Source organism: Hemitrygon akajei, chromosome 15, assembly GCF_048418815.1.
Source record: "Hemitrygon akajei chromosome 15, sHemAka1.3, whole genome shotgun sequence".
Classification (NCBI taxonomy): Eukaryota; Metazoa; Chordata; class Chondrichthyes; order Myliobatiformes; family Dasyatidae; genus Hemitrygon; species Hemitrygon akajei.
Window position 1 is genome coordinate 67,385,897 of NC_133138.1, and position 140,114 is coordinate 67,526,010.

The 140,114-nt window shown below is 45.1% G+C and overlaps 1 protein-coding gene across 5 annotated transcripts; it reads left to right on the forward strand.

Moving 5' to 3' along the window:
• Positions 1-4,274: 4,274 nt before the first annotated feature.
• Positions 4,275-81,705, forward strand: LOC140739427 (complement C1q tumor necrosis factor-related protein 7-like). 5 transcript variants are annotated; one of them, XR_012101631.1, is made up of 4 exons: positions 37,380-37,633; positions 76,059-76,307; positions 78,926-80,057; positions 81,491-81,705. XR_012101631.1 is itself a non-coding variant. In XM_073067720.1 (3 exons), exons 2-3 carry the CDS (start codon positions 76,064-76,066, stop codon positions 79,555-79,557), a joined length of 876 nt encoding a protein of 291 aa, XP_072923821.1. In that variant the 5' UTR covers positions 4,275-4,321; positions 76,059-76,063; the 3' UTR covers positions 79,558-81,182. The 5 variants fall into 5 exon arrangements, 3 of the variants coding, with proteins under 3 accessions (XP_072923821.1, XP_072923818.1, XP_072923820.1); XR_012101632.1 differs by lacking the exon at positions 81,491-81,705 and having other exon boundaries at positions 78,926-79,742; positions 79,842-81,182; XM_073067720.1 differs by lacking the exons at positions 37,380-37,633; positions 81,491-81,705 and adding an exon at positions 4,275-4,321 and having other exon boundaries at positions 78,926-81,182.
• The last annotated feature ends 58,409 nt before the right edge of the window (positions 81,706-140,114 follow it).

Consider the following 140,114-nt stretch of genomic DNA (forward strand, 5'->3'; position numbering starts at 1 on the left):
TTTGGCTGTATTCACGTACGGTTGAATGACAATTGAACTTGGATTGGAATTGAATTGATATGGCCCAAATGTGGAAAAACAGGATTGGAGTAGATGAACAAAAAGTTACCATGAGGATAAGGGGCCAAAAGGCCTTTTCTGTGCTGCAAACACAAGGAAATCTGAAGCTGCTGGAAATTCAAGCAACACACACAAAATGCTGGTGGAACACAGCAGGCCGGGCAGCATCTATAGGGAGAAGCACTGATGACGTTTCGGGCCGAGACCCTTCGTCAGGACTAACTGAAAGAAAAGGTAGTAAGAGATTTCAAAGTAGGAGAGGTAGGGGAAATCCGAAATGAGAGGAGAAGACAGGAGGGGGGTGGGGTGAAGCCAAGAGCTGGAAATGTGATTGGCAAAAGGGATACACAGCTGGAGAAGGGAAAGGATCATGGGACTGGAGGCCTAGGGAGAAAGAAAGGGGGAGGGGAGCACCAGAAGGAGATGGAGAACAGGCAAGGAGTGATGAGCAGAGAAAGAAAAAAAAGGAGGGGAGGAAAAATAAATAAATCAGGGATGGGGTAAGATATCTGTTATTTCATCCTCTGTCAGATCCATGCGTGCAATCGCCATTTCTTTGATTTTGTCACTTCCTGCAAGGATCGCAAGATCTTCCATCTGCAGACCCCAGAGCCTGCTGGCTCCGACGCTAGCAGGCATGAACTTCGGATCGCTGCACCAGCCGTCGATCTCGGCTGCCCCAACAACCCAGGGCATATTCAAAACCCAGACTCCAGCACCATCAATGTGGCTTCCAGCGACCATGGACACCTTCAAAGCGATTGCGCAGCCTCCAACTGCGACTCCAGCCTTGAACTCTAGGCCAAGTCTTCACGTGCTGCTATTGTGACTCCCGCCTCCCCTTCCCCCACCACCACTCTGCAATCCCCTCTCCCTCAGATCCCATCGTCAACTCCTGGGCCCTCAGAGGCTCCATCTTCCTCTCTCCCCAACCCTCCCCTCTCCACCGACACCTCCAGCCTCCCCCCCCCCCCCCTCTGATCCCATCTCTCATCCGTGCCGGGTCTTTACCATTCCCTCCGACCTTCAACTCTCTGAGGCAGAGCGCTCTGTCCTCAGTAAGGGCCTCAACTTTGTCCCCCTTCGCCCACACCTCAGCGAGTTCCGCGTACGGCATGACACTGAACTCTTCTTCCGCCGGCTCTGTCTTCGATCCTAGTTCTTTGGCAAGGACTCTCCCACCCCCACCAATGACCCTTTCTCCCGTCTTCAACCCTCCTCCTCTTCATGGATACCCCGCTCTGGTCTTCTGTCTGCTCTGGATCTCTTTATTGCTAATTGCCGACGGGACATCAACCGTCTCGACTTCACCGCACCCTGTTCCAATTCCAACCTCACTCCTTCCAAACGCTCTGCTCTCCACTCCCTCTGCACTAATCCCAACCTCACTATAAAATCCGCTGATAAGTGGGGAGCTGTTGTTGACTGGTGTACTGACCTCTACCTTGCCGAGGCACAGCGACAACTCTCAGATACCTCCTCATTTACCCCTCGATCATGACCCCATTAAGGAACACCAGACCACTGTCTCCTATACCATCACCAACCTTATCAGCTCTGGGGATCTCCCATCCACTGCCACCGACCTCATAGTTCCCACACCCCGCACTTCCCGTTTCTACCTCCTACCCAAGATCCACAAACCTGCCTGTCCAGGTAGACCCATTGTCTCAGCTTGCTCCTGCCCCACTGAACTCATTTCTGCATACCTTGACACTGTTTTATCCCCCCTTGTTCAATCCCTTCCCATCTATGTTCGTGACACTTCTCACGGTTTGAATTTTTTCAATGATTTTAAGTTCCCTGGCCCCCACCGTCTTATTTTCACCATGGACGTCCAGTCCCTATATACCTCCATCCCCCACCAGGAAGGACTCAAAGCTCTCCGCTTCTTTTTGGATTCCAGACCTAACCAATTTCCCTCTACCACCACACTCCTCTGTCTAGTGGAATTAGTCCTTACTCTCAATAATTTCTCCTTTGGCTCCTCCCACTTCCTCCAAACCAAGGGTGTAGCCATGGGCACCTGTATGGGTCACAGTTATGCCTGCCTTTTTGTTGGCTTTGTGGAACAGTCCATGTTCCAAGTCTATATGGGTATCTGCCCCCCACTTTTCCTTCACTACATTGACGACTGCATTGACGCTGTCTCCTGCATGCATGCTGAGCTTGTTGACTTCATTAACTTTACCTCCAACTTTCACCCTGCCCTCAAATTTACCTGGTCCATTTCCGACACCTCCCTCCCCTTTCTTGATCTTTGTGTCTCCATCTCTGGAGACGACTTATCTACTGATATCTACTATAAGCCTACAGACTCTCACAGTTAACTGGACTATTCCTCTTCCCACCCTGTCTCTTGCAAAAATCCCATCCCCTTCTCGCAATTCCTCCGTCTCCGCCGCATCTGCTCTCAGGATGAGGTTTTTCATTCCAGAAGGAAGGAGATGTCTTCCTTTTTTAAACAAAGGGGCTTCCCTTCTTCCATCATCAACTCTGCTCTCAAACGCATCTCTCCCATTTCCCGCACATCTGCCCTCACCCCATCCGCCCAACACCCCCCTCGGGACAGGGTTCCCCTTGTCCTTACCTACCACCCCACCAGACTCCGGGTCCAATGTATAATTCTCCATAACTTCCGCCACCTCCAACGGAATTCCACTACCAAGCACATCTTTCCCTCCCCCCTCTTTCTGCTTTCCACAGGGATCGCTCCCTACACGACTCCCTTGTCCACTCGTCCCCCCCATCCCTTCCCACCAATCTCCCTCCTGGCACTTATCCTTGCAAGTGGAACAAGTGCTACACCTGCCCTTACACTTCCTCCCTCACCACCATTCAGGGCCCCAGACAGTCCTTCCAGGTGAGGTGACACTTCACCTGTGAGTCGGCTGGTGTGGTATACTGTGTCCAGTGTTCCCGGTGTGGCCTTTTATATATTGGTGAGACCCGACGCAGACTGGGAGACCGTTTCGCTGAACACCTACGCTCGGTCCGCCAGAGAAAGCAGGATCTCCCAGTGGCCACACATTTTAATTCCACGTCCCATTCCCATTCCGATATGTCTATCCATGGCCTCCCCAACTGTCAAGATGAAGCCACACTCAGGTTGGAGAAACAACACCTTATATTCCATCTGAATAGCCTCCAACCTGATGGCATGAACATTGATTTCTCTAACTTCTGTTAATGCCCTCCTCCCCTTCTTACCCCATCCCTTATTTATTTATTCATTTATTTATTTATTTATTTATCCCTTTCCCCCCCCCCTTTTTTCTCTCTCTCTGTTCTACTCACAATCACACTCTGCCTCTTCTCCATCTCCCTCTGGTGCTCCCCTCCCCCTTTCTTTCTCCCGAGGCCTCCCATCCCATGATCCTTTTCCTTCTCCAGCTCTGTGTCACTTTTGCCAATCACCTTTCCAGCTCTTAGATTCACCCCACCCCTCCTGTCTTCTCCTATCATTTCAGATTTCCCCTCCCCCCCCCTCCTACTTTCAAATCTCTTACTACCTTTTCTTTCAGTTAGTCCTGAGGAAGGGTCTCGGCCTGAAACGTCGACCGTGCTTCTCCCTATAGATGCCGGCTGGCCTGCTGTGTTCCACCAGCATTTTGTGTGTTTTCTGTGCTGTAAAGCTTTATATGAGCATCATTGGCAATCCTGATGTTCATCACCAAATGCCCTTAAATCTAAATGGAACATTTTGAGGGCATTTAGAATTCTGGTGAAACATGTAGGTTACATTGGACAACAACGTTTGGATTGATTCTCTAAACTGGATGTTTTATTCAGGAAAATCTATTAATAATACTACGGTATTAATTCCCAACATTAACTGGGTGGGTGGAGAGGGTATCAAAGCCTAGAGTAGGATCCGGTACATGGCAGACTCGTGATCTCCCTCTGTCCTCGATGAGCTAATTTCTCCGTAGGATACTTCTTCCCACTTCCATTGCTGTCTTGATGAAAGGTCTTGGCCCGAAATGCTGACTGTTTATTCCTCTCCATCGATGCTGCCTGAACTGCTGAATTCCTTCAGCGTTTTGTGCGTGTTTAAACATAAGCTGCTTTGCTGAATAAACACTAAAGATCATCACTACAGTAAAACACCACTAATCTGACATCACGAGACCTTGGCGCCAGACCAGCGGGTATTCTGGGATTTTGATATTTTTCTACTAATACTCCAGCACATTTTAAATTGTTTTTGATGTTACACAGTAAGCAGTAAGTCTCGAGGGAGAGTGGAAAACAGAACCAGGTGAGTTTAAAGAGAACATGGGAGCCGGGGCCCGAGGTGAGTGAAAGGGAACGTGGAATGAGGTCCCCGTGGAATACCAGGAAGAGTGGGAAATGGGATCTCAGCAAATGGAATGGAGTGCAGGAATCTGGGAACGGGTGAGTGAAAGGGACACAGAAACTGGAGACTTGGTGTGTGGAAGCACTGTTGAAATCAGCACATGGTATTCCAGATGCCAATTTTTTGGGATTTCCAAATTGTTGAATAATGATTATCAGAATCTTTGGCACCTCATTCCATTGTGAAAATAATAAAATTTACTGGAATTGGAATCAAATGGAAGCTGATGTAGAGTTTGCCACCCTGTGAACAGGGAACCGCTTCAGGCATGTTTACAAATGGAAAATTCTACAGTGCATTTATATTCCAAAACTATGAGCATAAATGTGGATCACTTTCAATAATTTTTTTTTACAGAAACATGAAATTGACAAATAGGTTCTTTAAAATCAATTGTAATCTTAAGGAAATTTGTTTTAAAACGTGGTGCAGAGATTCTCCATCTGTAACAAATCAGAATAAATTCCATTTAAGGAGACCACGCTGTGCATTGTTTAGCAGAGGAAAGCAGCAGGAGCTTTGAATGCATAATTAAATCCTACATTGTGAAGCAAGAGCAAATTAACTTGTGTCCTTTCCTTAATCAGTAAAGCCGGATATTTCTAAGTGCGACCATCGAAGCTGTTTGGACTGACTGTGTGCTCACCACCCAGTTATGGCAGCCCAGACAGAGTGGCCTCGTTAGAACCATTTCCCTAGTCTTTCTCACAGCTCTGAAAACCATTCTCTCCAAGATGCATATCCCAAATGACTTTTGAAGGCATCGCTTCCGTCATGCTTAGAGGCAGTGAATTCTGGATCAGATTCGGCACATTGTGGACTGCCAGGCGTGATCCTTTTCCTGTACTTTTGTCTGGATCCTAACCACTCCTGTAGTCCGACCGCACCGGAACAGGCACACTGTGCCTTTGCTGATGTTTAAACATCCAGCTAGAGTATAAAATTGGTTTACTCCCCGTAAATGTGTAGGTTTCCTCCAGGTGCTCCGGTTTCCTCCCACAGTCCAAAGATGTACCGGTTGCTAGGCTAATCAGTTGTTGTAAATTGTCCTGTGATTAAGCTAGGGTTAAATCTGGGGGTGCTGGGCGGTGTGGCTCCAAGGCCCAGAAGGGCCTGCCCTATCCCAATTACGAGGGGTGATTGATATGTTCGTGGCCTAAGGTAGAAGGAATCAATTTTAGAAAACCTAGCACATTTATTTTTCAACATATGCAGCAATACATAGAGGAACCAACTAGAGAAGGGGCAGTGTTGGATCTTCTGTCAGGGAATGAGATAGGTCAGGTGACGGAGGTATGTGTTGGGGAGCTCTTCGGGTCCAGTGATCACAATGCCATTAGTTTCAATATAATTATGGAGAAGGATAGGACTGGACCCAGGGTTGAGATTTTTGATTGGAGAAAGGCTAACTTTGAGGAGATGCGAAAGGATTTGGAAGGAGTGGATTGGGACAATTTGTTTTATGGGAAGGATGTAATAGAGAAATGGCGGTCATTTAAAGGTGAAATTTTGAGGGTACAGAATCTTTATGTTCCTGTTAGGTTGAAAGGAAAGGTTAAAAGTTTGAGAGAGCCATGGTTTTCAAGGGATATTGGAAACTTGGTTAGGAAAAAGAGAGATATCTATAATAAATACAGGCAGCATGGAGTAAATGAGGTGCTCGAGGAATATAAAGAATGTAAGAAGAATCTTAAGGAAGAAATTAGAAAAGCTAAAATAAGATACGAAGTTGCTTTAGCAAGTAAGGTGAAAATAAATCCAAAGGGTTTCTACAGTTATATTAAGAGCAAAAGGATAGTGAGGGATAAAATTGGTCCCTTAGAGAATCAGAGTGGACAACAATGTGTGGAGCCAAAAGAGATGGGGGAGATTTTGAACAATTTCTTTTCTTCGGTATTCGCTAAGGAGAAGGATATTGAATTATGTAAGATAGGGGAAACGAGTAGGGAAGTTATGGAAACTATGACGATTAAAGAGGAGGAAGTACTGGCGCTTTTAAGGAATATAAAAGTGGATAAATCTCTGGATCCTGACAGGATATTCCCCAGGACCTTGAGGGAAGTTAGTGTAGAAATAGCAGGGGCTCTGACAAAAATATTTCAAATGTCATTAGAAATGGGGATGGTGCCGGCGTATTGGCGTATTGCTCATGTGGTTCCATTGTTTAAAAAGGGTTCTAAGAGTAAATCTAGCAATTATAGGCCTGTCAGTTTGACATCAGTGGTGGGTAAATTAATGGAAAGTATTCTTAGAGATGGTCTCTAATTATCTGGATAGACAGTGTCTGATTAGGAACAGTCAACATGGATTTGTGCATGGAAGGTCATGTTTGACAAATCTTATTGAATTTTTTGAAGAGGTTACGAGGAAAGTTGACGAGGGTAAAGCAGTGGATGTTGTCTATATGGACTTCAGTAAGGCCTTTGACAAAGTTCCGCATGGAAGGTTAGTTAGGAAGGTTCAATCGTTAGGTATTAATACTGAAGTAGTAAAATGGATTCAACAGTGGCTGGATGGGAGATGCCAAAGAGTAGTGGTGGATAACTGTTTGTCAGGTTGGAGGCCGGTGACTAGTGGTGTGCCTCAGGGATCTGTACTGGGTCCAATGTTGTTTGTCATATACATTAATGATCTGGATGATGGGGTGGTAAATTGGATTAGTAAGTATGCAGATGATGCTAAGGTAGGTGGCGTTGTGGATAATGAAGTAGGTTTTCAAAGTTTGCAGAGAGATTTAGGCCAGTTATAAGAGTGGGCTGAACAATAGCAGATGGAGTTTAATGCTGATAAGTGTGAGGTGCTACATTTTGGTAGGAATAATCCAAATAGGACAGACATGGTAAATGGTAGGGCATTGAGGAATGCAGTAGAACAGAGTGATCTAGGAATAATGGTGCATAGTTCCCTGAAGGTGGAATCTCATGTGGATAGGGTGGTGAAGAAAGCTTTTGGTATTCTGGCCTTTATAAATCAGAGCATTGAGTATAGGAGTTTGGATGTAATGTTAAAATTGTACAAGGCATTGGTAAGGCCAAATTTGGAGTATTGTGCACAGTTCTGGTCACCGAATTATAGGAAAGATGTCAACAAAATAGAGAGAGTACAGAGAAGATTTGGTAGAATGTTACCTGGGTTTCAGCACCTATGTTACAGGGAAGGATTGAAAGTTAGGTCTTTATTCTTTGGAGCATAGAAGGTTGAGGGGGGACTTGATAGAGGTATTTAAAATTATGAGGGGGATAGATAGAGTTGACGTGGATAGGCTTTTTCCATTGCGAGTAGGGGAGATTCCAACAACAGGACATGAGTTGACAGTTAGGGGGCAAAAGTTTAAGGGTAGCACGAGGGGGAATTTCTTTACTCAGAGATTGGTAGCTGTGTGGAACAAGCTTCCAGTAGAAGTGGTAGAGACACGTTCGGTATTGTCATTTAAAGTAAAATTGGATAGGTATATGGACAGGAAAGGAATGGAGGGTTATGGGCTGTGTGCGGGTCAGTGGGACTAGGTGAGAGTAAGCGTTCAGCACGGACTAGAAGGGCCGAGATGGCCTGTTTCCGTGCTGTAATTGTTATATGGTTAACACAGTCCCCTCCTACATTTACACACTTAGTCCAGCGGTCGAGGAGCATACGCATCTTGGACCTTCAGGAAGTGTCCACAGCAGGGGTGATTGATAAGTTTGTGGCCTAAGGTAGAAGGAGATGAGTTATACAGCTCTCGTTACATGCACATGCAGTTCAACTCTTTTAGTGATTATGCAGAAAGTTTGAAGTTAATAACTCTTCGGGGTAATTGATAAGTTTGTGGCCTAAAGTAGAAGGAGATAAGGAAGGAGAGGAGTACCATTTTGCCTCTAACATAAATGCAGGCCCCTGATTTTTAAACTGTGGCCTCCATTTCAAGATTCTCCCTCAAAAGGAAACATGCTCTTCATGTTCATCCTGTCAAAGCCTTTCAGGGTCAAGTATAAATTCCAGTTTATACTTAACTCCAGCAAATGCAAGTCTAGCTTGTCCACTCTTTGGTTGTAAGATAATTTGCCCTTTGCAGCTATTGGCTTAGTAAACCTTCTCTGAACTGCTTTAAATGCATTAAATTCACCCAGCGGTAAACAATAGCATTCTGCTAGATTTCCTAATTAGTCGATGGCTCTAATTCCTTGCTGTGGCTGCATTCCAGTCTGTTGCAAGTCATGCACAGAGCAACCCATTCTGTTGCATCCCACAGCTTAACAATCTTCTGCCATTTAGCTAATATAACTCTGCATCATTGAATCTGCCTGCAACACCCGAACTGTTTGTGTGGAGATTTGTCTTACGATCTGCATGTTTATGCACCCATCCCCATATCAAGACTTAGTCAGCCACAATAAAGATAGACAATCAAGTTAAGACTATATCGGCAATTTAGAGAAGTGACACAAAAACATCTGACTAGTTTTTGAAGTTTCCACTAGTTGCCACCTATGAAAACAATTTGCTTGGTAAACTTCAGTGTGCTGGTTGCAGCTGACACAAGACCAGCCATTTTTATAGTCTCAGTAAGAAGGAGAGGTAAGAGTAGGCCATTCCTGCTCTGCCCATGGCGGTCTTTACCTTACAGTCACATTCCTACACTATCCACCCCTCCTTCGATTCTCCATTTGGTTGAAATTCTAAGGAATTTACTCAGTGACTAAACCCTCCGGAAAAATTACTTGCAAAGATTCCATCCCCATCCACTGAGTGAAGAACTACCACCTTTACCCTGAATGGTTAATTCTTTAATGTAAGACTGTGATCCCTGTTTCAAACACCACAGTCCACGCCTATATCTAGCCCGTCATAAGTTTTGTCTTTTTTAATTACGTGACTTCTAATTCTTCTAGGCTTGTAACTATAAACTCAGAGTGCCTCATCCTTTCTCATACAATAAGCACACAATTTCAAGGTTCAATGTGGTAAACATTCCTTCCGTTGCAAGCATATCTTTCCATAGATAGAGAGATCAGACGTACAGACTAAATCTCAGCTGGAAGTCTGAGTGGGACTCAGTCATTGGAGCAGACTATCTCTCTTCACACAACAGATTCAGCTCCTGTGCCAACATGCTGCACAAATTATCTCAAGCAGCTAACCAGAATGAGTTGCTTTAAATGTGATCTGTAAAACTTTAATCAATGAATTATGACACTTATAATAGAAGTCACTGGTTATTGGAAAGTTAGGAACTAGGCCTCATGCAATGATCAGCTTATCTGCCTAATATTATATGGCACCCAAACTGCCTTGGATTGTCTATTAAATCATTTAATGCAAGACGTAGTGTTTTGAATGAATTCTTGAGCCTAAGTGGGTTCCTCTGGGTCACAATGGAAAACATCTCCCAAGCGATCCAGTCTGCTGTGGACAATGGGACTCCACTTGTCCATCCTAATAATGCAACAGAACCAGGTACTGTCTTGTGGGGAAAGTGGAGATGCTTTCGTATTAAGGAAATGTACTGCTACAATTTTGAAGTTTTCGCAATGGAATCCTTGTTGATTGTTTTATAGGCTATCATTAATTCCAATCTGTTTTGCTGCAGACTTTGAGAAGTGCTTGAATAGGTTGTGAAGCTGCCCTGCAAAGTCCCTCGAAGTCGCCAGAACATCCCACTAAATAATGAGAAAAGTAAAATTAAAAAGTAGCACATGATAGTCGAAGAACATCACTGACTTTTATGACTTAATGCACTACACTCAGCCCATTCATTCGCCTGCGCTACAGTTTTCTGAAAGGTAAGTTATTTGGATTCTCTGCTAATTTTGGCAAAGTCTAGAAGTGGAAGCATGCCTTTCAAAAAGAAATACCTTGAAATTATTCTGGTTCCGTAGAATCCAAGCTTCACAACACATGCGGTGATTCTATATCACTCAGCCATTTCCTCGTAATAGTTCTGTATATAAGGATATCAGTACTTTCAATGGTGATTACGGTAATTACAGGCAAGCCAAGCATGGTACCAATTTCAAATTCCAGCCAAAATGAGATACTAACATATTCTGAAAATGACACTTAAACTAGATCGTTTTGTTACTTATGCTGTTCATAACAACTTCATTCAGTTGGAGGGGAAGTGATAATGATGGTCCCATTGTTTTTTATCCATATGGGACGATTGGTCTCAGACCACCTTTAAACCAACTGTGCACTGTTATCGTTTTGTTCCATGGCTTGTCCAGGCTGCAGCTTTAATCTTCCATATTACCAGTAGAACTCAAGCAACGCTGTGTAGCAGTAAAATTGCTTTCACTGGGGTGATATCTACAGTCACAGTAGCAATACATCATGCACTTCCGATGAGTCTGCCCAGTGTCAATTAGTAACAAAAATATTAATTAAGGAACTGTGTGTAATGAGCCTGGTTATTTCCTTGCATAAAAGGGGGTGATAAGCACAGCACTGTCTGGCGCTGCCTGCCTGTTGTCAAGTTGAAATAAACTGAAAGATAGGGAAATCTCACAAGACCAGTTTTGAAAATTGACCAGATGCCTGTGACTTGAATCCAAGAACAGAACAAGCCATCGTCTTAAACTGGAGTTGAACCTGGTGAGATGTGCACCTGGATATCTTACCAACACATACCTACCAAGTCATGAAAGCATTTCTTGAAACAGAGTGGATATTAAAGCCAAAAAGACAAATCATATCATCTATTTTTAATTCAATGCTGTCTTTATATTTTGTCAGTTAGTTGTGTTCCCAGACTGTCATTGGGAAAAGCCTTTGAATTACCGTATACAGGTTAAAATACAAACACAAAGAGAGACAGCTTGTTTTCACAATGGAAAGAGATGCCAAAGATTCTGCTTTGCAAAAGAGGAACCAGGAAGACATGTTGTCCTAAACAGGAGTTTGATACCCAGTCAAAGTGGCTTTCTACTATTAATCTGGTAAAATTATTAGTAAATATAACAAGTCTGAACTCCAAAGAAACAGATTAAAAACAAAACAAGCTGGGACTGGCCATCTGACATTTTTGGCATTGCCCGGGGGAAGTACACTGAAGGTGTAATGGGTTCATTTAGGTGAGAAGATCAAATGAAGCAGCAAATGTCATCGGTATCAAAATGACAAACACTATCCATTCCTTGTCCTTATTCGCTCTGTTTTGTATGCGGAATTTATGACATTACTGTGTTCCTAGCCTTGTCATTCAACAAGACTTCATCAGAGATTCCCATCAAAAAGCCCGATTAACTGGAGACACGGGAGACTGCAGATGCTGTAATTTGGAGAAACAAGAAGATGCTGAAGGAATTCAGCGGGTTAGGCTGATGAAGGGTCTAAACTCGAAAAATCAGCTGTCTATTCCCCTCCACTGATGGAGCCTAACGTGCTGAGTTCCTCCCGCATTACCCTTGTTGCTACAGCATGATTGATAAAAGGGAAATGACAATGATTAACCCTGAATCCTTTACCATGTATGTTGACAATAGCCTGTCCAGAAAATGAAAAGGGCAAGGCAGAAAATCAGAAAAGAGCACAAAACTCAGGAGACCTATGAACCAAAGTACGTGAAAATAACTTTTTTTATTGCACCTGTCTGGTAAAAGTAAGCTTATGCCTGGGTACATCTCACATCAATGAGAGCACGGCCATTGAGTACGTCTACATGAAATGCTGTTGTAGGAAAGCAGCACCCATCGTCAGAGATCCTCACCACCCAAGCTATGTCCTCTTCTCACTGCTGCCATCAGACAAAATGCACAGGAGCTTCAGGACTCGTACCACCAGTTTCGAGAACAGTAACTACCCCTCAATCATCAGGCTCTTGAACAAAAGGGGAGGAATGCACTCACTTGCCCCATCTTTGAGATGTTTCCTATAACCAATGATCTCACTTTGAGGACTCGTGATCTCCTGCTCTCGTTACTTATTTCTATTTGTTTATATTTGTATTTGTACAGCTCATTATCTTCTGCATTCTGGTTGATCTTTCATTGATCCTGTTATAGTCACCATTTTATAAATTTGCTGAGTACACCCACAGGAAAATGAATCTCGGTGTTGTGTGTGGTGACAAGTATGCACTTTGATAATAAAACTTACTTAGAACTTTGAGCTTGAACATTTACTTAATATATTCCTGGGTTCAAAGAGAGCATGTGTACTGAAGAAGAGGACTCCACAGTACAAACTGATCAGCAAGAGGGGAGTGTTGTAGGGAGAAAAACAGGCCTGAACGTGAGGAAAGGAATCTGAGGGAAGAATGAACCTAACATGTACAAGTTGAGCCCTGTTCAAGTACTTCAATTGTTCTCATTTTCTTTTAGAGAATCATAAAATGATTAATGAAAATTTATTGTTACAAATAGGTCCACATGCCAGAAGATCGTGAAAATAGGTGAATAAAAAACAAATTTACGCTCTTTATTTATTAAACATATAACAGCTTAAAATATACAAAGGAAGCATGGAAAAGTAATTTGGCAGAACATAGGACCTGTGTGCTTCGAACTGCAGAAACAATCAGTGTAGGAATAGTGTGAGCGGGTCATTGATCAAGATGGACTCCATGAGCCATCAGGTCTGTTCCTGTGCTGTGTTTCTCTACGGTGTTTAGCCCCATTCTGTCACTGGAGATCTTCTCCTGGTGTATGGACTGGATGGACCATCAGATGGTTTGTGAACTGGTGCACTCCCTCTGAACCTCCCTGTGACTCTGAGGTTCTCAGTGCCCTTCCACTGATTTGAGTGAACACGGACTCCAGCATTGAAGTTGATGCTGGCGAAAACCATTGCACGTTGGTTCTCTGGCACATTGAGCCTACGGCACATACTTCTGCAGAGAGTGACGGTAAGCCGCTAAGGCGAGTGACTCTTGATGACGATTCTATCTTCACGAAGGCGCCGTTCTCTTCTGGTTTGCCCCTCCTCCAGAAAATATACCCGGATCCTTGCTTCTTAAGCCGCACGTTCCTGTCGAGCAGCAACGTCGATCTCAAAGCAACTAATCTCCCGGGCTGTGAGGGAGGAGCACCATTCAGGTCTGCTGCCGCCCCGTTGTGCAGTGGAAGCTGCCTGGGTATTGTTGCTTTTGGGGGAAGGTGTTGCACTGGAGCTCCCACAGGCTCTCGATCCGGTGGCAAAGGGGGCCAACGCATCTGGAGGCCAGGTTCCACCACTTGGATATTTATTTTTATTGGGTGATGCTCGGGCAGGATACTAAAACCAGAGAACAGGGGTTTTCAAAGTACAGTCAAAGGAACACCACCTCAAAGTGAAAGAAGTTAACAAGAAACAAAATGTGCGCATCATAAAATGAGGAACCAGAGCAAATAATTTGTCGTGAGAATCCACTGAGATAACTGAAATATACCAACGTAAGGAACAGGACTTACCATTGAATATTGCATGTTTATTTCACACAAAACATACTAATGATACTACGTTAGAGCTGGACCATTCAGATTACCAGTCTTTTCCTGTTCGTGGTTCAACTAGTCTCGTCCCATGTAATGTCAACCACCCCTAGCAACGTCCTACAGTCCAGGTAGGTTAATTAGTCATTGTAAGTTGTCCCGTGGTTAGGTCTGGGTTAATCGGGGTTGTGAGGTTGCCGGGGCACCATGGTTCAAAGGGCCTGAAGCGTCGTCTCTGCGCTGTGTCGCTAAATAAATAAATTTCCTGGGGTGCTGAGAGTATGCAGTTTAACAGTAACACACGACAATATGCATAGTGCCTGCTGTGCAAATTTCTACATGTGCTAATATGATGATGATGGCTGATTCTTCGCTTGCGAGTCCTTTCCTCCCCTCTGCTCTGTGTAGGTTTATAGTGACGACCGGTGTGCCTGGACCGGTTCCGCTCTTTAGGCCGGGGGTACGTTCCACAATGGCACAGCGAGTTGCGATGACTACAGCAACCACAAGGCTGTAGGTTGAGTTTCAGGTTTTCCTTCTCCTAGACAGACTGCCTGACAAGGCCAACAAGTCCATCTACCTGGGTTTGGAATCAGAGTTGTCCTGATCCTAGGCTGGCTGCGTACGAAGGCTGATGAGTCCAGCCTGTCTGCCCAGTTATATCGCTGGACACTCGTTCACACCATGACATAGCAAACTCAGTAAGAACAGGGGCACCACGTGAAGGCACAATAGTGTGAGGGAAGCCATATGCGAGGAAACTTCTACATGGCAAGCAATGATCACTACACCCGGAAAGGAGAGGCTGTGAGAGATGCTTCTCCTTCCCTGAACGAGCAGGACGTGCAGCCCATGACTCACTCGTCCCCCTTGTACTAATTTACAATATTGTTGTATCACCTTTAGTTATTGCATTTAAGACAAGTACAAAACCTTATAAAGGCAAACAAGTTGTAATAACATCATCGGTGAGTTGTATCACAAGAGTAAAAAGTAGATATTCTGTAACTTTGTGAGATTACTATCAAACACAATACTATTGAATAATTATACTGCAGGCAAATACCATCGGTGATTGATGTGCATTTAATATTTCAATAATATTAAAGTAATTTTGTAAATGTATTGTTGATTAAGTATTCCTGTTCAGTTAAAATAATTCATCATGGGTTATGTATAAATACGTGAATTGTAAACATCATCACGCTATCACATGATACACGCATGCTTTGCTTAAAGTAAACACCAAGTTAGACACACATTTCCACTCCCATGTCTTCCTTTGAATTAGTTTATTGTTTTGAAGTTTCAAAACTTAACAATTATGTTCGTGGTAGACTTTTCAAGGTAATAATAGAAGTTCACTGCCACAATAAAACATGAAACAAGATCACGTTTTCCACCCATTGCATTGCCTGAATTAATGGGCTCTTTTCAATGTCCTTTCCATGGAATGTGTGGGTTTCCTCTGGGTGCTCCGGCTTCCTCTCACAGTCCAAAGACGTTCCGAATCGGTCACTGTAAATTGTCCCAAGATTAGTCTCAGTTAAATCCAGGGTTGCTGGTGGCACAGCTCAAAGAGCTGGATAGGCCTATTCCATGCTGCATCTCTAAATAAAATTTTAAAATGAAATAAATAAATAACTGCTATGTTACCATGACACCCATGTTTTACTGCTTATAAAAGGCCAGGGTGCATTTAATTAACTTAAATAAGTCTGTCACATTCTAATGCTTCCAAACTATCATCTATAAGCACACTGAACTATAGTTTGGCCAGGAATTGCTCAAGTCAACATACCTAAAGTGATGAATTCTACATTTTTTTGTATTACTACCTTCTGGTAAAATGTTTTGAATTCTTATTAGAATTTGCCTCATAGTCAGGCTACTGCTAATACTTATCCTCACACCAGCAGTGCTGGATGTCCGTCACTCTGATGTACACTACTTTTAAACATCTCCAACTTTTAAAGCACCTTCTGATGGAAATTGTTTGTATATTTCTACTGGGAAAAGCCACAATGTGTTCTATACCAATAAAATCAGATTCCAGGGGATTGAGAAGAGTATAGGGATTTCCATTCTATGGAAGAAGGGAGGAATATCAATTTGTTGCCGAGAGCAGAATCATTTTATATATAAATACTCTATATACTGTATAGTGTGTTGATCCATAGTTTTATAGCAAAGAAATATGACATTCAGACTATTGAATCCATGCTGAATTCGCTCCCCCTCGGGAAGATATATTGCAGCTTTATAAAACTCTAGTTTGACCACATCAGGAGCATTGCATTCAGTTCTGGTCATCCCCTTATGGATAGGATGTCAAGTCTTTGGAGAGGATGCAGAAGTTTACCAGGAACGTGTCCGGATTAGGGGGCATGATCTATAAGGTGAGGATGGACAAACTTGGGTTACTTTCTCTGAAGTGGTGAAGGCTGGGGAGAGATTTGATAGATACTTATGATATTCATAGAGTAGCAGCTAGCATCTTTTGCTCAGGGTTGAACTGTCTAATGCATTTAAGGTGAGAGGAGGTCAGTTGAAAGGAGGTGGATAGGGCAAGATCCTTTATACAGTAAACCTTTATAGTATTGATTTTGATATTCCTACCACAGCAAAAGGATTTTATTTGCCCTACCAACTTCTGTTATGATTTTATATACTTCTATGGGGTTTTCTTTCAGTTTTACATAAAACAAGCCCAGCCTATGGAATCTCTCCCAATAACTAAAGTCCTCTGATCCAGGTAATATTCTGGTGAATCTCCTCTGGACTTTCTCCAGGGCTTGCAGTGTGACAACCACAAATATGCACAATGCTCCTAGTGTGGTCTAACCAGTGGTTTATAAAGTTGCAAGATAACATCCCAACTCTTACGTTTTGTGCTTCAACCAGTGAAAATATATGCCTTCTTCACCTGTGTTGCACTTCCAGAGAATTATGAACGAGCCTCAAGTCCCCCATTGATCAAAAGTTCCTTGGAGCCCTATGATTTACTGTGTGTATGCTACCTCTATGCATCCGTTTGCATTTGTCAGGCTTAAGTTCAATATTTCAACACTGCCCAACTTTCCATTAATTCTACATCCTGCTGTATACTTAGACAAACTTCCTCACCATCCACAAACTTACTAATCATACTTTCTACCATTGATATCCAAATCATTAATATACATCACAAACAACAAGATTCTCAAAAACCAATTGCTACAGTATTTCCAATCAGAAAATCATCCCTCCACCACAACCACCTTCTGAATCAGGTTCGTGGGTGAGACAGAAAGCACTGACTGCAAGTATATTAATCATTTATTTACAAACAGTAAAAATCTGACCAAACATTCATGTTCCCCAGGTTACAGAAACTACAAAGAATATTCAACAAACATACTTAGCTAAAAGTGCGCGCAAGCATACCTTCCCAATGGTCATGTGCACTGCTTGCCTTAAACAAAGGAAGAGAGAGCAAGCCTCTCCCGTGTGCTATTTTATACCTGGGATATTTGAAACTGGACACTAGGAGGCTAAGCAATGGGAAAAGCAGCTGCAGTTTCCAAACTGCATGACAAAGCGACTTTTGAAATCAGAAAAAGTCACGCCCCCAGAGGACATTCCTTCCCTCGAAAGTTGTGATTGTGATGATCCAGTCCTCAGGTGTATGATTCTTGTGAACTCCATACTAAGTTACGTATAAAACACAAGGGTACAATACCTAGTTGTAACCTCCCAGTATGCTACAGTAGGTCACCAGCCTCCCTGCGCCGTAAAAGGCCACTGGCCCCACCCCAGGGAGTGATAGCTGATGAGTTGGTCCTCCCCACTTAACCTGATACACTGACTCTGAGATGTGATCAGCCCGGTACCGGAGTGACGTTCCCCAGCCCATCAGGAGTGCAGGTGCCTTATTCTTCACCAGTAACAGTACAAGTGCCACCTTCCTTTGTGCGCGGGTAATCTAAGGCCGTCGAAATCAGTTCCCGCGGCAGCCCGGCCACACCGTGCTGAGAAAGGCTGTCATTCAAAACCTTCCTTCCTTTGTAGTAAGGGAACAGCTTGGGCGAGGTGCTCATCCAGAGCTGGGATGGGATACACACACCACTTATCAGCTGCACCGTCCCGTGGAAACCGCAGAAAGGCTTAGGAACCGCGTATCCAGTAAGTGCCATTCAGCGTCCAACAAGTGCCCGTTTGGCATGGACAGAGCCAACCTAGGATACTGTTCCTGCTCACACTTACCAGCCACCTTGCACCTTGCACCTGTACTCGACATACCACCTACACCAACACTCCGCCAGGTGGGGAAATCACCTTAAGAGTCAGGACAAACGGTGCATAGGGAAATATCAGCCTTTAAAGCACTCACTCCACCAGGGCCATTAAGGTTCAAGTCCCTTAAGACTGTTACCATACTCTGGGTTGAGGTTGGCTGGAATAGACGACCCCTTCCCAGCACACAAAATAGAATGCCAAAGCCTAAGAGGCCAGAATTTCCCCCAACAGTCTTTCCTTGTCGTCAAAGGGATTGATATCAGTGGCATCCCTTCTGTGATGCAGTACGGAGTATTCATAGAAATTCAGCAGTCAGATTCGTTAGTTCAGTGTGCAAATACAGACGACGTCCCCAGGAATGTACGACAGGGTCTCCCACCACAACCAGCAACCACCACTTGGCCATTCTAAACGCAGGGGGATACAAATGCACTTGATCCTGATTTGTCACTGGGTACTTAGAAAGCACATAACAGAACCACTGGAAGTGTTCCCCAGATGATTATGTCCCTCTGAAATATGGGCATCTCATATCCGGAATAAAGTTGCCCAAATTTCTACCCCACCAACTCTAATTTCACATGGCCTGTATGAAATGTGGGTCATCCCTATAACCAATTGCACGGGGAAGCGTAACAAAGCACAAAGTAACAGGTTAACACACAATAAGTATGCAACAGATTTCTTTATAAAAGGGAAACAAAGTAAAAGACTACTGTAAAACACACACACACACACGCACACGCACACGCACACGCACACGCACACGCACACACTCACACTCACGCACGCGCACGCGCACGCGCACGCGCACACGCACACGCACACGCACACGCACACGCACATGCACACGCTCACGCACACGCACACGCACACGCACACGCACACACTCACACTCACACACACACACACACACACACACACACACACACACACACACATACACACACACACACACACACACACACTCTCACACACACACACAAAACTAACGGATGCAGCCACACCTCACGTATTTCTCCACATTCAGGTCATTGACACTCTGTTTACAGGGAAGAGCGATGCAGATCAAATGACCCCCTCCCCGTGAGGATGAGATGTGAAGGCACTAGCCATACCCCGATTCCCACAGCAGCCAAACATTAGCCATGGCCCTTTGTAGGGAATCCCGAATGGAATGCGAGGAACCTGGGTGAGAAAAAGAAAGGGTCCTTATCAAGAGAGGACTTGAAGAATGACCTCTCCCCTCAGTAGTCTCTTTTTAATGTTTGTCCTGACACTACTTCCTCCACATTGCATCGAGGGTGGGAGGGGGACCCCTGTTTACCTGCTCCTCTGGATCCCAGCTTTCAGCAATGCCAACAACATTTCTTTACGGGATCCCTCACTCCCTGCCTGATTATCTAGCTTTCGTACTTGGCTGTGGGCATCCTCTTGTACATACTCCAAACCCTGTAATAATTGAATCACTGTACTTACAGGATGACCAACAGCTGGAGCTATTAAAGAGAGTGCTATTCCTTTTATTTGAGAAGCTGCCAAAACCACATGTTCTATCATTCCAGAAGCTAATTCAATATCTTCTGGTGCATTACCACTATCGCGGTATAATTCTGTGGTAAGAGCCCACTGGCATAGAACTTTAATACCCTTCTCTACTGTGCTCCATTCCACTTGGAGTTTTTAATTCCAATTTAAATTAATTGCCAAAATTTAACCGCTGCTATTACTCGATTCTATAGTGATGTATTATGCTCAGGGGAAGCAAACAGTGTTCTTAGAGCATTATTGATCACACGTTGGGACGATAGGGTCCCTAAAGCACTCATCTCTCTGTTAGATAAGTGTAGTGAACTACATATACCTGTCTGGACACGCCCCCTGCTGACTGCTCCTGTGGCCCCTCCCACAGACCCCTGTATAAAGGTGATGGAGGTCTGAGCCTGGCCTCTCAGTCTCCAGGATGTAGTATGGTGGTCACTCACTGCTTGTTCCTTCTTCCAGTCAATAAAAGCCGATACCTCGTTTTTACATCTCAGAGTGAGTTATTGATGGTGCATCAATAAGTCACTCCAGTACCCCCCTCATGCCATATTCTCAACAGCCATGTGGCCAAGGACTCTCCAGGCTTTTGTCTGTACCAAATTCCTTAGTGGAAAACTCCCTGCCCGCTGTTGCCTCAAAGAGGTCCAGTACACCAATCCCACGCACGTTCCCGATTCTGCTCCCCCTCCCCCCTGCTGGGAGGAAGAAGCTGCGGGCAGCTGACCCCACGGCGGGTGTGGGAACGCGTGATCACTGGCCTGGCCCGTACTGTTTCAGATAGGCATCGGAGAGAGTGATCTTCCTGAGGATTAAACCGAGATGTCCACACTACCCTCGCTTCCTCATTTTCGCTCTCCAGCCAGAGATCCCCGTCTCCCAGCCTGACAGTAGGATCATGGCGCCACCTCACCATGGCTCGAACCTTAACAGGTCAAGCTGCCAACCAGCTTGGCATGCAGTGTCTAATTGCTGTGCCTTCAGCAGCTAACGAGCTATCTCTATGTCCTTATCCTCTAACCTTGTTGCCCTATCTGAGCCATCAACAGTGATTCTCTCAGAATACACAGCGCTGACTGAGATTTTCCCAATTCATTCTTAAGATTTACTAGCGTTTTATACAGATGTCTTACAATCACTGCAAACAGCTAGAAAGCATCCTGTTGACTATCCTTTCTCCTGGGAAAACCCAGTGATTTAAGTATACAAACAATGTGGGTGTCCCATTTCAACCCCTGCGAAATCGAACTGGTCTGACCAATTTTCCGGTATCCCATTACCCATCGGTAGGTTAGCGAGACTTCCAAAGCCTGCGCTATTATTTGTTCACCCTGGGACTCTGTATCTCTCAAGCGGAGGGTCCTCTCTTTTCAACCAAACCTTCCTATTCAGATTACAGAAACTACAAAGCTGAATATTCAATAAACATACTTAGTTTAAAGCACACTCAGAGCATACCTAACCAATGGTCATGTGCACTGCTTGCCTTAGACAAAGGAAGAGAGAGCAAGCCTCTCCCATGTGCTAATTTATACCGGGGATATTTGAAGCTGGACACGGGCAGCTAACCAGTGGGAAAAGCAGCTGCAATTTCGAGACTGACCGATCACAACGGAAGTGACTGTCGAAATCAGAAAAAGCCATACCCTCACAGGGCAGCATCTATCACCAACTGTCTTGAAGAAGGGTCTCAGCCTGAAACGTCAACTATTTATTCCTCTCCGTAGATGCTGCCTGACCTGCTGAGTTCCTCCAGCATTGTTGCGTCCTATCACCAAGCCAGTTTTGGATCCAATTAGCCAGCTCACCTTTGATCCCATGTGCCTTAACCTTTTGAACCAACCTGCCAAGGAGGATCTTGTCGAATGCCTTCCTAAAGTTAATATAGATGTCTTCCACCTTGCCTCCATCAATTGTCTTCGATGCCCATCCATATTTTCCAAATTGTTTAGAAATACCTTCATTACAAAAAATAATCAGATTAAAGACTGGCGTGAAAAAAATCTGCCCTCTCTTTCCCAGTCTGAAAGTGCCACCTCACAGCAGTGGAACTCACAGCATCACCAACTCCACACCACTTCTTACTAATGACCATTCTAGTGTGAGGTTGAGGTGTGTTAACGTGAGAGACCATATAATCATTCACTCAGTCCTGCTATCACTTGGCACCTGAATCTATGCACTATTTAGCAGAATTCATGTGTTGGTGTTCTGGAATTGAATCTCTGGGTGTTCTTCCCTTGTGGATGTGCAGGGTCCACACATCACATTGGGGAAAGCTGTCCACCTCCCCCAAACCACCGCACCTTCAACAGGGCTGGTTTAACTGAGCCATGCCAACAATGCATTCCTCAAAAGAAGCATTCGAGAAATTGGTTAGTAATTGGTAACTATTACACTGGACCACAAATATTTTGCTGCATGAATACTTTTTGGTGTATTATATGGATTTTGGGCTGCTGATCGTGAAAATTGCCATGAAATTTCCCTATCACGCACCATTTTTTTGAAATCGCCAAGTCAGAATAACTGATGGCAACATTAAGGAAGGCATTTTTGTTGGTCCACAAATCAAACAGTTCATCAATAACAGGCAGTTTGAAGAACTCCTAGTGGAACCGAAAAAACTGCGTGGAAGGCATTCAAGGATGTTGCTGGAAATTTTCTTGGCAACTGCGGAGCACCAAAGCACATGCAGCTGGTTGACAATGTGCTTCAAGCATACCAAACCAGCAACTGCAACACGTCACTGAAGATTCAGTTTTTGTGTTCCTATTTAGACTTCTTCACTGCAAATCCTGGCACTGTCTGTGACAAGAACGGTGAAAGGTTTCACCAGGACATTGCGGTCATGGAGAAATGGTATCAGGGCAACTGGAATCCATCAATGCTGGCTGATTATTGTTGAACCCTTAAGCGAGAAGCCTCCGACACTGAGTACAAATGAAAACCATCAACAGAACACTTTTTAGCTCAGTTAATCTATTGCAAAGCATCAGCACCGTCATGCAATTAAACTAGTTACATTCAATAAAAGTTAATTTCATGTTTCTCTAAATTCCTACATGATACAAGTTGTCTGAAATTAGATTTGTGTTCAAGTGGTCTATCATAAACACCTTCAAAAAGTTTTGCTGTCCAGTGTAATTGCCACATGTACTGAGATGTATTGAAAAGCTTTTGATCCAGACAAATCATTCTAGACATAAGCAATCAAGGCAGCATTTTTGAGGCATCGCTCCTTGAAGATATCCTGGATACTAGGGGGACTAGTGCCCATGATGAAGCTGACTGAGGTTACAACTTTTCGATCCTGTTCAGTAGCACCACCCCCCCCCCACCCCCATACAACAGCGAGGCAGCCAGTTAGAATTCTCTTCATGGTGCATCAGCAGAAAGTTAAATTTGTAAACTTTGGTGCATCACAAAGGGTCTAACTTTCAGTCTGACAACGACACTCATTGAAAATTTGCTCACCAAAATCAAATTTGACATGAATGTTTAGCAAGTGTTAAATGTGTAGGTGGAAGATGACTTTCACTGGAGTTTAGTTTGGATGACTCAGGTTAACCTTCCGTTTCCATTTCTGAGCTGAGTGAGCTAGTTCAATAATGAATGTCCCACTAGAGTTGCCAAAGAATTCATTAGCCAAATGTGCATTAAAGAGGAGCATTTCCCTTTAGGACTAATTGGAGCATCTTTGCAATTGCTGCTTTTTAAACAGAGGCATGGCTAACAGTAAAAATGTATGGTATAGAACACAGTAAACTAACAGCAAGGATGGTGTACAATGACGTATCAAAACTAAAGATACACCAATACAGAGACACCCCAACATTAACAATGGTTATATAACTATAAGCATTGGAGTGCCTGTCTTTTTGAGCTAGGCCTGCCAAGCGAATTTTAATGCAATGTATTTCCGCCCACATTTCATCAGAGAAGTCTGCTAATCTTGTTTAAAGCTGCAATTAAGAATTCCTGAAGCTGAATATTTGACCACACGTGCATTATCAGTAAAGGAGAGAGACCAGGTCGAAAGGGGAATATGAAAGCATAACCCTGAGCATAGCTGCCTTACAATACAGAAATATTGATCGTTTCCTGATCAGTCAGGGCATCAAAGGATATGGCGAGAAGGCAGGTGTACGGAGTTGAGTGGGATCTGGGATCAGCCATGATGGAATGGCGGAGCAGACTCGATGGGCTGAGTGGCCTAATTCTGCTCCTATGTCTTATGGTTTTATGATCTAATATGCAAAGCAGGAGGTAACTAAAGCGATCTAAATCACAGAGGAATTTAGAAGAAGCACCAGGAAGCAGAATCATCTTTTAATTTGAGCTCTTGAATGATGATTATTACAAAAACCCATTTGAGGTGCTTTTTGTAGGTGTCACTGGAAGGTTGAGCTAGACGTGTCAAGTGAATAATCTACATTTATTATTTGGAGGACTGGTGAAATCCACGTTGAATTTATGTTGCTTCTCGTGCAGTTTTCTTCTTCTCTGACAAGGGTATGTCCATTCTTCTCAGCATTGCTGTCAACTGTGTTGTGCTGACTAACGTCCCCACGTGGCAACGGCGGTGGTGCAGCCTGAGTCATCACAAATTGTGTCCTACCTGTCCTGAGGTCCACCTCACCTCTGAGCCTGGTGACTCCCAGGAAGGCTGAGGTCTTCCACTAATTCCAGTTGATTTGCATTTATACCTGAGGTTGATTGAAGGTTCAGAAAAAAGACCATTCAACAAACACAGCACTGACCATCATTCTGGTCGTAATCCCAGTACCCAGTGGACATTGATCTTTATTTGTAATTCACTACCCATCAGAATAGAAGCTCTCTTTGTGAATAAAGGCTCTTTTTTTTACGCAGAGAGTGGTGAGTGCGTGGAATGGGCTGCCGGCGACAGTGGTGGGGGCGGATACGATAGGGACTTTTAAGAGACTCCTGGACAGGTACATGGAACTCAGAAAAATAGAGGGCTATGGGTAACCCTAGATAATTTCTCGGGTAAGGACATGTTTGGCACAGCTTTGTGGGCCAAAGGGCCTGTATTGTGCTGTTGGTTTTCTATGTTTCTAAATTCAAGAGAATTTGATAGAGTTTTGAATATTAAGAATGAAGGGAAACGAGCAGTGCAGAAAATATCACTGAAGAAAAAAAGTCAAATGGAATGGTGCTGCAGATGCAAGGAGCTAAATATCTAACTCTCGTGGTCATGTTCTTCTGTTCAATTTTGTTCACTCAAGTGTGTTGCTGGTTAATATTTCTAATGCTGGGTATGTAACTGTTTTGGAACTGAATCAGAGCAGATTAGGAGACAATTTTATGGAGCATGTGTATCACACCGCCTCCTGTATGCTCTATCTTCCCGAGGGCAACTGCTTTGTATCTATTTTTCCCTCTTGTTCAGTTGTTCCGTTTAGTGGAGTGGAATCTGAACAAGCTGCTTTAACAAGCAGGGAAGCCATTTGTCAAAACCTGTCACAGAATACCAGAGGAATTTCAGCTGTTCTCTTTGTCTTATTAATTTATTCTTTTCATATAACACAGAAGGGGGCCACTTGGTCCATCGAGTCCTTGCTACCTGTGGAGGAGTCCGAGGACAGACAGGCTGGCATTGGGAAGGGGAAGGGAAGTTGAAATGGCTTGCAACTGGGAGCTCGGGATGGAGGCTGTGGAGAGAGGATAGGTGTCCTGCTGCCGGTCACCCAGTCTCTCTGATGTAGAGCAGGCCACATTGGGAGCACCGAATGCAGTAGAAAGCTGAGCTGGTGAAATGCATTTGCCCCGCCTAGACAGGGCGGCTTGGTTTGCTAAGACCCTTCAACAGGACACGAGTGCCGGATGCAGCACGGTAGTGTAGTGGTTAGCACATCACTTCACAGAACCTGTGGCCCAGGTTCAATTCCCGCCACTGCCTGTGGGGAGTTTGTACGTTCTTCCCGTGACTGTGTGGGTTTCCTCCGGGTGCTCCGGTTTCCTCCCACAGTCCAAAGACGTACCGGTTGGTAGGTTAATTGGTCATTGTAAATTGTCCTGTGATTAGGCTGAGGTTAAATTGGGGGTTGCTGGGCAACAAAACTCCAAGGGCCAGAAAGGCCTATTCCACGCTGTAGCTCAATAAATAAATAAATAACTGTGCTGAATGATACATGCTGCCTTTCTGAGGCACTGCCTTGTGAAGATACCATCAATGGTAGAAAGGCTTGTAGATGGGATACAGCCGGTTATGTCTACACCTCTCCCGAAGCCGCTTACAATCCTGTACACTAGCGCCTTCATACTAGGTGGTGGTGCAGTCAGTCAGAATGCTCTCCATGGTATCTACCAGTCTCTGGTGACAAGCCGAATCTTCTCAAACTCCTAATGAAGAAGAGCCACTGGCATGCCTTCATCATGATCACGTCAACATGGTGGGCCCAGGACAGGTCCGCTGAGATGTGAACATGCAGGAACTTGAAACTGCTTAACCTTTCCACTCCCGAGCCCTCAGTGAAGATTGTGGCGTGCTCTTCTGACGTCCTCTTTCTCGTTCCATGTAGAGATCATAGAGAGAGTGATTCCTGAGGAAAGCAGAAAGTGGAGGAGAAGTGAAGAGTGGTTGGTGACGGGAAGCCATTGAAACCAGGAGAAATGATGAACAATGATATGGAGGCTAGTCAGTTGAAAGGTGAGAACCATGGAAACTCTATTGCCATTTGGTTTCGAGGGACAGGGCGTGACAGCTGAATTCCAGGAAGCAGAGAAGATGCAAACAAGGGCTTCATTACCACAGAGAGAGAGAGAGAGAGGAAAGCCATATTTTCTGAGAAAGGAGGACATTCCAGATATCTTGAATGGAAGGCTTCATCTTGACAGTAGATGTAGTGACGACAAAGAAACTGAGATAAAGGGGTGGATTCATACAATAGACAGGTCGGGAGAAGGGATGCTTGAAGTAGCTGTGGGAGTTTCTACAGTTATAGTAAATGTCAGGAAATAGTCTGTCTCCTAAGATGGAAAAGGAATGGAAGTGTCAGAAAATGGTCCAAGTGAATTTGAGGGCAGGGTGGAAGTTAGTAATGAAAGCAATCAAATTGGCAAAGATACACGCAAGTGGAGGAAGCAGCGCAAATGAAGTTTTCAATGAGGCAGAGGAAGAGGCAGAGGAAGAGGAAGAGGAAGAGTTGGGACTGGTACCAGAGAATGTATGGAACAAGAGCTGTTTATATAGCCAATGAAAAGATAGGGGTATCTGGGGCCATCTGAGTGCCTGTAGCTCCACCTTTGATTTGAGGGAAGCGAGAGAAATCAAACGAAAAGTTGTTGAGGGTGAGAACAATTCTTCAAGGTTGATGAGAGTGTAGGTGGAGCTGTAAGAAGTGGAAGCTGTAGGGCATCTCTGATGGGGATTGGAGGTGCATGAAGACTAGACCTCCATGAGGCTGTGGGGCCGCGGTGCTGGCAATAGTCAAAATGGCTGAGGTGTCTTGGCTGTAGTCGGGAAGGCACTGGGTAAGGGGAGATGGGATAGAGTCAAAATTGTTTTGGAATTGATTTTGATTTATCTTTCCCTTTTGCATTAACAGCAGTGTTCTCAAGATCCTGATAGCTTGGGAAGTGCAGGCAAGTGCGTAGGTAAAGAGACTGAAGCAGTGAGGCTTATTTTTGTTTCAGACTGTTCAAAACCTGAAGAGGCTCATGGTCATATTATTTTAAAAAAAGCAAGTTCATGGGGGTATGATATTGTTAGACTATGAAGTGTTGGATAAAATTAAACTAAGTGTTATAAGCTTAGAAAACAGGTGTACGAGGGGGAAAGGGATGAATTGGAAAGGTGGAAATGACTTTGGCCTCAACCACTGTTGGAATAAAACTCATATTAGACCCAGAACTTCCAGATTCACATCATATTTCTCCAAAGCATCCTTCCACTTGTTCCTCTGTAGGGAGGCTTCAATTTTAACCTGAAACACTAACCTGCTTCTGCTTTACACCTGGCCATCAGGTTTTTAACAAAGCAGTGGTCGTTTCCCTAATTGATCCCCAGAAGCCATTGTGCACAAAGAATAGAGATTCAAATTCCTCGGTCAGGCAGCTGCCCTTCACCGTGACACCCTGATGTGACTGTTCATCTGGGCCACATAGAGCTCCTCAAATGACCCAGAATGTGTTGTGCTCAAAAAACTGAGTAAGATGTAGCTCGAAAAAGAGTTGGTTTACAATTGATGACAGATCCTCAGAATAGCATTCATTTTTCCTTCTGCAAAATAATTCTGAACTACCTGCAGGTAAAGGTTCCCCATCGAATGACAGCTTTAGTTTATTATTATAAATCGATCCAACCCTGCAGATTGTGCACCTTGGAAGTGTTGCTTTAACGATCTGACATATATTTGGATCGCAAACCTTCTGTTTGAATTGTAGTTTATTAGAAGGCAAAATATTTCACAAATGCCTTGTGCAGTATGCCTTGTATTATAAAAAGAATGTTAAACATGTGGTTTATGATTTTTAATTTTACCAAAGGGAAAAATGGTTGGAGTCACAAGGGTGTTTATTAGGTGTGTCAAAAATCAAACTTACAAACTTACAAAAATTAGTGAAAATAGTGCAAGAATGTCTGTACTTATAAAAATAATTATACAAAAAAACACAATAATAGCTCTATACTTGTTCTTGTGAACTCTTGGCAGCCCCCATCTCTCTCTCAGACTGAGGGCAATAAACTCCTTTTATAGGCACTAGGACATACCATCTTGTCATTCTGCTGTCTTTGAGGTGAGACTATGCACTTCAAAGTCTTCCCTGGTATGTTCTCATATTAACCTACCGTTTTCCCTTCCGCATTCAGAGTCAGACACCACAGTTTAGTTTAATTTCGTTCTTTATTTGTATGTATCTATCTCCTTTACCATAGCATTGGAGAAGGATAGAAACAGACAAGTTAGGAAAGCGTTTAATTGGAGTAAGGGAAAATATGACGCTATCAGGCAGGAACTTGGAAGCATAAATTAGGAACAGATGTTCTCAGGGAAATATTCAGAAGAAATGTAGCGAATGTTCAGGGGATATTTGCGTCGAGTTCTGCATAGGTACGTTCCAATGAGACAGGGAAAGGATGGTAGGGTACAGGAACCATGGTGTACAAAGGCTATTGTAAATCTAGTCAAGAAGAAAAGAAGAGCTTACAAAAGGTCCAAAAAGCTTGGTAATGATAGAGACCTAGAAGATTATAAGGCTAGCAGGAAGGAGCTTAAGAAAGAAATTAGGAGAGCCGGAAGGGACCATGAGAAGGCCTTGGTGGACAGGATTGAGGAAAACTCCAAGGCATTCTACAAGTACATGAACAGCAAGAGGATAAGATGTTAGAGAATAGGACCAATCAAGTGTGACAGTGGAAATGTATGTATGTAACCGGAGGAGATGGCAGAGCTACTTAATGAGTACTTTGCTTCAGTGTTCACTACGGAAAAGGATCTTGACGATTGTAGGGATGACTTACAGCGGACTGACAAGCTTGAGCAGGTAGATATTAATAAAGAGGATATGCTGGAGATTTTGGAAAGCGTCAAGTTGGATGAGTCACCAGGACCAGATGAGCTATACCCTAGGCTACTGTGGGAGGTGAGGGAGGAGATTGCTGAGCCTCTAGCAATGATATTTGCATCATCAGTGGGGACGGGAGAGGTTCCGGAGGATTGGAGGGTTGTGAATATTTTTCCTTTATCCAAGAAAGGGAGTAGAGATAGCCCAGGAAATTATAGACCAGTGAGTCTTACTTCAGTGGTTGGTAAGTTGATGGAGAAGATCCTGAGAGGCAGGATTTATGAACATTTGGAGAGGCATAATATGATTAGTAATAGTCAGCATGGCTTTGTGAAAGGCAGGTCATGCCTTATGAGCCTGATTGAAATTTCTGAGGATGTGACTAAACACATTCATGATGGCAGAGCAGTAGATGTAGTGTATATGGATTTTAGCAAGGGATTTGACAAAATACCCCATGCAAGGTTTATTGAGAAAATAAGGAGGCATGGGATCCAAGGGGACATTGCTTTGTGGATCCAGAACTGGCTTGCCTACAGAAAGCAAAGAGTGGTTGTAGACGGGTCCTATTCTGCATGGAGGTCATTGACCAGTGGTGTGCCTCAGGGATCTGTTCTGGAAGGTAATGTTACAGCTATATGCTGAAGGTTTTCTATGTTTCTAATGTTCTAGTTTATATTTTTACTGTTATGCTGTATGTATTTCATTTTGGCAGTTCCGTGAGAGCAGTCTGTTCTTTTTTTTGTGCTTGTTTGGGTTACTGTTGAAGATAAGAGATGAGGAGAAATGTGTGCCATCCAATTAGGACTGTCAAATTAAGGGAAGGTTTCTCTGGTGAGGGACACTAAGGTTGGGCTTGGGGTTTTTGTTCAAGAGGATATGAAGAGAGAAGACGCTGGGGAGAACCAGTCATAGGATACGACCAGGTGGGAGACACGTTTGTTCGAGATGGATTGCGAGCGACGTTCGGAAGGTGGTGTGGGTGTTCACGCTGACCGAGGGCCCAGCACGTGAGAGATAGAGTTCAAGATGAGCTCCAACTTGTGTACATTTGACTGTTTAATTAGAATGGGCCCTTTTCTTTCTGTTATTCTTTACTAACCCTTCAGTTAAGATACATAAATATAATTTCTTTAATCGTATGCAGAATATTGTCTTGTTATTTCATGGCATTAATTTGTAACAGGGTAGCGAATGACACAGCACCCACACAAACCAGGGTTTGGGGTGGGATCGAGCAGGCCTCAATCTCACGAAATTGGTGGGGCCGGAGGTTGTCTTCCCTAGACGTATGCAGCTGAGGAAACCGGGGTGTTTCATGTGCTTAACCGTAAGAGTGCAGTTGTGTTGAGCATTCTGCTGTTTTGTGCTGTTGTCTCCCGGCAGTTCCGTGGCGTCTGCTGGGTCCTAAACTGAGCTGATGCTTTCAGGTTGATTTCAGGGTGTCTTTCCCAACGTACATGGTGAAATATTCCATTTCTTAAATAATGGGGATGTGTAAATGTGTATATGTTGTTTGCATTTTGTATTTAGTGCTTCACAAGATATAGGAGAAGAATTAGGCCATTTGGCCCATTGAGTTTGCTCCGCCATTTCATCATGGCTGATCCAATTTTCCTCTCTTTAATGTAGATACTTCTGTTTATTTTGTAATATGATTGTAATTATATTGTGGGGTGCTTCATATTCTAACTCATGTGCAGCCTTGTTAACTTTCTTGGTAATTAAAGATGGCATGTCCCAGTGTCTATAAAAGGAGTTTATCACCCTCAGTGTGAGGGACAAATCAGGAAGGGGTTGCCACAAGTTCACACTGGACATGAATAAGTACAGAGCTATTATTGTGTTTCTTGTAGATAATGTTTTGTAAAAATGGGCATTTTTTCACTATTTTCACCGATTTTCATGATTTTTCAAAGTTTGATTGCCACACCTAATGAACATTCTTGCACTAAAGTGCTAAGCGACTCCAGCCATTTTCTCTTTGGTAAAATTAAAGGTCATGACCCACATTTGTAACATATTATGACGAGCATTCGGTCCCTGTTGATAGACAAGAAAAGATCATTTAACACAATCGTCGTTTTTATTGTGATGAACACAAAGACAGAACAGACCTTAAGACCCAGGGAGAGAACATACTCGATCACTACAGATGGGGGAGGTGATTATTACACACGCTGGTTACAGTCAGGGTGGCCCACAATCACACAAGCGAACAACTGTGTAACACAAGCTAAAATGTAACAATAAATGAATTGAGCATACCACCATAGTCTGGCCACTAGGAATGCTGGGCCGGGCTGTCGACCGTGCCCATTCCTCAACCCCCCAGGAGTGTCACACTGCCCCTACCCGAGGGGTCAGCCATCTCTGGCAACTCCAGAGTCCATAAAAACGTCCAAAAATCCCGCTGGTGGTTGATGCCGCAGCCTGGGGTGCTGCGGAGGGTCAGTAGCCTCCCCCCAATAGGAGGTACGGTTTTAGCTGAAGCAGGAGGCAGGACAGCTGGAGTGTCACTGCCTTTCTTCATCCTTACCGGGTCGGTGGTGGCCGAGGGTCGATACGGCATCAGCCCATCTGCCTTCCGCCGCTCGGGCAACCGCACCTGGAATACCTCATCGGAGATGGGGTCGAGCACCTCTCCTGGCTCCTTCCAGTGGCTTTCAAACTCGGGGGATAGTCCCTTTCTCCTGGTGGGCAGTAGATTCGTACTCGGGACCCCCACGGGATAATGCTGCACTGGGACACTAGACTGGCAGCCCAGCACCTTCTGGGACACATAAGCGTCGCAGGAGTGCATGATCAGCTCCACGTCCTGCCTGTACCCAGGCCGATAGAAGCTTCTGTGCAGCCTGCCCAACGTCTTTGTGGCCCCAAAATGGCCGCCCTCCCCAGCAGCTCGTGTACCGACCGCAGCACCCGTGGTGCGGACCACCCCGGGGGACTGCCGGCTGCTGGAGATGCCTGTCAGTTGGAGAACTGCCACTACCGGAACAGCAACCCATCTGCAGCGTGCCCCACCGACAGGACAGTGCTTTGGCCCCTGAACCCAGAATGGAGACCTCTGCCCACTCCAGTCGCCATCCCATGCTCGGACCCCCCGCCTGCTCGCTGGGCAGCTGCTGGTCAGTGGTGGGGAGGTCTACCCCACCACTTCCACTCTCCCTGAGTTCCGTAGCGTTGCGTCGGGCGACCGTGGGCCGCTCTGAGAAAGGTGGTGGCTGTTGCTGCCCCTGCCGGGTTTGCTTTCCGGAGCTGCCCTGCCCCAGGGCCGCTGAGGTAGAGCGTTGCCCCCGGCACATCCACACGGGCCCCCCAGTGTGGCAGGTCCAGGCCAATGATGCAGGAGTCCCGATATCACCCAGCCACACCTCGTGCTCCATGGCGTTTCTCTACACAGCCACCTCTTCCCTCGCAACGCCGCACAGCCACCGGTGACCATAGCCGGCTGGACCGTCGTCATTGTCCAGCCAGGCGGGGATGGCTGGTCCGTGTTGGGGAGAACACCGGGATGGATGATGGTGATGGTTGACCCCGAGTTCACCCACACACGGCATCTGATGCCCTCCACCACCCAGTCCACCTATGAGCCTTGCTCTTCACCCAAACGGCCCACCTGGAGGGGCGACAATGGAGGGGTTCTCTGTTGGCACCACCCTCCCTGCATTGCCCAATGGCTGCGCTGGGCACGGCATGGCGCTGGTGCAAGGCAGTCCGGGCCACGTGGCCTTCCCTGCCACGCCGGTGGCAGAGATCGCTCCATGGCCCTTGGCGGGGCCAGTGTGGCCCTGGTCGGACCTGTCTCGCGGGCTCCTCTTCGTCAATTTCCTCCTCAGCCTCGGCGACACAAGCCCGGGCTCACTGCGTGCGGGGTGATGCTGAAACGCCTTGGGGGTGGGCTAAAATTACTTCTGCCCAGTGCCTCGCCCAGCGGTGACGGTGATGTCCGCTGAATGCGCTGTTGAAGGCACTCCAGCATCAGCGCCGTTACAAAGCCGAGGGGGACAAGCCCTTCCGGGGCCGCGGGAGGGAACTGCGGGGGGTAGTGATGCTGAGCTGAGTTCACAGAGTTACTGCAAACACCCCCAGGCTTTCTCCCACACTGCCGTCTGCTGCCTCGTTCTTCCTCCAACGGCCCCTGCCCAAAACGCTGCTCCAGCGGCACTACAAGGGCCCGGTAGTCATGTTGCGGGGCATCTCCCTCCAGAGCAAGGTGCACCGGTGTCTCGATGGGGCTCCACCCCCTGTGCCATGCAGCAAATTTGACTTGCCCCAGCCAAGGCTCCAGGCGGCTGGTACCATCGCATCTGGAGAGCTTCAGGGTAGACCTTGTGGTGTTAACGGCTGAGGCCCCCTGGCCCTCCTCGTGCTGCAGCGGCGGTGGTGGGGCCTGCTATGTTGCCCATACTCCCATGGCTGCAGCACCTGTCGACCAGCCCCCCTCAGAGCTCCACAGTATCCTCCATAACACCACCAATATAGCGCAGGCTCTGTCTGCTGGGAAATGTGTACGTTTAGACGTATCTGATCCCCATTGCTGGAGATTGCATGGCATGTACAAGTGGAGTTTGGCATATCATCACGGCCCAGTACAAAAACGATATCAAACGGCCAGCTGTGACTTGTCCAATAGATCAAGTGTTGGTTGAAGAGTTGCTCAGGGTTTGTCACCAGCTGCTCAACGACATGGTAGAAACTATCTTCTGGTGAGCTGCACAAACCGGTTACACTGTCAGGGTTACTATTTAGACAGAGCTGGATCTTCAGACGGGGCCTCTCCACAGAGTGAATGATCCATTTTCCCATCCACGTGGGCACTAGGGCCATTAAACTGGAAAAAGAAATTCTGTTCTCACCACACTTGAGCTCATCAGCGTGAAACTGGCATCTCTACAGTGACTGCCTCACCCTCAGTCAGTGCCAGTAGCCACCAGTGCCTCAGCCAAGAGGAGAGAATGGAGCAACTCCCATTGCGATAGTCAGCAAGTGAATCGAGTGCCCAGAAACAGTGAAAATGGCCAAAGCCACACCCTGTCTTCCACCTCTGGAGTGAAAACATGCACACCTGCTTCCACTAGCAAAACCGTCCACAGTTTACCATCTCATTCAGTTTCAGCTACGGGTACAGGCATTGAACGACGTCGTGATTCCATACATCGGACAGAATGGGCGCAAGCTGTCTGCCAGAGAAGACCCTAGGAATTCAAAATTCAAAGTGAATTTATTATTTTCAAATTATGTACAGTAATTGTTACCGTATAAGGCAGCACTGTCCAGACCACCACCGTCTAGAGGGACGAGAACAGCAGATCCCTGGGAACACCACCACTTGGCAAACCCCCTCCAATTCACTCACCATCCTGACTTGGAAACACATCGCTGTTCCTTCATTGTCGCTGGGTCAGGATGATGGAATTCCCTCCCTAAGAGCACTCTGGGTGTGCCTACACCTCAGGGACTGCAGCGGTTCAAGAGGACAGCTTATCACAGGCAACTAGAGACGGGCAACAAATGCTGGCTTCGCTGGTGACACCCACATCTCATACGCGAGTAAATTTTTAAAATACTACCGTGAGATTTGTTTCCTTGCAGGTACTTACGGGAGAAAGGAAATAGAATAGAATTTTATGGAAAAGCTATAGCTAAGCATCGAAAGGCTGACAGACAAGCTAAGTGCATAGGAAGACAAGATAGATAGATAGATAGATACTTTATTCATCCCCATGGGGAAATTCAACTTTTTTTCCAATGTCCCATACACTTGTTGTAGCAAAACTAATTACATACAATACTTAACTCAGTAAAGAATATGATATGCATCGAAATCACTATCTCAAAAAGCATTAATAATAGCTTTTAAAAAGTTCTTAAGTCCTGGCGGTAGAATATAAAATGTAACATATTTATAAAAAAATATAAAATGGCTATGAATATAAAATAATGCTGTAAGCAGGATTTTCAAAGAATCCTTGAAAGTGAGTCTGTAGGTTGTAGTGGTGACTGAAGTTATCCACACTGGTTCGAAAGCCTGATGTTTGGGTATAGATGTTCCTTAACCTGCTGTTGTGGGACTGATGCACCATCAATAACTCTCGGAGACGTGAGGCGAGATATAGGCTTTTATTGGCTGGAAGAAAGAACAAGCAGCAATTGACCACCACACTACATCCTGGAGACTGAGGCCGGGGCTGTGTCTCCCATCGCCTTTATCCAGGGGTCTGTGGGAGGAGCCACAGGAGCAGTCAGCGGGGGAAGCGTGTCCAGACAGGTATATGTAGTTCACCACAGGGACCTAAGGGTTTTGTACATCGTGCCTGATGGTTGTAGTGAGAAGAGATCATGCTGTGGATGGTGGGGCTTACAAAATAAGTACAATCCGTGTTTGATCCTTAAGTCTTCATAATTGCAATATGAATTTGGGAGATTCCAGCACAGCAGCGAATTTGGAATAAAGTCATTTTTATAGCATTTTGCACTTCCGTCATCACCTTTCCATCCATAGCCTTTTCAAAGATTCAAAGATCAAAAGTGCATTTATTATCAAAATACGTACGCCTGGGAACACCCCCTCTTGGAACTCCCCATCCAAGTCACTCACCATCCACGGAAAGGCGATGACAAAATGCAAAATGCAGCCCTGAGGTTCATCTTCGCACAGACAGCCACGAAACAAAGGAAACCCTGAAACCCATTCGACGAGAAGCATCAACCCCTCCCCCCATGTGCGCAAAAAAAACAAATCGCGCCAACAGCAATAAAGTGACGAAAATGAGCATTAAATACAGAATATAAAACACAAAATCAAAAGAATCTAGGCATATTCAGTTCAGTTCAATCTTAGCTCTGCGCTGTTTGTTATCTATGGGCTACCCCGATCAAAATCACCCAAAATAGGAACAAAATGGGAGCAACCAAAAACTAGAAACAGATCATAACATGAACTGGAGTCCAACACACAATATCGATTGAACCTTGCCCAAGACCCGGGACTCCAGCACGGTCCTCCAGCAGCATATCTATTGTACGTATCTGTTGTAACTGTTATCTAGTGGGTTTAGGTGGATTTTACCTTGGGAAAGATACTTCCCTGGCAGATTGTTCAAACCACCTTCAGGAGCAGTGAGAAGCCACAGCTAGTGCTACAGCTGACTGAAAGATTAAGTCAGCCAATGCTTTAACATGCAAGTCTCGTTTAGTCACGAAGCAGTTTGAAACTATTTCAACACGTATATCATTTAGGATTTAGACGTTTAGGAAAATTTCAACATTAATCACTGATGGAATGACTTAGTGGTTTTAAAATGATTTCAGGTAATTTATGCTGAATCCCCACTGTGGGATTTCCACCATTTGAAGTTCTGTGGTGCAGTGACAGATTGCAAAAACACATGCACAGAAATATTTAAAACTTGCAAACTTCATAACTAAAACATAGCCAAAATTTATTTTAGGATTTTAATCTCGGAAAAATTAAATAAATGTAGAAGAGCTGTAGGCCCAATCGCAATTGCAATAATATTCATACAATTGCAGTTCTCATCTGGTCAAATAAAAATGATACAAAGAATTAACAATGTGCCTGGTATAAACGATTGATATTTAGAGATTAACTTTCCCTGAGTGGCTGTGTTTCTTGGCAAAAAGATCGTTTCTGAGAGCATCAAACTCCATATGGATAGTGTATGCTGCCAATTTATTTTTCCACTAACTGTACTTCATTTCAGTCCCTGTTCAAAACTATCCGCGCCATGCGCAAAGATGAACTCAATTGAATTAAACCATTGTTATTTCCATGTTTGCCACTAAATGGATCTATTTCTGAAAAAAAAGTTAACTTGCTGATTTCTGCTGAAAAGGCTAACAAAGTGCTTGTGTTTTATTAACCTTTTTTTCCCCCCCATAATTGGTTTAACTGTAGGAGTTAACTGAAGGACTTAGTAGAAGTGGAGTTAGTTCACGTTTAATTCTTTCCATTTCAGTATTGTTGATCAAATCTAAAGAGAAAAAAATATCAAAGCAAATCCAGAAATAAAATCTACAAGCTGGTTTGGAGACAGCTGCCGAAGCAGCTTGGGGTAGCAGATGCAAACCGACTCTCTCTGACCAGCACTAACATGTGCAGTCGTATTCTGAACGCAGTCAACATTTCCAGCTACATGTGACATAAGTGGGAGGTTTTCCAACTCATTACATAGTGGAAGAAGAATGTACTGGAAAGAGGAAGAGAGAAGGGGATAGACCAAAAAAGCTGTTTTGAGTTGGAAAGGGGTTTAGGAAGAAGGATGAGTCTGCACTGTGCTGTTTTTGAGGCATTAACTTAAGAAGAAAATATTGTTTGGAAACAATGACCATATGACAACAGGAAAGAACAAATTGCTTTCCTGACCAAATGTCTGAAGCAGCTTATGGTACATCCTAGTTGAAAATTACTATTTTTAAACATCGCTACAACTACAGCACCTATAATCTGGTAAGCTTGTTTACATGTTTTTATCTTAACCTTTTACTTCTTCTCAGCATATCAGTATCAGACATTTAGAAAAGGCTAACTGAAGGAAGTTTAATTTCCTCAGTTGGCAACAGCGAAAGGATAGGCTACCCATGTAAACTGCTGAGAGGAACAACGGGTACATTAGGTGATAGGTGGTTATTTCTTCTCTCTTTAAACGTTATTTTTAAGGGTTGCATAAAGTGTTTAAGTTACCAAGCAAGCAATGCTACACCTTACTAATTTAGCCTCCAGTCTCGCTTGAATTGAAGTTAACAGAGAAGATTGCTGCAACATCAAGCACGCTTCCATTGGTTTTCTGGCACAGTGTCAGGTCTGATAAACTATCAGAAGCTGAGATTAAAATCTGAAAAACCAACATCACCTTACAACACATTATCCTTGACTTGTCATTTCTGTTACAGATTTATGTACTATTTCTGTAAAATAATTCTGTCAGCACAGACACCCTTGTGCATTTTTCACTGTGGTTTGGCATAAACGTGTATTTTAAAATACAATTTGCAGAGAAAAAGTGTCTGACAATTACAAAGCATACTGAACAACCCTTTATTATCCTTAACGAACAGAATCCCTCTAATGGAGGATGGGATTTGGCAGATAATTGAACCTACATCCAAATTGTGATAGCATTCTCTGATACTGTGTAATGTCAGGGCAGGGAGAAGCAGTATATAATATTGTTTTATCAAAACAAAAGCATAGTGATTCAGTTACTGAATCAACTGCGAAAATTCTGCACCACTAGTCTGAAACATGAGTTCAAATCCCGACATTGCAGCAGGGGACATTCAAGTAATTAAAAATGTGAGGATTTAATGAAAAATAGTCTCTGTAAAAGTGACCATGAAACTTTCAGATTGTTTTAAGTAGAAACATCTGGTTCAGTAATGTCCTTAAGGAAAGGAAATCTGCCTTTCTTACCTGATCTGGCCCGTACGCGACTCCGGACCCATCAATGTAGTTAACTCTTGACTGCCTTCGCAGTTCATGGATCATTAGAGATCGACAATAAATACAACTATTGCCAGTGATGTCCACAAAAACTAATGGAGACATGAATGGAAATAACAAACTTGTGCTTTCCAATTTAATCTGCGATTTTATTTTGTGACATTTTTGTTGGATAATTGCAACGCAAATGAGAGGACACATAAAATATATAAAATATTCTGCTTTAAGAATCTTGCCTATTTTATTTCAGTCATAAGCAATAGTTATTATATTATAAAATTAATGTACCAAGCAATATTTCCTGAACTCTGAGGCCGTCTCTTACTAATTTTGGGTATAGCATGAGGGGGATGAAGTAGCAAAATATGATGTAAAGTATTTATTTTACTCTTATTTTGGGTAGATGCCACCTTACAGAAAATGTAGCGCTCAGTTAGAGAAAGATTAACGATTAGCTTTATTTGTTACGTGTACTCCAGTGAAATGCATTGCCTGCGTCAATGACCAACACAGTCTGAGGAAGTCTCGGCCGCAGCCTGCTCCCGGCATCAACATAGCACTGCCCACAACTCACTAAACCAAACCCATATGTCTTTGGAATGTGGGAGGTAACCAGAGCACCCGGAGGGAACCCAAATGGTCACAGGGAAAATGTATAAACTCCTCACACACAGCAGCGGGAACTGAACAATGATCGCTGGCACTGTTAAGTACTGTCACTGTAATGAATTATGCTGTTATGCTACTATGCAACAGTATTACATTTAACACTGGCTCAAAATAATAGTATTCTAGGATGTTGCTTGGCTGGGTGCAAGTTGTTGCTGAGCGATGTGGTTGGATGCTTGAATTTGCCTGCACCGGAGTACTTGATTAATGTAATGCATTCTCGGTGTATTGTGGGCACAATGCCAAAGAACAAATTGGTGAGAAAGATAAAACCACAAATATTTATTGCAAAATAAGTAAACTTTATTTTTGCACTGAGTTCAATGACAATAATGTGAATTGGATAAGTTGAAGTCATACTGTAACACACTCATGGTCTTTATTTAACAATCCTATGTTAGCTTGCATTAAATTCACCTCCTTAGCTTGGACTATATTAACATGGTCTCCAAGATGTTGGCCTAAGCAGGGGAATTAACACCCAACACAACTTTTGAAACTGAGCATCAAAGTATGAGGCACCCTTGAAATCCACAATTAATTGTCAATAATTCAGTGTAAAACATTCGAAAATAGTGATTGGGATTTAACATTGGATTCAGTCATTTGGTAATGAGGAATGCAAGAAAAATGCTGAACACACAGCAGGAACTAATCGTGAAATACAGAAAATATTTGACTAATATAAGGGAGCAAATCTCGTGTTATTACTGTACGTTTAGAACATAGAACAGTACAGCACAGGACCCAAACACTAGTCACTCCTACCTACATCACGTCCATATCCCTCCATCTTCCTTACATCCATGTGCCTATCCAAACGTCTCTTAAAAGCCTCTAATGCATTTACCTCTACCACCATACCAGGCAGCACATTCCAGGCATCCACCACTCTCTGAGTGAAAAATTTACCTTTTACATCCCCATTAAACCTCACCCCTCTCAGCCTCTGCCACTCCAGAGAAAACAACCCAAGTTTATCCAGGCTCTCATGCCCTCAAATCCAGGCAGCATCCTAGTAATCCTCTTCTGCATCCTCTCCAAAGCCTCAACATCCTTCCTAATGTGGGGTGACCAGAACTGTACGCAATACTCCAGATGTGGCCTAACCAGACTTTTATAAAATTGCAACATAACCTCTTGACTTTTGAATTCAATTTTTTGACTAATAAATTCAAACATTCCATAAGCCTTCTTAATCACCTTATTGACCTGTGTAGCCACTTTCAAGGAGCTGTGAACTTGGATCCCAAATCTCTCTGCTCAGCAACACTGTTAAGGATTTTGCCTTTAACTTGTTATCTTGGTTAAACTCCATCAACCATTTCCCAGCCCATATCTGCAACTGATCTATATTGTGCTGTGTTTTTTGCCAGTCTTCTACACAATCCTCAACTCCACCAATCTTGGAATCATCTGCAAATTTATTAACCCACCCACCTACACTTTCTCCCAGACCATTTATATATTTCATAAACATCAGAGGTCTCAGCACAGATCCCTGCAGGACACCACTAATTAGAGACCTCCAGTTCAACAAGTCCCTTCAACCAGTGTCGTCTGTCTTCCAGTCACAAGCCAGTTCTGAATCCAAACAGCCAATTCATCACGGATCCCATGCATCTTAATCTTCTGGATTAGCCTCCTATGAGGGACCTTGTCAAATGCCTTACTAAAATCTTTGTAGACGAGATCCAGTGCCCTACCCTCATCAGTCACTGTAGTCACCTTGTCAAAGAACTCATTTGAGTTGGTAAGACATGACCTGCCCCACATAAAGCCAAGCTGGTACTCCCAGTTATGCCCTGGCAAAATGCTCATATATTCTCTCCGACAATTTTCACCAGCAATTTCCCTACAACTGATGTGAGACTCACCAGTTTATGGTTCCCAGGATTTTCCATTGTTCCCTTCGTAAATAGAAGTACATTAGGCACTCACCAGTCCTCCAGGACTTGTCCTGTGCTAGAGACGACACGAAGATACTGGTCAAGACTCCAGCAATCTTGTCTCAATAACCCAGGGTAAATCCCATCAGGCCCTGGGGACTTATCCACCTTAATACTCATTAGGAGGCCTAACACTTCCTCCTCCTTGACCTCTAAATGCCCTAATATATTTATACATTCACCACTGATCTCCTGGACCTCCAGATCATTTTCCTTGATAAATGCTGAAGCAAAGTACTCATTAGGCACCTCATTCACATCCTCCACATCGAAGCAAATTGTTCCCCCTTTATCCTTGAATGGTCCTACCCTCTCCCCAGATATCCTCTTGCTCTTGATGTATGTACAGAATGCCTTGTGATTCACCTTAATCCTACTTGCCAAGGGCTTTTCATGGACCCTGCTGTCTTTCCTAATTCCCTTCTTTAGTTCTTTTCTAGCTTCTGTATACTCCTCCTGTGCTTCATTTGATCCTAACTTAGAAGTTTTACATACTTTTCTTTTTTCTTCTTGACTAAATTCATCATCTCTCTGGACATCCAAAGTTCTCTTATCTTTCCATCCCCATCCTTTCTTCTATCAGGAATATATCTTTCCTATACTCTGTGCAATTGATTTTTAAACACCCTCCACGTGTCTGATGTGGACTTGCCAGAGAAAAGGTGTTCCCAATTAATGCCTTTTAGTTCCTGCATTCTATACACACATCAAGAGCAAGAGGATAACTGGAGAGAGGGTGGGACCACTTGAGGATAAATGGGGGGGGGGGGGAAGAACATTTGCTTGGATGCAGAGAATGTGAGTAAATTTGCACTGCTCCTATTTAAAACTTTCCCACATGGACCATCCTTATTCTTATCTATAGCTATCCTGAAAGTTAAAGGAATTGTGGTTATTGTTCCCTAACTGTTCACCCACTAAATGATCAGTCATGTGGTATTTCAACTCATTTCCCAACACCAGGTCTTGTACAGTCCCTCCTCTCATTGGACTGATTTAAGAAACTTTCCTGGATGCATTTAACGAATTCTGCCCTACCTAATCACCCTGCACTAAGAAGGTCCCAGTTTATATTAGGTAAGCTGAAATCCCCCAGATCAACACTATTATTTCTACACATTTCCATAATCTGATTACATAGCGGTTCCTCGATGTCCCGGTGGCTATTGGGGATCTGTAGTACAATCCGTCAGTGTGATTGCACCCTTTCTATTCCTGAGTTCCACCCAAATGGACTCAGTGTCTGACCCCTCCATTCTGGCTCCCCTGAACACTGCTGTGATGCTGTCCCTGATTAGTATCAGAATCAGAATCAGGCTTATTATCACCGGCATGTGTCGTGAAATTTGTTAACTTAGCAGCAGCAGTTCAATGCGATACCTAATATGGAAGAGGAAGAAAAAAATAAATAAGTAAATCAATTACAGTATACGTATATTGAATAGAATAAAAACCATGCAAAAAACAGAAATAATATTAATTAAAAAGTGAGGTAAATGGACATGGGTTCAATGTCCATTTAGGAATCGGATGGCAGAGGGGAAGAAGCTGTTCCTGAGTCGCTGAGTGTGTGCCTTCAGGCTTCTGTACCTCCTACCTGATGGTAACAGTGAGAAAAGGGCATGCCCTGGGTGCTGGGGGTCCTTAATAATGGATGCTGCCTTTCTGAGACACCGCTCCTTGAAGATGTCCTGGGAACTTTGTAGGCTAATACCCAAGATGGAGCTGATTAAATTTACAACCCTCTGCAGCTTCTTTCAGTCCTGTGCAGTAGCCCCCCCTCCCCCCCATACCAGACAGTGATGCAGACTGTCAGAATGCTCTCTGGGGTACATCTGTAGAAATTTTTGAGTGTATTTGTTGACATACCAAATCTCTTCAAGCTCCTAATGAAGTATAGTCACTGTCTTATTTTCTTTACAACTGCATCAATATGTTGGGACCAGGTTAGGTCCTCATAGATCTTGACACCCAGGAACTTGAAACGGCTCACTCTCAACTTCAATAAAAAATAAATTACAAAAAAAAAGCAATTGCTCACTCTCTTCACTTCTGATCCCTCTATGAGGATTGGTTCATGTTCCTTCATCTTAACCTTCCTGAAGTCCACAATCAGCTCCTTCATTTTGCTGACGTTGAGTGCCAGATTGTTGCTGCAGTTGTCAAATCTCACTCCTGTACTCCCTCTTGTCTCCATCTGAGATTCTACCAACAATGGTTGTATCATCAGCAAATTTATAGATCGTATTTGAGCTATGCCTAGCCATACAGTCATGTGTATATAGAGAGTAGAGCAGTGGGCTAAGCACACACCCCTGAGGTGTGCCAGTGTTGATCGTCAGCGAGGAGGATATGTGATGCACCATCAATAACTCACTCTGAGAAGTAAAAAGCGAGATATCGGCTTTTATTGACTGGAAGAATGAACAACACTACATCCTGGAGAATGAGGCCGGGCATCAGGCCTCAATCGCCTTTATACAGGGGTCTGTGGGAGGAGCCACAGGAGCAGTCAGCAGGGGTCTGTGGGAGGAGCCACAGGAGCAGTCCAGACAGGTATATGTAGTTCACCACAATATGTTATCACCAATCCACACAGATTGTGGACTTCCGGTGAGGAAGTCTAGGATCCAATTGCAGAGGGAGGTACAGAGGCCCAGGTTCTGTGACTTCTCAATCAGGATTGTGGTAATGATAATATTAAACGATGAGCTATAGTCGATGAACAACATCCTGATGTAGGTGGTTGTGTTGTCCAGGTGGTCTAAAGCTGTGTGAAGAGCCATTGAGATTGCATCTGCCATTGGCCGATTGTGGCGATAGGCAAATTGCAATGGGTCCAGGTCCTTGCTGAGGCAGGAGTTCAGTCCAGTCTTAACCAACCTCTGAAAGCATTTCATCACTGTCGATGTGAGTGCTACTGGGTGATAGACATTAAGGCAGCTCACATTATTCTTCCTATGCACTGGTATAATTGTTGCCTTTTTGAAGCAAGTGGGAACTTCCACCCGTAGCAGTGAGAGGTTGAAAATGTCCTTGAATACTCCCGCTAACTGGTTGGCACAGGTTTTCAGATCCTTACCAGGTACTCCATCGGGATCTTCCGCCTTGCAAGGGTTCATTCTCTTTAAAGACAGCCTGACATCAGCCTCTGAGACAGAGATCACAGGGTCACCATGTGCAGCAGGGATCTTCACAGCTGCAGTTATATTCTCCCTTTCAAAGCAGGCATAGAAGGTGTTGAGTTCATCTGGTAGTGAAGCATCGCTGCCGTTCATACTTCTGGGTTTCGCTTTGTAGGAAGTAATGTCTTGCAATCCCTGCCAGAGTTGCCGTGCATCTGATGTTGCCTCCAAACTCGTTCGAAGTTGTCTCTTCGCCCTTGAAATAGCCCTCCACAAATCATACCTGGTTTTCTGGTACAGGCCTGGAGGAGGTAAAAGAGAGGGAGTAGTTCAACCTCCCTCTCTTTGACCTCCTCCACTATCTTTTCTCAAACTTAAAAATCCTAGCACGTTAATCACCCATTCCTGCCCCTCTCTGGCCAAGTTTCAGTAATGGCTACAACATCGTAGTTCCATGTACTGATCCATGCTCTAAGATGATCACCATTATCCATAATACTCCTAGCATTAATATAAGCACACTTCAAACTATCGGACCCATTACACCCATTATTTCGACTTCACTTTTCAATACTTTCCCTGACATTTACCTGCAGGTCCAATCTCTCTTTTCCTGATCTGGCGCTCCAGTTCCCAGCCCCCTGCAAAGCTAGCTTAAACTCTCCCGAGTAGCATCAGTAAACCTTCCGGCAAGGATATTGATTCCCCTCCAGTTCAGGTGCAACCCGTCCCTCTTGTACGGGTCACTCCTTCCTCAGAAAAAGTTCCAATGATCCAAGAACTTGAAACCCTGTCTCCTGCACCATCTCCTCAGCCACTCATTCATTAATCCATGCTATCACCCCATTCCTACCTGCACGGGGAGTAATCGGGAGATTACTACCTTGGTGGCCCTTCTCTTCATCCATTTCCCAAACTCTATAAACCCCCTGCGTGGGACTTTTTCCCCTTTTCTGCCTGTGACATTATAAATGAAGTGAAAATGTTAAGACGGGAGAAAAGGCCTTGCTGTTTGTTGCTGTCATAAGAGTAATCAAGTTGCTGAAGTTTTCTGCTCAGAGATGGAGTGAGTAGTTCACCTCTGGTTGTTGTACAGTGAGGCTACGTCCACACTACACCGGATAAATCCGTAACCAAAGCTTTTTCTCATCGCTTTTACCCTCTGTCCACACTAAAACGGTGTTTTTGTCCCCTGAAACTGGAGCTTTTCAGAAACGCTTTCCAGGGTGGGTATTTTTGAAAACACTGCTCGGGCAGATCAGTGTGGACGGGGTAACTGGAGACTTTTGAAAACGCTGTTAGACGGCAGCGTGCTATTTCATTGTTTTCTTGAAAGCAACCTAACAATTTCAGAACAGACAGCAACGAGACTGAAGCCAGAAGAGTTAGAAACGTACTCACCAAATACTTTGACCCATAACTTACTGAATAAATAAGTATACTGTATTCACTTTGCCCTGTTTTCTGTCCTTGCTCGTATGAAGGTGGTTTACCTATTTATGCAAGTACTTCTCTGACAATAGATGTGTAACAGCCTAATGTAACATTGTATGGAAATACAAGATAACACAGATGCAGACATGTTTTATACATTTAACAAGGTGCTTTATTAATGCAACAGAGTTAGTCAGTTTTTCAATGTTCGTCGTCAGCCGGGTCAATCTGTCCGTGAACTCCTTCGGTTGCTTCTGTACGCTCCGGTATTTGTTTTTTTTTAGTTTTAAGTTCTCCTGCACGAAAGCCAACAGCTGTCCATCATTTTAAGTTTTTCTAGTCTGTAACTACACAAACGCGCACTTTTACGGCGAGATTCAACACCAAACATGTTGCTTGTTTTCGGTAGATGTGTCCTGCACATGCCCAGTAGGAGGAGATTTGCCGAAATCTCTGTTTCAATGTGGATGGAGATATTTTCAAAAATGCACAGTGTGGACGCCTATTGTTTTTACGCAAAACCGGCGTTTTCAAAATTATCCGGTCTAGTGTGGATGTAGCCTAAGTGTGCTTGCACAAGCCATGAGTGTGCATATTTATTGTTTACTCGAGTGATCTAGTACTTGTACTCCTAACTATTCACCACCCAGATGGTCATCTCAAAATCAGCTCTATGGCGCAGAATTTAGTACCGATCAAAGACAAAGTAGGCAAACCCCTTGAAACTAGTTACTGCCTTTACTTCATGAATTCACAGGGAGCTGTTCCACATGTCTCCGCCAACGCAAGGTTACGGTTCAAATTTATATAGTAAATGTAATCACATTAAGTCAACCAGTCTCCAGACTCTGTTCCTGCAATTTTCACAACATTAGCACCTGTACAATCGGTGCTAATCGGTTCAACTGGAGGTACTGACACAGGGAGAATGTACAAACTCCTTACAGTGAGGGGTATTGAACCTGGGTCACCTGTATTGTAAAGCGTTGTGCTAACCATTACACTACCATGCCGCTGCCATGCTGTTTTAATAACAACAATATAGGAAGAAAATTCCTGAAGCAGTTTGTGAAGAGACTTTGAATAAATTGGACACACATGAGCGAGTTGATGAGAGTACAAACAGGCCATTAACCACATTGCCTCTCAGCCGATTAGCACCTACACAATCAGTTCCTCTTTGATAACATGATCTATTGTTAGTTAATATTCATATCCATGCTTTCCCCATGTTGCTGCAAACCCCCGGGCCTCAAGCTTAACCCCTTCCTCCACAGGTGACTATTTGATGTTTGTAAAATCTGTGAGCTCAAACCTCTAACTCCAGTGCAGAAAGTACAGATTTATACGTGAGACCTGGAGAACTCGCTCATGTGTGTCCAATTTATTCAAAGTCTCTTCACAAACTGCTTCAGGAATTTTCTTCTTATATTGTTGTTATTAAAACAGCATGGCAGTGGCATGGTAGTGTAATGGTTAGCACAACACTTTACAATACAGGTGACCCGGGTTCAATACCCCTTACTGTAAGGAGTTTGTACATTCTCCCTGTGTCAGTACCTCCAGTTGAACTCTGTCTTTTTGTCAGTCTGTGGTTTTGTATTGCCATGTGCTCCTGCTCCTGCTCTACTCCAGCCCCTGTATCACTGAGTACTCCGTCTCTCACCTGTTTCTCATTATTACCTGTATTGCTGCCACCTGTGTCTCATTGTGCTCCACCTATCATCTGCCTCTCTGTTTATTGCTCAGTGTATTGCAGTCTTGTGTTTTCATCTATTTGTTACCAGATTGTGCCAGTGAATTTTCCTGAGCCTTTCCAGCATTCATATCTGTACTCTATCCATCTGAATGTTGACTCTGTCTGTTTCTGGATTCTGGTTTTTGGATTTCTCTGGATGTTTTGATCTCTTACTGAACTTTGACACTGACTTTGTTTGCACCTTGGGATTTGTTACCCAATTAATATCATTGTGCACAGTACTGGGTCTGCGATTGGTTCCCCGCTCCAGCATCTTGATGCCCTGTGACTGAGTGGGTATCTTCCAGGTATTCCTCTTTCCTCCCATAGACAAATACCTATCTGTTGGCAGGTTAATAGGTAATTGTAAATTGACTAAAGGCTGTAGCAGTGGTATGGACCAAGAAGATATGGTCAAAGTTGGCAGAGGAGCCCTTACAGGACTGACTGGAATTGGTGTTGGTGTTTTGGACAATATTCAACCCATCATTTGAATCTGAATAAATACACCACAGTTGTCACTGACTTCATCAAGACTGGTGTGAATGAGTGTTTGGCTTCAAGAACTTGCTGGTCTTTCCCAAACCAAAAGCCATGGATAAACCAGAAGATTTATAGTCTGTTGAGGGCTAGTTGCATTCTGGTGCTATAACTAGACAAGAAGTCCAGGCACTATCTACAGAAGGCTATTTTTAAAAAATTTTTTTAGAGCGAGGAAACAATTCTGATTTAAGTTAGGAATGGATGCATGTCCAGCTCAGGCAGGGTTTTCAGGCCGTTACTTCCTACAAAGTGAAGCCTAACATCATGAATGGCAGTGATGCTTCACTCCCAGATGAGCTCAACACTTTTTGTGCAAACTTTGAAAGGGAGAATAAAACTACACCTGTGTAAATCCCTGAAGCATATGAAGGAGGCCGACGTCAGAGCGTTTTTCAAGAGGCATCAGTCCCTTTTGGTGTACCTGGAAGGGCTCTGAAAACCTGTGCCAACCAACTCGCGCAGGTGTTCAAGGACATCTTCAATCTCTCACTGCTGCCATGGGAGGTTCCTACCTGCTTCAAAAGGGTGACAATCATACCAGTGCCCGTGAAGAGCAGGGAGAGCTACCTCAAGGACTATCACCCAGTGGTATTCACATCTACTGTGATGAAGTGCTTTGAGAGGTTGGTCATGGCCAGAACCAACTCCTGCCTAAGCAATGATCTGGACCCAATGCAACGTGCCTACCACCACAACAGGTCTACAGAAATTGCAATCACATTGGCTCTCCATTCTGCCTTGGATCGCCTGGATAATAGCAATACCTTTGTCAGACTGCTGTTTATTGATCACAGCTCAGCGTTCAGCACCATCGGTACTAATCAACAAGCTCCAAAACCTGGGCTTCTGTATCTCCTTTCACAACTGGATCATTGACTTTCTCATCGTGAGACCACAGTCAGTGTGAATCAGAAATAACGTCTCACTGACAATCAACACTTGCTTTTAATCTCTCTACACCCATGACCGTGTGGCTAGGTACAGTTCAAACGTCGTCTATAAATTTGTCTGTGACACAACTATTGTTGGTAGAATTTCAGATGGTGATGAGGAGACACATAAGAGTGAGCTGTATCAGCTGGTTGAGCGGTGTTGAAACAATGACATAGCACTCAACATCAGTAAGACCAAAGAATTGATTGTGGACTTCAAGAAGGGGAGGTCAAGGGAACACACGTCAGTCTTCATCAAGGGATCAGCAGTGGAAAGACTGAGCAGTTTCAAGTTCCTGGGTGTCAGCATCTGTGAGGATCTACCCTGTGCCCAAACTGTTGAAGCCATTACAAAGAAGGCATGACTGTGGCTATTTTTCATTAGGAGTCTGAGGAGACTTAGCACATCAACGAAGACCCTCGCAAATTTCTACAGGTGTACCACAGAAAGTATTCTAACTGGTTGCTGCATCATCTGGTACGGGGGCTTGGAAAAAGCTGCAGAAAGTTGTAAAATCAACCAACTCCATCATGGGCACTAGCCTCCCCAGCATCGAGGACCCCTTCAAAAGGTGATGCCCCAAAAAGTTGGCATCCACCATTAGGATACCCCCACCCCCACCCCGCCACCCAAAACATGCCCTCTTCTCATTGCTACCATCAAAGAGGTGGTAAAGGAGCCTGAAGACACACACTCAATGTTTTAGGAACAGCTTCTTCTCCTCTGCCATCAGATTTCTGAATGGACAATGAATCCATGCATACTACCTCTCTTCATGCTCTCCTTATTTAATTTTTAATATGTATTTTGTATTGTAATTTATAGTTTATTATTATGTACTGCAATATAATGCTGACACCAAACAATACATTTTGTGACATATGCCAATTCTGATTCTGAGGGGGAGCTTCTTCACTCACAAGGTGGTAAGAGTTCAGAGCGAGCTGCTGGCGCAAGTGGTGAATTGGGTTTGATTTTAGCATTTAAGAAAAAAAGTTGGATAAGTACATGGATGGGGGTGGTATGTAGGGCCATAGTTCAGGTGCAGGTGGATGGGACTAGGCAGTGATAGTTCGGCATGGTCTAGATAGGCTGAACAGCCTGTTTCAGTGCTCTATGACTCTATGTAACACATTGATGGTTATCTGATTGGCTGTTTTCCCATTCACTGCATTGCTCTTTCACTGAACTTGTGGATTCTCTGATTTCATTGGCCTACATCCTTGTCTCATCATGAACCTCGCCAGAAATATTATAGTTAATTAATCCTCTTGAACAACTCTGTCGATTTATTTTATACAGACATCTTCAATCTGAGATTAAACACGAGGAAATCTGCAGATGCTGGAAATTCAAACAACACACACAAAATGCTGGTGGAACGCAGCAGGCCTGGCAGCATTTATAGGAGAAGCACTGTCCTGACGAAGAGTCTCAGCCCGAAACGTCGACAGTGCTTCTCCCTATAGACGCTGCCTGGCCTGCTGTGTTCCACCAGCATTTTGTGTGTGTTGTTTCAATCTGAGATTTTTTTTTTGCTATTCACTTGGGGAAGGATGAAGTGATTTATTTAGAATTCCTGGACTTCCCCTAAGATAATCCCTACGGTCATATTTTTCCACAATTTCCACTACACTCTGCTGCCATGTTGACAGACTCTTGAAATCTCCATCTGTGTCTATGTGTAAAGGAAAAGAAAAACAGTGTTTTGTTCCATTGCTTCTCACAGATGATTCAAGATGAAGTGGTTTCTTCTGGAAGTTTCTATATGCTAAAGAAAGCTCTTTTCCTTGATGTGTATGTGCTCTTAGAGTTGCTCATTTGCACTTACACCTTGGTCCACCAGTACTTCTGGAAGAAATACTTGTTTAATTCTTTTTCCATTTCTTTATTCACAAGTATGAGCTCTGCCATTTCTATAGGCAAGGAACTCACATTGGCCCCCTGTGAATTGACTACCTGGCAAATTCTTGTAAAATCTTGTAACCCTAAATATGATCACTAGCACCTCATTCTCGATCTTCCATTTAACACTTCTGGTTAATTAGCGTGATGTTTAGGCAAACGGGTTCTTGGCATGTGTAACCACTGCCACAATCCTCCGTTGGGGCAACACAAACTAGTTTTAACAAATGTTTGGAGATGTCATGCACCACTGAGTCTACCCCGCTGAGGTTCTTCTTGCACAAGTCACACATCCACTGCTGATTTTTCCATGAACACCGTGGTTTGCTTTCTGTGAGATTTGAAGAACTGGATGGTCACCTTGTTAGGGCTATCAGGACCCTCTAGCTATCAGTGCAGACTTGAGGTGCAGAGGTGTTGAGGAATTGCACATAGTTTTGAGAATAGCATGGTAATGCTTTTGGGAGAGTTCAATGTTCTTGCTATCAACAAGTCCACCAAGAGTGCAAAGGACCTTGATGGGGCAGAATTTGTGTAGTGTGTCCAAGACAGTTTCCTCATGCAATATATAGAGGAACCCCTTCAGGAAAGAGAAGTACTGGACTTCCTCTTAGGGAATGAGGTAGGCCAAGTACTGAAGTGTCAGTTGGGTCCAGTAACCACAATTCTTAATTTTGAAATAGTTATGGAAAAAGATAGAATAGTTGCACAGGTTAAATTCCTGAACTGGAGCAGGTCCAATTTTGAACATATATAAAGCAGGCTCTAGCTGGAGTCGACTGACTCTCTTAAAAGGCAAAGGAATAGTTGGCAAATGGGAAGATTTTAAAAGGGTCATGTCAAGAGTCTGAGGGCAACAAGTTCCAGTTAGGGTGAAGGGTAGTCATGCCAAGTTCAATGAACCTTGGCTGATAGGAGAGTTTGATGCTCTGGGATGATAAAAGAAGGAAGTGCACGTTGCTTTTTAGGCAGCTGGGTCGGAGCAGCACGGCAGTTCAGTGGTTAACGTAACGTTCATACTGCGCCAGAAACTCAGGTTCAATTCCATTGCTGTCTGTAAGGACTTCGTACATTCTCGCGGTGACCGCATGGGTTTCCTCTGAGTCGTCTGGTTTCCTCCCACAGTCCAAAGATGTGTGGGTTAGTAGGTTAATTGGGTGTAATTGGGAAATGCAGGCTCATTGGGCCAGAAGTCCAGTTAGTTAGTTAGATAGATCTCTCAATATGTGTGAAAAGTTTAAGACCGTGCTTAAGAGGGAATCAGCAGGGCAAAAGAACAGTATGAGATGAATTTGGTAGGTACAATTAAAGACAATCCAAAGAAGTTCTTCACTTACGTTAACAGTAGAAGGGTGACAAGGGAGAGATTAGGTTATCTTCAAGACCATCAGAGCCATCCATGTGTGGAGCCTCAGGTGATGTCTGAGATTTTTAATGTTCTTTTCTCATCAGAGTTTACTGAGGAGAATATCACAGATGCCAAAGAAATAACGGTAATAATTAGTGAGCCTTTGGATTGTATATGCATATTACAAGGAATTGGGTATTTGCATTCTTCAAGCACATTAAGGTGGGAAAATCTCTGGGGCCTGACCAGGTGCCCCAACCCCCCCAGATCTTGTGGGAGGCTGGGGAAGAAATAGCAGAGGTCCTTCCTGATATATTTGGTTCATTGTTAGCCACTGGTGAAGTTCCAGAAGACCTGAGGACAGCTATTGTTGTTCCATTGTTCAGGAAGGGTAGCAAGGACAGGCCAGGGAACTCAGGCTGGTGTGGGGCAGTTACTGGAGGGATTACTGAGGGGCAATATCTGCTAGCATTAGGACAGTCAGAACATGATCAGGAATAGGCAGCATAGTTTTGTGTGTGGGTGGTCAAGCCTGATCGGTCTTTTGGGGTTTTCTGAAGAGGTACCCAAGAGGATAGATGAAGGTAAGGCAGTGGGAGTGTCGGTAAGGCCTTTAACAAGGTCCCTCATAGCAGGCTGATCTGAAAGGTTAGGTTGCAAGGGAGCCAGCGAGGTAGATTCAGAATTGGCTCAAAGAGGGGAAGCAGGGGGTGACGGTTGAAGGTTGATCCTCTGACAGGAGGACTGTGGCCAGTGACATAGCCCAGTGGTCAGTGGTGGGACCTCTAGTATTCATTATTTATTTGAATGATTTGGATATGAACATACTGACACAACTACCAAGTCAGCTGATGATACTAAATTAGACAGTCTTGTTGATTATGCAGCAGGTTGCAATGATATGCAAAAGGAGATGGGCTGAGGAATGGTAAATAGATTTCAATTTAGATAAGTGTGAGGTCATCCATTTTGGACTGTCAAACCAGGGTAGGACTTATATAGTGAATCACAAACAGGAGAAAATCTGTGGATGCTGTAAATAAAAATAATACACACAAAGTGCTGGGGGAACTCAGCAGGCCAGGCATCATCTATGGAAAAGAGCAAACAGTCGGTGTTCCAGGCCGAGACCCTTCATGGGGTCTGGCCTGCTGAGTTCCTCCAGCATTTTGTGTGTATTACTTATACAGTGAGTGGTTGGGGACTGATGGCTGTTGTTTAACAGAGGGTCCTGGGAATACAAGCGCCCAGTTCACTGAGAGCGGCTGCAAAATTAGACAGAGTGGAGAAGAATGTATTCAGCTTGCTGGCCTTCATCAGTCAGGGACATTTATTGTGTTTAGGAGTAGGGACATCATGTTGTAGTTACCGTATATAAGATGTTGGTAAAACCACACTTGCAGTACTGTGAAGTGTTTTAGTCTCCCCATTATAGGAAAGACACTGTTAAGCTGGAGCGAGTGCAAGACTATTTACGAGGATGCTCTCTGGCCTAGAGGTCTGAATTAACAGGGAGAAGTTGTCCATGCTGGATCTTCATTCTCTGGGGTGTAGGAGAATGAGGGATGACCTGATTGAAGTTTATAAAAAGATGAGGGTTTATTTTGTTCAACTTACTTATAGATGCAGTACAATAACAGGTGCTTCTAAGAGTCTTGTAACAGCAGAGCAGTAGTTGTCCTTGAGCATTGTGGCTTTTGTACCTTCTGCCCAATGGAAGGGGGGAGATAGAGAATGACTAGGATGGGAAGGGTTCTTGAGTATGTTGCTGCTTTCCTCAGGCAGTGTGAAGTGTAGATAGAGTCAATGTGAGGAGGCTGGTTGCTGATGATCTGACCACTGTTCACTACTCTGCAATTTCTTACAGTCTTGAGCAAAACAGTTACCATACTAAGCTGTGATACGCTCAAATGGAATGTTGCGTAATGACACGAAATGGCCCTAATTTAGTAAAACCCTTTCCCACTGCCTGTTTGGCATACGTTTTGAGACGTGAACGGAAGTTACTACCAGCCATCTCCTACACTGTTATGGTTAATTTTATAATCCAAATGATCTTGTCTGTCTTAGTTAGCACGACCATGTAAGCTACCCTCTCATTCTGTGGCACCTTAACCAATATTTAGCTTTTCTTCTAGACTGGTGTCCTTTAATGTGTGAATGTTCTGTGCAGGCCAAAAGACTTTCAGAGTCTTTTTAAGTAGATGTAGCTTTCCTGCAAACACTTTCGAATTTTAGAACTTGCATGTGCGGCAGGTTGGAATGGACGTGTCTGCAAACAAACATGTCTTAAAACACACAATCTAATTGTCTGTTTGATCCCTGATATGGGTTCCATCTTTATAACTCTCCATTCTCTTTGACAAACCTGATTTAAATGGTTTGCAGCTTTTCTATGGCTTTGTTAAATTAGATATTCTTTATCCTATGTGGCAAATAGGTTTACCAACCATTTGCCAATGAACAAGTACATTTATGTTCATACAATCCCTCATTTTTATAATTTTTTACCTTAATTCTCTACTTTGACAAGACTATTCACACTTGAAATTTCCATTGTAACTGGTTCATTATTGCCTGTCATTATATGCTCTTTCACTTTGGTCATATCTAGGTTAGTCTTGCTCTTGGCAATGAATTTGCTGAAACTTTTTTTTTACCCCTCACACAAGTGTGCACCTCACACTTTTTTACATTTTGTTGTGAGCTTCCTTCCCCACCGGTGCAGTCTTGCCCACAGAAGACAAAGCGTAGAGGTGGAAAGCTAAAAGTCTATGACCAGTTGTGTTCTCCAAGGACTGGTGGTGTTTGTGATATATATATCAAACTGCTGTTTGTGATATATATCAATGACTTGGATGAAAATATAAATGGGTGGTTTGCGGGTGAGACCAAGATTAGTGGAATTGTGGATGGTGTAAAGGACTATCAAAGAATTCAGTATGATATAGATCAGTTACAAATATGTACAGGCAAATGGTAGATGGAGTTTAATCTGGGCAAATGTGAGGAGGTACACTTTGGGGAGGGAGGGGCAAGTGAAATGGGAAAGTATACAGTTAATTATAGACCCCTTATGAGCATTGAGATACAGAAGGATCTTGGGGTCCAAATCTACATAGGCGGCTAAGATGATTTTTTAAAAAAAGGCATATGGCATCCCTGCCTTTGGTAGGGATATTGGGTATAAGAGTAAGGAAACCATGCTGCATTTATATAAAACTTCAGTCAGTTCTAGTCACCTGTGGAAGAGTGTGGAGAGGATGCAGAAGAGGTGTACCAAGATGTTTCCTGGATTAGAGGGTATGAACTATGAGGACAAAATTAGGTTGTCCTGCGCAGATAGTTGGAGGCTAATGGGAGACACGTTAAAACAGTCAGAATTGTTTCCTCAGAAAAGAAAAGTCAAAAAAACAGCTTTTATGCTCACTTTCACCATCAAAACTTGGAGGAAATGTCATGAACTCCCACATCCCCCAATGATCCTATGATTTCAGTCTCTGAAGCCAACATGCGAGCAGCCTTCAGGAGGGTGAACCCACAAATCTGGAGAATTTGGAGAAGAATTTCACAGTTTTATACTTTGATAATAATGAACCTTTGAAAAAGCATCCAGGCCAGATGGGGTACCTGGACAAGTACTAAAGATCTGTGCTGATCAACTGGTTGGTGTGTTCATTGAAATCTTTAACCTTTTGTTTTGGACAGTGTTTGGAACCCACTTGCTTCATGCAGGATTCAATTATTCCGGTGCTCAAGAAGAGCATTTTGATCTGCTTCAATGACTATTGCTCAGTTACATTTACATCCACAGAGATGAAGTTGTTTTGAGATGCTGGTGATGAAACATATCAGCTCCTGCCTACGAGGCAACTTGGATCCACTCCAATTTGCCTACAGGAGCAACAGGTCCACAGCAGATGCCATCTCGTTGGCTCTTCACACAACCCTAGACCATCTGGACAGCAAAGATGCATGCATCAGGATGCTCTTTATCGAAAACAGCTCGGCATTTAATACCATCACACCCTCAAAATTAATCAATAACCTCCAAGACCTGGGCCTCAATACCCCCTTCTGCAATTAGATCCTGGATTTCCTCACTTGCAGACCCCAGTCAGTTTGGATTGGCAACTAATCTCCTCCACAATCTCTGTCAGCACAGGTGGACCACAGGCTGTGTGCTTAGCCCCTGCTCTACTCTCTTTCCACTTATGACTGTGTGGCTAAGCGCAGCTCCAATGCTATATTCAAGTTTGCTGATGACACCACTGTTGTGGGCCATATCAAAGGTGGTGATGAATCAGCGTACAGGAGATTGAAAATTTGGCTGAGCGGTGTCATAACAACAACCTCTCACTCAATGTCAGCAAGACCAAGAGCTGATTGATAGTCTACAGGAGAGGAAAACCAGAGGTCCATGAGCCAGTCATCAGAAGATCCGAGGTGGAGAGGGTCAGCCACTTTAAATTCCTAGGTGTTACTCTTTCGGAGGACCTGGCCTGCACCCAGCAGTAAGCGCAATTGCGAAGAAAGCACAGCAGCAGCTCTACTTAGGAGTTTGTGGAGATTCAGCATGACATCTAAAACTTTGACAAACTTCTATAGATATGTAGTGGAGGATATATTGATTGGCTGCATTAGGGCCTGCTATGGAAACACCAATACCCTTGAGCAGAAAATTCTATAAAAAGGTAGTGGATACGGCCCAATACATCACGGGAAAAGCCCACCCAATCATTGAGTACGTCTACATGAAACATTGTCACAGGAAAGCAGCATCCATCACCAGGGACCCCCACCACCCAGCTCATGCTCTCTTCTCACATCAGGAAGGTGATACAGGAGCCTCAGGACTCACACCACCAGGTTCATGAACAGTTAAATCCCCTCAACTATCAGGCTCTTGAACTAAAGGGGATAGCTGCATTCACCATTATTAAAATGTTCCCACAACCAATGGACTCACTTTCAAGGACTCTTCATCTCACATTCCTGTTATTTACTGCTACTTAATGTAAATATTTGAACTTCCACTGTTTTTTTGTCTTCTGCACTCTGGCTGGGCAGTCTTTCATTCATCCTGCTATAGTTACAATTCTATAGATTTTTTTTGTAATTTATTTTTTTATTGAAGTTCATCATCAAACAAACATTTCCATAAGATGTATTTCAGACATTGTACATATATATCATATAATCATATATATCACAAATCTCCACAAAGTATTTATCTGAGGTATACACTTATAGAAAAGAGTGGAAAGAAAAAATAAGCAAAAGGAAAGAACTATGTACAAGTAGGGAGTGATCTTTTTTTTTTACAACAGATTAATTGATTTGTGAATAACATCAGGCCTATGAGGCATTATGTAGTTAAACCATTTTTCCCAGTATGAATCAAATTGTTCCAGCTTATGGTTAACAGATGCTGTTATCTTCTCCATTTTGTAAATGTCCATTGTAATTTCCATCCATGTATTTAAAGTTGGGCTCTCCTGTGATAACCATTTCCTAGTAAGAGTCTTTTTACCAGCCACCAACAGTATATTCATTAAATATTTATCTCTTTTTAACCATTCTTGAGGTATATATCCAAAATATATGGTCTTACTCTCTAAGGGTATTTCATATTTAAAGATGTCTTGTAGGGCATTGTGTATCTCCCTCCAATAGTTTTTGATAACAGGGCAGTCCCAAAAAATATGATAATGATTTGCATTTTGATTTCCACAATTTCTCCAGCAAACAGGGAGATTACTATCATAATGGGATTTCTGAGAGGGTGTAATAAAATATCTTATCAAGATTTTCCATCCAAACTCCCTCCATTTCTGTGAACTGGTACACTTCATTTGATACCTCCATATTGTTGTCCATTCTTCCTCAGATATAATTATCCCTCCTTTTTTCTCCCATTTTGTTTTAATATATGAAGTCAAATGTGTTTTAAGATTTGACAACCCCTTATACATGCTTGAAATGATTCTACTACCATTATCTGAATTATATGCTATAGATTTAATGAATATGGCCGCAAGAAAATATATCTCAGGGTTGTGTATGGTGACATATATGTACTTTGATAATAAAATTTATTGTGAACTTTGAACATGCTTTTAAGGTTAAATGGGGGAATTTTAAAGGGGAAAGGTTTTTTTTGTAAATGCAGAGGTGCCTGGAATAGCTTACCGGGGCAGCAGTGGAATCAGACAGTCTGGGGGAGTTTAAGGGGCTTTTGGATAGACACATAAATATGGAGGGAATGGAGAGTTATGGGTGGTACACAGGAAAGGGACATTGGGTATAAATTGGCAACATGGTCAGCACAACACGGTGGGCCAGACAGCCTGTCCAGTGCTATAATGTTCTACGTTCTCACATAGTCCTTGAATAATTCATTACTGTTGATGGCTGCAATCCTTCCATATCCCTTCCTCACTGCCATTGTAAAATGAGTATGTTAACTGGTTTTTAACCTCTAATAACGGCTGTTGTTGAGTGTACAGAAATATTGCACATAAGGCACAATAAGCTATAACAAAATCTCTAGAGTTTATTCAAGGCCTCTTCATGTATCATTCACGGAACATTCTTAAAACATTGTTGCAGCCTTGCTTGACAAATTATTAAAGAGCTAACATCTTAAAAATGATAAATGCTGCCCACAACCATATAGTGTGATATTGATGTCCTTGTAGAGAGAACATTGTATGAGCTGATTTACTGCCACTAATTCATCAAAAGGAGGCTATATTTCAAAAGAAACTTGGCAAAGAAATTCAAGTCGTGGCATCTATGTGTTTGAAAGCAGGTGGCCAGTGGCTGAAAACCACTGTTGAGAGAGGAAGGTACCTCCAGTTGAACTCTGTCTTTGTGTGTGTTTCCCCCTAGCTGTCGGTCTGTGGTTTTGTATTGCCATGTGCTCCTGCTCTACTCCGGCCCCTTGTATCACTGAGTACTCCGTCTCTCATCTGTTTCTCATTATTACCTGTATTGCTGCCACCTGTGTCTCATTGTGTTCCACCTATCATCTGCCTCTCTGTTTGTTGCTCAGTGTATTTCAGTCCTGTGTTTTCACCTGTTTGTTGCCAGATTGTGTCAGTGAATTTTCCTGAGACTTTCCAGTATTTGTATCTGTACTCTGTCCGTCTGAATATTGACTCTGCCTGTTTCCTGATTCTGCTTTATGGATTTCTCTGGATGTTTTGATCTCTGCCTGAACTTTGATGCTGACTTTGTTTGCGCCTTGGGATTTGTTACTCAATTAATATCACTGTGTGCACGGTACTGGGTCAGTGATTGGATCCCCGCTCCAGCGTCCTGACCTCACCACGTTCACCCAATACCATACACACATTAACGGACAAGCTGCCTTGAAACAAGTACGTGTGACTACTTTACTATTGCAAATTGTTATGTCATTCTAGTTTTGTGGATGCAATAAAATTCAAGCACAAATGTTTAGGGTTGCTGTCTTACCATTTACAGAGGTGTAGCAGCGATAGAGGTAGGTTATGGATCCAGGAGCAGGAATTTCATATGTTGTTAAGAGAAAACAAAATGCTGGGTTTTGTTTCCCCTAACCCACATACTCAAGGACTCACCTGTAGGCTGGGTTGCATCGCTTTCATTACAGTGTGACACGTGTCTCCCTGCTTCCAAGTTACTGCAAACCCCCAAACCAAACTTGGCCACGTGAACAAAACAATTGTCCTACCATTTTACAGTTCATCTTGCTTGCAGTTTCTCAATCTGTAATCTCTGTTTAGGAGCTGAGTAGCATGGGGGGGGGTCCTTTTGCATGTTATGAGAAGTATCGATTTAACTGTAATTTGTTTCGCCCGCAAGGCTTGTCCCAATTATTTACAGGCTGTGCTTGCAGATCATTAACATCTGTTGCTTAAGGTCAGAACTGAAGAGAATTAAGATTGATTTTCCCCAGATGACTGTGTTTATAAGTTAATATGGAATTTCCTTAAATATTGCCATCACTGCCAAATTTCTTGAGGCCTGTGTCAGTGGTAATGCGTAATTAATGCAAGCTAGTAATCTGTAAATCACTAACACCTATGTGCACAGTTATACGGGCCTGTCTCATTATTACCCACAGCTTCCATTCCCACCTCACTACAGTTCCGATTTAGATGCACAGCACAATACCCAGGGGTTCCTTCTGCCTGAAATCTTCCTTGAAGCACATTTACCCCTGTATCTTTAAAGATGGAGAGAGCATAATGCAATTTGTTTCAGGAATGTGGTGAACATACACTGGTAATTCTTGAAAATCAGTAACACCTCATATCTGAGAGTGGACTATCAGGCCATATATAGTAATAATAGGTTCAATAATCCTAGCCAATCTTGTTTCCTGTCCAAGAGCCATCTTTAATCATGTAAGTGGTGAAGGCTGCAACTTGCAGCCTACTTTTAACCTCCCTTACAGCCATTGAGTACACCCAGTGCTGAGGCTAGATGGAACTTAAACATAGATAAAGCCATGATCTTATTGAATGGCCACAGCAGGCTCATGAGAATGAATAGCCTTCTAGTCGTTATGTTTTATTGGCCAGGTTTTATTCAGCTGTACTGCTTCAATAAAAAATAATGTACAACTGGGCATGCGTGTGTGTGTGTGTGTGTGAGAGTGAGTGATGGGTAACTAAATTTGTCATCGTTATTTCATTGAAATTAATTTCTGACAAACAATTTAGGTAATCTAATTTATATTTAAAAAAAGCAACTCAGAATCAGGCTTATTATCACTGGCATATGTCGTGAAATTTGTTAACTTAGCAGCAGCAGTTCAATGCAATACATAATATAGATGAAAAAAATAAAATAATAATTAAAATAAATAAATCAATTACAGTATATGTATATTGAATAGATTAAAAATTCATGTAAAGTACAAATAATATACTTTTAAAAAGTGAGGTAGTGTTCATGGGTTCAATGTCCATTTAGGAGTCGGATGGCAGAGGGGAAGAATCTGTTCCTGAATCGCTGAGTGTGTGCCTTCAGGCTCCTGTACCTCCTACCTGATGGTAACAGTGAGAAAAGGGCATGCCCTGGATGCTGGAGGTCCTTAATAATGGACACTGCCTTTCTGAGACACCAGTCCTTGAAGACGTCCTGGGTACTTTGTAGGTTAGTACCCAAGATGGAGCTGACTAAATCTACACCCCTCTGCAGCTTTTCTCAGTCTTGTGTAGTAGTCCCCCCTCCATACCAGATAGTGATGCAGCCTATCAGAATGCTCTCCACAGTACAACTATAAAAGTTGAATTTATGAATGTATTTGTTGACAGTTTCCAATTTACATAATAGGAACTAACTTAAGATATTCAATCCACCCACAAAAATTATTTATATATATATGCTGGAAATCTGAAATATAACCACAATGGAGCAGTTAATACTGTTGCCGTTTCACAGTTACAACGATTGGGTTTCAATCTTGATGACTCTGAGGAGTTTTTGCCCTCTCCAAAGAACTCCAGCTGTCTCCCACATCCCATGAATGTGCAGGGCAGTGAGTTAATTGACCAGTGTAAGTTGCCTAAATTGTGTAGGCCTCATAGAATTCAGGGGATGGGTCGACTGATAAGAGTGTGGAGAGAATCAAATAGTTTAGGATAAGAGTATTATAAAGATGAGTGCTGATGGTCAGCAGGCATTCAGTGGACCAAAAGGGTCTGTGACCATACTATGAGAGTCTAAAAAGCCACATTTCAGAGAAGTGGTCCAGATCTTGAAGAGAAAGCAATGAAAATTCACAAGAATTACTGTAAACCAAGAGGTTTTGGTTCTATATATTAAAAAAAAGAGAAAGTGACTTGGTTTTCATCAGAGCAGAGATTTAAAGGAAGAAATTTAAAATCATGATTTTAATCATAATTTTTGAACTAAAAATTATAAAGGAACGGTTTGATACTAACAAATTATCCCTGAATCTAAGTAAAACTAAATTCATAATATTTGGAAACCCTGTAACTCCTATAGTAAACTTAGAATAAATGATGTTGAAATTGATAAGGTATCTGAAACAAAATTTTTAGGAGTGGTAATAATAAATTAAGGTGGAAGTATAAAATACATGATTTAAAATAAATGGGAGTAATGTAAATAAATGATATTTGGAATTGGATTTTGTGTTAAAAGATTATGAAATTTTCTGTTTTTGATGTGAAGATTGATGCCAAATATGTTGTTGTATAAGTAAGGCGGGTAGGCATAATAAGCGTAGCTTCAGCCTACACTCTTTTGGTCTGTTTAAAAGAATATCTATGTTTTTTTGTTGCAATTTTGTCCTATGAGATCATCTCTATGAAATCATCATTGTAAATGATGCTTTTTGTTATGTTTGTACTGACAGAAATAAATTAATTTTGATTGATTGATTTTCATGAAATATATTGAGAGAGTGCTTCCACTGGCAGAAGATTATATATTTTAAGTGATTGACAAAAGTGCAAGAGATGATGTGAACATAATTTTTGTTTTTTGTAAAGGGAAAGGATCATGGGACGGGAGGCCTCGGGAGAAAGAAAGTGGGGGGGAAGCACCAAAGTGAGATGGAGAACAGGCAAACAACTAAATATGTCAGGGATGGGGTAAGAAGGGGAGGAGGGGCATTAATGGAAGTTAGAGAAGTCAATGTTCATGCCATCATTGGAGGTTGGAGGCTACCCAGCCGGTATACAAGGTGTTGTTCCTCCAACCTGAGTTTGGATTCATCTTGACAGTAGAGGAGGCCATGGATAGACATATCAGAATGGGAATGGGACGTGGAATTAAAATGTGTGGCCACTGGGAGATCCTGCTTTCTCTGGCGGACCGAGCATAGGTGTTCAGCAAAATGGTCTCCCAGTCTGCGTCGGGTCTCACCAATATATAAAAGGCCACACTGGGAGCACCGGACGCAGTATACCACACCAGCCGACTCACAGGTGAAGTGTCACCTCACCTGGAAGGACTGTCTGGGGCCCTGAATGGTGGTGAGGGAGGAAGTGTAAGGGCAGGTGTAGCACTTGTTTTGCTTACAAGGATAAGTGCCAGGAGGGAGATCGGTGGGATGGGATGGGGGGGACGAGTGGACAAGGGAGTCGCGTAGGGAGCGATCCCTGTGGAAAGCAGAAGGGGGGGGAGGGAAAGATGTGTTTGCTAGTGGGATCCCGTTGGAGGTGGCAGAAGTTACGGAGAATTATACGCTGGACCTGGAGGCTGGTGGGGTAGTAGGTGAGGACAAGGGGAACCCTATCCCGAGTAGGGTGGCGGGCGGATGGGGTGAGGGCAGATGTGCGGGAAATGGGAGAGAAATGGTTGAGGCCACACTTCACCTGTGAGTTGGCTGGTGTGGTATACTGCGTCCGGTGCTCCCGGTGTGGCCTTTTATATATTGGAGAGACCTGACGCAGACTGGGAGACTGTTTCGCTGAACACCTACGCTCTGTCCGCCAGAGAAAGCAGGATCTCCCAGTGGCCACACATTTTAATTCCACGTCCCATTCCCATTCTAATATGTCTATCCATGGCCTCCTCTATTGTCAAAATGAATCCAAACTCAGGTTGGAGGAACAACACCTTATATATCGGCTGGGTAGCCTCCAACCTGATGGCATGAACATTGACTTCTCTAACTTCCGTTAATGCCCCTCCTCCTCTTCTTACCCCATCCCTGACATATTTAGTTGTTTGCCTGTTCTCCATCTCCCTCTGGTGCTCCCCCCCCCCTCCTTTCTTTCTCCTGAGGCCTCCCGTCCCATGATCCTTTCCCTTCTCCAGCTCTGTATCACATTCGCCAATCACCTTTCCAGCTCTTAGCTTCATCCCACCCCCTCCGGTCTTCTATCATTTCACATTTCCCCCTCCCCCCACTACTTTCAAATCTCTTACTATCTTTCCTTTCGGTTAGTCCTGAAGAAGGGTCTCGGCCCGAAACATCGACAGTGCTTCTCCTTATAGATGCTGCCTGGCCTGCTGTGTTCCACCAGTATTTTGTGTGTGTTGTTCATACAAATGTATAGGGGTAATAAAAACCGTACATTGATATGGTGCCCTCAGGACATCCTGAAGCTGAGGCACCCATTACTAAGTGTTTTTGAAGTGTCGCTGGTGTAATGCAGGCAAAAACTTGTACGTAAAGAGCTCCCATAAAGAGTTTGAATGGCATTGATTGAGAAATAGATATTAGCCACAAGACAGCAGGGACAAGTTCCTGACTAAACAATGCTGCAAGATCTTTCTTTTATGCCCGCTAGACGTTAAACAAGCATTGGGTTAACATATCGGAGAGATGGCTTTGCATCAGTTTATGCTTAAAGTATCTGACTAGATTTTTGTGCTTATGTTTCTGGAGTGAGGGCAGAATTCAGTGCCTTGAAGCGAATGTAAATGCTACCAACTGGACCCAAACTGATGCTATAGTGTCAGTAGTAACTTTGGACAAATATTTGAGAGTGAGAAAAAGGAATAGAATTATTTTGATTGTTCTCTCAAAGAGCCAGCATAAGGGCCCTAAACATTCCGTTCAGTAAGATTTTACGTGACTGGTATGACAGCTGAAGTAATACTCAGAATGTGTTGGTTAAAATTTGCTGCTGTGCTTCCTTACATCACAATGGTAGATGCATTTGTAACTGTGAAATGTTGGGGACATGCACAAGTATTAAAGTTTACTGCACAAATACATTTTTCTTGTTTATGGCCTACGGAATTAAGCCCAACAAAAGTTGAAATGAAAGGAAAATTAACTTCTTTGAAAAAAACGGGATTGAATATATATTATGCTGAATTGAAGACTGTGGGAGCTATGCACCTATTTTCTGTCTATCTGTAGTGTATTTTGTGTTTGCGTTTATTAAGGGTAATTTGCCGCATGGGTGGGAGTGTGGTAGGAGTGAGGAGTAGTCATACTTTGTCTTTCGTTCAGTTTTAGTCTGGTTAGATCAGGGGATGGGCTGGGGGAATGATTAGTTACTTTTAAATACACTAACGTTTAACTACGTTAATGCTAATGGTTTAAATACATTTGAATATGCTTAGACTGCTTAGTTCATTATACAGTATTGTTAGGCTTAGTTTCATTACTTTTTTATTATTACAAGATTGTTTGTCTCTGCTGGTTTCTTACTAAAGCATCGAACATGCTTTTTTTGACTTAGAATTTCATAATTGTTGCTTTGTTGCATTGAAGTGCTAAATAGACAATAGACAATAGGTGCAGAAGTAGACCATTCGGCCCTTCGAGCCTGCACCGCCATTTTGAGATCATGGCTGATCATCTACTATCAATACCCGGTTCCTGCCTTGTCCCCATATCCCTTGATTCCCCTATCCATAAGATACCTATCTAGCTCCTTCTTGAAAGCATCCAGAGAATTGGCCTCCACTGCCTTCTGAGGCAGTGCATTCCAGACCCCCACAACTCTCTGGGAGAAGAAGTTTTCCCTTAACTCTGTCCACAGATTGTGGAGGAAATTCATGAGACTCACCCAGGGGTGTCTCGAATGGAAAGCCTCGCAAGATCCTACGTCTGGTGGCCAAGAATGGATCAGGATCTGGAGAACAAGGTAAAATCATGCACGCAATGTCAGGCCAATCAGAACATGCCACCACCAGGTAATTTGCACCCATGGGTGGCCAGTGTACCCCTGGTCTAGGCTCCATTTGGACTTTGCTGGCCCCTTTATGGGGCAGATGTTCCTCATAATGGTGGTTGCGCATTCCAAATGGATTGAAGCTCACATCATGAGCAATATCACAGCCCCCTCAGCCATAGACAAACTCAGACAAGTGTTTTCAGTCCACGGGTTGCCTGACACTCTGGTCACTGATAATGGCCCGACGTTCACCAGTGAGCTGTTCAGTGAGTTCATGCGGCAGAATGGCATTCATCACATTCGGACGGCCCTTTTCCACCCAGCCTCAAATGGTTTGGCTGAGCAGGCTGTTCAGACAGTGAAGGAAGGCCTGAAGTGGATGACAGGGGATTCTCTTAGTACCCGGCTTTCACATTTCCTGCTTAAATACCACCTCACACCACAGACTACGACTGCACGCACTCCAGCAGAGATGCTGATGGGGTGTAGGCCTAAGTCAAGATTGGACCTGCTGCACCCGGACAGGAAGGCAAAAGTGGAGAGAAAGCAGGAAAAGCAGAAGGAGGGACACGATCAACATGCGCGAGACAGACGGTTAGAACCGGATGACGATATCTATGTGAGAAACAATCAGCAATGGCTACCTGGTGTTATTCTTAATGAGAGTGGTCCAGTCTCCTATGTTGTTAAACTGACTGATGGGCATCCTGACTTGGAAGCCTCTGTATTGTAAATATCATTTGCCGTCCCAGATAAAGATGCTCTTTTGGCCATCAAGTTGTCAAATGGTCTTTTTGTAAAGTAGAAGATACCACAGAATTGAATGTAAGGAACACACACACAAAATGGTGGAGGAACTCAGCAGGCCAGGCAGCATCTATGGAAAAAAGTACAGTTGACGCTTCAGGCCAAAACCCTTCAGCAGGACTGGAGAGAAAAAAGCTGGAGTAGATTTGCAAGGTGGGGGTAGGGGAGAGAGAAACACCAGGTGATAGGTGAAACCTGGAGGGGGGAGGAGCAAGAAAAGAGCTTAGACAAGAGCTTTGATAGGTGAAAGGGACAGAAGGCCATGGAAGAAAGAAAAAGGGGGGAGGAGAACCAGAGAGAGGCGATGGGTGGGCAATGAGATAAGGTGAGGGAGGTAAAAGAGGATGGGGTAATGGTGAAGGGGAAAGGGGTTGGGGAGCATCACTGGAAGTATTAGAAATTGATGTTCATGCCATCAGGTTGGAGGCTACCAAAATGGAATATAAGGTGTTGTTCCTCCGACCTAAATGCGGCCTTGTCCGGACAGAGGAGGAGGCCATGGATGGACATATCGGAATGGGAAGTGGAATTAAAATAGTTAGACACCGGGATGATCCCACTTGGTTTGGCGGACGGAGCGTAGACACTCAGCAAAGCAGTCTCCCAATCTACATTGGGTCTCACCGATATACACACCGGGAGCACCAAATTTGTATTGAATGCTGTTTGTTTGGTCTGGTATAAGCACTAAGGATACACGAACAGTCTATTGACCATGTTTATTGAACTGGAATTATTGCCACCAGTGTTGCCAGCAAAGAAAGGGTTAGTTGTGAGTGATGCAGCTGGGAAAAGTAACATGAGTGAATCGAAGTTTGGAACTGATATCAGTAACCTTGAAGTTGGGACTAAAAGAGAAATTAAACTTTAGCAAGTTGAATCGAATGTCTTCAAAGGGAATATAAGAAAAATGTGAGCAAAGTTAAGGATCAATTACAGATCCGATGGGAGATGTGGAAAATGCCTTCTGAGTGCAATCTTATTTTTAAGGACTTGAATAGTCACCGTGAAGCTGTTGCTAAGCAACTTTAAGCAGGATAAGCAAATGGAAAGCTTTGTAGATATTGAATCCCTTAGTAGTGCAATGCTAAGGGATGTTGAACAATGGCTGAACCAAACATATAGTGTTGAGGGTCATGTTGTTGAAACAAGTGAAAATGTTTCTCCGATTCCAAGGCATGTTTTGACTATACATATAGCGAAGAACCCACAGGGTGATGCAAACCTGAGAAACAGAATGTCCAACGTCCATGCTCCACGTTCTGCTGCAAGCGGAGCATCTTCTGTATCTAATACCTCTTCCGCACATATTAAAATGGCAATTACTGAACGACAAACGTGCGCTGGAAGAATAAGAGGAGCAGACGGAAGAACAGCTACGGAAAAGGGAAAACAGCTATGGAAGGGGAAGGAGCAGCTACGGTGAATAAGGAGTCGCTGAAGTTGCAGGAAGAAATTGCCACACGGATGCTGAAAGTTAATGTGCGAAGGGCTAGAAGTGAGATGGACACTGAACACTGAATGTGCTCCAGCGGGACAGTCCTACGGTGTGAGTCCCTATATTGACAGGGCACAGAGAAAACCCAACACATACAATGTTGATTCATTTGTCCCTCAAATGTCTGAAACATGAGTCAGGACCCTAAGAGGCAATTCAGGGTGTTCACTCTCAGCCTGCACTAAGGAGGTATCTGAACCTATCACATCCCACAGCTCACAGTGCTCATGAGGACATGAACTTACAGCAGAGAAATGCTCTTGTTTAGATGATAGAGGTCTGAGTAGTACTGTGGATGTTATGAAGAGGCAAAACCTTACTGGTACAAAAATGTATTTCATCTCTGCCTAAAAGAGAGATTCAAATCTGCAAAGGTGGCCCACTGCAGTATTATGCATTAATGAGGGTTTTTAAGAACAGTGTTGAGGCAAAACAGGCAATTAAAAACAGGTAATATAACTCGGAGTCCTGCCATGTGCAGAAGTTCGCTGATGACACGGCCATAGTGGGGTGTGTCAGGAATGGACAGGAGGAGGAGTATAGGAAACTGATACAGGACAGACAAGCAGTTTCAGCGACAGGTTACTATCGATGCAATGCTCCTCAAACAGGATGAAGAGGTCAATACTCCCCAATGCCATTAGGCTTTACAATTCTACCGCCAGGACTTAAGAACTTTTTAAAAGCTATTATTAATGCTTTTTGAGATAGTGATTTAGATGCATATCATATTTTTTTACTGAGTTAAGTATTGTATGTAATTAGTTTTGCTACAACAAGTGTATGGGACATTGGAAAAAAGTTGAATTTCCCCATGGGGATGAATAAAGTATCTATCTATCTATCTATCTATCTAATTATGGTGTAGCATTAGGCTACATTCAGAAGGACCTTGTTTAGGCACCTATCAGATCAGCAAGACTACAGCCTGTCTCCTGGAGGTTGTTGTAATGCCGTGGAAGAGGTGCAGTACATGCAAGAGCCAACGAGTCGATTGTAATAAAGAAATTGCCTATATGCTTTGGGATAATTGGAGAACGGCGGTCTGTAAACTGCAAGGAAGGCACAACTGTAAAATTACTTTCACCGACACTGTTAATTTTATTGAAAGACAAGTAAAGGTTGTTCCACACCTGGTGTTTGGGAATACAGAGGAAGCTACCTCACCGGCACCAACAAAACTGTGAACAAAATTCAGTCACAATGTCGTTCTAAGGCTAAAGGAAGCAGCTTTGCCACTTCTGTTACCACTGAGAGAAGTAAAGCTAAAACTGAACCTGGAACTAATGTAAGCGAAATGGTCTCGTCAGCCAAAAGGGTTTGTTTGTTCTGCGAGGGTGAACACATGTTGGATTTGTGCCCTCAGCTGGAGGAAAAAGATCATGGTGAGAAAATTCCCTTTCTAAAATAAAATGGCTTTTGCTTTGGTTTTTTGTGTATGACACGTCAGCAAGGATTGTAGAATGCGATTTTCATGCAAGATATGTAGTGGCAGGCATCCCAGTGTAATTCATATTCACTCTGATGAAGAGAGTGCAGAATCAAAACAAGCTGTGAAAAATTCAGGCACAGCAATGAGTAGTGGCCTGGTATCTAATGTCCTTACAGGGAATGGCGATCGTCATTGTAAACTTCACGTAATTCCAGTACAAATGAAGTCTAAGAAGGGTAACAAGACAGTGGTTACTTATCAAGGAAGATCAAAGAAGTACAGCAATGTTCTGAACAGTGGGCCTCATGAACAAGCTCAGCCTCACGGGAACAGATTGATGAATGAAGAGCAGTAGATGTAGTGTATATGGATTTCAGCAAGGCATTTGATAAGGTACCCCGTGCAAGGCTTATTGAGAAAGTAAGGAGGTGTGGGATCCAAGGGGACATTGCTTTGTGGATCCAGAACTGGCTTGCCACAGAAGGCAAAGAGTGGTTGTAGATGGGTCATATTCTGTATGGAGGCCGGTGACCAACGGTGTGCCTCAGGGATCTTTTCTGGGACCCCTTCTCTTTGTGATTTTTATAAATGACCTGGATGAGGAAGTGGAGGGATGAGTTAGTAAATTTGCTGATGACACAAAGGTTGGGGGTGTTGTGGATAGTGTGGAGGGCTGTCAGAGTTTAAAGTGGGACATTGATAGAATGCAAAACTGGGCTGAGAAGTGACAGATGGATTTCAACCCAGATAAGTGTGAGGTGGTTCATTTTGGTAGGTCAAATACGATGGCAGAATATAGTATTAATGGTAAGACTCTTGGCAATGTGGAGGATCAGAGGGATCTTGGGGTCCGAGTCCATAGGACACTCAAAGCTGCTGCGCAGGTTGACTCTGTGGTTAAGAAGGCATACAGTGCATTGGCCTTCATCAACCGTGGGATTGAATTTAAGAGCCAAGAGGTAATGTTACAGCTGTATAGGACCCTGGTCAGACCCCACTTGGAGTACTGTGTTCAATTCTGGTCGTCTCTCTACAGGAAAGATGTGGAAACCATAGAAAGGGTGTAGAGGAGATTTACAAGGATGTTGCCTGAATTGGGGAGCATGCCTTATGAAAATAGGTTGAGTGAACTTGGCCTTTTCTCCTTGGAGCGACGGAGGATGAGAGGTGACCTGATAGAGGTGTTTAAGATGATGAGAGGCATTGATCGTGTGGATAGTCAGAGGCTTTTTCCCCAGGGCTGAAATGACTGACACGAGGGGGCACAGTTTTAAGGTGCTTGGTGGTACATACAGAGAAGATGTCAGGAGTAAGTTTTTTTTATGCAGAGTGGTGAGTGCGTGGAATGGGCTGCTGGCAACGGTGGCGGAGGCAGATACGATAGGGTCTTTTAAGAGACTCCTGGACAGGTACATGGAACTTAGAAAAATAGAGGGCTATGGGTAATTTCTGAAGTAAGTAAATGTTTGGCACAGCATTGTGGGCTGAAGGGCCTGTATTGTGATGTAGGTTTTCTATGTTTCTATGAAAAAGGACATGCATTCTCTTGCACACCATGGGTCAAGAGAAGATCCTGAGTAGCTGCATTGCTTCAAGATTGAAAGTGACTGGCTTTGTTGTTGGTGCTCAGTTGAATCCGACTCTTCGTGACCTCATGGAGCATAGGGTCCATGGCAAGATATGGAAGTAGATTGCCAGGCCTTTCTTCCGCACAGATACTGCTGCTGCCCAGGTTGGGACCTGGCTGGGTTTGAACTCTGGACCATCTGTCTTGAAGTCCAGTGCTGATGCCACTACACCACCAGCCGGCTTAGATGTTGAAAACGATTGTGAATTAACTAACATCTATATGCAGGAAATTATGCTTGTCTACAAAGGGCACTTTCCTCATCAGAGAGACCTACAGGGATGACCTCACCTGAAACACCTCCACTTGCCAGAGATTGATTCAGAAATTGAGCTGCCAATAGGGACAAATGTACCTCAAGCATTGGAGCCATTGCAAGTCATTCACAGTGTTAATGATGGACCCTATGCAATTAGACCAATGTTGGGTTGGACTGGGAATGGACCACCGGAAGGAGATCATGGTGATGGAAGAGACTGTGCACAGCCAGAGCTAACAGTGAACAGGAGCTCATTTTTGAACTTGGATGAGCTTTGGCAGTGGCAATTCAAGGCAGACTTCCCTGAATGCGGTCAAGATGAACAACCCGCTTTGTCAAGAGAAGACCAGAAGTTCATGGAGCTGGTTGCAAATTCTGCAAAAACCGGTGGATGGGCATGACCAGACTAGTCTACCTTTGTGGAAGAAGGATGTTAATGTGCCTGATAATAAGCCTGCTGAACAATGCGCTCTAAGTCTAAGGAAAAGGTTTTGTCATTTCACACTGAAGGCACAGCTTTCATGTGGGTTGTCATCGCCAAAGGTTGTGCTGAAAGTGTGCCAGCACAGAATCTGGAAAAGTCTGGTATAATCCCCATCATGATGTTCATCACCCCAGAAAAGGGAAACTTCATGTTGTGTTTGACTATGGAGCAACTTGTCAGGGAATATCACTTAATGCTCCGCTTTCACAGAGAACAGGTCTTACTAGCTCACTGATTGGAGTCATGACCAGATTCAGAAAAGAATCAGTGGAGATCATGGCAGTTATTGATTCAATGTTTCATCAGATTTAAGAACCCGCAGAAGATGCAGATCTGCAGAGGGTTCTCTGGTAGCCTGATGCTATCCGCAGCCAAGACTATAGAAAGGTAGTCTCTTTGGAGCAACTTCATCTCCGAGCTGTGCCAACTTTGCCCTGAGGAAATGCACAGAAGACAATGAAGAACAGTTTGGCCGCAAGACGGTGATTAAAGTTTTGCATTGCCTCGATGTTGATGACTGCCTTGTGTCAGTGTTCACTGAGGAAGAAGCAGCGTCTCTATCATGACGTATCCATTTGTGCTAAAGGCAGTTTCTGACTCACAAAGTGGATAAGCGACATAGTGTGCTATCTGTGATACCAGAAGAGCACCAGGCAAAGGATAGGAAGGATTTGGATTTGGATCAAGATATTCCTTTGGTGGAGAGAGTGCAATGGTGCATTCAGTCTGATACTTCCATGATCCAAGATAGACCACTCACCAGAAGGGGTCCTTCTCCATGGTTAGTTCCATCTATGATCCTTTAGGAATCTTGAGTCTGGTGGTGTTACCTACTAAGAAGATTCTACAAGGTATATGTAAGAAAGTGCTTGGCTGGGACAATGCTATACCAATATCAGTTGCCCATGAGGGGACAAGCTGACAGGAAGAACCCTGCCCGCTGGAAGTCTTCACGGTTGTTAGATGAGTGAGACCCTTGGATTTTGGTGAAGTTACTGCTGCACAGTTACACCACTTTGCAGATGAAAGCGAAGATGGTTATGGAGCAGTGACCTGCCTATTTTTGCACAATACGTGTTCTCAGGTGGACAGTTTTTTTTTTATCATGGGAAAATCCGGGGTAGCTCAGTTGAAGTTGGTTCCTATCCCTCGTATGGAGCTCATCATTGCTAAGATGCAAAGCCGCATGGACACCTTGTGCAGGAAGGAGTTGCAAATGCAGCTTCAGGGCTCACTCGTTTGGACTGATAGTACTTCTGTGCTGAAATATATCAAGAATGAAACTTCATTGCTAACAGAGTTTCAGAGATTATTAAGGTCTCACATGCATCTCAGTGGAGGTATGTAAACTCTTCAAGCAAACCAGCAGATGTGGCCTCAGAGGGCTGAAGGTGAAGGCTTTTCTGAATAAGACATGGGTGACCGGACCTCAGTTTCTTCTTTAGCTTGAAACCGAATGGCCTGTGAATTCTGGTTGTTCTGGAGAACTTATGCTAGATGATCCAAAAGTAAAGGGGATTGTAACAATGAATGTCACTCAGATTGAAGAGGAGGCAAATGCAGTAATACCTATAGTCCATCACTTCTTGCCCTAGACCTGATTGAGAAAGACAATGGCCTGGAATCTTAGATTTAAGAACCTGCTCTTGTTTCTTAGTCAGAAGAGAAAGCAAGTGAGTATCTTATTCAGTATTCTCACTCAGTCTAACTTCGCTGAAGAACAACAAGGATATTCTTTGAGGGGGGAGTGAGATTGAGAAGGTCAAAGGTCAGATTTCCTGAGACTGTCCTTCGGGGGGGGGGGGGAGGGGAGCTCAGAAAGGCTAAAATGGAGATCACTAGTTTTTGCCAAAGAAGGAGATTACCAGATGAATTCTCAAGTTTGAAAAGGGGAGAAAGTGTTCAAAAAGTCATCAATTCTACTATAAAGGTACATAATCTTGATGAAAAGGATTTCCATCCAGTTCACTGTGAAGTAGAGTCCATTATCAATGATGGTCCGATTGTTAAAGCATCATCCAATCCTAATGATTGGAAGTATTAACACCCAACCATCTGTTGTTTCTGAAGAGCTCCCTATCCTTACTGCCAAGAGAGTTCCAAAAGGAAGACATTTATGCTTATCATAGATAGAAGCAAGTCCAATGCATGTCAAACTTGCTTTGGAAATGGTGGGTCAAAGAGCATTTACCACAGCTACAAGAACATCAGAAGTGGACAGGTATAAAATACAATTTTCTTACAGGAGATATCGAGGTTATAGTTCGTGACACAGCACCTTGAAGTTCATGGATCACGGGAAGAGTTATTCAAGTCTTTCCAGACAGAAGAGGATTTGTGCAGCAGGTGTGCATCAAGACCAAGACCAACTGTCTGGGTCGGCCTATAACCAGGATCTGTCTTCTACAGGAGGCAGAGGTTTGAGGAGCTACAGCTCTAGAAGCTTCACGACGACTTTGACCTGACAGAGAGTGGTGGTAAAGATCACTCTGTACTGGGCTAAGTGCTGGTAGCCTCTAGCCTAGGTGACTGTTGCATGTCTTGTCTGGAAGAAAAAAGAAAGGGAACATTTGTATAATGTTAAGATTTCATGTCTCCTACTTTTAGCAGTATGTAGTTGTAATTATTATAGTGTTGTAGCGGTGTGCTACACACAGCGCTAAAATAACGACACGGAGTCGGTAAACTGCAATCAAAGATAATTTTATTCGAACTTCACAGCCTTGCTTTAAAGCCTCCCTCATCCCGCCCTCCCCGGGCGCGGATGCTCTAAGAGACACGTACTCACAAACCCCTGCAGGCTTTTTCCCTTTGTTGCGGACCTGGCCTTTGTGCCTGCACGCTGGTTCGAGTGCGCTAGGAAGTGGGTCGCCACATCCTACTTTTAGCAGTATGTAGTTGTAATTATTATAGTGTAATAATTAAGGGGCTGGGATATAGGAGCCACGTATGTATTTTCTATCTGTATTGTATTGTGTCGTGCATTTTTTATGGGTAATTTGTCACGTGTGTTGGGGCATAGTAGAAGTGAAGAGTATAGTTACATATTCATGCTTTGTCTTTAGTGAGTTTTAGCCTGGTTAGAGCAGGGGGTAGGCCCAGGGAAATTATGCATGAAGATTCAAAGAAAAATTCTCATCTGTAATTCATGGTAGAATTCTTAAAGGAAGGAAATTGTGGCTCTTCTTGACTAAACTTTACAGGGATAAATACTGAAGTTTATTACAAAAGAAGCAACTCACGGAGTAGCCAGAGGAAACTATTTAATAAATCCAAACCAACTCAAATTATTGGAAACATTTGGTTTGCTTTGAAGATGTAGCCTAATTTCTTGTTAAGTATACAATGTTGATCCCATGTCTTTATTTATAAAATCCATTTGATGGGACCTTTAGGGTTAACTGAGGCCCCCTTCAATAACTCTGCTGGCTTGTAAATTGTAACATTCTGTACTTATAAGGAAGGAGATCTGATAGCATCACAATAGAAGGCTGTACACTTATTAAATAATGTCACTGTTAGTAAACCCTGTTACAGGATAATCCCTTTTATATCCTCTCAGAATATCAGGTAGAAAGAGATCTAAACAGCAAGGAAGGGAAACAGAGGGAATAAAATGATTAAATGAGCAATGCACACTATTGTGGGAGCCAGGTACGATCTCTTCATAATTAGACTTCCTCCACCCATCATTACCTGTGAGACTGTTGTACACACAAACTGTACACCTAAAACAAGAGGTAGTTGTAGGTAATCTCACATGTGCCCTCAGCCTCTTTCAAATTGTATCTATTTGCTTTCTACATACTGCCCCATTTATTTTTCCTCCTTATGCCAAATATGGAGGGATCCAACTGACCTGGCAAAGGTCAGTATTGAGCTGTCTCTGTAACGTTCAGTCTCAAGACAACTTCCCTTCCAAATGCCCGTGTTTTTCACAAATGGCCTGCTTCATATTTAGCCTCCATTCAGTTTTGAACTTGGGAACTGTCACAGGGTTAGCAAATGCTTTTGGATTTTGAGCTCAATGAAACGCCGCTTAAATCAATAAACAATAAGCTGTGTTAACTTTCCTAGATCGGATGATGCTCTGGCTGCTGCTTCTTGCCTGCTTTACATCCCATGCTGCCAATCAACTCCCGACAAACCGAAAGTCATCCATTACGTTTGATCCTTCCCAGCTTACGTGCAGTGCACCTGGTCCTCCGGGAGTTCGTGGGCCTCCAGGATATCCTGGACCTCCAGGCCCTGTTGGACGAATGGGATTCCCTGGAAAAGATGGTATGGATGGGAAGGATGGTCAAAAGGGAGAGAAGGGAGAAGAAGGTAAGATAATGGTGCTGCTACTTTCAGTATTTTCCATCAGCATGTCTGGAATTTATAAATCTGGCTGTCAATATTTTTGCTTGATTATGTACAGAGAACATGGTCATAAAGAGATACATAACTTATATAAATATTTACAAGTTTTACTACAATTCATTACACTTGTAATAATGTGCAACTTGCAAAATAATATCCTTACATCAAGTAACCTATACTGTAGTTCAAATTATATATATTTAAGGTCTAGTTGAAGTTTAGAATAGAAATGTTTTCATAAAGTTCTTAAACTTAGTAAATTAAGATTTCAAATCTGTTAAAATTATATAGTTTAAATTATAAATCTAGTGCATTATCAAGCATTATTTACTTTTATAAGACCATAAAAGTCTTTGTGACCAACCCCCAATATGCAGAGAAAGAGAGAGAAAAAGCACAAATCATGCAAACAATAGAATTGAGCAACAGCATTCTGAACAAAATTGAGTCCTTAGATCCAAATCCTGGGAGCTGCCTTGGGTAGGCCCAAGCTTCAGTCTCAGTTCATCATATTAGCAGGGAGCAAACTGTCACAAAGCCAGGACAGTCTCACAGGCTCAGCACGAAATCTGCCCGACTCCCACCTCCGTTCCCAACACCCTGGCTTTCCCGTCTATCTAGGCTGGCTCTTAAGTTGTCCAAAGTACGGATCGTGCCTCGCATTAGGGCCAGGGCCCCACCACAGCGATACGTTCTGGGCCTAGACCTCACTGCCCAGCCCGAAAGCTGTTCTTGACCTTTCCAAATCAGCTCAATGCTTCGAGCAATCGGATGTCACACCTGGGTTAGTTGGACAGGCATGAAAACTCAGAAGACAGCACTCAATAACATAATTAGTCTATAACAAATGATAATTAAATATCAAACACCTTGGCCTTTAAACATTATAAAATCATAAACATCTAGGAAATATGACTCAGCATTTTCTTTTCCCTACCCTAATACTCCTCCAATCTCAGTCCTTTATAAGGTTAAAACATGTGAATAGACTTTATTTCCTAATTTTGTTAACTAATTTGAAACCAATGTCCACGTATAATAATAGAATGGTGTGGGATGGAACCGTACACATATAGTTCTATTATTTGTACCATTCTAGACCAAAGCTTGACTTCTGTTGTGATAGTGTTAGATTCACTGTCTTCAAAGCCCATCTGATATATCTGTGGGTACCTGTGGGATACCTGAGGGTATCTGTGGGTACCTTCTCTATAGAGAGATTATACTGTATCAACTTGCTCTTCAGAGACTAGCTTTATTCCCTGTCTAGTTTGGATGAACATTTAACACATATTTAACAATCACAAAGGATTTTTGATTTATAAAGTATGTCCAAATTCCAAAAGATTTATAAACTACAGAGATCCAAACACAGGTACAATTCTTACAAAGTAAAAGAACGTACCTACAAGTTGCAGATGAACAAGTCATCTGTCACAAAAACTGAAGGCTGAGGAATGAATTCTAGTTCTTCTTTCTGTCATTCTCCTTGTCATTCTGAACAATCCAAAATGATTTCTAACATTTATACTGTTTTTCTACCAGTTGACATTATCTGCATGTGACGTTTTTCAGATACCTTTGCAGGGACAAAGTAATTCACACAGATGGTCTGAAAGCACCTGGTGACAGTGCTTCCAGTCACCCACATTAACGCTGTGAGGGCTGACTCTCTGAGTACACAAACTGTCCCAACTATCCATTGATCAACTATACCTGTGACCATGTTTGACGTGCTAAGTGACAAAATCTGTCTGGCCCGAGATTAAGCCTCCTTAACCTCAGTCATAAGGGTGCAAATAACCTAGCCAGGGTCGTCTGGTTTGATGCAAGCCAATTAACATAACCCCATTGTCTTCTTTAGTTAAACATAGATCTCCAAGACCTCATTGTTAACTTGTTTACAACAAGAAACTGAACAAGGAATATCGGCTAGAAGTTTAACTTTGTCACAGACAATTCCGTATGCTTGGAAAGGCCATGCTCCCGCAGTAGAAAGCTGAAGTTAGCAATAATTCTCTTGGGCCCTGGAAAATCAATAGCTATCACATGGCCATTATGGATTTGGGTTTCAGAGCAAATTCTAAATTCTTTAACAAATGTTGTAAATGACCAGAAAATAAATAATGCAATACTAACATATTACTAACTTTTACTGTCCACTCTAGGTAGTTGTACAGTTTAACATTAAAAATGCAACATTTTAAGGATTACAACACACAGTACTGTCATGAAAGAAAATGGAAAGCATCTGAAATGGAAAGCACACAATAACAAACAGAAATATCTATGATTGGATTTAGTGATTGTTCTGGCAGGTTCCTTAAACTTCATGCTAACATAAAGAGATTCTTTAAACTGTGGTTTGTGAAAGAAAAAATGAACTTGTATTCATGATTCACCTTTCGTGACCTCAGGATGAACCGCTTAACAATAATAGAAATACTTTGGAAGTGAAGTCACTGCTGTAACACGATTTTACACGATTGTGACCAACTATGCTTCCAGAACGTCTTGATCTTCTGTTTCAACACTGAACCTCTATAATCATGTCGAGAAAAATAAACTCATTTTCTTTTCAGGTGACAGAGGAAAAGAAGGAAGAAGTGGAAAACCTGGCGTGAAGGGAATACGAGGAGCTATTGGCAAAGCAGGCCCCCGAGGACCAAGGGGTCTTAGAGGTGTTCAAGGTAATACAGGAATACGTGGACCAAAAGGCACAAATGGAAACAAAGGTGGGCCTGGTTTGCCCGGAATCTGCAAATGTGGCATTAACACAGCAAGATCTGCCTTCTCTGTAGCCATCACCCACAGCTACCCCAAGGAACGCATGCCCATCAAATTTGATAAGGTTCTTTTAAATGAAGGAGGACACTATAACGTTTCCAGTGGAAAATTCATATGTTACATACCTGGCATTTACTACTTCTCCTATGATGTGACCTTGGCCAATAAGCACCTTGCTATTGGGCTGGTGCACAATGGTCAATATCGTATAAAGACCTTCGATGCTAACACTGGTAACTATGACGTGGCTTCTGGTTCAACTATCATGTACTTGAAGCGTAAAGATGAAGTCTGGCTGCAGATTTTTTATTCTGAACAGAACGGCTTGGTTTATGATCGTAACTGGGCTGATAGCTTATTTACTGGCTTTATGATTTATGTTGACCAGGACTATCTCAACGAAATCGATGAAGAACATATCTTCTAGGAAGCTCATTCTTTATACCATGATAAACAGCCAAAAATGCTGCAATAGTTTGTTCAACCAGTTTATAAATATCCTTTTCTGGAATTTGCTCTCAGTGATAACAGCCATCACCCTAACGAAATAACAGTACCTCCATCACAATAGAGACAGAAGAATGTCACAGGGGAACAAGAAGGTCTTTTTAAGTAATGTATTTTCTGAGCAGAAACATTGACAAGTTTACATTTAGTCCCCATGCCGGTTATCCCAAGAAAATAACGATGGTCCTTAATGATATTTTTCAGAACAGAATGATTTGCAGGGCTGTCTTAGAGGTCACAGTATCAACCGATGAGCGTGGCCTGGAACCGTTTGAAGATCTGCCTGGATCTTTCAATTTCACCGCGAAGAAAACAATGAATTATTTAGGATTTTACAACTGTCTGGCAGCTTTCGACGTGATTATTTCTTGAATAATGACCATTCTTAACTAATCTAGCACCTAACCCAGCTCACGGAAGGTATGCTGTTATTTTTTTGCCACTCTCTGCCTTGACTGTCAGTGAAAGTTTGACTTGCAGTGAATAGTTTCCGTGAGAGAAAACAATATCCACGTTTAAAAATCAGTGATTCTGAGGAGAATAGGAGGTGGGTTAGGGGTGCTTGGGATTAAGAGAAGGGAAATGGGCACCCACTTGTGTGTTGATGTTGTGCTTCATTTCAACTCTGAGGTCTGAGAGGGACACCAGAACTCTTTAGAAAAACACAACATTAGGGTTTCTGTGATGACTGCGTGTTTGTTGGGCTTAATAGAGATACCGCAAGAGATTCCAATCGATAAGCAGAAAGAGGGATAAGCAAGGTCAACATCAGTCTTAAACATACCTTGTCTGGATGTCTTTCTCTTCCACCTTCCCACTGTAAATTTCCTCATTCTTATTTGCCTCCAAACATTCTGTATCATCTGACCATATTCTCATTTCTGCCACCCAGCTGGTGATTTCAGTTGGGAGTCCAAATCGCAAGCAATGGAAGTGAAATTTAGGAGATTATATCTCTCTGGGCTTCATGTGACAGCCAGCGTGTGATCTGACGACATTTCCAAGCACCCATGCTTATACGTGGGACTGCAAAGATTATGCTTGAACTGTTAATCTCAAGGTTTGTGCTCCTACTTTGAAAAGTACACTACCGATATTCCCTTACAACCAATATAGCATGGTTGGAAATATAATCATGGTAATGTATTCACATACTAAACAACAGCACCATATAGCATCGGCAGTTGGACACAAATACACTTTTGGTAGAATAGGAAAAAAATCCCAAATTTGACTTCATACCACTTTGACTCAGATTTCTAACTCGGGTAGAAATCTTGACTTTTTACTTTTACTCTGGCCTTACTATGTTTTATTAAAATGTATTATGACGTACAGGTGGGAGTCTATTTACTTGATGTGGTGCTGCATTGATATGTGTATATTCTGGGATTGTGAAATGTTTGCAATGGAAAGGTATAATGGGGGAACATTTGATTACAGATGGTATCCATTAGGAAACCTGTTAGAAAAGTTGACTTTCTTGTGTAAGGAATTAAACATGTTGAAACTTGAAATAAAGAACATTTATTTGGGAAGAAACAACTCATTGTTATTTCATTAAAATTAAAAACATAGTGTGCAAAGTTAAAAGCAATGAAACGGGGTAAAAAAATTAAGTGTAACCTACTGATTTTAAATGAGTTCAACAACCACTTTTATCATGTTTACTAAATCAACATTTAAAAAGTGATTCAAAAGTTTTTGGTGAGTGTGGAAACCAATAACACAATGCTCCACTTCCATTAGACTATAAGAAATAGGAACAGTGGTATACTTCAGTTGTTTGAGGTTGCTCTGCCACTCATGACCTTGGCTGAATCAATCTTCTTAACACTCTGTTCTTTCCCCAGAACCTTTGATTGTTCTACTGATTATCCATCACAAGGATCTTTATTCAAGGATTCAGCCTCCATTACTTCGTGGGGCAATGAAAACTTGTAAAGACTTTAAGGAAAGAAATCCTTTCTCATCCCAGTCTTAAACAAGCTAAACTTCATCTGACACTATAACATCTGGTCCAAAACTCTCCCATGCAGGAAAACAACCATACAGTATTTACCCACTAAAAGATCACCAATGAGTGCAGGCTCGGGTTGTTCAATCTTTGCCTCATCCCAGACAACCTTCTCTGAATTGTCTCCAATGTTAATATACGTTTCCATCAAGGGACCAAAAACTGCACTACATACTCTTGAGGTGGTCTCACTAATGCCTTGTACAGATGTAATAGATCTTCCCTAACTTTTACACTCCAACCAACTGAAATTAAAAGTTAGCATTACACATCCCAATTACTTACTGCACTTGCACACTAGCTTTGTTTTTCATGTAGTTAGACCTCCAAATCTTAGTCTGCAACTCTCCACAGTATTTTTCTATCTAAATTAATTATTTCCCCTCTGAAATGAACACATTATCGTCTATTTGCCTATATTTTACTTACCCACTCTATCTATTAGTATCTTTAAACTTGCATCATGCCCCGGCTCCTGCCCAACCCTACCAGCTTTTGTTTCATCTGCACAATTCATTACAATGCCTTCACTTCCTTTCTCTAATTCATTAATATATACAACAAACAGTAGCAATCTCATCACTGATCCCTATGGTACCACATCCCCATGTTACCTCCTTGAAAATGATAACATTACTCTACTAAATGTGTCTGGCTAGTTAATCAATCCTCTATCATAATATAACTATATTATGTTGAACACCATGAGTTCTTAACTTGTGATATAACTTTCATGAGGCACCTTGCAAACTTATAAAGATGAAAATATACTACATTTAACTGATTCCTTCTATCCACTATGAATGATACTTCCTCAAAAGAACTCTAAAAGATTTGTCCTCCTTAAGGGACATGAACTCCTTGGAAAGTGAGGGGGAGGTAAACATGTTGAAATATGCAAGATCCTTGTGGGGGGGGGGGCGAGTCAATAAAGTAGATGTTCAGATGTTTTCTCTACTAAGAGAATCACAAATAAAGAAATGAAATAAGGGGCTGATGATTTAAAAATAAGGAGCATAGCAGTATCCCTTGGAGACGAGTGAATCTCTGGAATTCTCTGTTCCCAAGAGTGTTGAAGATGAGATTATACGATTAAAATGGAGATGGAGAAGTATTTGAAAGATCAAGGAACTGAGATTCTAGGAACTAACAAAGAACAGTTGAAGCCAGATTAGATTAGCCAAGGTACAATAAATGGTGCAGTACACTTGAGGTACCGGTGACCTACACCTGCTTCTATTTTCTCATGTTTCTTTCTGACACGACTTCCTCTTCATGAAGCTAAACTGATTCCCCTCGATCTGAATACAACATTCCAAATGTTCTACTATTACCTTCTTAATACATGTTTCTAACATGTTTCCAATATTAAACAAAGTTAAACAAAGCCTAAAGTTAGCTGCTTTTTCACCCCACTCTTTTTTAAGGGTATAACATTGGAATTCCCTCAATTCTTTGGGATCTTCCCAAAATCAAAGAATTTTTGAAAAATTAAGGCCAATGCTTTCATTATGTCTCACTCCTTTTTTAAAAAAAAAGTCCCTAATACGTAAACCATCTGCTTTTGCTAAACAAATTCTCTAGATATTGCATTTAATTTCTCCCTTGCATTTTGTTGGTATTGATAGAACGTGTGTAGTATATTCCACCCTAAACATTCTGAGATAAGATCTTAGAGCAGAAGAATATTTATTCAATTTGTCTCATTATATATTGCCTGATCCAAAAAAAAATGTTCCTTAGTTTCCTCCAGAACAAATTGATAAAGGAAAATATTCTGAATGCAAACAACACACACAAAATGCTGGTGGAACACAGCAGGCCAGGCAGCATCTATAGGGAGAAGCGCTATCGACGTTTTGGGCCAAGACCCTTCGTCAGGACTAACTGAAAGCGTAGGTGTTCAGCGAAACGGTTTCCCAGTCTGCGTCGTGTTTCAGCGAAACGGTCTCCCAGTCCCACGCAGACTGAGAGACCGTTTTGCTGAACACCTACGCTCGGTCCGCCAGAAAAAGCAGGATCTCCCAGTGGCCACACATTTTAATTCCACATCCCATTCCCATTCTGATATGTCTATCCATGGCCTCCTCTATTGTCAAAATGAATCCAAACTCAGGTTGGAGGAACAACACCTTATATACCGGCTGGGTAGCCTCCAACCTGATGGCATGAACATTGACTTCTCTAACTTCCATTAATGCCCCTCCTCCCCTTCTTACCCCATCCCTGACATATTTAGTTGTTTGCCTGCTCTCCATCTCCCTCTGGTGCTCCCCCCCCCCCCCTTTCTTTCTCCTGAGGCCTCCCGTCCCATGATCCTTTCCCTTATCCAGCTCGGTATCACTTCTGCCAATCAGCTTTCCAGCTCTTAGCTTCATCCCACCCCCTCTGGTCTTCTCCTATCATTTCGCACTTCCCCCTCCCCCCACTACTTTCAAATCTCTTACTATCTTTCCTTTCGGTTAGTCCTGACGAAGGGTCTCGGCCTGAAATGTCGACAGCGCTTCTCCCTATAGATGCTGCCTGGCCTGCTGCATCCCACCAGCATTTTGTGTGTGTTTTTTGAATTTCCAGCATCTGCAGATTTCCTCATGTTTATTCTGAATGCATGTCAGTTCATTCTTGTGGCTACTGATTCCAATTTGATTAAAATCACCCATGATTAAAGGATACTCCTTTTTGTAATTACCACATGATTTCTGTCAATCTGTTTAAGCTACTAACAGTGCAGGACACAGATACATTTTGTTTTTCATAGAGGTCAGCATTAAGATCATCAAATCCTCCAGCATCAAGTGTCCTGGGATCACCACAGGTCAGGATGCTAGATGGTGCAGCAATATAAATACTCTGCCTACAAGGGCAGGTCATTGACAGGATATGATTAAAATATATTAATATATATATTAAAATATACGTATAAAATTCTAAAGGGATTGGACAGGCTAGATGCAGGAAGATTGTTTCCGATGTTGGGGAAGTCCAGAACGAGGGGTCACAGTTTAAGGATAAAGGGGAAGCCTTTTAGGACCGAGATGAGGAAAAACTTCTTCACACAGAGAGTGGTGAATCTGTGGAATTCTCTGCCACAGGAAACAGTTGAGGCCAGTTCATTGGCTATATTTAAGAGGAAGTTAGATATGGCCCTTGTGGCTAAAGGGATCAGGGGGTTTGGAGAGAAAGCAGGTACAGGGTTCTGAGTTGGATGATCAGCCATGACCATACTGAATGGCAGTGCAGTCTCGAAGGGCCGAATGGCCTACTCCTGCACCTATTTTCTATGTTCTATGTTCTATGATGCATCAAATGACTTCTTCACTCTGCAAGTAACTTCATAAATTACATATTCGAACTGTTCATTTCCAACAACGTTCAATATATTCAACACCATCCAAACCAGAGTTGCCTTTGTTCACTCTCCTCTCCTATCAGATTCCTTCTTCATCCCTTTACCTTTTTAACCTATCACCTCCCAGCTTCTTAATTCATCCCCCCTCTCCCACCCACCTACCCCTTCACCTGGCTTCATCTATCACCTGCCAGCCTATACTCCTTCCCCTCTCCCCAGTTCTTATTCTGACCTCTTCTCCCTTCCTTTCCAGTCCTGATGTAGCCTCTTGGCCCAAAATGTTGAATGTTTATTCCTTAGATGCTGCCTGACCTGCTGAATTCATTCAGCATTTCAAAGGTACATTTAACGTCAGAGAAATCTATACAATATACATCCTAAAATGATTTTTCTTTGCGACCATCCATGAAAACAGAGGAGTGCCCCAAAGAAGAATGATGGTTAAATGTTAGAACCCCAAGTCCTCCCCGCTCCCGCGCGTAAGCAGCAGCAAGCAACGATCCCCCTCCCCCCACTGGCAAAAAAAAGCATCGGCACCCGCCACCAGGTACTCAAGTGTGCAGCAAAGCAACAGCAAAGACACAGACTGGCAGTAACCCAAAGACTACTCGTTCACCCGGTATTCAACATACCACAGGCTCTCTCTCCCCCTAATAAGGGAGAAAGAGAAGTCTCTATGTCACAGTGAGAGAGGAGACATAACAAACAACTCGCTGGTTTATGATGTTAAAAGTCCGTTGCGTCGCTTTTTCTGAGCTCAGTGCCCAAAGATCTCAGGTCTCTGGGCAAACAGCCAAAGATCTTCCAGCTCCCATGACACACCGGTCTGGGACACCGACCTTCAATCCATCCGTCTCCAGAACTCCGAGATCCTAGACCTCCAAAGGCAAGCCCAACTCTTAGGCTGCGCCCTTGGCATGTTGGATAACGGCCAGTCGTGAAACCCCGAGAGCGGGTCCCATTCCCGCAAAGAACCGCAGTCAGCATGCAACTCCAGGTCAGGGTCTTCAAAAGAACCCTGAAAGGGAAAAATAGAGATATTAAAGATAGAAATAGAGTTGTTTCCAAAGATGCAAGCAAATGAGTCGCCGTTTAGCGCCACCTTGACTAAGCTCCTCACTCCGAGATTTTGTCTGTGTTAATCTGGATTTCCAGCATTTGCAGAACCTCTTGGGTCCAAAATATAGTAGACTGCTTAGTCTAAATATTCAATCCCTCCACAACCAGGGCAACATAGCTGCACTGCATACCATTATAAGTGGCCTGCACTGACTCTTCAACAATACTACAATGACACCTTCCAAATGAAGAATGCGCCAGCTTGAAGGACGAGGGGACGTCACGTGATGACGTAGGATCGAGACACTGGAACCCAGCTCTCCCATAAAAAGTTAATAAATTAATGTTTAAGTGAAGAAAAGTTAGTCAATACTTTCTAAAAGTTACTTATAAACTACTCTGGATTGTTTCAAGCTATGCCTCAAAAACAGAAGATGAAGAAAACTAATACTGGGAAGACAACGCAAGTTGGAGCAGGAGCAAGGCCCACGTCTACCAAAGAACCACGGTCTCAGGTACATTATACCACCGGCGATACGGAACAGGAAACTGCGGCAACATCGGCCATTTCTAAAGGAAAAGACCAACGAGAACTGCGCAAACGTGAAGGAAGGAGCATGCGCAAACGGGAGCAATCAGAACTACAAATCCCAGTTACGACTGCAACTGAAAGTGAAAGTGAATCTGAGGAAGAGTCAGATTCTCTGGAAAGATCAGACGAAGAGGGAGATAAAAGTTCTTCTGGAAATATAGAAAAGACTTTGAGGCAAATAATGCGTAAATTAGACGCATTAAAAGTAATTAAAAGTAATCAAAAAGTACTCCAAAAAAAGATAAATATGGAGATTATGCTTGATAAAATGACAAAGACAGGAAAAAATGGAAAAGAGAATTATAGACTTGGAATCTAAAACGGAAGACATGGTTGAAAGAATGGACAAAATGGAAAATGAAAATACTGCTTGGACATCAAAGAAAACAATTTATGGAAAAAATTGATAAGCTTGAAAATTTTAGTAGATGAAATAATATTAAAATTGTTGGACTTAAAGAAGATATAGAAGGAGAAGATCCAATAAAAAATTTTCAAAAATGGATCCCTGAAAAATTGGAAATGGAAAGAGAAACTCCAATTGAGATTGAAAGGGCTCATAGATCCTTAAGGTCAAGACCTCAAACTGATCAAAATCCACGATCAATTTTGATAAAATGCTTAAGATACCAAGATAAAGAAAAGATCCTGAAGGCGGCTGTCTAAAGTGCCAAAAATAGAAACGGGCCATTGATGATAGAAGGGAAACCAGTTCTTTTTTATCCTGATATAAGTTACAACCTTTTGAAGAGAAAGAAGGAATTTAACCCAGTGAAAAAAGCCTTATGGGAAAAGGGTTATAAATTTATAATGCGTCACCCAGCAACACTGATAATTTTTTTGGAGGAGGGAAAAAGATTTTTTTCCGATTATCGAAAAGCGGAGGAGTTCGCACAAAAACTTTCATCTATTGACTAATTACACATAGAGGCTTCCAAACGTAATGGATTAAAGATGAAGATAGAGTCAGCGAACAGAAGTGATGGACATTTATGGATATTATAGAGGAGAAAAGCAAAATTTTAGAAATACTAATTGAGAATAGTATTTTTTTCTTCTTATATATATATACTTTTTTATGTTGCGGGGGGGGCTGGGGAGCTTTGGATCGGTTACTACGGGATTCACGTATGTAATCATGGCGATTGCCATGACCCGTACAACAGAGGGGGGTAATGTTGTGTTTTTTTTTCACAACATTAGTAGGGGGGTATTTTGTTTTTTTTCTTTATATTCTATTTTTCTTCTATCTTTTTGCCTGGATGATTGGTGGGGACACACATAGCAACATGGAGATTTTTATAAAGATTTCCCAGGATACCACGAAAGTTGAAAGATTAGGTATTATAATAGATTGGAGTAATATAATTTTAAAAAATGACTAATCTACTGAATTTTTAAAGTTTTAATGTTAATGGGCTTAATGGGCTGGTAAAAAGAAAAAGAATTTTAACATACCGTAGATTCCGGATTATAAGCCGCTACTTTTTTCCCACATTTTGAACAGCTTTGAACTCTGCGGCCTTTAATCCGAAGCGGCTAATACATGGTTTTTTTTTCATGCCGCCTCGTAAACATTTTGCCTCGTAACAGTAGACCAATAAAATTGATGAGTAGTTCACAGAGGTCCAATGAAATTGTACGATAAATCAAGCGCACTTTCACAATTAAATTATTGTAAATCAGTCATTTGTACTCACCCTCATCAACATGGAAAATACTCGAAGAAAAGCAAGACCCGAGCGCGTCAGACCCGATTAGACCCGATCGCGTTACGCAAGCGCGTCAGACCCGATTTGACCCGATCGCATTACGCAAGCGCGTCAGACCCGATCGCGTTACGCAAGTGCGTCAGACCCGAACGAAAACGCTGCTTTTAAGTTAAAGGCTCGCAGTATATATATTTTTACCAGTCGCTAGGAGATATTGGAATGTTGTTCGTGCTGTTCAGTAAAAAAGTATATGCAACGTAATTTGTGTTACCGATACGTATGTATATTTAAAAGTAGCGGTGCGGCCTAAAATCCGGTGCGGCCTTTACAATTAAAAAATTGATTTTATTTCTAAAATTAGAGCCAGCGGCTTTTAATCAGGTGCGCTCTGTAGTCCGGAATCTACGGTACATTAAAAAAATGAAAATAGATATAGCTTTTTTACAAGAAACTCATTTAACAGATATAGAACATCAGAAATTAAAAAGAGACTGGGTTGGAAATGTTATTGCAGCTTCATTTAATTCAAAGGCGAGAGGAGTTGCAATTTTGGTTAACGAAAATTTACCAATTAAAATACAAAACTTATTAATTGATTCGGCGGGGAGATATCTAATTATACATTGTCAAATTTTTTCAGAACTATGGACCCTTATGAACATTTATGCACCAAATGAAAATGATGTAAAATTTATACAGGAGGTCTTTTTGAATTTGGCTAACACACATGATAAAATATTAATAGGTGGAGATTTTAACTTTTGTCTAGATCCAGTTTTAGATAGATCAACAAAGGTTGTCACAAAATCAAAAGCAGTAAAATTAACTCTATCATTGATGAAAGACTTAAATTTGATTGATATATGGAGAAGAATTAATCCAAAAGAAAGAGATTATTCATTTTATTCAAATAGACATAAAACATATTCAAGGATAGATTTTTTCTTATTATCAACGAATATTCAAGATAGAGTGAAAATCGTGGAATATAAAGCAAGAATATTGTCAGATCATTCTCCTTTAATAATGACAATGATAATGATAGATAAAGAGGAATCAATTTATAGGTGGAGATTTAATTCAATATTATTAAAACATCAAGATTTTTGTGATTTTATGAGAAAACAGATTCAGTTCTTTTTAGATATAAATTCACATTCAGTTGATGATAAATTTATAGTGTGGGAAGCAATGAAGGCATATTTGAGAGGTCAGATAATAAGTTATACTTCTAAAATTAAGAAGGAATATATGATAGAAATAGATCAATTGGAAAAAGAGATTACAGAATTAGAAAAAGAATCCCAAAGAAATATGACAGAAGAAAAACGAAGACAACTTATTAATAAGAAGTTACAATATAATACACTCCAAACATATCGAACAGAAAAAGCAATTATGAGAACTAAGCAGAGATATTATGAACTAGATGAAAGATCACATAAGGTTCTTGCATGGCAGTTAAAAACAGACCAGACTTCTAAAACAATAAATGCAATTCGAACAAGAGTAAATAAAATTACTTATAAACCTTTAGAAATGAATGAAGCTTTTAAGAATTTTTATTCTGAGTTGTATAAATCAGAATCACAAAATGACAATGTCAAGATAGAAAGGTTTTTATCACAAATAACTCTTCCAAAATTAAATACGGAAAAACAGAAGGGATTAGATATGCCTTTTACATTGAAAGAGGTCGAAGAAGCCCTAGGATCATTTCAAAGTAATAAATCTCCAGGAGAAGATGGTTTTCTGCCTGAATTCTATAAAAAGTTTAAAGATTTATTAATTCCTCCTTTTATGGAGTTAATACACCAAGTGGAAAGAATGCATAAACTTCCAGAATCTTTTTCGACAGCTATTTTAATAGTATTGCCAAAAAAAGATAGAGATCTTTTAAAGCCAACATCATACAGACCTATTTCTTTATTAAACACTGATTATAAAATAATAGCAAAAATCTTATCTAATAGATTATCTAAATGCTTACCAAAATTAGTACATATGGATTAAACAGGATTTATTAAAAATAGACAATCGGCAGATAATGTAACTCGGTTATTTAGTATAATTCATTTAGCGCAGAAGAGGGAGGAAATGAGCGTGGCAGTTGCTTTAGATGCAGAAAAAGCATTTGATAGATTGGAATGGGATTTTTTATTTAAGGTATTGGAAAAATATGGATTAGGAGTATCTTTTATAAAATGGATTAAAAACTTAAATACTAATCCCAAAGCTAAAGTACTGACAAATGGTCAAATTTCAACACCATTTCAGTTAACAAGGTCAGCTAGGCAAGGTTGTCCATTATCACCTGCTTTATTTGTGTTGGCGATAGAGCCATTAGCTGAATTGATTAGATTGGACCCAGACATTAAGGGTTTCAGAGTTAATCAGGAAGAATACAAGATTAACTTATTTGCTGATGATGTTCTGCTTTATCTAACAAACCCATTGCACTCGTTGCGTAAATTATCCTATAGATTAGAAGAATATGGGAAAATATCAGGTTATAAAATAAATTGGGATAAAAGTGAAATTTTACCTCTTACTAAAGGAGATTATAGTCAATGTCGATTAATAACCCAATTTAGATGGCTGGCAAATGGTATAAAATATTTAGGTATAAGAGTTGATAATGACATAAAGAACTTATACAAATTAAATTATTTACCACTATTGAAAAAAATTCAAGAAGATCTTGATAAATGGATGGTATTAACAATAACATTAGTAGGTAGAGTAAATACCATAAAAATGAATATATTCCCTAGATTACAATACTTATTTCAATCACTACCAATACAATTACCCCAGAAGTTTTTTCAAGAGCTAAATAAATATGTGAGGAAGTTTCTTTGGAAAGGTAAGATGTCAAGAATATCATTGGAAAAATTGACATGGAAATTTGAGCTAGGAGGGTTACAACTTCCAAATTTTAAGAATTATTATAAAGCAAATCAACTTAGATTTATTGCATCTTTTTTTGAGAAAGATAAACCGGCATGGATTAGAATAGAACTAGATAAAATAGGAGAAAACACACCAGAAGATTTTATATATAAATGGGAATCTAAATGGATACAGGAAAAGAAAGAATCTCCTATATTAAAACATTTGATTGACTTATGGAATAAGATAACTGTTGACGATGAGACAAAGAAATCCTTATGAGCAAAGAGATCTTTAATTCAAAATAGACATTCCTTTTACAATGGATAATCAACTTTTATATAATTGGTTTCAAAAAGGGATTAGATATATAGGAGATTGTTTTGAAGGAGGTATATTAATGTCATTTGATCAATTAAAGAATAAATATAAAGTATCAAACAACACTCTTTTTTGTTACTTTCAACTAAGGGCTTATTTAAGAGAAAAATTAGGTCAAACAATGTTATTACCGAAATCCAATGAAATAGAAACTTTAATTCAAAAAGGAAAGATTAAAAAATTTATCTCTTGTATGTATAATTTGATTCAAAAACAGGCAATTAAACAAGGAGTCCATAAGTCAAGACAAAAATGGGAAAGTGACTTGAATATTAAAATTGAAGAAAAAAATTGTTCAAGACTATGTCTTGAGACTATAACAAATACAATAAATGTCCGATTAAGATTAGTGCAATACAATTTTTTACATCAATTATATATTACACCACAAAAAATAAATTAATTAAACCCAAATTTATCTGATCAGTGTTTCCAATGTAACCAAGAAATTGGTACTTTTTTACATTCTACTTAGTCTTGTTCTAAAATTCAACCTTTTTGGACAAATTTAAGAGTTTTATTGGAACAAATTATTGGAATACAACTTCCACATAATCCAATATTACTTTTACTAGGTGATATTGAAGGGATAAAACTGATATCCAAATTGAATAAATATCAGAAAGAATTTATAAAAATTGCATTGGCAGTAGCCAAAAAGGCTATTGCAGTTACTTGGAAACCAGATACATATTTAAGTATAGATCATTGGAAGAAAGAAATTTATGGCTGTATTCCACTTGAAAAAATTACTTATAATTTAAGAGATAAATATGAAACATTTTTGAAAATTTGGCGCCCTTATTTACGAAAGATAGGATTAAATATATAGGTGCTCCGAAGATGAAATAATTGGTTACTTGGGGAAAGAAATAAATATATATACTAAAGTTATTACGAACTCCATGGAGCATGTGGGGATCTTCCAATATCCAGGCATTCCTTCTTTTTTTTTTCTTTCTTTTTTTTTTCTATAGGGATGTTAGGGGGGAGGGGTTAAGGGGAGGGGGATGGGTAACATACATTTTCTTTTTCATACACTTTTATTCTGTAACTACTTGAAAACACAATAAAAAAAAGTTTTCAAAAAAAACTTGAAGGACGAGGCAAGGTTCCCTTCCAAGTCACAATAATATAACAGTATTGGAAATACTTCCTCTTTATCTTCCTCCTCATTCCCCTGCTGTGGATAGACCACCAACAGCAGCTTGCCAGGGTCTTCTGTCCAAGGCCAGTCTTTCAATTGTCCCCAGGTGTTTCCCATCTTTGAAAACCCTTCCTCGCTCAAGAATGAGGCCTTTGGGGCTTCTCTTCGTGTTTCTGTAGCTCTGGGTTGTTACTTATGGGATGGAGTTGCTAGCCCCATGCCCAACAACGACCCCCCCCCCCCCGCACTTTCAGGCTTGGAACCATCCATGACAGAGTTAACCTTATTTTTGCTGGGTCAAAATAGTGCCAAAAGCCAATTTAAAAACACCATGGGAGTACAATTCATCACCATTGCCTGTACTTCTCGTCTTAAAGGATGGAAGAGAAGCAAATAGCAAGGACTAAGATTTTTAGTTGTTCCTGTTTAGATAGTGTTCAGACAATAAAGCTGTGGGTCACAAGACCTGGATTAAGGTTTGAGTAGCAGGGGACGAGAGGGACTGTATGACAGGTGGTAATTCACTGTAGTCTCACAGCTCTAACAACCAAGTTCGACCCTGACCATGCACATTTCCATGTGACCGTGTGGTGCTCTAGATTCTCACACATGCAAAAAACTATACTTGAAGGTAATTGTAAATCAGCCTTCAATGTGGGTATCAAAATGGTCCTTCATATTGTTACGTACCCGTGACACGTGACAGTGGTACCCTTGTCACGTGACTGGGGTTGAAGTTATACTGGACTTGAGGTAATGGTCTTGTGATGGTGGAGTGATGTCATTTTCCCGCCAGTAGAGGTCATGTGACAGGTTTTTTTTTACAGGGTATAAAAGGAAGACCCACCCTGTCAGGTGGGGCAGTTCGTGGCAGGATTTGCCAAGCTGACTTCATGTCCCTGCGTGATTTAATGTGATGACGCAGTTTAGTTGAAAAATGAAGTTTTATATAATGCCTAAAGTTTAAAAGTTCATTGCCAGCGGGTTCTTTGCTGGTGGAGAGTGAAGATAAGAATTTGGAAGATAGAAATCGAGGAGAATCGATTTTCGACGGTGGATTGGTCTCGACCTTATTTGATCCTCATTCGGAAGGATTTCGTTGACTGTTCTCGTGTTAATCTCCGCTGGGATAGCGGGAGATTGAGAATAGTGTGGAAGAGAGGTCAGTACCTTTAAGCCATTATATTCCATAAAATTCTTTGTGGGAAAGTTCGACGCCGGGGAATCGAAGGACAACGACGTGGAAGAGAATTTAAATCGCCTTAAAAAGTCTCTCCTTTTTAAAGAACTGTTTTCTTTCGGCATACCACTTTAAAGAACTGTTTTTTTTCAATACCGCTTTAAAGACTGTTTGAACTGCAGCGCTATTAAGAACTGTGAAGCTGTCGCACAGCAGCTGTTTTCTGGTTACGTTTGAGTTTGTTTACTTTTGAGGGGGGTTTGTTTTCAGTGTTTAATAAATGTGTTATTTGTTATAAAAACCCTTGCCTAACTCATATATATTTATTGTTGCCTGAATACGTAACAATATCCCATCATGAACCATTTCAATGAAGAGTGCAGTACCACATTCAGTAGTTCAATAGCTCCATTTAATGTACTATATACAACCTGAAATTCTTACTCTCCACAGACATCCTTGAAACACAAGAAAAAACCCCAAAGAATGAAAGACAAAAACATAACATAACACAAGAACCTGCTTGTGGTGAACTACATATACCTGTCTGGACTGCTCCTGTGGCTCCTCCCACAGACCCCTGTATAAAGGCGACTGAGGCCTGTTGCCCTGCCTCATTCCCCAGGATGTAGTGTTGTTTATTCTTCCAGTCAATAATAGCCGATACCTCGCTTCCTACGTCTCAGCGTGAGTTATTGATGGTGCATCAATTTTATTGACTGGAAGTTAAAGCATGGAAACCGATTTACGCCCGGAACGATTGGATTTGGACCCCCAAGACCCTGCAGCAGCTCTTGCCTTTGAACTCTGGCTTGTATGCTTCCAATCATACTTGGAGGAGGTTCGTGCAACTGACCCCGCTGTTAGGCACAGAATTCTCCTTTCAAGAGTCGCCCCAAAAGTTTATTCATTCATCAGGGACGTCTCGACCTACGAAGGGGCGCTTGACGCCCTCAAAAGACAGTACCTGCGGCCGGTGAACGCCGTCTATGCCAGACATCGCTTAGCCACGCGCAAACAGCGGCCTACAGAGTCGACTGCTGAATTTCTCCGAGCTCTACAGGCACTCGTGCGGACTTGTGACTGCAAAACGCTCACAGCGGAACAGCATGCGGAACTCTTGGTCCGAGACGCCTTTGTGACCGGAATCAGGTCAGTGTATGTGCGCCAGCGGCTGCTGGAAAAAGCTGATCTGACCTTACGCTCAGCGATCGAGACGGCTGATACGCTGGAGGCTGCTCTGCTCTACGCCGATGCGGTCCAGCCACGCGATTCCCCGCCGGGTCCGTGGATGTCTCCGGCCCCGCCGCCACCGGTCCCCACGAGCGAATTCGCCAACGCCACTGCCAGTCGCGGTTCCATGAACTCCCCGAACTCGGCAGGCAGTAAACTTTGTTACTTTTGTGGGCTCCTGAAACATTCTAGAAACAGTTGTCCAGCTCGCGAAGCGACCTGCTCCAGCTGCGGGAAAAAGGGCCATTTCGCCAAGGTCTGTAAGTCTAAACCGCGCGCGGGGTCGAGCAGCACTGCGTCTGAGACCTGGGGGCCGCCATCTTGCATGCCCGGATGTGAACAACCACCTTTGCCGGTGTCACCATGCCCCACCCCTTCCTACCCGTGTGCGACCTGGGGGCCGCCATCTTGCATGCCCGGATGTGATCGGCCATCTTTGCCGGCGTCACCATGCCCCACCCCCGACTCGCCGGTGTTTACCGGGCACCTGGACGGCTCAACTCTGGCCACCATAACCCTTGACCAAAGCGCTCCGCACCAGCTCGCAAGGTCGATGATGGACATCCTGGTGGAGGGGCACAGGACTAGCTGCCTGTTTGACACGGGCAGCACTGAGAGTTTTATTGACCCGGCCACAGTGCAACGCTGTGGACTCGTGACACGGCCGGTAAGCCAGAGGATCACCTTGGCTTCTGGGTCACATTCCACAGACATTCGGGGGGGTTGTGTAGCGACATTGGTGGTGCAGGGCACAGAATATCGGAACTTTGCGCTACTGGTCATGCCTCGACTGTGTGCCCCTGTGCTATTGGGCCTGGACTTCCAGAGCCATCTCGAAAGTGTGACTATGGCATATGACGGGCCCCTCCCACCGCTCACTGTCAGGAATCCTCAGTTTGGTGGGACTTCGCCATATACTCCGTTACCACTCGCACATACACACCAAACCACACATCCCGCCCAGCACCATGCCAATAGCTGTGCTACTGACACTACTTGCAGCCTCTCCACCCTCAAGATCCCTCCCCCATCGCTGTTCACCAACCTGACCCCTGACTGTAAACCGGTGGCGACTAAAAGCAGGAGGTACAGTGCGGGGGACAGGGCCTTCATTCAGTCAGAGGTGCAGCGGCTGCTCAGGGAGGGGATCATTGAGCCAAGCACAAGCCCTTGGCGGTCCCAGGTGGTCGTTGTTCGGACTGGGCAGAAAAATAGAATGGTTGTGGACTATAGTCAGACCATCAATAGGTTCACGCAGCTTGACACGTACCCCCTACCCCGCATCGCGGATATGGTCAACCAGATAGCTCAGTACAAGGTGTACTCGACGATAGATCTGAAATCCGCTTATCACCAGCTCCCCATCCGCCCAGAGGACCGCCCCTACACCGCCTTCGAGGCGGGTGGCAGGCTCTATCACTTCCTGCGCGTCCCATTTGGTGTCACAAATGGTGTCTCAGTCTTCCAGAGGGAGATGGACCGGATGGTGGACCAGTGCCAACTGAAGGCCACATTTCCCTATCTGGATAACATCACCATCTGTGGTCGCGACTGGTCGGATCACGATGCCAACCTACAATGATTTTTCCAAGTGGCCGAAGCTTTAAACCTTACTTATAACAGGGACAAGTGTGTGTTCAGAACCACACGACTCGCTATCCTTGGGTATGTCGTGGAGAACGGGGTCATTGGCCCTGACCCCGACCGTATGCGCCCCCTGTTAGAACTCCCTCTTCCCACCACTCTCAAGGCCCTCCGGCGGTGCCTGGGTTTTTTTTTCCTATTACGCCCAATGGGTCCCCCATTACGCAGACAAGGCCCGCCCCCTGGTCCGGTCTACCACTTTTCCCCTCTCTGCCGAGGCCCGCGCGGCCTTCAGCTGCATTAAAGGGGACATTGCCAAAGCAACGATGCATGCGGTGGACGAGACCATTCCCTTCCAAGTAGAGAGTGACGCCTCTGACTTCGCGCTGGCTGCTACCCTCAATCAGGAAGGCAGACCAGTGGCAATTTTTTCTCGTACCCTTCACGGCTCTAAACTTTGGCACTCCGCGGTGGAGAAAGAAGCCCAGGCCATAGTGGAAGCTATTAGGCACTGGAGGCACTATCTCGCCGGCAAAAGGTTCACCTTGCTGACCGATCAGCGCTCGGTTGCGTTCATGTTCAGCAACCAACAGCGGGGCAAAATCAAAAATGATAAAATTTTGCGGTGGAGAATAGAACTCTCCACCTACAATTATGATATCCTGTACCGGCCTGGCAGGCTCAATGAACCGTCTGATGCCCTATCCCGGGGAACGTGTGCTAGCGCACAGCTCGACCAGCTGTATGCCCTTCATGCACATCTTTGCCATCCGGGGGTCACCCGATTTTACCATTTCGTTAAAGCCCGGAACCTGCCGTACTCCCTGGAGGACATCAGGGCGATGACCAGGGACTGCCAGATCTGCGCTGAGTACAAACCGCACTTCTACCGTCCTGACACTGCGCAGCTTGTCAAGGCCACCCGCCCTTTTGAGCGACTGAGTGTTGACTTTAAGGGCCCCCTTCCCTCCACCGACCGCAATGTCTATTTTCTCAGTATTATTGACGAGTACTCGCGATTCCCCTTTGCCGTTCCCTGCCCCGACACTACTACCACGTCGGTCATAAAAGCCCTGCGCCAGCTCTTCACACTGTTCGGATATCCCTGCTATGTCCACAGTGATAGAGGGTCCTCCTTTATGAGTGACGAGTTGCGCCGGTTCCTGCTAGCTAGGGGCATTGCTACTAGTCGGACCACGAGTTATAATCCCCGGGGAAATGGACAGGTGGAGAGGGAGAATGCCACAGTGTGGAAGGCCACACTTTTAGCCCTTAAGTCAAAAGGGTTGCCAGTCTCTCGATGGCAGGAGGTCCTCCCTGAGGCACTCCACTCTATCCGCTCCCTGTTGTGTACATCCACTAATGCCACCCCTCACGAACGCCTATTCTCTTTTCCCAGGAAGTCTGTCACTGGGACCACCCTACCAGTTTGGCTGACGTCCCCGGGGTCAGTGCTGCTACGTAAACATGTGAGGGGTAATAAATACTCCCCGCTGGTCGAGAGGGTTCACCTCCTGTATGCTAATCCCCAGTATGCCTACATGGTCTTGCCTGATGGGTGGGAGGACACGGTCTCTGTCCGCGACCTGGCGCCCGCCGGAGCAGCAGACCACTACCCCGTACACTCCACGGTAACTATGAACCCTGTACCCGAGGTGACACCGCACACACCGTGCCACACCCAGACTCCTCACGACACTCATGTACCGGGCATCTCGTACACGTCTATTCCGGGGGCCTCGCACACACATGAGGGATCCCTGACACCTCCAGTTGGGACAGAACCAACCCACTCTCCGCCTCCGGTGCAAACACCACCTCCGGCACCTGTGCCATCACCACCTCCGGCACCTGTGCAATTGCAGCCGGAGTTACGTAGATCGCAGCGAAAGATTCGACCACCTGATAGACTTAACCTGTAAATATACTTGTAAGAAACTTCGCCACCTGGGGACTCTTTTAAAACAAAGGGGGGGTGAATGTGGTGAACTACATATACCTGTCTGGACACGCCCCCTGCTGACTGCTCCTGTGGCTCCTCCCACAGACCCCTGTATAAAGGCGACTGAGGCCTGTTGCCCTGCCTCATTCCCCACGATGTAGTGTTGTTCATTCTTCCAGTCAATAATAGCCGATACCTCGCTTCCTACGTCTCAGCGTGAGTTATTGATGGTGCATCACTGCTGCATCCTCAACACACAACTATGCACTTGCTAGGCAGCCTGCATAGACAGAGCCGAACAATCCCATAATCAACTGATCCGATCAAAGTTCTGCAGATATGCTACGTTCAGTCCTAAAAGGAGAAGGCAACTTCATGAAGAATCCAAAACTTAATAATGGTGGGTCCCAGCATCATTCAATATGGAAGGAACTGAAATGTTTGCCCTCTTCCATTATGGAAATCAGCTAACTGATTCTTTTATATTAGACCAAGAAATGGCTGAATGTGCTGAAAGCAGGACGACTTTTGGACCTCAAGCATAAGAGTGATGTTACCTAACCTAAACAATAGCTAATGTAACACGGCAAAAACTGTCTATTGCGCTGCATTTATCTTCCAAGCAATTCTGCCATCAGATCAAGTACAGAAAGAGACATAAAGAGAGGAAAAAAAACTTAAAACATGCAAAATATAACATTTTTATGAAATTTGAATAATTAAAATTGGATAGAATGAGATTCTATACTTAAAGTAAGCAATCTGTCTCTTCAGACCAGCTCTGCACAATTTTCAATGTCAATGACTTTAGTTTGACAGCTGTTTAAAGAAAACTTGGGCCAAGTAGGGAAAGTTCAACTTTTTGTTTTGAACTTCTCATACATAGCATGTAAGCACAGAAACTAGACATCACTCAAGTATTAAGGTAGAAAACAAAATACCATGTCCATACAACTAATACCAGAGCAAAGACATGATCTTTCGGACACAATTATTAACATTGTAACTACTTCTTGGCTGAAACGGCTGCATCGTGCACACATTAATTTCATTATTAATTTTCCTGAAAATTCTGGCCTAAGGTTTAGAAACTGAAAAGGAGAAGTTAAATTTAAGCAATAGACGCGAAGCCCAGGATGAATGAGTATCTCTTTTATCAATCCATCCCTCTCACTTTGTCAATAACTCTTCTTTTGTGTGTCTGTCATTAGACAGCTCATACTAATATGGAACAGTCAACAACTAGGCTTCCAGGACTGACGTTACTCAAGGTCATCCTCGAAGTCATTCTGCAGTCTCCCTTCTGAAAAGTCTGTAGCCTTCCGTCCTCTGTACTGCGGCCATTTTGTGTTAGCTTCAGGACATACTGAAAGATATACTGTCTGGACGGGTAAATGAATAATATCGCATTTACCAAACTGAGTAGTTTTTCCCAGTGAACCGTGTGAGGCTATGGAGGAAGTTGTTCTTCTCCAAAACCCACTACCTAAAGGACTGCTCAGAGATACGTGACACAGTTAAGGTTCTAGAAGACTGGCTCACTGGCAGGAGGCAAAGAGTGAGAATAAAGGGTGCCTTTTCTGGTTGACTGCTAGTGACTAGTGGTGTCCCGGAGGAGTCGGTGTTGGGACCACTTCTTTTCACATTATATGTCAATGACTTGGACGATGGAATTGATGGCTTTGTAGCCAAGTTTGCCGATGATCCAAAAAAAATAGGTGCAGTAGGCGGTATTGAGGAAGCAGGGAGTCTGCAGAGGACTCAGACAGATTAGGGGAATGGGCAAAGTGGCAGATGGAATGTAGCGTAGAGAAGTGTGTGGTTACGCACCTTGGTAGAAGGAATAAAGGTGTAGACTATTTTCTAAATGGGGAGAAAATTCAGAAATCGTGGTGCAAAGGGACTTCAGAGTTCTTGTGCAGGATTCCCTGAAGGTTAACTTACCAGTTGAGTTGGCAGTAAGGAAAGCAAATACAATGTTAGTATTCATTTCATTAGGACTAGAATATAAAAGCAAGGATATCATGCTTTATAAGGCTTGGTCAGACCATTCTTGGAGCATTGTGAGGAACTTCGATGTGCGGGCATTGGAGAGGGTCCAGAGGAGATTCACAAGAGTGATTTCAGAAATGGTTAAAGTATGAGGTGTGTTTGATGGCTCTGGGTCTGTACTTGCTGGATTTTAGAGGAATGGAGGTGGGGGGGAGGGGGAATCTAATTGAAACCTATTGAATATTGAGCCAGGTAGAGTGGGGGTGGAGAGGATGTTTCCTACAGAGGGGGAAGATTAGGACCAGAGGGCACAATGGACAGATATCCCTTTAGAACAGAGATGAAGATGAATTTCTTGAGCCAGAGGGTGTGAAACTATGGAATTCATTGCCACAGGCAGCTGTGGAAACCAAGTCATTGGGTATATTTAAAGTGGACATTGACAGTTTCTAGATTAGTAAGGGAAGGATGAAAGGTTATGGGAGAAAGCTGGAAAATGGGGTTGAAGAGGGATAATAAATCAGCCATGATGGGATGGTAGAGGAGCTTTGATCACCAAATGGTCTAATTTTGCTCCTATGTCTTATGTTCTTGTACTCTAATATCACTCTCACAATTGACGTGTTTAATGATTGTATTGCTTCTGTTAATAAGTTGGAAACACTTCCTCCTGTAGCTAGTCTTTACAATTCTTGCCCTCTGTTATAAATTTCAGCAGAAGGGGGGAAAAAACGTATGGTAGGGGTGGTGGGTGATGCACCATCAATAACTCACTCTGAGACGTAAAGGCGAGATATCGGCTTTTATTGACTGGAAGAAGGAACAAGCAGTGGTTGACCACCATACTACATCCTGGAGACAGAGAGGCCGGGCTCAGGCCTCAATCGCCTTTATACCAGGGTCTGTGGGAGGAGCCACAGGAGCAGTCAGCAGGGGGCATGTCCAGACAGGTATATGTAGTTCACCACAGTGGGTTCGAGGCCTGACAGCAGCAATAAGGTGAGCTGGTGTCAAAAGATGTGAAGATAACAGTGAAACTTCAGTCTTCACTCTGAATAAACAAATATAGACAAAGAAGAAATGTTCCCATTGAACAAAGCATGGTACAAGAAAGGTTTGTGTATCAATGGCTACTAGATACACAATTGTGTGCAACACAATTATCTGATGATCACTAAAGTATTACTTAATAAGAAAGGAATATTAAAGAACCTGGCAGAGACATGGTTACTGGAGGGAATGGATCTGCATAAACAAAACATCGATTTTAGTGGAGATATTGCCTAAAGACTCGGACATGACAAATAAGTGAATGCTGAACTGAATTAAAAAGCAATGTGATCCAAGCAAGCAGCAACCAACTCTATGATTTCTTGGTTAGTCTGCGACGTTGAGTTTTAACACATAAAGACTAAGTGCACAAAAACTTTAACTGAAGAATATAGCTTGGTGAAATCATGTTCACCAGGAATCCGAGAACAAGTCAACACAGAGAGAGCTGTGTGTGATCAAAAGTAGCATCATTTGGCTAGCTGATTGCATCTTATTCAATACAGAAGGGTACTGCCTTTGCAAGTCATTAAATTATTGTAGGAGGCACCAATTCAATCGGTAAGTTATATTGTGCCAGTACAGGTAAAGATAAGCCAGTATCACAAATGGCATACAATACAGATTCAGATTTTTTAATCACATCTACACCGAGAAATAGAATGAAATATGTCATTTGTGCTAACAAAACACACAAACTAAAGATAAGCTTGAGCTGCCCACACAGTCCGGTTTAAGATGAGCTTGAGCTGCCCACACAGTCCAGTTTAAGATGAGCTTCAGCTGCCCACACAGTCCGGTTTAAGATGAGCTTGAGCTGCCCACACAGTCCAGTTTAAGATGAGCTTCAGCTGCCCACACAGTCCGGTTTAAGATGAGCTTGAGCTGCCCACACAGTCCAGTTTAAGATGAGCTTCAGCTGCCCACACAGTCCGGTTTAAGATGAGCTTGAGCTGCCCACACAGTCCGGTTTAAGATGAGCTTGAGCTGCCCGCACAGTCCGGTTTAAGATGAGCTTGAGCTGCCCACACAGTCCGGTTTAAGATGAGCTTGAGCTGCCCACACAGTCCGGTTTAAGATGAGCTTGAGCTGCCCGCACAGTCCGGTTTAAGATGAGCTTGAGCTGCCCGTACGGTCCGGTTTAAGATGAGCTTGAGCTGCCCACACAGTCCGGTTTAAGATGAGCTTGAGCTGCCAGCACTGTCCGGTTTAAGATGAGATTGAGCAGCCCGCACTGTCCGGTTTAAGATGAGCTTGAGCTGCCCGCACTGTCCGGTTTAAGATGAGCTTGAGCTGCCCGCACAGTCCGGTTTAAGATGAGCTTGAGCTGCCCGCACTGTCCGGTTTAAGATGAGCTTGAGCTGCCCACACAGTCCGGTTTAAGATGAGATTGAGCAGCCCACACAGTCCGGTTTAAGATGAGATTGAGCTGCCCACACAGTCCGGTTTAAGATGAGCTTGAGCTGCCAGCACTGTCCAGTTTAAGATGATCTTGAGCTGCCCGCACAGTCCGGTTTAAGATGAGCTTGAGCTGCCCGCACTGTCCGGTTTAAGATGAGCTTGAGCTGCCCGTACGGTCCGGTTTAAGATGATCTTGAGCTGCCCGCACAGTCCGGTTTAAGATGATCTTGAGCTGCCCACACAGTCCGGTTTAAGATGAGATTGAGCTGCCCGCACTGTCCGGTTTAAGATGAGCTTGAGCTGCCCGCACAGTCCGGTTTAAGATGAGCTTGAGCTGCCCACACTGTCCGGTTTAAGATGAGCTTGAGCTGCCCGCACAGTCCGGTTTAAGATGAGCTTGAGCTGCCCGCACAGTCCGGTTTAAGATGAGCTTGAGCTGCCCGCACAGTCCGGTTTAAGATGAGCTTGAGCTGCCCGCACAGTCCGGTTTAAGATGAGCTTGAGCTGCCCGCACTGTCCGGTTTAAGATGAGCTTGAGCTGCCCGCACAGTCCGGTTTAAGATGAGCTTGACCTGCCAGCACTGTCCAGTTTAAGATGAGCTTGAGCTGCCCGCACAGTCCGGTTTAAGATGAGCTTGAGCTGCCAGCACTGTCCAGTTTAAGATGAGCTTGAGCTGCCCGCACAGTCCGGTTTAAGATGAGCTTGAGCTGCCCACACAGTCCGGTTTACGGTGAGCTTGAGCTGCCCGCACAGTCCGGTTTAAGATGACCTTCAGCTGCCCGCACAGTCCGGTTTAAGATGAGCTTGAGCTGCCCACACAGTCCGGTTTAAGATGATCTTGAGCTGCCCGCACAGTCCGGTTTAAGATGAGCTTGAGCTGCCCGCACAGTCCGGTTTAAGATGAGCTTGAGCTGCCCACACAGTCCGGTTTAAGATGATCTTGAGCTGCCCACACAGTCCAGTTTAAGATGAGCTTGAGCTGCCCACACTGTCCGGTTTAAGATGAACTTGAGCTGCCCACACAGTCCGGTTTAAGATGAGCTTGAGCTGCCCACACAGTCCGGTTTAAGATGAGCTTGAGCTGCCCGCACAGTCCGGTTTAAGATGAGATTGAGCTGCCCACACAGTCCAGTTTAAGATGAGCTTGAGCTGCCCGCACAGTCCGGTTTAAGATGAGATTGAGCTGCCCGCACAGTCCAGTTTAAGATGATCTTGAGCTGCCCGCACAGTCCGGTTTAAGATGAGATTGAGCTGCCCGCACAGTCCGGTTTAAGATGAGCTTGAGCTGCCCGCACTGTCCGGTTCAAGATGAGCTTGAGCTGCCCGCGCAGTCCGGTTTAAGATGAGATTGAGCTGCCCGCACAGTCCGGTTTAAGATGATCTTGAGCTGCCCGCACAGTCCGGTTTAAGATGAGCTTGAGCTGCCCGCACTGTCCGGTTTAAGATGAGCTTGAGCTGCCCGCACTGTCCGGTTTAAGATGAGCTTGAGCTGCCCGCACAGTCCGGTTTAAGATGAGCTTGAGCTGCCCGCACTGTCCGGTTTAAGATGAGATTGAGCTGCCCGCACTGTCCGGTTTAAGATGAGCTTGAGCTGCCCGCACAGTCCGGTTTAAGATGAGCTTGAGCTGCCCGCACTGTCCGGTTTAAGATGAGATTGAGCTGCCCGCACAGTCCGGTTTAAGATGAGATTGAGCTGCCCGCACAGTCCGGTTTAAGATGAGATTGAGCTGCCCGCACAGTCCGGTTTAAGATGAGCTTGAGCTGCCCGCACTGTCCGGTTCAAGATGAGCTTGAGCTGCCCGCGCAGTCCGGTTTAAGATGAGATTGAGCTGCCCGCACAGTCCGGTTTAAGATGATCTTGAGCTGCCCGCACAGTCCGGTTTAAGATGAGCTTGAGCTGCCCGCACTGTCCGGTTTAAGATGAGCTTGAGCTGCCCGCACTGTCCGGTTTAAGATGAGATTGAGCTGCCCGCACTGTCCGGTTTAAGATGAGCTTGAGCTGCCCGCACAGTCCGGTTTAAGATGAGCTTGAGCTGCCCGCACTGTCCGGTTTAAGATGAGATTGAGCTGCCCGCACAGTCCGGTTTAAGATGAGATTGAGCTGCCCGCACAGTCCGGTTTAAGATGAGATTGAGCTGCCCGCACAGTCCGGTTTAAGATGAGCTTGAGCTGCCCGCACAGTCCGGTTTAAGATGAGCTTGAGCTGCCTGCACTGTCCGGTTTAAGATGATCTTCAGCTGCCCGTACAGTCCGGTTTAAGATGATCTTCAGCTGCCCACACAGTCCGGTTTAAGATGAACTTGAGCTGCCCACACAGTCCGGTTTAAGATGAGATTGAGCTGCCCGCACAGTCCAGTTTAAGATGATCTTGAGCTGCCCGCACAGTCCGGTTTAAGATGAGATTGAGCTGCCCGCACTGTCCGGTTCAAGATGAGCTTGAGCTGCCCGCGCAGTCCGGTTTAAGATGAGATTGAGCTGCCCACACAGTCCGGTTTAAGATGATCTTGAGCTGCCCGCACAGTCCGGTTTAAGATGAGCTTGAGCTGCCCGCACTGTCCGGTTTAAGATGAGCTTGAGCTGCCCGCACAGTCCGGTTTAAGATGAGCTTGAGCTGCCCGCACTGTCCGGTTTAAGATGAGATTGAGCTGCCCGCACTGTCCGGTTTAAGATGAGCTTGAGCTGCCCGCACAGTCCGGTTTAAGATGAGCTTGAGCTGCCCGCACTGTCCGGTTTAAGATGAGATTGAGCTGCCCGCACAGTCCGGTTTAAGATGAGATTGAGCTGCCCGCACAGTCCGGTTTAAGATGAGCTTGAGCTGCCCGCACTGTCCGGTTCAAGATGAGCTTGAGCTGCCCGCGCAGTCCGGTTTAAGATGAGATTGAGCTGCCCGCACAGTCCGGTTTAAGATGATCTTGAGCTGCCCGCACAGTCCGGTTTAAGATGAGCTTGAGCTGCCCGCACTGTCCGGTTTAAGATGAGCTTGAGCTGCCCGCACAGTCCGGTTTAAGATGAGCTTGAGCTGCCCGCACTGTCCGGTTTAAGATGAGATTGAGCTGCCCGCACTGTCCGGTTTAAGATGAGCTTGAGCTGCCCGCACAGTCCGGTTTAAGATGAGCTTGAGCTGCCCGCACTGTCCGGTTTAAGATGAGATTGAGCTGCCCGCACAGTCCGGTTTAAGATGAGATTGAGCTGCCCGCACAGTCCGGTTTAAGATGAGATTGAGCTGCCCGCACAGTCCGGTTTAAGATGAGCTTGAGCTGCCCGCACAGTCCGGTTTAAGATGAGCTTGAGCTGCCTGCACTGTCCGGTTTAAGATGATCTTCAGCTGCCCGTACAGTCCGGTTTAAGATGATCTTCAGCTGCCCACACAGTCCGGTTTAAGATGAACTTGAGCTGCCCACACAGTCCGGTTTAAGATGATCTTCAGCTGCCCGCACAGTCCGGTTTAAGATGATCTTCAGCTGCCCGTACAGTCCGGTTTAAGATGATCTTCAGCTGCCCACACAGTCCGGTTTAAGATGAGCTTGAGCTGCCCGCACTGTCCGGTTTAAGATGATCTTCAGCTGCCCGTACAGTCCGGTTTAAGATGATCTTCAGCTGCCCACACAGTCCGGTTTAAGATGAGCTTGAGCTGCCCGCACAGTCCGGTTTAAGATGAGCTTGAGCTGCCCGCACAGTCCGGTTTAAGATGAGCTTGAGCTGCCCACACAGTCCGGTTTAAGATGAGCTTGAGCTGCCCGCACAGTCCGGTTTAAGATGATCTTCAGCTGCCCACACAGTCCGGTTTAAGATGAGCTTGAGCTGCCCACACAGTCCGGTTTAAGATGATCTTCAGCTGCCCGCACAGTCCGGTTTAAGATGATCTTCAGCTGCCCGTACAGTCCGGTTTAAGATGATCTTCAGCTGCCCACACAGTCCGGTTTAAGATGAGCTTGAGCTGCCCGCACTGTCTGGTTTAAGATGATCTTCAGCTGCCCGTACAGTCCGGTTTAAGATGATCTTCAGCTGCCCACACAGTCCGGTTTAAGATGAGCTTGAGCTGCCCGCACAGTCCGGTTTAAGATGAGCTTGAGCTGCCCGCACAGTCCGGTTTAAGATGATCTTCAGCTGCCCACACAGTCCGGTTTAAGATGAGCTTGAGCTGCCCACACAGTCCGGTTTAAGATGAGCTTGAGCTGCCCGCACAGTCCGGTTTAAGATGATCTTCAGCTGCCCACACAGTCCGGTTTAAGATGAGCTTGAGCTGCCCACACAGTCCGGTTTAAGATGATCTTCAGCTGCCCGCACAGTCCGGTTTAAGATGATCTTCAGCTGCCCGTACAGTCCGGTTTAAGATGATCTTCAGCTGCCCACACAGTCCAGTTTAAGATGAGCTTGAGCTGCCCGCACTGTCCGGTTTAAGATGATCTTCAGCTGCCCGTACAGTCCGGTTTAAGATGATCTTCAGCTGCCCACACAGTCCGGTTTAAGATGAGCTTGAGCTGCCCGCACAGTCCGGTTTAAGATGAGCTTGAGCTGCCCGCACAGTCCGGTTTAAGATGATCTTCAGCTGCCCACACAGTCCGGTTTAAGATGAGCTTGAGCTGCCCACACAGTCCGGTTTAAGATGAGCTTGAGCTGCCCGCACAGTCCGGTTTAAGATGATCTTCAGCTGCCCACACAGTCCGGTTTAAGATGAGCTTGAGCTGCCCACACAGTCCGGTTTAAGATGAGCTTGAGCTGCCCACACAGTCCGGTTTAAGATGAGCTTGAGCTGCCCGCACAGTCCGGTTTAAGATGAGCTTGAGCTGCCCGCACGGTCCGGTTTAAGATGAGCTTGAGCTGCCCACACAGTCCGGTTTAAGATGAGCTTGAGCTGCCCACACAGTCCGGTTTAAGATGAGCTTGAGCTGCCCACACAGTCCGGTTTACGATGAGCTTGAGCTGCCCGCACTGTCCGGTTTACGATGAGCTTGAGCTGCCCGCACAGTCCGGTTTTAGATGAGATTGAGCTGCCCGCACAGTCCAGTTTAAGATGATCTTGAGCTGCCCGCACAGTCCGGTTTAAGATGAGCTTGAGCTGCCCGCACAGTCCGGTTTAAGATGAGCTTGAGCTGCCCGCACAGTCCGGTTTAAGATGAGCTTGAGCTGCCCGCACAGTCCGGTTTAAGATGATCTTGAGCTGCCCGCACAGTCCGGTTTAAGATGATCTTGAGCTGCCCGCACAGTCCGGTTTAAGATGAGCTTGAGCTGCCCGCACAGTCCGGTTTAAGATGAGCTTGAGCTGCCCGCACAGTCCGGTTTAAGATGAGCTTGAGCTGCCCGCACTGTCCGGTTTAAGATGAGCTTGAGCTGCCCGCACTGTCCGGTTTAAGATGAGCTTGAGCTGCCCGCACAGTCCGGTTTAAGATGAGCTTGAGCTGCCCGCACTGTCCGGTTTAAGATGAGATTGAACTGCCCGCACAGTCCGGTTTAAGATGAGATTGAGCTGCCCGCACAGTCCGGTTTAAGATGAGCTTGAGCTGCCCGCACAGTCCGGTTTAAGATGAGCTTGAGCTGCCCGCACAGTCCGGTTTAAGATGAGCTTGAGCTGCCTGCACAGTCCGGCTTAAGATGAGCTTGAGCTGCCTGCACTGTCCAGCTTAAGATGAGATTGAGCTGCCCGCACAGTCCGGTTTAAGATGAGCTTGAGCTGCCCGCACAGTCCGGTTTAAGATGAGCTTGAGCTGCCCGCACAGTCCGGTTTAAGATGATTTTCAGCTGCCCGTACAGTCCGGTTTAAGATGATCTTCAGCTGCCCACACAGTCTGGTTTAAGATGATCTTCAGCTGCCCACACAGTCCGGTTTAAGATGAGCTTGAGCTGCCCGCACAGTCCGGTTTAAGATGATCTTGAGCTGCCCACACAGTCCGGTTTAAGATGATCTTCAGCTGCCCGCACAGTCCGGTTTAAGATGATCTTCAGCTGCCCGTACAGTCCGGTTTAAGATGATCTTCAGCTGCCCCCACAGTCCGGTTTAAGATGAACTTGAGCTGCCCACACAGTCCGGTTTAAGATGAGCTTGAGCTGCCCACACAGTCCGGTTTAAGATGATCTTGAGCTGCCCACACAGTCCGGTTTAAGATGATCTTCAGCTGCCCGCACAGTCCGGTTTAAGATGATCTTCAGCTGCCCGTACAGTCCGGTTTAAGATGATCTTCAGCTGCCCACACAGTCCGGTTTAAGATGAGCTTGAGCTGCCCGCACTGTCCGGTTTAAGATGATCTTCAGCTGCCCGTACAGTCCGGTTTAAGATGATCTTCAGCTGCCCACACAGTCCGGTTTAAGATGAGCTTGAGCTGCCCGCACAGTCCGGTTTAAGATGAGCTTGAGCTGCCCGCACAGTCCGGTTTAAGATGATCTTCAGCTGCCCACACAGTCCGGTTTAAGATGAGCTTGAGCTGCCCACACAGTCCGGTTTAAGATGAGCTTGAGCTGCCCGCACAGTCCGGTTTAAGATGATCTTCAGCTGCCCACACAGTCCGGTTTAAGATGAGCTTGAGCTGCCCACACAGTCCGGTTTAAGATGAGCTTGAGCTGCCCACACAGTCCGGTTTAAGATGAGCTTGAGCTGCCCGCACAGTCCGGTTTAAGATGAGCTTGAGCTGCCCGCACGGTCCGGTTTAAGATGAGCTTGAGCTGCCCACACATTCCGGTTTAAGATGAGCTTGAGCTGCCCGCACAGTCCGGTTTAAGATGATCTTCAGCTGCCCGCACAGTCCGGTTTAAGATGAGCTTGAGCTGCCTGCACAGTCCGGTTTAAGATGAGCTTGAGCTGCCCGCACAGTCCGGTTTAAGATGAGCTTGAGCTGCCCGCACAGTCCGGTTTAAGATGAGCTTGAGCTGCCCGCACAGTCCGGTTTAAGATGAGCTTGAGCTGCCCGCACAGTCCGGTTTAAGATGAGCTTGAGCTGCCCGCACAGTCCGGTTTAAGATGAGCTTGAGCTGCCCGCACTGTCCGGTTTAAGATGAGCTTGAGCTGCCCACACAGTCCGGTTTAAGATGAGCTTGAGCTGCCCGCACAGTCCGGTTTAAGATGATCTTGAGCTGCCCGCACTGTCCGGTTTAAGATGAGCTTGAGCTGCCCACACAGTCCGGTTTAAGATGATCTTGAGCTGCCCGCACTGTCCGGTTTAAGATGAGCTTGAGCTGCCCGCACAGTCCGGTTTACGATGAGCTTGAGCTGCCCACACAGTCCGGTTTAAGATGAGCTTGAGCTGCCCACACAGTCCGGTTTAAGATGAGCTTGAGCTGCCCGTACAGTCCGGTTTAAGATGATCTTGAGCTGCCCACACTGTCCGGTTTAAGATGAGATTGAGCTGCCCACACTGTCCGGTTTAAGATGAGATTGAGCTGCCCACACTGTCCGGTTTAAGATGAGATTGAGCTGCCCGCACAGTCCGGTTTAAGATGAGCTTGAGCTGCCCACACAGTCCGGTTTACGATGAGCTTGAGCTGCCCGCACTGTCCGGTTTACGATGAGCTTGAGCTGCCCGCACTGTCCGGTTTTAGATGAGCTTGAGCTGCCCGCACTGTCCGGTTTACGATGAGCTTGAGCTGCCCGTGTGGTCCGGTTTAAGATGATCTTGAGCTGCCCACACAGTCCGGTTTAAGATGAGCTTGAGCTGCCCGCACAGTCCGGTTTAAGATGAGCTTGAGCTGCCCGTGTGGTCCGGTTTAAGATGAGCTTGAGCTGCCCGCACAGTCCGGTTTAAGATGCGCTTGAGCTGCCCGCACAGTCCGGTTTACGATGAGCTTGAGCTGCCCACACAGTCCGGTTTAAGATGAGCTTGAGCTGCCCACACAGTCCGGTTTAAGATGAGCTTGAGCTGCCCACACAGTCCGGTTTAAGATGAGCTTGAGCTGCCCACACAGTCCGGTTTAAGATGCGCTTGAGCTGCCCGCACAGTCCGGTTTACGATGAGCTTGAGCTGCCCGCACAGTCCGGTTTAAGATGAGCTTGAGCTGCCCACACAGTCCGGTTTAAGATGCGCTTGAGCTGCCCGCACAGTCCGGTTTACGATGAGCTTGAGCTGCCCGCACAGTCCGGTTTAAGATGAGCTTGAGCTGCCCACACTGTCCGGTTTAAGATGAGCTTGAGCTGCCCGCACAGTCCGGTTTAAGATGAGCTTGAGCTGCCCGTACCGTCCGGTTTAAGATGCGCTTGAGCTGCCCGCACAGTCCGGTTTACGATGAGCTTGAGCTGCCCACACAGTCCGGTTTAAGATGAGCTTGAGCTGCCCACACAGTCCGGTTTACGATGAGCTTGAGCTGCCCGCACTGTCCGGTTTACGATGAGCTTGAGCTGCCCGCACTGTCCGGTTTTAGATGAGCTTGAGCTGCCCGCACTGTCCGGTTTACGATGAGCTTGAGCTGCCCGTGTGGTCCGGTTTAAGATGATCTTGAGCTGCCCACACAGTCCGGTTTAAGATGAGCTTGAGCTGCCCGTGTGGTCCGGTTTAAGATGAGCTTGAGCTGCCTGTGGTGAACTAGATATACCTGTCTGACTGCTCCTGTGGCTCCTCCCAAGACCCTGCTGACTACCCCTGTGGCTCCTCCCACAGACCCCTGTATAAAGGCGACTGTGGCCTGCTGCTCTCCCTCATTTCCCCAGGATGTAGTGTTCTTCAGTCAATAAAAGCCGATATCTCACTTCCTAAGTCTCGGCGTGAGTTATTGATGGTGCATCAATTTTATTGACTGAAAGTTACAACATGGAAACCGCTTTACGCCCAGAACGCCTAGACTTGGACCCCCGAGACCCTGGAGCAGCTCTTGCCTTTGAACACTGGCTGGTGTGCTTCCAATCGTACTTAGAGGAGGTTCGTGCCACCGACTCGGCTGTTCGGCACAAACTTCTCTTCTCGAGGGTCGCCCCAAAAGTTTATTCGTTCATCAGGGACATATCCACCTACGAGGAGGCGCTTGCCGCCCTCCAAAGACAGTACCTGCGGCCAGTAAATCCAGTTTATGCACGGCACCGCTTGGCAACGCGAAAACAGCGGCCTACGGAGTCGACTGCTGAATTTTTCCGCGAGTTACTGACCCTAGCGCGGGACTGTGACTGCAAAGCGCTCACAGCGGAACAGCATAAGGAACACTTGGTCCGAGACGCTTTTGTGACTGGGGTTCGGTCAGTGTGTATCCGCCAGCGGCTGCTGGAAAAAGCTGATCTTACCTTACGCTCCGCGATAGAGACGGCCGATTCGATAGAGGCTGCGCAACTGTACGCCGAAGAAGTCCAACCGAGCCATTCCCCGGTTCCGAGCGAATTCGCCAACGCCGCTGCCAGTCGCGGTATCTCAAACCCCACGAATTCGCCAGGTACGAAACTCTGTTACTTCTGTGGGCTTCGGAAACATGCCCGGAAAAGCTGTCCGGCGCGCGAAGCGACATGTTCCAGCTGCGGGAAGAAGGGCCATTTCGCCAAGGTCTGTAAATCTAAACCGCGCCCGGGGTCGAGCAGCGCCGCGTCTGAGACCTGGGGGCCGCCATTTTGCATGACCGGATGTGGACAACCGTCTTTGCCGACGTCACCAGGCCCCGCCCCCGACTCGCCATCTTGCATGACCGGATGTGGACAACCATCTTTGCCGGCGTCACCAGGCCCTGCCCCTACCTACCCGTGTGCGACCTGGGAGCCGCCATCTTGCATGCCCGGATGTGAGCGGCCATCTTTGCTGGCGTCACCAGGCCCCGCCCCCGACACGCCCCGTTCTACGCTGGCTTCCGTGACCCTCGATCAAAGCGCTCCGCACCAGCTCGCAAGGTCGATGATGGACATCCTGGTGGAGGGGCACAGGACTAGCTGCCTGTTTGACACGGGCAGCACTGAGAGTTTTATTGACCCGGCCACAGTGAAACGCTGCGGACTCGTGACACGGCCGGTCCGTCGGAAGATCACCTTGGCTTCAGGGTCGCATTCCACAGACATCCGGGGGGGTTGTGTAGCGACATTGGTGGTGCAGGGCACAGAATATCGGAACTTTGCGTTCCTGGTCATGCCTCGACTGTGCGCACCTGTGCTATTGGGGCTGGACTTCCAGAGCCATCTCGAAAGTGTGACTATGGCATATGACGGGCCCCACCCGCCACTCACTGTCAGGAATCCTCAGTTTGGTGGGACTTCGCCATATACTCCGTTACCACACGCACATACACCCCGAACCCCACATCCCGCCCAGCACCATGCCGATAGCTGTGCTGCTGACACTATTTGCAACCTCTCCACCCTCAAGATCCCTCCCCCATCGCTGTTCACCAACCTGACCCCCGACTGTAAACCTGTGGCAACTAAAAGTAGGAGGTACAGTGCGGGGGACAGGGCCTTTATTCATTCAGAGGTGCAGCGGCTGCTCAGGGAGGGGATCATTGAGCCAAGCACAAGCCCATGGCGGTCCCAGGTGGTCGTTGTTCGGACTGGGCAGAAAAATAGGACGGTTGTGGACTACAGCCAGACCATCAATAGATTCACGCAGCTTGACGCGTACCCCCTACCCCGCATCGCGGATATGGTCAACCAGATAGCTCAGTACAAGGTGTACTCGACAATTGATCTGAAATCCGCTTATCACCAGCTCCCCATCCGCCCAGAGGACCGCCCCTACACCGCCTTCGAGGCGGGTGGCAGGCTCTATCACTTTCTGCGCGTCCCGTTTGGTGTCACAAATGGGGTCTCGGTCTTCCAGAGGGAGATGGACCGGATGGTGGACCAGTACAAACTGACGGCCACATTTCCCTATCTAGATAACATCACCATCTGTGGTCGCGACTGGTCGGACCATGACGCCAACCTCCAACGTTTTTTCCAGGTGGCCGATGCTTTGAACCTGACTTATAACAAGGACAAGTGTGTGTTCAGAACCACACGACTCGCTATCCTTGGGTATGTCGTGGAGAACGGGGTCATTGGCCCTGACCCCGACCGTATGCGCCCCCTGTTAGAACTCCCTCTTCCCACTACTCTCAAGGCCCTCCGGCGGTGCCTGGGTTTTTTTTCCTATTACGCCCAATGGGTTCCCCATTACGCAGACAAGGCCCGCCCCCTGGTCAAGTCTACCACCTTTCCCCTCTCTGCCGAGGCCCGCGCGGCCTTCAGCTGCATTAAAGGGGACATTGCCAAAGCAACGATGCATGCGGTAGACGAGACCATTCCCTTCCAAGTAGAGAGTGACGCCTCTGACGTCGCGCTGGCTGCTACCCTCAATCAGGAAGGCAGGCCAGTGGCGTTTTTTTCCCGTACCCTTCAAGGCTCTGAACTTCGGCACTCCACGGTGGAGAAAGAAGCCCAAGCCATAGTGGAAGCTATTCGGCACTGGAGGCACTATCTCGCCGGCAGAAGGTTCACCTTGCTGACCGACCAGCGCTCGGTTGCGTTCATGTTCAGCAGCCAACAGCGGGGCAAAATCAAAAATGATAAAATTTTGCGATGGAGAATAGAACTCTCCACCTATACTTACGATATCCTGTACCGGCCTGGCAGGCTCAATGAACCGTCTGATGCCCTATCCCGGGGACCGTGTGCTAGTGCCCAGCTCGACCAGCTGTATGCCCTTCATGCCCAACTTTGCCACCCGGGGGTCACCCGGTTTTATCACTTCATTAAAGCCCGGAACCTGCCGTACTCCCTGGAGGACATCAGGACGATGACCAGGGACTGCCAGATCTGCGCTGAGTGCAAACCGCACTTCTACCGTCCTGACACTGCGCAGCTTGTCAAGGCCACCCGCCCTTTTGAGCGACTGAGTATGGACTTTAAGGGCCCCCTTCCCTCCACCGACCGCAATGTCTACTTTCTCAGTATTATTGACGAGTACTCGCGATTCCCCTTTGCCGTTCCCTGCCCCGACACTACTACCACGTCGGTCATAAAAGCCCTGCGCCAGCTCTTCACACTGTTCGGATATCCCTGCTATGTCCACAGTGATAGAGGGTCCTCCTTTATGAGTGACGAGTTGCGCCGGTTCCTGCTTGCTAGGGGCATAGCTACTAGTCGCACCACGAGTTATAATCCCCGGGGGAATGGCCAGGTGGAGAGGGAGAATGCCACGGTGTGGAAGGCCATACTTTTAGCCCTTAAGTCACAAGGGTTGCCGGTCTCCCGATGGCAGGAGGTCCTCCCTGAGGCACTCCACTCTATCCGCTCCCTGTTGTGTACGACCACTAATGCCACCCCTCACGAACGCTTATTCTCTTTTCCCAGGAAGTCTGTCACTGGGACCACCCTGCCAGTTTGGCTGACGTCCCCGGGGCCAGTGCTGCTGCGTAAACATGCGAGGAGTAATAAGTACTCACCACTGGTCGAGAAGGTTCACCTCCTGCATGCTAATCCCCAGTATGCCTACGTGGTCTTGCCTGATGGGCGGGAGGACACGGTCTCTGTCCGTGACCTGGCGCCCGCCGGAGCAGCAGACCACTACCCCGTCCACTCCACGGTAACTATGCACCCTGTACCCGAGGTGACTCCGCGCGCACCGTGCCCCACACAGACTCCGTATGCGTCTGTTCCAGGGCCCTTGCTCACACGCGAGGGATCCCTGACACCTCCTGTTGGGACAGAATTAACCCACTCTCCGCCTTCGGAGCACACACCACCTCCGGCTCCTGTGCTGTCATCACCTCCGGCTCCTGTGCAATTGCAGCCGGAGCTCCGTAGATCGCAGCGAACGATTCGACCACCTGATCGACTTAACCTGTAAATATACTTGGAAATTTTTTTTAAACAAAGGAGGGGTGAATGTGGTGAACTAGATATACCTGTCTGACTGCTCCTGTGGCTCCTCCCAAGACCCTGCTGACTACCCCTGTGGCTCCTCCCACAGACCCCTGTATAAAGGCGACTGTGGCCTGCTGCTCTCCCTCATTTCCCCAGGATGTAGTGTTCTTCAGTCAATAAAAGCCGATATCTCACTTCCTAAGTCTCGGCGTGAGTTATTGATGGTGCATCACTGCCCACACAGTCCGGTTTAAGATGAGCTTGAGCTGCCCGCACTGTCCGGTTTAAGATGAGCTTGAGCTGCCCACACAGTCCGGTTTAAGATGAGCTTGAGCTGCCCACACTGTCCGGTTTAAGATGAGCTTGAGCTGCCCGCACAGTCCGGTTTAAGATGATCTTGAGCTGCACGCACAGTCCGGTTTAAGATGATCTTGAGCTGCCCGCACTGTCCGGTTTAAGATGAGCTTGAGCTGCCCGCACAGTCCGGTTTAAGATGAGCTTGAGCTGCCCGCACAGTCCGGTTTAAGATGAGCTTGAGCTGCCCGTACGGTCCGGTTTAAGATGAGCTTGAGCTGCCCGTACGGTCCGGTTTAAGATGAGCTTGAGGTGCCCACACAGTCCGGTTTAAGATGAGCTTGAGCTGCCCACACAGTCCGGTTTAAGATGATCTTCAGCTGCCCGCATAGTCCGGTTTAAGATGAGCTTGAGCTGCCCGCACAGTCCGGTTTAAGATGAGCTTGAGGTGCCCACACAGTCCGGTTTAAGATGATCTTCAGCTGCCCGCACAGTCCGGTTTAAGATGAGCTTGAGCTGCCCGTACAGTCCGGTTTAAGATGAGCTTGAGCTGCCCGCACAGTCCAGTTTAAGATGAGCTTGAGCTGCCCGCACAGTCCGGTTTAAGATGAGCTTGAGCTGCCCACACAGTCCAGTTTAAGATGAGCTTGAGCTGCCCGCACAGTCCGGTTTAAGATGAGCTTGAGCTGCCCGTACGGTCCGGTTTAAGATGAGCTTGAGGTGCCCACACAGTCCGGTTTAAGATGATCTTCAGCTGCCCGCACAGTCCGGTTTAAGATGAGCTTGAGCTGCCCGTACAGTCCGGTTTAAGATGAGCTTGAGCTGCCCGCACAGTCCAGTTTAAGATGAGCTTGAGCTGCCCACACAGTCCAGTTTAAGATGAGCTTGAGCTGCCCGCACAGTCCGGTTTAAGATGAGCTTGAGCTGCCCGTACGGTCCGGTTTAAGATGAGCTTGAGCTGCCCACACAGTCCGGTTTAAGATGAGATTGAGCTGCCCACACGGTCCGGTTTAAGATGAGATTGAGCTGCCCACACAGTCCAGTTTAAGATGATCTTGAGCTGCCCACACAGTCCGGTTTAAGATGAGCTTGAGCTGCCCGCACAGTCCGGTTTAAGATGAGCTTGAGCTGCCCGCACAGTCCGGTTTAAGATGAGATTGAGCTGCCCACACAGTCCAGTTTAAGATGATCTTGAGCTGCCCACACAGTCCGGTTTAAGATGAGCTTGAGCTGCCCGCACAGTCCGGTTTAAGATGATCTTCAGCAGCCCACACAGTCCGGTTTAAGATGAGCTTGAGCTGCCCACACAGTCCAGTTTAAGATGATCTTCAGCAGCCCACACAGTCCGGTTTAAGATGAGATTGAGCTGCCCACACAGTCCAGTTTAAGATGATCTTGAGCTGCCCACACAGTCCGGTTTAAGATGAGCTTGAGCTGCCCGCACAGTCCGGTTTAAGATGATCTTCAGCAGCCCACACAGTCCGGTTTAAGATGAGCTTGAGCTGCCCACACAGTCCAGTTTAAGATGATCTTGAGCTGCCCACACAGTCCGGTTTAAGATGAGTGATGCACCATCAATAACTCACGCCGAGACTTAGGAAGTGAGATATCGGCTTTTATTGACTGAAGGACAACACTACATCCTGGGGAAAATGAGGGAGAGCAGCAGGCCACAGTCGCCTTTATACAGGGGTCTGTGGGAGGAGCCACAGGGGTAGTCAGCAGGGTCTTGGGAGGAGCCACAGGAGCAGTCAGACAGGTATATCTAGTTCACCACATTCACCCCCCCTTTGTTTAAAAAAATTCCCAAGCATATTTACAGGTTAAGTCGATCAGGTGGTCGAATCGTTCGCTGCGATCTACGTAGCTCCGGCTGCAATTGCACAGGAGCCGGAGGTGATGACGGCACAGGTGCCGGAGGTGGTGTGTGCTCCGAAGGCGGAGAGTGGGTTAATTCTGTCCCAACAGGAGGTGTCAGGGACCCCTCGCGTGTGAGCGAGGGCCCTGGAACAGACGCATACGGAGTCTGTGTGGGGCACGGGGCGTGCGGAGTCACCTCGGGTACAGGGTGCATAGTTACCGTGGAGTGCTCGGGGTAGTGGTCTGCTGCTCCGGCGGGCGCCAGGTCGCGGACAGAGACCGTGTCCTCCCGCCCATCAGGCAAGACCACGTAGGCATACTGGGGATTAGCATGCAGGAGGTGAACCTTCTCGACCAGTGGTGAGTACTTATTACTCCTCGCATGTTTACGCAGCAGCACTGGCCCCGGGGACGTCAGCCAAATTGGCAGGGTGGTCCCAGTGACAGACTTCCTGGGAAAAGAGAATAAGCGTTCGTGAGGGGTGGCATTAGTGGACGTACACAACAGGGAGCGGATAGAGTGGAGTGCCTCAGGGAGGACCTCCTGCCATCGGGAGACCGGCAACCCTTGTGACTTAAGGGCTAAAAGTATGGCCTTCCACACTGTGGCATTCTCCCTCTCCACCTGGCCATTCCCCCGGGGATTATAACTCGTGGTGCGACTAGTAGCTATGCCCCTAGCAAGCAGGAACCGGCGCAACTCGTCACTCATAAAGGAGGACCCTCTATCACTGTGGACATAGCAGGGATATCCGAACAGTGTGAAGAGCTGGCGCAGGACTTTGATGACCGACGTGGTAGTAGTGTCGGGGCAGGGAACGGCAAAGGGGAATCGCGAGTACTCGTCAATAATACTGAGAAAGTAGACATTGCGGTCGGTGGAGGGAAGGGGGCCCTTAAAGTCCATACTCAGTCGCTCAAAAGGGCGGGTGGCCTTGACAAGCTGCGCAGTGTCAGGACGGTAGAAGTGCGGTTTGCACTCAGCGCAGATCTGGCAGTCCCTGGTCATCGTCCTGATGTCCTCCAGGGAGTACGGCAGGTTACCGCGACTGGCTGCGGCGTTGGCGAATTCGCTCGGAACCGGGGAATGGCTCGGTTGGACTTCTTCGGCGTACAGTTGCGCAGCCTCTATCGAACTGGCCGTCTCTATCGCAGAGCGTAAGGTAAGATCAGCTTTTTCCAGCAGCCGCTGGCGGATACACACTGACCGAACCCCAGTCACAAAAGCGTCTCGGACCAAGAGTTCCTTATGCTGTTCCGCTGAGAGCGCTTTGCAGTCACAGTCCCGCGCGAGTACCAGTAACTCGCGAAGAAATTCAGCAGTCGACTCCGTAGGCCGCTGTTTTCGCGTGGCCAAGCGGTGCCGTGCATAAACTGGATTTACTGGCCGCAGGTACTGTCTTCGGAGGGCGGCAAGCGCCTCCTCGTAGGTGGATATGTCCCTGATGAACGAATAAACTTTTGGGGCGACCCTCGAGAAGAGAAGTTTGTGCCGAACAGCCGAATCGGTGGCACGAACCTCCTCTAAGTACGATTGGAAGCACACCAGCCAGTGTTCAAAGGCAAGAGCTGCTCCCGGGTCTCGGGGGTCCAAGTCTAGGCGTTCTGGGCGTAAAGCGGTTTCCATGTTGTAACTTTCAGTCAATAAAATTGATGCACCATCAATAACTCACGCCGAGACTTAGGAAGTGAGATATCGGCTTTTATTGACTGAAGGACAACACTACATCCTGGGGAAAATGAGGGAGAGCAGCAGGCCACAGTCGCCTTTATACAGGGGTCTGTGGGAGGAGCCACAGGGGTAGTCAGCAGGGTCTTGGGAGGAGCCACAGGAGCAGTCAGACAGGTATATCTAGTTCACCACAATGAGCTTGAGCTGCCCGCATAGTCCGGTTTAAGATGATCTTCAGCAGCCCACACAGTCCGGTTTAAGATGAGCTTGAGCTGCCCGCACTGTCCGGTTTAAGATGAGCTTGAGCTGCCCGCACGGTCCGGTTTAAGATGAGCTTGAGCTGCCCACACAGTCCGGTTTAAGATGAGCTTGAGCTGCCCGCACTGTCCGGTTTAAGATGAGCTTGAGCTGCCCGCACAGTCCGGTTTAAGATGAGCTTGAGCTGCCCACACGGTCCGGTTTAAGATGAGATTGAGCTGCCCACACAGTCCAGTTTAAGATGATCTTGAGCTGCCCACACAGTCCGGTTTAAGATGAGCTTGAGCTGCCCGCACAGTCCGGTTTAAGATGATCTTCAGCAGCCCACACAGTCCGGTTTAAGATGAGCTTGAGCTGCCCACACAGTCCGGTTTAAGATGATCTTCAGCTGCCCGCACAGTCCGGTTTAAGATGAGCTTGAGCTGCCCACACGGTCCGGTTTAAGATGATCTTGAGCTGCCCGCACAGTCCGGTTTAAGATGAGCTTGAGCTGCCCACACTGTCCGGTTTAAGATGATCTTCAGCTGCCCGCACAGTCCAGTTTAAGATGATCTTCAGCTGCCCACACAGTCCAGTTTAAGATGATCTTCAGCTGCCCGCAATGTCCAGTTTAAGGTGGCACTGGTGAAGACTAGTGGCTAGTTGCTGGTGGCAAACAAAACAAGAAATACAGCAAAGTACTTCATTAACAATAGTCTTTCTTGTCAGATTTGTGGTTAACAATCACCGCAAAGATTTGAGAAGTGAGGAAGACCAAGTCTGAGTTGAGAGTTGAAGCTTGCAGGTGGGAGGCAAAGTCGAGGCACGTTCAAGACGAAGTCGGGCTGAACGGATGAAATGGCTAGCACGAGAGGGCACAGTTTTAAGGTGCTTGGTAGTAGGTACAGAGGAGATGTCAGTTGTTAAGTTTTTTACGCTGTGGTAAACCATGTATACCTGTCTGGACACGCCGCTCTGCTGACTGCTCCTGTGGCTCCTCCCACAGACCCCTGGATAAAGGTGATTGTGTCTCTGTTCCTCCCACAGTCATCCAGCATGTATGTGCTCCATTTTACTTCTAATAAACACTTTCAGTATTTACTCTACCTCCAGTCTTTTGGAGTTATTGATAGTGCATCAATTTTATTAGCAGTAATTTTAAAGCATGGAGCGTGCTTTGAGACCCGACAATTTGGACATCGACCCGCGAACACCTGAGGCGGGCAACGTTTTTGAACTCTGGCTAGCCTGCTTCGAATCATACCTGGAGGAGATTGTAGTGACCGAGTCCACTGCGAAGCGCAGAGTTCTCCTCTCCAGGGTCAATCCACGGGTCTACTCGATGATTAGAGACCAGCCGAGTTACGACGGCGCGATGAGCACCCTCAGTAGACAATACCGGCGGCCGGTAAATACAATCTACGCAAGACATCGCTTAGCGACGTGGTGGCAGCGGGCAGGAGAGTCGAGCCCTGAGTTTGTCTGGGCCCTACAGACACTCGTGCAGGCCTGCGATTGCCAGGGGTTGACAACCAAACAGCATGTGGAGCTCCTAGTAAGAGATGCCTTCGTCACAGGGATCACGTCACTGTACGTGCACCAGCAGCTGCTGGAACACGCCAAACTTACCTTACATTTGGCGATTGAGCTGGCCGACCCGCTGGAGGCAACTCTGACGCTCTCCAGGGGCACGATCACCCGACGGCATCGGGGACGCCGTAGACCCCGCAACCCAACGGCGAATCGACCACAGCTGCTGCCAGTCGCGAGTCCGTGAAGTCCCCGTAACCCAACGGCGAATCAGCCATGGCTGCTGCCAGTCGCAAGTCCATGAAGTGTTACTTCTACAGACTCGAGAAGCACCCCCGAAAATGCAGCCCGGCCCGAGAAGCTACCTGCTCCAGCTGCGGAAAGAAGGGCCATTTCGCCAAGCCCTGTAAGTCCAAACTGTAAGCGGGATCGAGCAGCACCGCGTGCGAGGCATGGGGGTCGTCATCTTGGTCGGTGCCACCTCACTCCGCCTACGACCCATGGTTGCTTACCGGGCACCCCACCACGCCGGACCAAGATGGCAATTCAACTCTGGCCTCCGTGACCCTCGACCAAAGCGCTCCACACCAGCTCGCAAGGTCAATGATGGACATCCTGGTGGAGGGGCGCAGGACAAACTGCCTGTTTGACACGGGCAGCAAAGAGAGTTTTATTCACCCGGACACGGTGCAACGCTGCGGACTTGTGACACGGCCGGTAAGTCAGAGGGTCGCCATGGCTTCTGGGTCGCATACAACAGACATCTGGGGGAGGGGGTTGTGTAGCGATATTGGTGGTGCAGGGCACAGAATATCGGAACTTTGCGTTACTGGTCATGCCTCAACTGTGTGCCCCTGTGCTATTGGGGCTGGACTTCCAGAGCCACCAGAAAAGTGTGACAATGGAGTATGACAGGCCCCTCCCACCAACCACTGTCAGAAATCCCTAGTTCTGTGGGAATTCGTCACATACCCCGCTACTGACCACACACACACACCGACCCGCACATCCCACCCAGCACCATGCCAACAGCCGCACTACGGTCACCACTTGCAGCCTCTCCACCCTCAAGATCCCTCTCCCACCGCTGTTCGCCAACCTGACCCCCGACTGTAAACCTGTGGCAACTAAAAGCAGGAGGTACAGCGCGGGGGACAGGGCCTTCATTAAATCGGAGGTGCAGCGGCTGCTCAGGGAGGGGATCATCGAGCCAAGCACAAGTCCTTGGAGGGCCCAGGTGGTTGTTGTTCGGACAGAGCAGAAAAATAGGATGGTCATGGACTATAGCCAGACCATCAATAGGTTCACGCAGCTTGACGCGTACCCCCTACCCCGCATAACGGATATGGTCAATCAGATAACTCAGTACAAGGTGTACTCGACCATAGACCTAAAATCCGCTTACCATCAGCTCTCCATCCGCCCAGAGGACCGCCCCTACACCGCCTTCGAGACGGGCGGCAGGCTCTATCACTTCCTGCGCGTCCCCTTCGGTGTCACAAATGGTGTCTCTGTCTTCCAGAGGGAAATGGACCAGATGGTGGACCAGTGCCAACTGAAGGCCACGTTCCCATATCTGGATAACATCACCATCTACGGTCACGACTGGCAGGATCACGACAACAACCTCCAAAAATTTTTCCAAGCAGCCAAAGCTTTTAACCTTACCGATAAGAGGGACAAGTGTGTGTTCGGAACCACCCAACTTGCTATCCTTGGGTATGTCGTGGAGAACGGAGTCATTGGCCCTGACCCCGACCGTATGCGTCCCCCTTTTAGAACTCCCTCTTCCCACCACCCTCAGAGCCCTCAAATGGTGCCTGGGCTTCTTTTCCTATTATGCCCAATGGGTCCCTCACTATGCAGACAAGGCCCGCCCCCTGGTCAAGTCCACCACATTTCCCCTCTCTGCTGAGGCCCGCACGGCCTTCTGCCGCATTAAAGGGGACATTGCCAAAGCAACAATGCATGCGGTGGAGGAGGCCATTCCCTTCCAAGTAGAGAGTGACGCCTCCGACTTTGCACTGGCTGCTACCCTCAACCAGGCAGGAAGACCGGTGGTGTTCTTCTCCCGTACCCTTCAAGGCCCTGAAATTCGGCACTCCGCGGTGAAGAAAGAAGCCCAGGCCATAGTGGAAGCTATTAGGCACTGGAGGCACTATCTCGCCGGCAAAAGGTTCACCTTGCTGACCGACCAGTGCTCAGTCGCATTCATGTTCAGCAACCAACAGCGGGGCAAAATCAAAAATGATAAAATTTTGAGGTGGAGAATCGAACTCTCCACCTACAACTATGACATCCTGTACATCAATAAGCCCTCTGATGCCCTATCCCAGGGAATGTGTGCCAGCGTGCAGATCGACCGGCTATACGCCCTACATGCAGATCTTTGCCACCCGGGGGTCACCCAGCTTTTCCGTTTCGTGAAAGCCCGGAACCTGCCGTACTCCCTTGAGGAGATCAGGATGATGACCAGGGACTGCCAAGTCTGCGCAGAGTGCAAACCGCTCTTCTACCGACCCGAAAAGGCACAAGTAATCAAGGCCACCCACCCCTTTGAGTGACGGAGTGTCGACTTTAAGGGCCCCCTTCTCTTCATCGACCACAATGTGTACTTTCTTAATGTAATCGACGAGTACTCGTGGTTCCCCTTTGCCATCTCCTGCCCCAACACCACTACCACGTCCATCATAAAAGCCCTGCGCCAGCTCTTCACTCTGTTCGGATATCCCTGCTATATCCACAGTGATAGAGGGTCCTCCTTTATGAGTGACGAGCTACGCCAGTACCTGCTGGCTAGGGGTATTGCAACTAGTAGGACCACGAGCTATAATCCCCGGGGGAATGAACAGGTGGAGAGGGAGAATGCCACGGTGTGAAAGGCCACACTCTTCGCCCTTAGGTCAAAGGGGTTGCCGGTCTCTCGCTGGCAGGAGGTCCTCCCCGAGGTGCTCCACTCCATCCACTCCCTGTTATGCACGTCCACCAATGCCACCCCCCATGAGCAACTCTTTTCTTTTCTTTTGAGAGACTCCTGGATGGGTACTTAGAGCTTACAGAAATGGAAGGCTTTGGGTAACCCTCAGTAATTTCTAAAGTAAGCACGTGTTCGGCACAGCATTGTGGGCCGAAGGGCCTGTATTGTGCTGTAGGTTTTCTATGTGTATGTTTCTATGTAACAGAGTGGAGCAAATTCAGAGGAGAGGCAGATTCAAGGCCTGTCCACCTGATCCAAGAGCGAGGTTTGGTCCGTCTAAACGCTGGCCGGTTGGGTCCAGACTAAAATGTGGCGGAGGTCTCCAAACCCAGTGTTTCAGCGCGACAGGTCCTGGGTCCTAGTATGAGGAATGACCCAACGCTTGAATGATTTAAACGCCGAAGAAGACAGACTGAAAAAGCAGGGCTTAAGACCAAAAGGCAAGGGTCGGACCGGGTCTCCTCGCTGCTCTGCAATGTTTTCTCTGCTCTGGTCGTCGTGTCTATGGACTCACTTTTGTTCTGAATGCTACATGCTTACGTTTATTGTTTGCACAAGTTGTTTTTGTTTCTCTCTACGCAGCGGGTGCTTGATCATCTTCTCAGTGGGTTTCTCTGTTTTGTGGCTGCCTGCAAGGAAACGGTTCTCAAGTTGTGTAATGTATGCATAATGAATGTACTTTGGACTTTGAAGTGTCATTACACATTCCTGTGCCAACTTATCATACCCACTATGGTCACAGAATAACACAATAAACAACAAGGACAAAACAAGCCTGAGCCCTGTTTCCCAACCCAAGGACAGGCTGTGTTTGGCTCCAGCCTACAACTTCAGCACATTACAGGAGCAGTGAAGGTTCTTGCACCATTTGAAAAATACAAAGCTGCAGATGCTGGAAATCTGAAATAAATAATCTACCTGTGGAGAGAGATACAAAGTGGATGATTGGGGTCAATGACTATTCATGGGAACTGGCTGTCTCTGCCTTGCTAAGTGTCCCCTGCTTTTATTTTGTTGCTCTAGTACGTTTCCCCGCTGTAAATTCCTTCCCATTGTTTTGGTTCCCCCTCGTCCCTGCACTTTATTCATCTTCAGCCTCCCAGTTGTCAGGACATTTTGCACATCCCTGTGAGGAGAGATCCCATCTTCAGGGGGTGCAGCCACTGCAGGGCAAATACAGCGAGACCTGAAGAATTAGTTTCAATCGAGTAGAGCTGCTTGTCCTAGATGGGTGTCAGGATAACTTCCTGGTTAGGAAGTTTCTGCACCATTTTGCATTCTCAGATTCAGATTCAGTTCATTGTCATTTATAAACCACAAATACAAAGCAGTTAAAAAATGAGACAAAGTTCTCTGGAATGATATCACAAAAAAGCACAAAACAGACCACACAAGAAAAACCACATAACATTTGGTAATCCTCAGTCCAGAGAGGCTGCTGCATATCGATATCGCGCTACCATCTTAGCACGTTCCCCGGAAAGGAACTCCAAACCCATCAGACAAATCTAAAGACCTACACAAAACCTCATAGATTACATATAGTTATTGTTAACATATAGTTTCAACAGTGCAGACAATACCATAATTGATAAAAGACTAACTGACAAAGAACACATAATTATAACACATGGTTTCAACAGTGCAAAGCAATGCCATAATCTGATAAAGAGCAGTCCATGGCACGGTTTAACAGAAAGTCTCAAAGTCCCGACAGCCCATCATCTCACGCAGACGGTAGAAGGAAGAAAAACTCTTCCTGCCATGAACCTCCAGCGCTGCAGCTTGCCGATGCAGCACTTTGGGAGCTCCGATGACAGCCAACTCCGAGTCCGTCCGAAAACTTCGAGCCTCCGACACCGAGCACCGAGCACCATCTCTGCCGAGCGCTTCGACCCCGGCACTGGCCGCCAAGCAACAGGCAAAGCCGAGGATTCAGGGCCTTCCTCCCGGAGATTTTTCCGATTGCACAGTAACAGCGGCAGCGAAACAGGCATTTCAAAAGTTTCACTAGATGTTCCTCCATGCTTCACACGTCCGTCTCCATCAAATCAGGATTGTACATGGCCCCTACTTACAGATAACAGATATTCATTCCTGGAGTGGCCGCTGCATGCTGCGTCGCACTGCCATCTTGGCTTGATCTTGATTCTGGTGAGTGGCTTTTGACTAGTGTCTGAAAAAATATTTGTATCGTCTCAACCCGAATCATCAACTGTTTATTCCCTTCCACAGATGCTGCCTGACCTGCTGAGTTCCTCCAGCATTTTGTGTCAGTTACTCTAGATGTCCAGCATCTGGAGAATCTCTTGTGTTTACATTATATGATGTTAAAAATGGTCAAAAATATTTTTGTTTAAATGTAAAGGCAGTATGAAAATCATTAATATGAAGCATGTGTTATGTAATACATTCCTTTTCTCCCATTTCCAGTTGAATATTTCTGTAACATTTACCAATCCCCAACTGATAACATACATGTTGTGACCTGGGGAAAAGTACACACTCAGGACAACAACTACTTTTTTGGGTTTTAATTCCTTTATCAGTTTTAGATGTTTAAGTGCCAGAAGAGGGTCTTAAAACAAAACCAACAACTTTACAATCAGGTCCTGCCATTACAACCTCCGTTTAACCTTCGATCCACACACTTGTGTCTCGACCAATTGTGTATGCAGTATAAAAATACAAAGAAAACAGCACAAAACTAATACAGTACTAATACTGTAGTGGCAATTCTGAAGGAACACAATACAAACAACATTAGAATCCCCCCAACCCTGAATCTTATACATCGCAGTGAAAAATGTAAGCGAATACATCTCATTTAAGATGTCTACTACTCTTTGGTACTGTCAGGAACAGGGGCAGGATTGGACCCAAGTGCAGGGCGCAGACACTGAAGTACTAGGGGTAGGACAGGATGGGGATGCCATGGCATGCAAGGGGTAAGGCGGGCAAGGCAGGAGGATCCCAGGGTTCGGGCAAGGCCGGAGGATCCCTCAGGGCAGGCCACATGGATCCCAGGTGGGGCCACCTCCCAGACGGAAACACAGAGGCCTGGGCCAATCACAGACACCTGGGCAGGTGCGGGGCACAACCCTTAGGGAGCAATAGTTGGATAGGGCAGAAACCCCCACTGGCCAGCGGCAATCCGGCCAGACCTGCCCAACAGAGGCAATGGGTAGGTAGGGGCAAAACCCCCATTGGTCAGGGGCAGTCTGGCCAGAACTGCCCAACAGAGGAAAGGGATCAGAAGGAAGCTGGGTCCAGGGTGAGCTGCAGGACTACCATGATACACCAGTAAATTGGGAAAGGCAACCAACAGCATAGCAGCGTGAGCAAGGTGAATAAAGTAGAACAGCAGGACCAGCACACAGGAGAGAAGCAGGGGAACAAGACCAACCAGGTAGAGCATATACAGAACAGGATTCCAAGCAGGGTGACAACCAGGGCAGAACAGGATACAGAGCCAGCAGTCCAGGTACTGAGCAGGTTAAAGCAGCTTCAGAGCAGGACAACCCCACAACTAGGCTCAGTCCCCGAGCCCCTTATAAACACCTGCCCCTAATAGGCAACAGGTGTACCTCCTTAAGCCAAGATGATCCAATGGCTCTGTGTGACAGGAGGGCTGGCTGCAAGGCCCGGAGTCCGGAGTCCGCGGACCGGAGCAAGACCCGGAAGGCGGGCTCCAGACCGGACCCCAACAAGTACACACGCGCTGAACCCCCGAACGGAGACTGAACATTCACGTTACGTGGTTACATGCACAATCAGTCATGATACAATAAAGTTAGACAAAAGGTACACTTTGGCACAACTTTTACAAGATATTGCCTGGTACTTAAATTACAGGAAGACTGACCTACTTGGCTGGTGAGGAACTTTGCAAGCCACGCTATCCAGCGTCAAGTTCTTTACTCATGAAAATCTAAAGCATCCACATGTAAAACATGTCAAATTACCGATATTCTCGACTCGCCAACAAGCATAAACGAATTCACATGGATATTGTAAACTAATGCTCACCTTTCCTTACTCAGCCAGTACCTCTGGGTGACTCGATTCCAATGCCCCAGCCACTTCAGCAGCAGAAAGCAAAATGGTCTCCTCGCTCTCCCGTGTGTGCGTAATGACGTCACCATCTCCACTTAAAGGCACAGACAACTATTCTAGCGGTACCCAGCTGGATGCCTGAGTACACTTTTTAACGATAATGAATATCATTCGATGGTCACCCAGGTACATACAGCAAACTTGCTTTTGTGCTTTTTTTCTCTCCATCCCCCCACCTCCCCCTCCTCTATACAGCTGTGTTCTAGACACATCTGTCAATTAAGTATTTCTCATTTTTATGTTAAGTTGGATTGGGGGTCAGGAGGTTCATGATTTCTAGCATCTGCCAAGTTTACGACCACAGGTAAAACAATCTGTCATGATGAATGGCAGGAGCGAGGCAGCAGTCAATTAATCTGACAAGCATGGATATTTCAATGGCTTTGGGCAATTGACGATCTAGGTAGGTTAGTGATCACTTTGCTGGAACAAGCTCTTATTATTAGGGCCTTTGTTCAGCTTAAAAATATCAGAAATCTTGATACAAATAATCACTGTGTTCTACAAAACTAGTGGAGACACCTACCGACCTGTAAAATACAAAAACACGAAGATGGACGGAGATTTGAAAAATGGAACTGTCAAAGTGAATGACTCTGGGCAAAGACAGAGCTGCTGCTAGATCACGTTGAATCTCTGTGGAGCCATGTCCTTCACAGCACAACATATGGTTGTCCCCTGAAGTAATTCAACCACTTCCATCCAACCTTGCTCGGGGAGTTAGAACAGATGACAGGTGAAAACACAAATAGCAAAATTCAACAAAAGTGCAATGATGCAGGTGGGAGTCTTGGTGACGAAAAAACAGCGAGGACATCAAGACAAGACATTTTATAGTGAGCTGATGAAGGCAAGCAGCCAAGAAATGGGAAATGCATTAATGGTATAAAGGCTGTTTGAAATCAGCAGTGAAGCATCCCAGTACTGATGTTGACAACTAGGTCATTTCAAATCATAAAGTCTGGCAAGTACTAGTCATTAGAGGACCAACTGACCATGAAACGTATGCATCAAAGACATAAAACCAAGTAAATATTCCTGATTAAATTGGACTTCTTAAGCCACAATCAGTTTAGTGTAAACAGGGTAAGACAGCAAATGATCACGTCTGGAGGGCAAGTCACATGGGAATCAGAATCAGGTTTATTGTCACTGACATATGCCGTGAAATTTGTCGTTTTCTGGCAGCAGTACAGTACAAGACATGAAACGTTTACTGCAAGTTTCAATAGGGGCACCACAGTAGTGCAGCGGTCAGCGTGACGTTATTACAGCTCTTGTCATCGGAGTTCAATTCCAACGGCATCTGTAAGGAGTCCTCCCCACGGAATGCGTGGGTTTCCTCCGGGTGCTCCAGTTTCCTCCCACAGTCCAGAGACGTACTGGTTGGCAGGTTAATTGGTCACTGTAGGCTCGGGTTAAACCGGGATCGAAGGGCATATTCCGTGCAGTGCCTCAATAAACTACAAACAAAATTAGACAGAGCAAAAGAGGAACTGTGAGGTGGTGTCATGGACCAATCAGAAATCTGATGGCAGAGGGCAAGAAGTTGTTCCAAAAATGTGGAATGTGGATCCTCGTTCCCTCAAAATAACCCCAATTCTACTCCAAATCAGGATGTAGCTCTCTAAAATAGTGTGAGTTCATAAAGAGGAGAGAGTAGACTTCATTGTTGAATGAAAAAGCTAATTGTTCCCTGTCTAGCTTCACAAGTAATGGATGAGTACAGGGAACAAAGCAACAAGAATCTTTCCATCCTTTGAGCCTGCTAAACCATCCAATATGACCTTGGTGGATCTATGTTGTATTTTCTGCATAAAAGGAAAGGGTGCTGGAGGAACAACTGAAGGGGGGGGCATAAAACAATGCTTTAGCTTACTTACATCTAGAGAATTACATGGGCACCCTGTAGCAATAACATCATCAACCTTACCAGTAGCAGCAACTTTATAGGTTCCTGCCCTCTCCAGCACCACAAGGAGCTCCATTAGTGCTCAGTCCACTAACGGGAGTTGGACTTCAACCCAATATTAAAACTAAAGGAGAAAAATCAGTGCTGGAAACTGCTGCTGTTCCTGCTCCAATTTCCTTAATCTCCTCTGAGATTTTGCCCTTTTGTTTGAAGGACAAAGGCAAGAACAGGGGAGCAGACGGTTGCTGATCCAGGCGGAGTGAGTCTTGATGAAAGGTCTCGGCCCGAAACATCGACAGTGCTTCTCCCTATAGATGCTGCCTGACCTGCTGTGTTCCACCAGCATTTTGTGTGTGTTGGTGGAGTGAGCTTTTATCAGAGTTTCAGCTGTTAATGACTGCCCTGTGGGTATGGCCACCAGTCCCAGCTTATGTTTCAGAACGCTTGCTAGAGTTGTTCCCTGTCACTGCCGCTTCCATAAACTCCTTCACAGCACAGCATGGAAGGGGAATGTTCTAGTATTTCTGGCTTTAAGTTCTTTAGCCATCTTTGAATTTCATCATTCTCCTGCATCAAGCCTGGTTTCTTTATTTGAATCTTACGCCCATCTGATCAAAAAGAAGACAGAAGATAATCATTCTCCATCTTCCCATTCCCTGTAAACAAGGATGTCAACACCACTATGAGTAATCACCTGGGCGATTGTGCATGCATTCGAATAGAAGGATGTGCTGGTGGAATCCGCGGAGAGTCACAGCGTGGAAGAGGCTCTTCGTTCGGCCCATATCCCCTGGCACTGTGCAGGAGGAACCCGGAGGATCGAGCTGCTCAAACTGCTGCCTCGCAGATCCAGCTTCTAATCTGACCTGACCTCCGGCGCTGACTGTGCGGAGCTAGCAGGTTGACGTCCTCCAGGCGCACCAGGTTCCTGCCACCTCCCAAAGTGTGGTGTAGGGGGTTAAGCGGCCACCGTAAATTGCCCCTAGTGTGCAGATGACTGGTATAATCCGAAAGGAGGCTCCAGGGATGTGGGGCTCCCATGCTGGAGCAGCCACTGCCTGGACATCGGTACTGAGTGAATCGCAAGCCTTTGAAACTCGGACCTGTTCCTGTTCCTCTTCAACATCCAGCACCCACTCACACCAATCCCATTTCCCACATTCCCAACAAAGCCCAGTCACCTACACACTGAATGCACGTTTCAGTGGCAAATTAATCGACTTCCCTGCATACTTTTGCCAGGTGGGAGGAACTCACAGCACCCCATGGACAGGGAGAAGATGTGCAAACTCCAACAGACAGCACTGGAGTCACAGCGGCCGGGTCTCTGGCACCGAGCCTGGCTCTGTGACTTCAGAAGGGAAGTGGGGTGGGGGAGATGAGACAATCTGTGGTGATAGTGTACTCATTAGTTAAGGGAACAGAAAGGAGGTTCTGTGGACAGAAACGAGATTCCCAAAAGGTACGCTGCCTCCGGGCTGCCAGGGTTCAGGACATTTGTTTATTTATTTATTGATCTCCTATCGAGTATTCAGCATTCTTAAGTGGGAAGGTGAGCAGCCAGAGGTCGTGGTTCATAAAGGTACCAATGACATAGGTAGGAAAAGGGACGAGATTCTGCACAGGGAGCTCAGAGACTTAGGTGCTTAGTTAAAGGACAGCACCTCCGTGGTTGTGATCTCACGATTGCTACCCGTGCCAGACGCTAGTGAGGTCGGAAGTATTGAAACCAGACAGTTTAACATAAGAACATAAGAAATAGGATCCGGAGTCGGCCATCTGGCCCATCGAGCCTGCTCTGTCACTCAATAAGATCATGGCTGATCTGGCCACGGACTCATCTCCACCTTTCCCCCGTAACCCTTAATTCCCCTACTATGCAAAAATCTATCCAACAAGTGGCTAAGAAATTGGTGTAGGAGGGAGGACAGAATTTTGGATCATCCAGGGAAGGTGGGACCAGTACAGAAGAGAATGTTTGCACCCAAACTGGAGGGAAACTAATATCCTAGTGGGAATGTTATCAATTAGCTAGTACTGCATGGGAGTGGGGAGGGTTTAACTTGCAGGAGGATGGGGACCAGAGTGCCAGAGCAGGAATGGTTGTGAAAAAAAATGTTGTTAAGTCTACATTCAAAGACAGGAACCAGCACGGTGGGACTAACGTTCTGAGTTACATATATTTCAATGAAAGGAGTATTGTAGGAAAGGCAGATGAGCTCAGTGCATGGATCAACACATGAAATTATGATATTGTAGCCATTAGGAGGGGCAGGACTGGCAGCTCAATATTCCGGGGTCCTGTTTTGACATGGTAGAGTGGGAGGGAACAAACGGGGCAGGATGGCATTACCAGTCAAGGAAAAAGTCACGGCAGTGCTCAGTCAGGACAGACTGGAGAACTCATCTAGTGTGGCTTTATGAGTAGGACTGAGGAATAAGAAAGGTATAATCACATTTACGAGGCTATATTATAGACCAGTCAACAGTCCATGGGATTTACAGGAACAAATTTGTAGAGAGATCGCAGACTGTTTACAAGAAGCATAAGGTTGTGATGGTAGGTGATTTTAACTTTCAACATATTGACTGGGACTCCTATACTGTAAAAGGACTAGATGGCATAGAGTTCATCAAACATGATCAAGAAATCAGCACATAGAAGTCCCAATGAGAGAGTGTGCAGTACCTGATCTCCTATTAGGGAATGAGATAGCACAGGTGGCAGAGGGAAACACTTTGATCATAAGCCTTTAGTTTCAAGGCAATTATGGAAAAGGATAGGTCTGGTAGGTGGACTGAGATTCTGAATTGGAGAAAGGCCAGTTTTGAAGTTGTCATAAAGGATCTGGCAAGTGTGGATTAGGGCAGGCTGTTTTCTGGCAAAGATGTACTTGGTCCGTGGGAGGCCTTGAAAGGTGAAATTTTGAGAGTACAAAGCTTGTATGTACCTGTCAGAATAAAAGGTAAAGATAACAGGTTTAGGGAACCTTGGTTTTTGAGAGATTTGAGGCCCTGGTTAGAAACAGAAAATCTACAGCACAATACAGGCCCTTCAGCCCACAATGCTGTGCCGAACATGTGCTTACTTGGAAACTACCTAAGGTTACCTGCAGTCCTCTATTTTTCTAAGCTCCATGTATCTATCCAGGAGTCTCTAAAAAGACCCTATTGTATCCACCTCCACCACTGTCGCCGGCAGCCCATTCCATGCACTCACCACTCTCTGCATGAAAAACTTACCCCTGACAGCTCCTCTGTACCTACTTCCAAGCACCTTAAAACTGTACCCTTTGTGCTAACCATTCCAGCCGTGGGAAAAAGCCTCTGACTATCCACATGATCAACGCCTCTCATCCTCTACACACCTCTATCAGATCACCTCTCATCCTCCACCACTCAAAGGAATAAAGGCAGAGTTCACTCAACCTATTCTCATAAGGCATGCTCCCCAATCCAGACAACATCCTTGTAAATTTCCTCTGTACCCGTTCTATACTTTCCACATCCTTCCTGTAGTGAGGTGACCAGAACTGAGCACAGTACTCCAAGTGGGGCCTGATCAGGGTCCTATATAGCTACAACATTACCTCTCAGCTCCTAAGCTCAATTCCATGATTGATGAAGGCCAATGCACCTTATGCATTCTTAACCACAGTCAACCTGCACAGCTGCTTTGAGTGTCCTATGGACTCAGACCGCAAAATTCCTCTGATTCTCCACACTGCCAAGAGTCTTACCATTAATACTATATTCTGCCATCATATTTGACCTACCAAAATGAACCACTTCACATTTATCTGGGTTGAACTCCATCTGCCACTTCTCAGCCCAATTTTGCATCCTATTGATGTCCCATTGTAACCTCTGACAGCGATCCACACTATAAACAACACTCCCAACTTCTGTGTCATCAGCAAATTTACTAACCCAGCCCTCCACTTCCTCATCCAGGTCATTTATAAAAATCACGAAGAGAAGGGGTCCTAGAACAGATCCCTGAGGCACCCCACTGGTCATCGACCTCTAATGCAGAATATGACCCGTCTACAACCACACTTTGCCTTCTATAAACAAGCCAATTCTGGATCTACAAAGCAAGATCCTCTTGGATCCCATGCCTCCTTACTTTCTCAATAAGCCTTGCATGAGGTACCTTATCAAATGCCTTGCTGAAATCGATATACACTACACTTCCTGCTCTACCTTCATCAATATGTTTAAGTCACATCCTCAAAAAATTCTATCAGGCTCGTAAGGCATGACCTGCCTTTGACAAAGCCATGCCTACTATTCTTAATCATATTATGCCTCTTCAAATGTTCATAAATCCTGCCCCTCAGGATCTTTTCCATCAACTTACCAACCACTGAGGTTGGTAAGACTCACTGGTCTATAATTTCCTGGGCTATCTTTACTATTACGTACCCCGTAACTGGGTCACTTACCAGCAAAGATAGAGAGGTCCGTTGAAGTCTGATGGTACTATTTTTAGCAGTATTTATTGATAAAAATACACAAAAGTAACATCGAGGCAAACATACAGATAATATACGTCGTCAATACTAAATCTAAAAGCGCAGGTATAATAATAATCAATAAGAAATAGCTCTATCGTTGTCTAGGGGATAATGTATTGTCCGATGGAAATATAAAAGTCACTCAAGTTCATTCAAGTTGCAGGCTGCAGTCTTTGGTTGGAGTCAAGAGAGAGAGTTTAAACTTGCCCATTCCTTTTATGATGTCAATCCTTCGAGAGTCGTTGGGGCTGATTTCTCCTTTGTGTTAGCTAAAGCCGTTCTTCCATGGCAAGGCCCACCAATTCCGAGGCAAATGGAAAAGGACGCACGTGGACTTTCCACCGGCTTTCGCTATTTCGCTGTTACAGGATTTCTAGCGTTTCTTCTGGTGCGTCTGAAGGGGCCGTTCCCCAGACCCTCTTTTATCCCCACTCACGGGGTCTCAGATGTCAATCAGGGTGGAATGATGCCATCCCCCAACCAGCCCACGTTGCCTGAGGGCTTCCACGAAGCACAGTACTCAATACACAATTCCGTCTCCAAGAGACAATGGCCGCTTCCCGTTGCTTTGTATCGCTGAGGGCCAGGATATTTCAAACCCCTTTGTGGATTCTGCATGTCTTTCTCTCATTTCCTGGGTCTCCTGACCCGAATCAATAGCGATCTTGTGATTCTCACAAAGGAGGGGGCTACTTTCAACCCTTCGGCCCCTCAGAGTTGGGGCGCAGGCGTAACATTACTTCCTTTCTTGAATAATGGAACAATATCTACAATCCTCCAATCCTCCAGAACCTCTCCTGTCCCCACTGATGATGCAAAGATCATCGCCAGAGGCTCAGCAATCTCCTCCCTCACCTCCCACAGTAGCCTGGGGGTACATCTCATCCAGTCCCGGTGACTTTTCAAACTCGATGCTTTCCAAAAGCTCCAGCACATCCTCTTTCTTAATGCCTATATGCTCAAGCTTTTCAATCCACTGTAAATCATCCCTACTATCACCAAGATCCTTTCCCATAGTGAATACTGAAGCAAAGTATTCATTAAGAATCTCTGCTATCTTCTCCGGTTCCATACACACTTCTTCACTGTCACACTTGATTTGTTCTATTCTCTCACATTTTATCCTTTTGCTCTTCACATACTTGTAGAATGCCTTGGGGTTTTCCTTAATTCTGTCTGCCAAGGCCTTCCCATGGCCCCTTCTGGCTCTCCTAATTTCATTCTTAAGCTCCTTCCTGCTTGTCTTATAATTTTCTAGATCTCTATCATTACCTAGATTTTTAGAACCTTTCATAAGCTTTTCTTTTTTTCTTGTCTAGATTTTCAACAGCCTTTGCACACCACGGTTCCTGGACCCTACCATCCTTTCCCTGTCTCATTGGAATGTACCTATGCAGAACTCCACACAAATATCCCCTGAACATTTGCCACATTTCTGCCGTATATTTCCCTGAAAACATCTGTTCCCAATTTATACTTCCAAGTTCCTGCCTGATAGCTTCATATTTCCCCTTACTCCAATTAAACACTTTCCTAACTTGTCTGTTCCTATCCCTCTCCAATGCTATGGTAAAGGAGATAGAATTGTGATCACTATCTCCAAAATGCTCTCCCACTGAGAGACCTGACATCTGACCAGGTTCATTTTCCAATACCAGATCAAGTACAATAGGGATATCTGCATATTGTGTCAGGAAACCTTGCTGAATTAACAAACTCCAGCCCATCTAAACCCCTTGCTCAAGGAAGACGCCAATCAATATTTGGGAAATTAAAATCTCCCACCATGACAACCCTGAACCATCCAAGTCTCTGCAATGGCCACAACATCATAGCTCCAAGTACTGATCCACGCTTTAAGCTCATTCGCATTGTTCATGATGCTTCTTGCAGTAAAATAGACACATCTCAAACTATTGGTCTGAGCGCATCCTTTCTCTATCACCTGCCTATCCACCCTCTCGCACACAAAGCTTTCTCCATTTGTGAGCTAACAGTCACTTCCTCTGTCTGTTCAGTTCGGTTCCCAACCCCCAGCAATTCTCGTTTCAACTCTCCCCAATAGCCATAGCAAACCTCCCTGCCAGGATATAGGTCCCCCTCGGATTCAAGTGCAACCCGTCCTTTTTGTACAGATCACCTGCCCCAAAAGAGGTCCCAATGATCCAGAAATCTGAATCCCTGCCCCTTGCTCCAATCTCTCAGCCACACATTTATCCTCCACCTCACTCTATTCCTATACTCAGTGTCACGTGGCATAGGCAGTAATCCCAAGATTACTACCTTTGAAGTCCTGCTTCTCAACTTCCTGCCCAACTCCCTGTAGTCTGTTTTCATGACCTCCTCCCTTTTCCTACCAATGTCGTTGGTACCAATATGTACTATGACTCAAGGGCTTCTACAGATATATTAAGAGCAAAAGGATTGCAAGGGACAAAATTGGTCCTCTGGAAGATTAGAATGGTGTGGATCCAAAAGAGATGGTGGAGATTTTAAACAGATTTTTTTGCATTTATATTTACTGCGAGACAGACATACAGTCTATAGAATTGAGGTCATTGACTCTATACAGATCACAGAGGAGGAGATGTTTGCTGTCTTGAGGCAAATTAGTGTGGACAAGTCCCCAGGGCCTGACAAGGTGCTCCCTCAGACCCCATGAGAAGCAAGTGCAGAAACTGCGGAGGCCCCGGTAGAGTTTTTTGAGGAAGTTACCAGGAAAGTTGATGAAGGTAAGGCAGTGGATGTTGTCTACAGAGATTTCAGCAAGGCATTTGACGGGGGCCCGCATGAGAGGAAGGTCAAGAAGGTAGCAGATTGGATTAGACATCGGTTTGCAGAGTGTGGTAGTAGGTGGTTAACTCTCTAACTGGAGGCCTTTGACTGGTGGAGTGCCTCAGGGATCGGTGCTGGGTCTGTTATTTGTCATCTATATCAATGACCTGGATGATACCATGCTTAACTTGGTCTGCGCATTTGCGGAAGACACCAAGATCGGGTGTGTAGCAGTTAGTGAGGAAAACTGTCAAAGCTTGCAGTGGGATCCTGACCAGCTGGAAAAAATGGGCTTGTATCCAGAGATACCGGCCACGTGACATATGCACTGCCACCTGGCTGGTCGGAGGACACACTACATGCCAATCAACATTTGGTCCCGCCCAACTAATCAATGCACACCTAAACTATTGGTCACCTTAATTGGATTATCTCGCCCAGCCCCATGCTATAAAAGGTGAGACTTGGCCCTGGATTGGCCTCTCTTACAGACCACCTCATTGAAGGTAAGTGCATTGATTTATGTTTGGGAAGGTCTATCGTTTGTCCTGGTAAGGGAGCCGCAGCTATCCGAGGTCAAGGGGGATAGCTGTTGTAGTGTTTTTCCCTTGTTCTTTGTTTGTGTAACTGTACCCTGCCCCCACACTGCTTCCTGTGTATTGTAGTTGCTTGTGTTGACCCGACTTCTCCTTGTAAATAAATTCCTTATTATTAAAACTGTGTGTGTCCAGGCCTCTACTGTTGAGACTCAAAGAACCAGTTATTTTCCATCACGACAGGGCTGAAAAAACAGCTGATGGAATTTAAGTGTGAAATGTTGAACTTTGGGAGGACCAACCAGAGTCGGTCTTACACAGTGAGAGATTAGGGCACCGAGGAGTGTGGTAGAACAGAGGGATCTGGGAATACAGGTCCATAATTCTTGAAAGTGGCATTACAGGTTGATAGGATCATAAAGAAAGATTTTGGTATATTGGCCTTCATAAATCAATGCATGAATCCAGGGACTGGGAATTTTTGGGCAGAAGGAGATGTACCTGTGCTGCAGTGTTCTGAGTGCATGTTGTAGGGGTACAACAATTCACAGAACTGCTTTCCTGAAACACGTCCACTCCTTCAGGTGGAAGCAAAAGATCCTATTATGGCATTTCACTTTCACTGACCAGCTCATTTCCAATCTCCTCTCTAGTTATGGATTTTTATGTCATATCTATGAAGCTGATTGAATGTTCCCGAGATAGCACCTCATCTTCTGTGATTTGATACATCACAGCCTTCTGGAATTCGTTCATCTCCTGCCACCTTATTTCTCTTACATATCTTTTTGCAGCTTACCAGTCTTCACCATGTTTTTAAGCCAGCACCACTAAGACATTCATCACATCTTTTTTTTCTGTTTTCTTAAAAGAACTTGACAAAGAAGATGCACGTAAACCAATAATTCATGCCAGAGACAAGGAGCAGGAGGAACTCAGTGGATCAGGCAGCATCTGTGTTGAAAAATGGTCAGGCCTTCAGGTTGAGGGCCCTACATAAGGCCATAAAATATAGGCAAGTCTGGTCCACCATTCAATCATGGGCTGATCCAATTCTTCAGGTCATCCTCACTCCCCTGCTTTCACCCCATACCTTTTGATGCGTGGAAGGTAATAACAGTAACAATTCAGGTAAAGATGAAATATTTATATTTGCATAAATGATAAATCTAGAATAAAAGATAGACAGGTGCTAACCAGTATAAAGAAGGAAAAGGTGTGGCAAGCAATAGGCAGATCTAAGTAAGGAGGAGTGATAGGCGGGTAGCAGAGGGAAGAGAGGAAATAGTGAGAGCGGCTGGAAGCTAACAGCTGGAAGTGACAAAGGTCCGTAGATGATAGAATCTGATCAGAAAGGGAGGTGGAGCATGGAATCACATAAGGGAGGTAGGGTAGGCAGATAGGATCAGCAGGGTGAGGAGACCCGGTGAGGGGAGCGCGAAGGTGATAGTCAGATGCTATACTCGATAGGCAGCAGCTTTCAAACTCTTCCTCATATCCATTCATAGACTATGGCCACGCCAACGACCATCAGACCGCTATCTCCAATGCCGTTGAAGACGACATTACTTTAGGAGAACTCGTCTTCACGGCCTCTTATTTGAACACTACCACAGTTCTTGCTCTACTCTTTGTCTCCATCTCTTTATTGTGACAATCTTTCAATCCAAACGAAGGGTCCCGAGCGAAACACCGCCCGTCCATTCCCTTACACAAGTTCCCTGACCCGCGGAGTTCCACAAGCATCTTGTTTGATGTTTCAGATCGTTCGCTGACCTGCTGA

Coding starts and splice junctions, on each gene's coding strand:
- LOC140739427 (XM_073067720.1), top strand. CDS start 76,064: ATGATGCTCTGGCTGCTGCTTCTTGCCTGCTTTACATCCCATGCTGCC. Junction 76,308..78,925: donor GGGAGAGAAGGGAGAAGAAG/GTAAGATAATGG, acceptor TTTTCTTTTCAG/GTGACAGAGGAAAAGAAGGA.